At 34.9% G+C, this 131,187-nt stretch overlaps 2 protein-coding genes across 3 annotated transcripts; one reads left to right on the top strand and one right to left on the bottom strand.

Moving 5' to 3' along the window:
* The first annotated feature begins 10,230 nt into the window (after positions 1-10,230).
* Positions 10,231-19,117, top strand: hnrnpabb (heterogeneous nuclear ribonucleoprotein A/Bb). Its single transcript, XM_056446669.1, has 9 exons — positions 10,231-10,334; positions 10,760-10,915; positions 13,189-13,357; positions 16,372-16,530; positions 16,603-16,734; positions 17,440-17,536; positions 17,912-18,067; positions 18,155-18,241; positions 18,795-19,117. The coding sequence occupies exons 2-8, from the start codon at positions 10,779-10,781 to the stop codon at positions 18,226-18,228; spliced, it is 924 nt and encodes a 307-aa protein (XP_056302644.1). The 5' UTR covers positions 10,231-10,334; positions 10,760-10,778; the 3' UTR covers positions 18,229-18,241; positions 18,795-19,117.
* Positions 19,118-26,356: 7,239 nt separating this feature from the next.
* LOC130214391 (zinc finger and BTB domain-containing protein 7C) lies at positions 26,357-110,773 on the bottom strand. Of its 2 annotated transcripts, none has more exons than XM_056446057.1 (4): positions 110,642-110,773; positions 38,946-39,782; positions 35,183-35,654; positions 26,357-31,255 (listed from the first exon to the last, which is right to left on the bottom strand). In XM_056446057.1, the coding sequence occupies exons 2-4, from the start codon at positions 39,766-39,768 to the stop codon at positions 30,718-30,720; spliced, it is 1,833 nt and encodes a 610-aa protein (XP_056302032.1). In that variant the 5' UTR covers positions 39,769-39,782; positions 110,642-110,773; the 3' UTR covers positions 26,357-30,717. The 2 variants fall into 2 exon arrangements, with proteins under 2 accessions (XP_056302032.1, XP_056302031.1); XM_056446056.1 differs by lacking the exon at positions 110,642-110,773 and adding an exon at positions 72,339-73,023.
* Positions 110,774-131,187: the final 20,414 nt, after the last annotated feature.

Raw genomic sequence — 131,187 nt, 5'->3', positions numbered from 1 at the left:
TGTTCATGTTTACTGAATAATAATGTGCTCCTTTTTTTCCGGCTTCTCCTTTGTTTTTTTTCACACCTCACTCTCGCGTTTGTCAGTGTCTGACAGGATCGGGTTTCAAAAGCACGTCAATAATCAAGCGCAGGTTATTATCATCAGCTCAAGAAGTTTATTATTTCAGATACAGACGTGCGGTGAAGGAAGAAAGCGAAACCGCTCGCGCCTCAGACTGGCTCGTAAAAAAAACTACGCAGCAGAGGGTAAATCTGCTCTCCTCCACAGCTTTGTGGCTGTTTATCAAGACGACAAGGTTTGTTTGAGCCCAGGTCGACCATGGCTCGTTATTATATGTATACATAATTCCGCTGTAATCTCTCGGCTGTGTGTGTATTTTAAACATGGCGAGTTTTTTGTTTTCTTTCTGGCTTGTTGCGTAAGCGAATGACGCCTCTCTGTAAACCAATAGCGTTCAGCTGCGCATCTAGCTCTGCCTTTTGGTACCCTTTCTCGTGTTTGGTACCCTTTCGAAAGGGTGCCGAAAAAGTGGTACGGTACGGTTCGGTTCGGTACGCTTTTTGACAGTGGAAACGGCTATAAAAGCGTACCAAACCAACCGAACCGTACCGTACCACTCAGTGGAAACAGGCCCTAATTGTTTTGAAATATGTAGACCTATAGTTTCTAGTAATGTTATACTTTTTTATGTTTGTTGTTTTTTGTTCATTTGACAAATTTTTTCTATTATTTTTTTTCATTTATATTAATGTTTCTTTCATTTAAACTTGCAAAAATGATTTTCATGTGTGTATAGTTTTTATGTCTTTTACATTATTGTGTTTAAATATTTAATATGTTTATGTACATTTTTATGATTATTATTTTAATATGAAGACCTACGTTTTTTATTTAATTTAATTTTCAAAAAAAGTTTTGTTAATATGACAACTTTTTTATATTTTATTTAATTTCTATTTATGTTTTTTTTTTAATGTAGGCCTAACAAACATACTTTTTATATATGTCTGTATAGTTTTTATGCATTGTACATTTTTGCATGTTTAAATATTTATACATTAAATACATGTTTATGATGCATTTTTATGAAAATATGAGGAGTTTAGATGCAAAAACCTCTAAATGCCATCTGAAATATTCTTGTAAAATGAGCATTTTTATCAGGCTCCTGTGTGTATGTTCAGTACAATAAGAATACAATAAGAATAAGGCCTTTTCCTGGTGTTTAAAGTGAAATAACTCAACATAAACTAAGGAGGCTGAGAAAAATGTTGATTTTCGATGAAAATTTCAGACGGCCCTTGGAGGTTTTTTGCATCTGAGCTCTTCATACATAGCCCTTTTAATATATTTAGCTCTATTAATGTTTCTTTTTTTTTAAATAACATAAAATAACATAATTTATATATTTTTTTAATGTCTTGTACATTTTAGTATTTAATAAGTTCATACTTATATATAAGTTTTTATGATTACTGTTTATTAATATGTAGGCCCATTTTTTTTTATTAATCTTTATTTCATTTATTCATTTTCCTTCGGCTTCATCACTTATTTACCGGTCGCCACAGCACAATAAACCGCTAACAGCATATGTTTTACACAGCAGATGCCCTTCAAGATGCAACCCAGTACTGGAAAACACCCATACACACTCAATCTCACACACTACGGCCAGGTTAGTTCACCCAATTCACCTATAGCGCATGTTTTGCACTGTGGGTGAAACTGGAGTTCCCGGAAACCCACACCAACACAGGGAGAACATGCAAACTCCACACAGAAACGGCAACTGACCCAGCCGAGATTTGAACAAACAACCTTCTTGCTGTGAGGCCACAGTGCTATGAGCCACCATATTTATTTCATTTTTTACTTATTTTCCTCTTCATTTTAGAACCTTTTATTTCAGTTTTATTCATGTTTGATTTATTTAAAGTAACAAACATGCTTTTTTTGCATGTCAGTGTAGTTCTTATGACTTTTACATTTTAGTTTTAGATACTAAAGCTGCTCTTCAGTTACATAATTTAAAAAAAAATGATAGATGTCATAAGCTTTTTCCAAAACAAATAACTTTTACATTCACGTTTGCACTCAAGATCCTATAGTCAAAGAGCTTGAGGTAAAAGCCAGTCTTTTTTTTTCCCTGGGAATGAAAATAGAAATGCAGGAAAAGGAGGAGAGCCCGTCTCTGAGCAGAAACACACACACACACACACACGCACACGCACGCACACACACACACAGACACACAACGGCATAAAAGAGCTGTGGTTTCAGTCCATAGCCCCAAACTCTCGGTCAGAACCATAGACTGTAAAAAACGAACACAGATGTGCTGCAAACAGAAAAAGACAAAAGCGGCCCTCCAGAAACACCTATAATTATATTAGGGCTGACTGGATATAAAAAAGCACCACAAGGAGGGGCCTTCGGGTTTAGTCTAGTAAAATTAAGTCCTACAATTCTTTCTTGTGTTCATTTTGATGATGGCAACCTAACAAACTGTTTTAAAAAAGGTTTTGCTTTAAAAGTCCGTTACTTCAGAATAAACGACTCTTGTTTTGATATACAGCGACATTCCGACATTTTAGTTGCTGAAAGTTGTTTTGAGCGCCATCTTGTGGGATTTTAGGGTAAAGTATAGGTAGGATACATCATTTTTGTGACACTGTATTACAATAATTAATATTTTACAGTACTGTGACGGTTGGGTTTAGGGTTGTGGTAGGGGTAGACGTTAAAAAATACAATTTATTGGGTAATTTAATAAATAACATAAATAATACTCTGTACTGTTTTCATCTTAACGTGCTGTGAGGTTTGGGTTTGGGTAGGGGTAGATGTTAATTAAATACATTAATTTTCCTTCGGCCTAGTCTTTATTTCATGGTTGCCACAGCGGAATGAACCGCTACGATAAAATACAATTAATGTAAAATGTAATGATATAAAAATAATTCCTGTTGTCCCTACTGAAAAATCCAGCTTAAACCAGCCTAGGCTGGTTGGCTGGTTTTAGCTGGTTGACCAGCCTGGTTTTAGAGGGGTTTTGGCCATTTCCAGGCTGGTTTCTAGTCATTTCCAGCCTGGTCTTAGCTGGTCAGGCTGGAAAATGACCAGCTAAATCCAGCTAAAACCAGCTTGACCAGCCTGGTTTAAGCTGGACATAGCTGGTTTTGGCTGGTCAAGCTGGTTTTAGCTGGATTAGCTATGGTAATATAATAAATAAATTACTTTTGCTGCTTGTTCAAACGACCTTTTAATGAGCTGAACTAACACAATTCATAAAGGTCCCATGAAATAATAATAAAAAATAGATGTTAGTTTCAAGTCTGTTAGTTTTAAGGACATCTACTACACTCACCGGCCACTTTATTAGGTACACCTTACTAGTACCGTGTTGGACCCCCTTTTGCCTTCAGAACTGCCTTAATCCTTCGTGTCATAGATTCACCAAAGTACTGGCAATATTTCTCAGAGATTGTGCTCCATATTGACATGATAGCATCACGCAGTAACTGCAGATTTGTTGGCTGCACATCCATTATGCAAATCTCCTGTTCCACCACATCCCAAAGTTGCTCTATTAAATTGAGATCTGGTGACTGTGGAGGCCATTTGAGTACAGTGAACTCATTGTCATGTTCCAGAAACCAGTCTGAGATGATTCGCGCTTTATGACATGGTGCCTTATCCTGCCGGAAGTAGCCATCAGAAGATGGGCACGCTGTTTTACATGAGAAGAAGGTGGTGTACGGATGTAACTGCATGTGTTAAAGAAGATTTGCTGTCCTGATGTGGAAGTGCTTTTCATTAACTGTAAGCCATTTTACTCACTGCAGGAGTTTTCCTCGTTCATTCTCATCAGTGTTTACATTCCACCGCAAGCACACCTGAATCCTGCACTACAACTGCTGGCTGATCTGATCACAGAGACAGAACAACAACACACAGACTCGGTTTTTATCATTCTCTAACTTTAATCAGGCAAAACTCACACATGAGCTGCCTAAATTCAAACAGCACATTACATGCCCCACCAGAGGCAATAACATTTTGGACCATTGCTACACCACAGTAAAGGATGCATATCGCTCCGTCGCCAGAGCAGCTCTAGTACTCTCCGATCACTGCCTGGTTCATCTTATACCAACTTACAGGCAAAAACTTAAATCTACTAAGCCAGTATTAAGGACTGTTAGGAGATGAACCAACGACACAGAGCAGGTCTTACAAGCCTGTTTTGAATGCACTGACTGGGGTGTTTTTGAAGCTGCAACCACAGACCTGGACGAGCTCACAGAGACTGTAACATCATACATCAGTTTCTGTGAGGAGTTATGAATCCCTATCAGGACCTACTTATCATTTAACACTGATAAACCATGGTTCACACCAAAACTTAGTCTGCTTCATCAGGCCAAAGAGGATGCCTACAGGAGTGAGGACAAGATCAGGCCAGGAACACACTGACAAAGGAGATTGGTGTGGCTAAGAAGAGCTATGCCCAAAAGCTGCAAAACCAGTTTTCTGCCAACGACCCTGAATGAAAGATATCACCAACTATAAGACACCATCCCCCAGTATCGACAGCAATAAACATCTTGCAAACGAGCTGAATATATGTTCTACTGTGATTTGACACCTATGACCAGACACCTCACACACGCCCGGACCATCTCCCTACACAGCCATCAACACCACATCAACACAGCCCGGACCTTCTCCCTACACAGCCATCAACACCACATCAACACAGCCCGGACCATCTCCCTACACAGCCATCAACACCACATCAACACAGCCCAGACCTTCTCCCTACACAACCATCAACACAGCCCGGACCATCTCCCTACACAGCCATCAACACAGCCCAGACCATCTCCCTACACAGCCATCAATACCACATCAACACAGCCCGGACCATCTCCCTACACAGCCATCAACACAGCCCGGACCATCTCCCTGTACGGCCATCAATACCACATCAACACAGCACGGACCATCTCCCTACACAGCCATCAACACAGCCCGGACCATCTCCCTGTACGGCCATCAATACCACATCAACACAGCACGGACCATCTCCCTACACAGCCATCAACACAGCAGGGACCATCTCCCTACACAGCCATCAACACCATATCAACATAGCCCGGACTATCTCCCTACACAGCCATCAACACCTCCAGCCATCTTCCTCTCCCCCCCTGCACTTCAGATCAGTAAGGATGATGTGCGTCAGATCTTAAGTAAACAGAAGAGAAGGAAAGCACCAGGCCCAGATGGTGTCTCACCAGCCTGTCTGAGAACCTGCGCTGACCAGCTGGCTCCCATTTTCTCACATATCTTCAATAGATCACTGGAACAGCGCAAAGTTCCATCCTGCTTTAATTGCTCCACCATCATCCCAATCCCGAAGAAGCCAAAGATCACAGGACTCAATGACTACAGACCTGTGGCCTTAACATCTGTGGCCATGAAGTCATTTAAAAGACTGGTGCTAGCTTATCTAAAGGACATCACTGGACCCCTGCTGGACCCCCTGCAGTTCGCCTATAGAGCAAACCGATCTGTGGATGATGCAGTCAACATAGGACTGCACTATACCCTACAACATCTGGACAAACCAGGGAACTACGCAAGGATTCTGTTTGTGGACTTCAGTTCTGCCTTTAACACCATCGTTCCATCACTGCTCGAGAACAAACGGACCCAGCTCTCTGTTCCTAGCTCTGTCTGTCAGTGGATCACCAGCTTTCTGACAGATAGACAGCAGCCTAGTCAGAATGGGCAAAATCACATCCGACAGCCGCACCATCAGCACTGGTGCCCCCCAGGGATGTGTTCTTTCTCCACTGCTCTTCTCCCTGTACACCAACGACTGCACTGCAAAAGACCCCTCCATCAAACTCATTAAGACACTACTGTTATCGGCCTCATCTTGAACGGTGATGAGTCTGCATACAGACAAGAGGTGGAATGGCTGGGTTTATGGTGCAGATACAACAACCTGGAGCTGAACACGCTCAAGACGGTGGAGATGATAGTGGACTTTAGGAAAAAAAACCTGCACTCCCTCTGAGGCACCACCATCTCTCAGGATCTGAAGTGGGACACTCATATAGACTCTATTGTGAAGAAAGCCCTGCAGAGACTGTACTTCCTTCATCAGCTGAGGAAGTTCAACCTGCCACAGGAGCTGCTCGTAGAGTTCTACTCAGCTGTCGTCCAATCCATCCTCTGCACTTCAATCACCGTCTGGTTCAGCTCAGCTGCCAAAACCGACCTCCATAGACTACAGCGAATAGTCTGGACTGCTGAACGAATCACTGGCACTACCCTTCCTACACCTCAAGAACTGTACTCTTCCAGAGTGAGTAAAAGACCTCGCAAAATCTCTCTGGATGCCTCGCACCCAGCACACTACCAGTTCGAACTGTTACCGTCTGGTTGGCGCTACAGAGCACAAAAACAGCCAGACACAGGAAAAGTTTCTTTCATCAGGCCATCTACCTCATGAACAGTTAGTATTCAACCAGTACAATCTTCTATTGTCCAACTTTGGTGAGCCTGTGTGAATTGTAGCCTTAGTTTCCTGTTCTTGGCTGACAGGAGGGCCACCCGGTAGGGGTCTTCTGCTGCTGTAGCCCATCTGCCTCAAGGTTGGATGTATTGTGTGTTCAGAGATGCTCTTCTGCAGACCTCGGTTGTAACGTGAAAGGTATTTGAATTACTGTTGACTTTCTATCAGTCTGGCCATTCTCCTCTGACCACTGGCATCACTGGACCGCTCACTGGATATTTTCTCTTTTTTTAAACCATTCTCTGTAAACCCTAGAGATGGTTGTGCATGAAACCATCGTCTTGATCCTCTCCACCATGTCTATATGCCTAAATCCATTGAGTTTCTGCCATGTGATTGGCTGATTAGAAATTTGCGTTAACAAGCAGTTGGACAGGTGTACCTTATAAAGTGTCTGGTGAGTGTATATGTTGGTCCGTTTTAAAACAGTGACTAAATTCGCAGATATAAACCAAATATAAACGTGTAAAGTTTGCAGTTTGTCACTTCCGTCTAAATGGATTAAGGTTTTTTTTTTTTCAAATCACCTTATACTTCAGTTTTTCATCAAAGCTTGACCAATCAAATGCTCTCTACTACCTGGCATGCCCCGCCCCCTTCGTCTCATTTGCTTTTTGTTTGATGTGCTTGAGCTCAACCACTCTCACTGACAGAGCTATGATTAAAACAAATGCCATTGGCTACTTTTTAAAAAGGGGTGGGTCTACTCTACATCTCACCCTCTCTCCATTTTTCAGTTGAGATTACGTCAAACACTGAATAAAAATGTACGTTTCAAAGCACTTCACGAGACCTATAATTTTTTTAGGGCACATCTTAATTGTCTTATATTCAGTCCACTTAAAATTGTAAAAAATATTAAGTTAACTTAACCGAGTTGTGTTGGGACAACATGAGGGAATTGAGTGGAACCTGCAGCATTTTTTACAGTATAAAATGCTTTCACTGTAAAAATAAAATCTGGGTTCCACACAATCAATTTGTGTTGGGACAACATGAAGAAATTAAGTTATCAATTATCAGTTTTTACAAATGTAAGTGGATTGAACATAAAACAATTAAGTTGTCCTAAAAAGATTTGTATTGTTTCAGCTTATTTTACTTAAGTAGTTTGCAAACAAACAGCAAACATAAATGTTGAGTGCTCTATGAATTTTATTGTAATTATATTTATTTATAGATTTGTTTTTTTTACATTTTCATTATTGCAATAACAAAAACTATGACAATGTATATGAAACAGTAAATACAAATCATAAAAAGTAATACCCCCAAGTAAAACCATAAATAGTATCTAAAAAAATGTACAAACCATACAGTGGTTACTTTTTTACGATATGAGGGATTTGAGTCACATTTAAAATAATATTAAAATGTTAAAAAGAAGAGAAAACAATACAGAAAAAAACGGAAAGGGCTCATGAAAAAGAAATCTAAATAAATGCAGATGTTAAACAAATTTTATCCTGTCTTTCTTCTTTCTTGATTCATTGGCAGATCACAACCAACTTGTTAAGGTGCATATCGCCACCTACTGTACTGGGATGTGCAACTTCACGGGTTCAAGTACATTCAATTAAAAAAAAAAAACACACACAACATCATCTCATGCTTCAGTTCTGTATCTCTAAAATAGCCTTGCTAATTTCCCACATTTTTCCAACTGCCCCAATAATCCTTTCAAGCTCCATTCTTGTTCTAATTTATTAAGATTTTCCTTTTTATATTTCCGTTATGACTTTCCGTTTTATATTTATTACATTCATAGGGATGTACTCTACATTTTGTGTTATATTACACCCATCACGTTTATCTGATAAACTTTTCCCCATTAAAGCAAGGGTGGAATTTAAACCAGTATGTCCTAATCTTAGTCTAGTTGTTATCATTTCCCCTGTTCTGCATTTGCCTTTATAAATCTTAGTATTGATTGATTTTTGAATGTCATATAGATGTCTACCTTTGCTGTCTAAATCCCATTTTTCTGCCATGTTTCTTTCACTCTTTTTTAATTAATGATTTGGCTTCACCTCTTCCAAATGATATTCTCATTATTTCTTCATCCTTCAAGTTTAAGGCCTTTTTAGCAATTATATCTGCTTTTTTCATTTCCTTCAACTCCAGAGTGCGCTGGGACCCAACAAAATTGAACAATACTTCCATTTTTCTCTAAATTTCTCTAAATTTAACATTATACCGGATATGTATTGAACTAGGTCCTCTCGTTTTATTTGATTTCAGGCTATGAAGAGCTGCAGTCGAGTCTGTGCATATTATCACTCTTCTAGATCTTACTTCTTCTGCCCATTGTAACCCTAAAATTATAGCCACAACTTCAGTTGTGAATACCAAAAGTTTGTAATTTATTCTTTTACATACTGTTACATTAACCTCTGGCAAATTTTATCGTGTTGCAATTATGTAGTTTTTATGTATGAAATGTGGATGTTGTCTGATTGTTTCTGTCAGGCAAATTATTAGAATTTAACTGATTGTTCACATTTAAAGCCTTAATATTATTATTTCAAAGGCTCCAGGAGAGTCTATTTCATTTTCAGTATTGAGAAATATAGTTTATTTCACTTGGCAAAAAATTATGTGACATGTAACAAGCATGTATTTTGTTTAAAGTGTGTTTTTATATAATTAATATATGTTTTTTGGGGGAACCTTTTCCTTTTTCAGTTTTTTTACTTAAATAATAATAAATTTAAGTAAAAAATTACTTAAATATTAAAAAAGAATATAGAATAGTCAAAGCAACTAACTGTAAACGAAGATTATCCATACAAATTTGTCAAAGATATATTGGAAAATGCACGTGTGGTTTACAGCCAAGCCCAAAATTATTCACACCCCGGGTAAATTCTGACATAATTATTTGTTCAAATGTAAATAAAACTGACAAAAAGAGATTTACACAATATCTCTGGTAGCCTACATCGTCTTATCTTTTGGGAAAAGCCTGTGTCATTTCCCGTCCAAAAAAAAAAAAAAAAAAAAACACTCGCTGGTTCAATAATTTCAGTCAGATATTGCCAGTGATAAGGCACTTGACTGTATATATTTAAAAAAATGTATTGATATTATTATGGTGTACTGATGCTTGTATAACAGTTCAATGATGTCGAAAATCAATAATTATACAAAAAAACAAAAACAAAGCCTGTATGATAAATGACTTATTCAATCCGGTAGATAATGAAAACTCCGTAATATCAACGAACTATAATGTCACAGGCCTGAAAACGTAAGTCATGAAATAAAGAAATCTATTATTTATTGTTATGCGAGGCTAAAATACTCAAGACTGGTCTCTTTACGAGGGCAAGTGCTACTTCACCGACCGCTGAGGTAAATCATCTAAATTGATAACTAAAAACGCAGTACTACATATATTGTATTAGTGTTCCCGCTTATCCTCATTGTGTTTGATTGCACAACATATTTCTCGCCGCCGTGTGTTTTGTCCACGCGCTCGGGATTCGAGAACATCTCGTGCTCGACCGTTTGAACGCACAGGACTAAAGAACTGCGCAGGAGGAAACCAGAGAGGGGCGTTGCTTCTACCGCCTCCGACCAATCAAAGAGCGCCATAATCCCAGGTGACTCATACTCACCCAATCGCGGCTTGCTTTATTCCACTGAGCTCATCCGGTGCTATAAAAGTGGCCACGAGTCGGTACAGTAGACGAGAGTCCATCTTGGAAAGCGGCTTTTCAGCGCCAATATTTTTACAGTAAGCCGGTTAATTTGAATTTTTTCCGCGTGCTTTATCGTGTTGCGATATAATATGTGTAATTAAAACGCGTCTACGGCGGAGTGTTACGTGAAAAAGCTTGTTTAATATATTTGTGTTTCGTCTTTGCAAACAAATGTGGATTCGGTAGCCTAGCTAGGCTAGCTTTGCATGCTGCGTTAGCAACTAGCAATCGGCATGAATGAAGCTTGTTGTCAATAATATTGAAAACGCATGCCTTTTAAATGCGTCTCTAACCAACTTTTACTCTTAAGTTTGTTTTTCTGTTGTATTTGTCGAGCTGAGATTATTTTGAGCGTTTGCGTTGAGCTAACATCATAACCATGCTGCTTTTCTTTTATTCATCCCTTAGCGCGCGGTCTGTCTCAGTATAGTAACTTAACTTTGCATTTTATAATCTAAAGGCGATCCAAATCTACTAAAATGGCCGACGAGCAACAGTTCATGGAGACCTCCGAGAACGGGAATGAGGAGAACCTGAACAGAGGAGAGGCCGCGGGGGAGAACGGATCCGGCGAGGGTCTGCAGATCGACGCCAGCAAGTGCGAGGAAGATGCCGGGTGAGAAATCCGTGGTCTATGTGTTAGTTTAATAGCTATATCTTATGTTTTTAATCATATTTGTGGTCACCGTGTGTTTTTTTTTTTTTTGTAAATGGGACGGGAAGGGGTTCTGCTCTGTGCTCCTGTACGGTGGTCATTGTGCTTATTGTTGGCCGTGAGGCTGTTTGGGGCTTATTCACGATGGCGTGGGGTAGCAGATATTTTATTTGTCGATAAGCGCAGCGATTGAATAAGATATACTCTGGTAACCTCACTGTCTAAAGTGACTAATTTGGTTTAAACTCAATAATGAAAATTCAAGACTTCCATGTGGGGAAATGCATTAGCTTAATTGTGGACGTTTGCTGTTGCCGAGCAACAAGGCAGTAGTATGGTTTGCGTCAAGGCTGCCTCGTCCAATCAGGTTTTAAAATGGGTTTTGCAAAGTCGTAAGTGCAGAGCCACAAGGAAAGAAACATTTGCAATATAAAGGCTTTATGGCTCTGAACTTATGATCGTGCAATCATCGTTTTAAAACCTGATTTTTGGATCAGGGCTTGTAATGTTTTTGTATATGTTTTTATGTTTATACTTAATAAAAACTTAAGTATTCAATAGCTCAATGTACACTTGTGCAGAGCCATAGAGAGCTAAATGATTACAAAACAAAGGCTCTGCTTGAGTGTACAATACATCAACCTTTTTACAACTTTTTTTTTTATGTTTTTTATTATTGTTGAGTATTTGAACTGTATACTATAATTCCAAACCCACTTGCTACAATGAGAATTGCAAGACTCTTATTAGAAAACCATGTTTAATTCGTAGACAAAGGCATGTTATCTTCTGAAATGGTGGTTTGGTCGGTAAACTACATTACCCATGATTCTTCACAAATTCAAAAGTTGCTCCGCCCACTCATTAAGCCATGAAATGAGAAGCCCCTACTCTCCACTTATGGAACATGTATGCATGTTTTGCAGTCATGGCAAGCTGCATGCAATTGAATTAAAGTATAGATGAGTGGTGCTGATTTATATTTTGAACAGATAATTGTTAACTTAAAGTGTAGATATGCTTCTTTGCAAGAAAGCACTGCAAAATCTTCATAATAGTGAATTATATCCGATGTAATTTGTGCGCTCTACAATCCAATAAGTCATTTTAAAAAGTTTAGTGCAAGTTCTTTGTATTTAAACTGGTTTTAATTTGTGCAGAAAGCTGCATTACTGAAAGCAACCAATCAGAATTTGCGAAACTGAAAAGATGAAAAAAAAAAAAAATCTCGCTACACCAATTATACAATCATCATCATTATAACCTGATTTTGAATCAAGAATTGTAATGTTTATATACCCAACAACAACAAAACAAGTTTCATAAATGGGTCGGTGAAGAAACTCCACAGTGGGGACAAAGATAAAATTTGTAAGTTTGTATCTAAACTTTACACTTTGATTCTAAACCAACTAGCTACAATGAGAAATGCAACTCTTTTATGAGTAGCATAAACAATTAGACAAAAGCTTCTCAAATAGCACAAAACTACATTACCCATGATTCTTTGCATAAATTCACAAGTAGCTCCACCCACTCATAAAGCAATGAACGAGAGGTCCCTACACTGAACTCATGAAACGTGTATGCATGTTTTGCAGTAAAAATCGTTTTTTGGGTAGAAAACATTACCCATGATTCTTCACAAATTCAGGAGTAGCCCCGCCCACTCATGATGCAATGAATCAGAAGCCTCTACACTCAGAACTTATGAGACATGTGCATGTTTTGCAGTACATGGCAAACTAGATGGAATTAAAGTATAGATAAGTGGTGCAGGTTCAATTTTGAACAAAAGTTTATTGCTACTGTTCATAAAACTACATTACCCATGATGATGTACAGAGAAATCCAACTAATCTGAATTTGAGAAACGCAGTAAATGTCTCAAATGAACATCAGGCCTCCACACAAAGATACTGGTGTAAATGTTTTGCGTTACTAAGGGTTATGATTACACAATAATAAACTGAAGACTAATAGGTTGGTTTCTCATATCAATCTGAGTCTCTTTGTTCGTAAGTCGGCAGTAATTGTGAAACCATGCATTGTGGTTAATGGGAGTTGACTGCACTAAATGGTTTAAGTTTTATTCAATTTTTTCATTTTGGTATCGCAAGCTTTCAGCTGATGAAGCATGCATATTTTTACTTTTAGACTTGTTCTCTTTGATTAGTTGCTTTTGAGTTAATTTAGTTTGCTATTGAGATTTATAATCTTTTTCCACTGTGCAGTAAAATGTTTGTTGGAGGACTCAGCTGGGACACCAGTAAGAAAGACCTAAAGGACTACTTCTCGAAGTTTGGTGAGGTGATGGACTGTACCATCAAGATGGATTCAAACACCGGTCGGTCACGAGGGTTTGGCTTCATCTTGTTCAAAGAATCAGAAAGCGTGGACCGGGTATGAACACTTCTGCTTCTCACTCTGTTTATATTGACCTTATTTATGACACGCGATCGGGTTCAGTGTCTTCTGCCGTTTGTTATTCCTAGTCATTTCTCACATAGGTGACCGAATCAGAAGTTTGAAAACTAGCAAAAAGTGTGCAGTACTGCATTGAAGAATAATTGTAGATCTTTATAATTTACATTTTTCACTTGTGTTGAGAATTTATTTATTTTTTTCTATAAATTCAAATTAAATTTTCCACCTTGTTTTCCCAGTTTCATTAAGTTTACAATCTCCTTAAATGGGTTTTAGGTTTAAATCAATTTCAATATCAATTCTTAAATAGAAGCCCAATTTCTCTCTTTTGTATTTCATTTATCCCCCCTCAATTTATAAATAAAAATTACTTTATTAGGTTATGTTGTATTAGTTTAGTTCATGTAGTAGTTTCTGTCATTCATCTTTTAACACTGGGGTGCTCAAGCCTGTTCCTGTAGATCTACCTTCCTGCTAATTTCAGCTTCAACCCGGTCAAGCTAGATGCAACGATTATAGATTTTGGTTGTACGATTGTAGTCTGAGAAGCTGCCAAGTAACCAATTTTTACAGCACAAAATAATATTAAAAACAAACAATAGTTCACTTCTCGCGCTAAAGAGTTAAATATTTTACACTGTAAATGACAGAACAATGAATAAAAAAGAAAAATAGTATTTGTCTAATGCAGGGCTTGAAATGAACTTACTTGGTAGCACCGTTGCTCCCAACTTCAAATATTTTAGGTGCACCATAATTTTTGAAGCACCCACCAAAAATGAGTGAGCACCACTGCAAATTGTATATTAACATATTTATTGTATTTGAAAACTGCATCAATCAGGGGAAAAAAAACTAAATGCTGTTGTAACTTATTGATATTTGTACAATAATTGCAAAATTAATGTCTAAAATATTAATGATAAGTTGAAATCAAGTCAACTTTATAGTAATGAACTATGACCCGATTCTGCGGCAAGCAATCAGAATGAAGTCCACTGCTTGAGAGGAGTTCAGAGAACACAGGCCTGTAAACTTTGGTTCTGACCACTGTTGTTCCCAATGGTTTTGAGGTCACCGGATTTCCAATTATTTACAATGTTTTCTTGCAGGAACATGCATTGCATAAGTTACTGGTGAGTTGCTGATGTGCATTAAATGTTATATACAGTTTCTTTAAAAGCGGGAATCTCACGCGACAAAACCGGATTGCTGCTTCAGGATATTTCAGACACATTGGATAATTAAGTGGAGCAAAGCCACACCACCTGCAACTTGATCTTCCATTGTTAAAGAATTTTTAATAAGAAATGCACAACATTTTAATACTAGAGCATGTTTTATGCAGGAATGTAACTGATATGCTGCAACGGCCCCTTTAAATACGAGATCAATGTAGCGAATTTTGATGCTCTCCCTGCCGGAGCTAAAGGCAAACAGTGTTGTCACCAGGGCAGCCAGAGCGACCTTGGACGCTTTCGGTGTGAACTCGCAGTAAGCATGAATAACATTCATGCTGCTTTGAGTTATCTGCTATTAAAAAGTCCAACTGTTAAATTGACATCTATGGTTTGCATCAAACAAAAATAAAGCCTAGCAGTAAGAAATATATACATTTTGCACTATACACATCTCAATGTAATAACCAGAAAGAACGGACATAAGGAAGGAAAAGTCTGTTCTGCCACTATTTAAAGGTTTCGGTTTGTCACTTTAAATGCTCTGTCTTATGTGCTGAATTTCTTTTCTTTTTTTGTTTGTGGGGAAAAAAAAAGCAGGCGAGTCAGTCAACCCAATGAGTGGCACAGAGCAGCATTCTCTCTATGACCACCTGTGCAATACTGTTATTTGTCACGAGCCGAACTTTCGATTTAAACCTTGTAAAGACGAGCTTGTTTAGCAAAGATCTACACTGTTAGTTTTTACATTTAGCATCCATTTGCGCCGGATTCAGTGAATGAGATGTGGGTCATTAAACGGCCTATCCACTGCAAGTCTTTCAGCACTCTCCTAAAACACTGCATTGATCTCTGTTGGCGAATCCTATCATCACATGATCGCTCATGGCGCCAATATTTGTAACTTTTTTTTTTTTATTTTATTTATATATTTTTTTTAAATGAGGTTGCAAACCTGTATATTTTCATTGCTTCCTCAAACTTCAGCCATTTGCAGTTCCCCCAGTCACAAAAGCCCCCATCTTAACTAATGTGCCTGAAAAGTGAGTGCATGTGTGTCCCTCTATTGGAAATAATGAACTTGCACGAGCTTGCCTTGGTTAATAGCCTTAGTCATAGTTAATCCAATGTGTTTGTTATTAGTCTGTGTACAAACTAGCGCACAGCTGGCATAACTTGCAGAAACACTGTGTTGAAGCCTTTACGATTAACCGTGAGGAATTAAAGTGCGGTTAATAGTGAAACGGTTAATCGGTGCATCTCTAGATCAAACACACCTGAACTAATTAGGACAAGAACAGTACTTAATGATTACCGGCAGGTGTGTTTGATTAGAGTTGGAGCTGAAATCTGCAGGAAGGTAGATCTCCAGGAGACCGTTTCAACATTCACATTTATACTAGGGGGGGGGTGATGTTTTTTTTTTTTTTTTTTTTTTTTTTTTTTTTTTTTTTTTTTTTTTTTTAATGCTTATAAAAAAATAACTGTTTATCAGTCTTATTCAGCTAAAAAAAATCTCAAATAAAGGAATGTAATTCATATATTAGTAAAATATTTTGCATAAGTTTTTAGTTTTAAATATTAGAAAAATCTATCAATATTTGCTCTCTAGACAACTTTTCCCCTCATTCTTTTTTTTTTTTTTTTTTTTTTTTTTTCTTTTTTTTAAAATATAAATCTTGCGAGATCTTGTCACACCCCTAATTTATGCCTCTAATTATGTATTCATCCTCCCCTGTAAAAAAGCATGTTTCTGCATTGAAGAATAAGGCGAGTAATGTCAGATATTCATCTTTTGCTGTTGTGTCTCAGGTGCTGCAGCAGAAGGAACACAGGCTAGATGGCCGACAGATCGATCCTAAGAGAGCCATGGCCATAAAGAAAGAGCCTGTCAAGAAGATCTTTGTTGGTGGCCTTAACCCTGAAACCACAGAAGAGAAGATCCGTGAATACTTTGGGTCCTTCGGAGAGGTGTGTGTGTTGACCATTTGATTAATTTAAAAGCTGTCAATTAGATTTTAATGCAGAATCAATGCTTTTCAGATCGAAACTATTGAACTTCCAACGGATCCCAAGACCAGCAAACGGAGGGGGTTCGTTTTCATCACATTCAAGGAAGAGTTTGCGGTCAAGAAGATTCTGGAGAAGAAATACCATAATGTTTGTGGAAGCAAGGTATTTATTTCCCTTTTTAATATTTTTCTCAGTTAATATTTTACTCAAGTTGTGGAAAAAATTAAGGTTTCATGCAACCATACAGGAGGGAGATATCAACGCGACTGTTTCCAATGCTATTTTGAGCAAACATGTTCACCCATATTGAGAGCCAATATTTTATTTTACGGTTTCATCTCTAGTGGCATGTAAAGAGGATTTTAATTAAATAGTGCTGAACTTGATCTCTTCCTTCCCTTCAAAGAGGGGCCACCTTTATTTTAAGGGGTAGTAAACCCAAATTACAATTGTCCTTAACAGAAGAGCACAAATGTTCGAAAACATCAAGTGAAGTGAAAAATTTATTATGCAAGCACTAAAATGTGGATTGTTAAATAGGTTTTTAAATTTTTTTTTATATATATATATATAGTGGCAGTGAATAACAACATAGAATCCTGGTTTTTCTGCTTCAAGATTAATGATTGCCACTTTTGTTTAAACATGCCACTAGATGGTGGTGTTGGATTTTTATTTAATTATTATTATTATTATTATTATGATGAATTATTATTATTTTTTTTATAAAACCATCTATCTGCACCTGTAACCCTGAACTTATTTTAAATTAGTTTTATTTATTTTTTGCAAGTCAGTGGTCGCAGGTTCTTCAGTTATGCCTGATCCAAATTGGCTTGGGTTTTCATCTGTTTTGTCTGATTTCAGTGTGAGATCAAAATCGCTCAGCCAAAGGAGATCTACCAGCAGCAGCAGTTCGGGGCCCGTGGTGGAGGATTCGGGGGCCGTGGCAGGGGGCGTGGAGGTGAGACTTCTGTTTTTTTTTTTTTTTTTTTTTTTTTCTCCTCCTTTCTCTCACCTGCTACAGTGTCTACATATGATGCTCTTATAGGGGAGTTTGTCATCTCAAATCTAGTTTTAATACTGTTTAAACGAAGAGCTTCCAGTATACACAATTTTAAAAATTTATTATTTACACACAGACTTCATGTATACACTATTTACAAAACTTACAGTATATACACCAAGACTTCATATCGTATTGCTGATTATTTTATACACTTATACTTATTTTATTATTATCATTATTTATTTATTTTGCTTCCCCATTTTAAAAACGCAGCTAGAAAAGCTGCTGATCTCTCAAATTAAACAAACAATTGCTCATGTTTTCCCTCAGCTCCAGGCCAGAACTGGAACCAGGGCTATAACAACTACTGGAATCAGGGTTATGGTGGTCAGGGCTACGGATACGGTGGCCAGCAGGGCTATGGAGGATATGGCAACTATGATTATTCCTCTGGATACTATGGATATGGCAGTGGTTATGACTACAGTAAGTCAAACTTCAGAATGACTTATTGATTGTCTGGGGTGGTTTGTATTTTATTTAAATTGTGTATAAATATTTTTTTTTTCCCAGCTGACCAAGGAGCTGCAAGCTATGGAAAGACACCCAGACGTGGAGGCCACCAGAGTGGCTACAAGCCATACTGAACACACACAACAGGTACTGCTGCTTTTAATGTTATGCTTTTATTATGAGGAGCTTGGTGTGAAATGTTGACCATATATATATATATATATATATATATATATATATATATATATATATATATTTATTTATTTATTTATTTATATATTTTTTTTTATATAACCTAGATAGTATCTAATATATATCTCTACCTTTTTTTTGTTCATCTTTATTGTCATGGATTTTATGCTTTCAGTTTAATTGTGTTGGTTTATTTTTCATAATCTTGTAAATGCATAACTAATGAAATTATTACTTTTTGTATAGTCTTTAAATTGAATTGGGTTTATTACATATATTTTAATTATAAAATTCTAACTTCTATTAGCTTTTGAACTTATTGTTATTGTGCAGTTGTATTTTCCTCCTAGTTGTAATATCTAATGGTAGCTTTAAGATATAAATTAACACATAGCTTTTGTTTTCCACTTACAATTTTAATTTTTTGGTTTTTTAGTACAAGTCGCCTCTTAAAGTGTAGTTCTTGGGTTTCTATTATATACTGACTGAGCTTTTTGTTTCTTTCCAGAACTGAAGTATTCCCAAAAAGCAGAGTCTGACCACGACGCCGACAACCGTTCACACAAAAACACAGACTCTTTCCTTTAACTGGATGAGACATGACCCATTTGTACAGAACAGCTGAATAGGGGAAGCAGCGTCACACTTTTATTTTAATTTTATTTTCCTTTTGTCCACATTTCCAGTGATGGAAGTGTAATTTTTACTGTACTTTTTGGTACCTTTTTTGAATAATGTTATTGTATGGTTGTATTTTACATGTCTACTGGATTTGCCACATTGAGGTTCGGGAGCTGCCAGAGCTTTTGAAATAAAACGATTTTGAGTAAATTTTTCTCAATGTTTCCAGATGTTTACTATGCTTTTTCTGCTTCCTGTTGTTGCATAGCGTAGGAGAGTCTTTTAAATATCATCCAGTGAATGTCAGCGTTTTGGGTAATATCTAATAGTGACTGAAGTTTCCGCTCTTTTGTTGGCCTTTTTCATTTTAATCCTGTTTATTTTTTTTTTTTTTTCTTGCCTTCTTGGTTATGGCGCTTCAGTTTGTCAATTAGGATTTATTTGCTAGTGACCAGCTTTGTTGCTCATTGAAATTTCATTCCTATAGTGCTTTTTGGTAGAAAATAAATGATTTGTAAGTTTTTGGAAGTGTTCTTGTTTACTGGATAACATTAATGTTAATTTGTCATGGATAGCATGTAATGGTAACTTTTAAATTGTGAGACTTTTTTATTTTTTTTTAATGCAATCACATTTTAAAACCCAAACACCTGTTCACCTAATGAAAGCCATGGAAATTAGTTTGCATCTATCTACATTATTTTTAAAATTGGACTTGATGAAATTAGGTATATTCTGCTATTTAATTATGGTAGTACAGACTAGCTAAAGAAGTATCTACATTTTAATAAACACAACATATTAAGATGAAGATGGATCTGGTTCAGGTTGTAAACTGGTTTTTAAGCATTAAAGTGTAATGCGGCATTAAACGAGGACAGACTATAATCACTTGCTGAAATCATTCAGTATTAGAATAAATGTTTGACACCTTTTTATGGACCATTTAACAGTTAGTTTGGCTTTAAAATAGTTTATTGTCATTACCATTATTCAAACAACTTAAAATGCACATTCCTCATGTCATTTTATGCAAAATACATGGCAGTTTAATGCAAAACAGCAAATTACTTTGTTTTATTTGTTTTCTCAGCTATTGGAACTTTTAGTGGCCTATGGGCTGTGTAACGCCAATAATTGTACACTTATTTGTCATTAATTGATATTTTCTTTAAGGTTACTGGAGACGTAACATCCGTTTAGTATTTATTTAGTGCATATTAACGAACTTTTGTAAATATGATTTGAAGATAACAATATATCTCAAGACTCGTCTAAACGTATATAACCTGAAAACTTAAAGTGCACACTTGCAGTAGGCTACATGGAAAAACTATTTGGACAAAGTAGTTTTAACCTATTCATGTAGACTTGAAATTGCTCCAACAAAAAATAGCTTTTGATTGAACAACAAGCAGCAAAACCCGACAAAGCAACATAATTCAAGAATCTTCAATTTTATCTTCTACATAACACGAATCGTTTCAGCGATTTGGTTCGTTTGATTTATGACAAAGTTCACAGTCGTATTTAGGCAGTTTTATGTGTAGTTTATATTTTTGTGTATCTATACATGAGAATGTATATTTTCGGTTAAATAAATTGATTCTCCAACATTTTCTTTTGTTTGAACGACAAACCTCAAATCCTGAATAATTCAGTTCCATTTAACTTCACGGCTTGTTTCAGCGAATCGGTTCGTTTGAAACATGACTAAATAAACGTCACAGAAATATTCAGGGTAAGTTTTCTGTTATTTATTGATTTTTTTATGTGTGTGTGTGAATATATACATAAAAACCTATCTTTTTGGTTAAATCAAACCGCGTTTAACAGCATAGCCTACTCTGAAAAGTATAATCAACCGATATCAATCAGCTCTTCTGAATTGTTTGGAGAACCGATTCTATGTAATGATTCAATTTATGTGATTGGATTCACCTGAGTTGACGGAAAAGTGAACACGCGGTGAACGCGGTTAGATAGCAAAACAAAAAAACGTAAATATTAAGGAAATATAAATCGACTAGACGACGTTTGAATAAAACAATAAAGGCTACCATTAAGGATTCGATTAACTGTCACTGGATTGATTTAATATTGCAATTTAAGTTACCCGAGACAACCCGAACAAGGACGTTACTCAGGTAAGGTTTTATATGAGTGACTCGATAAATGTAATAACGTTAACATTTCAGTGATGTGTTTATATTTTTATACTCTCATGAAAAATGTGCGGAAAATCTATGCTTAAATTTAAAGAACTAAATCATTTTGTTATGTGTATTTTATGTTGTCGTCCTGAAGAGGTCGCTAGATAGCAATAAAAGAGGTGGAAACCGTTAATAAAATGGACGACCTTTGTATTTGAATGAACAAGTTTGATCTATAAAAGGTAAATGCAGCGCTCAGCATATATAAATACGCCCCATAGACATTTACATTAGATGTCGCCTACGCTAATGTTGTCTATTATATTAATGTTTGTGTATATATACAATGTTTAGCATAAATGAGTACACTCACAAATCTGTTATTTAAATTCATTTTTTAAATATGAAGCTATACAATATTATATTTGTGCATATACATTAGATTAGGCTGTACTGAAGCCAAGTCTGGAGCTAATCTAACAAATAACTTACGATACCAGTCCAAAAACTAGTACACCTAAAGTTATGTTATAGAAAAATATTAAATACAATTTTAAAAAAAGAGTAAATATAAAGAGAAGCAAAAAAATAAATAAAAAATTTGAAATATTCGAAATTTTGTAGGTTGTGATTTTATTTATTTATTTATTTGCAATATTTTGCTTGAATTTAATTGTATTTTCCATTTCTGAATGTGTTTGGTGACTAAAATATCATTTAAATAAATATATCTGTTTAATAAATCTGTTTTGTTTAAATGCACCAAAATATGTTACTATAATCACTGAGAAATGGATAAAAATATTCATTTTCAAAATGGGGTGTGCTCAATTATGCTGAGCATTGTAATAAGTAATTAGGACTGTACATTAGTTAAATTAGTAATTTTATAGTTACACGTATCTGGTTATTCTAATGTAAAATAATCAGAATATTTCATTTTAAGATTTAATTAAATAATGACATTTTTAATTTGCCCCAACAAGCAGTCGTTTTGAAAAATAAAAACCAGAGTTATTATTTGCATTTTTGTATATTGTTTGCCATGAAATGTTTTGTTATTTTTAATTTATTATATTTTTATTCATTTAGTGTTTAATAATTACAATTTATTTTATTTTACCAATAACATTTTACTATTTTATAAACATTTATATTTAAATTAAGACCTGAATGACCAGGACATGTGCAATTTCTCTCATTAAAACTGAGAAAATCACCTTGGTGCTCATAAACCTTAATTAATGTAGCTTAAAAATAGTTTAATTGTATTATCTGTATTTTAATTGTATTTAATTGTATTATTTAATTGTATTATCTTTCCATTTATGAATGTATATGGTGACCAAAATATCATTTAAATAAATATATCTGTTTAATAAATCTGTTTTGTTTAAGTGCACCAAAATACATTACTATAATCACTGAGAAATGGATAAAAATATTCATTTTCAAAATGGGGTGTGCTTAATTATGCTTAGCCTTGTATTGGGTAGTTAGGACAGTACATTAGTTAATTTGGTAATTTTATAGTTACACGTATCTGGTTAATCTAATGTAAAAATTATCATAATATTTCATTTTAAGATTTAATTAAATAATGACATTTTTAATTTGTCCCAACAAGCAGTCGTTTTGAAAAATAAAAACCAGAGTTATTAATTTACATTTTTGTATATTGTTAATTATTATATTTTTATTCATTTAATGTTTAATAATTACAATTTATTTTATTTTAACAATAAAATTGTATTATTTTATAAACATTTATATTTAAATTAAGACATGAATGACCAGGACATGTGCAATTTCTCTCATTAAAACTGAGAAAATCACTGAAACAACAATGAAATATGTATTTATATCATCTAATGCTAGCTATAATGTTAATAAATAGTTATTATTAGTTGATGGTTGACGTATTAACTAACAATAAGCCATATTTTTGCTACAGTATTTATTAATAATCATTGCTAACGTTACATGATATGAATACAACTGTATTATTCTAATGTAAAATAGGACAAAACAAGTGGTTTTAATCACTCAAGACTGTCAAATAATTAGCAATTTAAACATTGTTACTCAAACCACATACACACTGAAAATTATAATTATTTCTAATTGTTTTAATTCACTTTTGAATAAGGTTTTGCATCAGATGGTGCTTGAAAACTACAGTAAATGGGAGATTTCGGTAATTTCAGTCATTAAATTAAATAGTGAGAAATGAATGCTAATTGAGCTGTGGGAAATAACGTTAGTGGTCCTGCATTAAATGAGATTGTCCGGCATTGGTGTGTGTTTGGGAAACAAGCTCAGTTCGAGTGTGTGGGTTTCGATTACTCAGAGATGTTGTTTAATTGTGCCAGAAGAGCAATGTCTGTTGGATCCTCACGCCTCGTGTCATAGCAAACCACCACATGCTAGGAATTCAGAGTAATTTTAGTATGACGTGAGTTAGCCGTTAAAGATCTGCTCCGTCATTCAGAAAGTTGGATGTTTAGGAGGACAGACAAGTTTTACTGTGCATTTGACTGCAGTTAAAGGCCTTGCTAAATTACCGATGACTTGCAAAAACCTGGCCATTCGAAAAAGTACTGTAGTGATTTCTAGTATAATGTTTGGATTAGGGCTGCAACTAGCGATTATTTTAATAATCGATTAATCTGTTAATCATAGTTTCCACTACGCTCATTCTTCCATGGTGGGGCGCCACATCAAAATTCATCCTGCCACGGCTACATTACAGCTTCTCATTCAAAACATTCAGTCGTTTTTTTTAAATAGCGGGTTATAATCGCACCAAAACATATTAAAAGGTAAGTGAATTATAACAGCAAGAACTTTTCTGTAACAGTAGTAGTGCTGTGCGTTATTTGTTTAACCCTTTAAGGTGGCGTGCTGACTGACTGACTGACAGGTGCATGATGCAGGAGGCCAGCAAACCCAACATAGCTTTCAGTTATGATGAACACAGTTTCCATAATTATACTTTATAGATAAAGGTCTGTGGCTCTGCATACAATGATTTTATCTTGCTGGAGTTTATGGCCGTTTTCTTCAGGATGCATTAATGCCGCTCTGTAGGTCTATTGGAGACATTCATAAATATTTCCAACAAATCTAATAAATGTTGGAGACATACTCGTCACATAAATGCAGTTGAGCAGCGTTTATTTGAGAGCGCACAAGAAAATCTGCAGAAGAAGTTTTGTGCACGAACAGATGAAATCGACGCTCGAGCACAGAGATTGACATGCTCGTAATACATGAATGCAATCTCGGCTTGTAATGCTGCGCTCACGACATTTGTCAATGAAATAACGCCACAGGTAGTTGGTAGATCTGTGTTAAAGGCCCAACAGAGTCACAGCTGGAAAAAAAATCCTAGAGGAAACACTGGTTGATTATTTTTTCGATGAATCGGATAAGAAAGAAAAAAAGCATTCATTTCCAAACCTTTATTCAAAAACAGAACTAAAATCTTTAGAAAGTACACAAACATGTTGTGCTTAAACATCCCGAGCTGTTTTAATAATAATAATAATAAAAACTAACTTAGTAGTAATCAAGATACATACTTGACAGATGAAATAGCATAAGAAATGATGTCTTGTTTTCTGAAAAAAAAACGCCTCTGATTGTTTGCTTAAAACAAGCTAAATTATTTGCCAATGGGGTAAGAAAAATAATCTTAATGAGCTATAATCTCAAACAAATTTTAAGCATCTCTTCATTTTCTCATGCCATTTTTCTTGTTTGTTCTTGACTTAAGAGTTTTTAGATATTTGGACTGGAAACAAGATGAAATGAGTAAGTAAGAAAAGCTTTTTTTGCATTGCAGCTATACATCACAACAAATGGAAAAATGAATGATCCAAAAAGGGCAAGTGAATAAAAACGTGTCTTTAGTCTTGCATTGAAAACTGCACAGTAACCACTGCTGCTTAACTTCTGTTATTAACCCTTTCACTGATGAGTTTAAAAGATTCTATCTGGCCCCGGGAGGGGCCAATCACACCGATTGCGCTTTCATGTTCCAGAAACGCGAGGCGCACCTCACTGTCTTTTTTTGTAGACAAGAAAAAAAGGAGCACGGTGCGCTTTTTGTCCCTAGGCAATGACCTAATCAGCCACGTAGTGTGCGCGAGTGTTGCTGTTGATATTAATATAATTTTAAAATGTAATAATATTGTGATATTCAAGATTTGAGAGTCATACAGCACTGGATAACTGAAAACAGAAACCACAAGTTTCTCTTCCTTCTTCAAAAGTCTCCGTAGTCGTATTGACAACACAAACACTGCAGGCACCTCAACGGAAACTCAACGGAAACTCTGCTTTCATTTGATTGGTGAATGAACAATGTTTTTTTTTTTTTTACTGCGAGCGCACAACGGCAAATACGCCAGGGGCGCAGCAGGCAATTAAATGGAAGGCATGCAGGGCGCATAAGCAGCGCGCGAAATGCTCGCGGTCGTTAGTAAACCATTCTAAAAAGGCGCCTTTCAACGAAAAAAGTGCGTTTGGTGTGATCGGCCCCTTAGGCGGTCATTATTTTAAAATGTTTACCCTTAATGTTTCCGTGGTGATGCATCGTGTTTGTCACGTGACACACCGCAGCCTCAATAGCACTGTATGGCAGATGTATCCGAGCAATTCCATGCAAATGTCAACCTTGCCATGAAAAAAAATTAAGTTTTTACCAAAATATTGAGACTCTTTCTACGTTTTTTTTTTTAGGCTTGTATTTTACACTACTGTAAAAATACTCAAATGTCTCTGTCAATGTTTTCAAACAATTATATTTGATTTACCAAAATCACACAAGTGGCAATATCACATCCATAACAGAGAGATGTCACATCCATAACAAAGCTTTTTCCTCATAAATGCAAAAATGTCAAACAAAATAGTCAATCATGTTTGTTCCATAAAGAGCAACTTTTATTCTTTAGATTAGCATGGTTTCTTTTGGGTTGTGCAGTTTAATTCAGTGAATTTCTACACTTTTGCAACTGCAGCATGACTTTATATTCCATACTGGACATTATTTCTGTTCAGTGACAACACTTTTGTCTAAGCAATGTCAGACCTCACTGTCCTAATTAAATAATTAAAAATCAAGGCATGATCATATTAGATGCCTTTGCCTTTCATATAAGACGCCACTTATATCAAGTGATCAACTATATAAGTCAAGCTATTATTTGTTGTTCCTAAACCTTAAAATCTCTCTATCTCTATCTCCGATTTTTTTTTCCAAGAAAGAAAAGCAGTAAAAGACACAAAATGTTCTTGAAAAAAGCTTTTTTTATTGTATTCCAGTCCTTAAATTGATTCAGCTTACCAGGGATTATTCTAATATACAAATACCACACACATTTATAAAAATGACTTTCACTGAAATCGTTCTTGCGATAAAGAGCAGTAAAGTGCATATCTCAGACGTGTCCTGTGACTTGTTTTTTAAATTTTTATGTTTTTAAATCTTTAAGAAATAGCAATATATCGTAACCAATAATAAAACATCATCAAACAAATAGTGCAAGTTCCCACCAGCAGCCACAGAAGGGCTTCAAATAGATATACACACACGCATCTTTAAGCACCTTCATTGTACATGGCCATTGCATTTTGCACACCAAAATAAAAACATAAACGCATTGAACTGTTTTATTTCACTGTAAAGTTGCATTTCAGATCTCACCTGGGGTTCTTGTACAGTGGCTCTTGGTTTGTCAGACTGTATTTTCTGTTTGACGAGTCTTGAAGGGGGAAATATGTGAGATTTTATCTGCGCTATGCTTTCTCATTACAGTATTGTTTTGAATTGATGTCATGGGCACACATTTGCTTTGAGAAATCGGAACACAGATGTCTTAGTGTCTTTATAAAAGCATCTTAGTAAAATATAGCTGAGGCTCATTTAAAAATGCTTGAAAATATTTTGTTTTCTGCTAAAGGTTGTGGACCTCTCCCCCAGTTTTAGTTTCCTGTACATGATGCTTCATATATGAAAAGAATGCTTTGCAAAGAGATTAAAACATTTCAAGTTTGTTCTCAAACAACGTGTCTTTGGATGTTTTACAATGTTCAGTATAGAAATACTTGCATTACGATAATGAGCAGTTCCACCGGAGAAAGCCAGCTATACAAATTATTCATTTAAAAAGCATTTGATTGAATCAATTTCTTTTTGAGAAGCACAATATAAATCGCTTCAATCTCGAAAGTAATTATGAGAAAAAATTACTTGCATGATTTAGCTTTTGTTTAGTTGCATGACTGACTGTTGAATTGTATTATGTACATCGCTTGATTACTTTTTTTGGCTGTAAAAAAAGTTAGGTTTTTTGAAATCCTGAGAGTTTTTCTGATCGATTTGTTTGTCTTTGTGTTCCTGTGGTAATTCTAAGCATGTAACCACTCTTGTAAGTTTGCATAGTGGATGTACAGCGTAATTTAGCTTCACTGACAACTCTTTAATTATAAAACCTTAAATGCAAACATCAAAGCTTCTAGCTTATATCAGCAGGACGTGGTTTTTCTTTCTGCATACCTGATTGTCAGTTTTTATTTATTTATTTTTTGCATTCAGTTTTCACATACTCCACAGTCTATAAGCACATCATCCGTGTTAGCAAACGAAACATCAAAAAACAGCTTTAACATATGCACATCCAAGATATGAACAAATCATTTAAAAAGCATTTAAAATCCCTGTCGTTCCGTTCGGAAGCAGACTTAAGAAATAAATGAAGAAAATTCTTTTTTTTTTTTTCATGTTACAGAGTCTGAACCCGGTTCGTAAAGACTTGCGGTGTCCGAAGCGAGCAGCTGTTTCAGTCTGAGCTAATCAGAGCTCAGTTAGTTCAAAGAGAAATTAAAATTCTGTCATTATTACTCGTCCTCTTGTTGTTCCATACACATAACTTTTATTTATCCCCAGAATACACACACAAAATGTTTTCAAATTTAAATCTAAGCTTTCAGCTTCTACATTGAAAGCCTCCAGTGGTGAAAACCTATTAATGGGAAGTTGCTGAGACTTTTATTTCAGTATGTTGATGTACTTCCAATGGGGTGTATGCACACAGACTTTAATTTCAGCTAGCCAGCCTCAGTGCTTCCGGTGAACTGTCTTTCCATTATAAAATTGCCCAACCTGATCTCATGAGAAAATGTAAGTATTTTACGTTTTGTCAGTTTAGTGGCTAATTAATACGAGTTCAGTCGTACGAAATTGTACGATTTTAAAAAGGAGGCGTGGCACCTAACCCCACCCCTAAACCCAACTGTCATTGGGGGATGAGCAAATTGTACTAAATTGTACGAATTAGATCGTACGAATTCATACGAATTAGCCACTTAATCAAAAAGTTACGAATTGCCGTGAGATTGTGTTGAATTGCCAGGTCTGATTTCTTTAAAAATCAGTGATCTTCACTGCCTGATTCATATACAATATGAAGTGGGTCTCAGACCGGACAAGAAGCACTGCATTAAATTCCTTTTTGCCCCGCCATGTCTTTAGAATATGACAGTTTATTTTACTGCAGTATTTTCAGTGGAGTTTCTGCACTCGCCTGCTGATCCTGACTCCGCTAGTGCTTTCATCTCGTTTTACGTTTAAACAACTAAATGAATGCTTAAGTCTATTTAACTGAATGTATTTTAATTACATTACAACATCAATGCTATAAAAGGAACCCTATGAAATTGAAAATCATTGGTTGAAAAACACTCACTGTGCATATACCCCACTGAAACGGAAAATTAAGTAGGGGGTGGGGCTTTCTTTTTGCACATCATTCTCTCATAGATACTAATAGTAAGAGGGGTGTGGCTAAGAATATTGTGGCTGAAGTGTCAAACTGACATCAGATAAGAAGCCAATCAAAAGCAAATGCTCAGATTTAAATGTGCGCTTGTAATATAAACATTGTAAACTCCTGTTGTACGTTTCTTTTGGTTTGGACCAAGGTTACAAATGACACCTTTGTAGAATTTTCAGACATTTTGGTTACAATTCAGAACAGATAGACTGCTCTGAACGAATCCAGAAACAATCCAAAAAGTAGTCGCGTGACATTTACATCAGTGGTTGGCTAAACAAATTTCCTGATCTGCAATTAAAAATTAATGCATTGGATAAATAAGTAAACAAAGACCAGAGGAACTGTTGTTATCTAGACGAAATTCCTGAACTGCAATTTGATTGGTCAAAATTAATGCATGGGATAAGTAAACAAAGAGCTGATGAAAAGTCAGCAGGAGGCAGTATGGCCCTCTTCACTACTCCATCTTTGTCTGTAACCTGTTATAATTGCGGTAAGGTGTCAAAAAGTTCATGTCGCAGCTTACTACGGCAGTTGGTTTAGTCCAAAAAGGCAAAGTACTTTTTGCAATTGTGTCGGTTCACATTCTCACCCAAAACAAAAAGCTCAAGAGTTTGTTTGGAAAAGTACCAAGACCACTTCTTTGAGCAGATTTTCATTGGTCCGGTTTTAGTGCGCACTTGATTATGATTGGCACTTTAACACCTGCACAAATGAACCGCACCAAAAATGCCAACAAACTCTGGTACTAACTAAATGAGTCCAGTGTGAAAGCACTCTAAAGGAAGTTCAGTTCCAAAGCAGTGGACTAATCAGAATGACTCTGATGCGGGGCTAGGGTTGCAAGCTTCTGTTTATGGTAGCAAGTTGGCCAGCCTGATCTCACGAGAAAACGTAAGTATTTTACGTTTTGACAGTTTAGTGGCTAAATCATATGAGTTCGTAGGAGTTCAGTCGTACGAAATTGTACGATTTTAAAAAGGAGGCGTGGCACCTAACCCCACCCCTAAACCCCACCGTCATTGGAGGATGAGCAAATCGTACTATATTGTACGAATTAGATCGTACGAATTAGCCACTAAATCAAAAAGTTACGAATTGCCGTGAGATTGTGTTGAGTTGGCACACGGTAAAATAATTTTGTAGTTGAATCAAATTATCTAGTTATTTCAACTTGCATCAATCCAAATGACTAAAATATTAAGTTAAACGTTGTACAACAAAAAATAGTTGAAACCTGATTAACTTATAAAAATGAGTTAAAGCAACATACAAGTATTTGTTTTCTTGACTTTTTTTTTTCATTACATTTCTTACAGTGCATGACAACTGTTTTATTCTATGGCAACATTGGCAGAGAATGCTCTTTGATGAAGTGCCAATGAAATCAAAACTAACCATATTGATTTTGTTCGCACACATTGCCAGTTTTGTGGTGAGCAGTTCATCTGTGCATGTCATTAAGAACAAAAAAACAATGTTTGTTCTCAGTTAAACTCTCAGATTACTTCTGTCTGAGGTATTGGACAGAGGTAATATACTTAACCATGCCCCTCCAACTGTCAGTTTTGACAACAAACAAATGGTGAGGAGGAGGAGTCTGTTAGGTTGTAATAACTCCATCCAATCAGCTTGCAGTAGAAAAAAATCAAGCCACACCCGCTGTTTTCTCATTTAATATTCTGTTTGACTGGGAACTGTCACAATACGAAAATACAATAATATAAGGCCCTTTAGGTGTATGGAACATCAAGAGGGATTAATTAATGACAGAATATTAAATTTTTTTGGGTGAACTAACCACTTAACGAAGTCAGTTTGCAGCCTCAGGAATGGGCGGAGCTCGTTCCAGTCTCACAGCCCAGGGGTCAGAGGTTGGCGAATAAAAGGCCGCATGAGGCAGAACGTCCTCAGTGGCCACGAAAGCAAAAACGCCTCGTTTCCGGCTCGCGTCTTCTGACATGATCTTTCTGTCTTCGATATCGCCGTCCTCCATCGTCTTTGGCTGCTGTTTCTCCACCATCTGAGCGGCAGGGAAGCGCAGGGTACGGTCCGGCTGGAGAGCACTGGGATCAGGAGGGAACAGGAAGTTGGTGGAACGCCAGGCAGAGGGTTTTCGGCCTCGGCGCGGGCGCGAGACGCGGCAGCTCTGCCTCTTGATGTGCCGGTGCAGGTGGTCGGAGCGCGTGAAGCTCTTGTAGCAGTGCTCGCATTGGTACGGCCGTACGCCCGTGTGGATGCGCAGGTGGTTCTTCAGGTCATAGTTGTGAACGAATTTGGAGTTGCAGTGTAGGCAGATGTACGGCCGCTCACCTGTGTGCTTGCGCATATGGATCTTCAGCTTGTCTTGTCTGGAAAAGAGATTAAAAAAAAATTCATTAGTTAATATCCACACTCAAGAAACGATGTTTGTCAAAATGCCTTAGTTAAAATGAGCTGAAATAACACCATTCTTTACATTTTAACTTAATTGTTTTATGTTTAATCTTGTCTGGAAAAGACATTTTAAACATTCCAGTAGTTAAAATCTTCACTCAAAAAATGATGTTTATTAAAATGATGTATTTAAAATGAGTTGAAACAACACAATTCTTGAGTTTTTCTTTTTTTGGGAACTTAATACTTTTAAGTTCAGTCTGGCCTTGTCTAGAAAAGAAATGTAAAACAATCCAGTTGTAAAAATCCTTACGCAAAAGTTCAATCTTGTCTCATCAGGAAGAGAGTTTAAAAAAAATTCAATAGTTAAAATCTTCACTCAGAAATTAGGTTTGCTGTTTGTTCAAATGACTTCTTTAAAACGAGCTGGAATAACACAATTCTTGAGTTTTTTTTTTATTTGGGGGGGGACTTAATTGTTTTAAGTTCAAATTTGTCTTGTCTGGAAAAGAGATAAAAAAATGCAATAGTTAAAATCTTCACTCAAAAAATGATGTATTTAAAATGAGTTGAAACAACACAATTATTAAGTTTTTTTAGGGGGGGGGGGGGGGGGGGGCTTAATTGTTTTAAGTTTAATCTTGTCTGGAAAAGAGAGAATTTTTTTTCACCAAATTCAAAAATGATGTTTGCTGTTTGTTGTATTTAAAATGAGTTGAAACAACACAATTATAGAGTTTTTTAGGGGGGGGGGCAACTTCTTACAAAATATCTTCCTTGTGAAGAGGAACCATTACAATATATATGAGGGATAGTTCTTTCAAAAATTTTAATTTACTCACTTTTTTAACTCCCCTTGAAGTGGTTCTGTATAGAAAGTTATTTTGAAGAATTCTGGAAAGTGGTAACCATTGACTCGCATAGTAGGAAAAACTAATATCATGGAAGTCAGTGGTTACAGTTTTTCAGTTTTCTGTTTAACAGAAGAAAAATCTCATAAAGGTTTGAAAAACTCAAAGGGTGAGTAAACGAGGATAGAATTTTTAAAAATTGAATTATCACTTTTAAACACCCCAAAATACGAATTTGTTTTAAGAAATAATGTGTCAGAATTAAGTTCCTTTCCTTAAAACAAGCTAAATAATCTGCCAATGGGGTAAGCAAAATGATCTTATGTCAAAAATGAAAAACAAGTTTATTTTGCTTTCCCATTGGCAGATTATTTAGCTTGTTTTAAACTAAAACTCACTTAATTTATTTCTTAAAACACAACAATATTATTTGCTAGTCTAGAAAATGCTTTTGAGTTAAGAGTTTTTAGATGTTTGGACTAGAAACAAGACAAAAAATCTAAGGAAGGAAAGCATTTTTTGCAGTGCACACACACACACACACACACACACAGGTGTACGCCTTCATACTTGAAAAGCAGACAGCTGCAAGTTGCTCAACAGTAGCAGCGACACAAGAAAAGCCAGAAAAGGCGAAAAGCGAAACTCTCAGGATTTCATGCTCCTGTTATGTGGTATCCAGATGAGTTATCCAGCCTCCGTTTGATCTATTTCTCACTCTAGATCTCACTCATCGAAATTTCATTCCTCTACAGAGCGTTTGAGCCCAAAAGTGAAATGTAGGTCTTATAATAACATCACTCCGACTCCTTTGTGTGTTTTTATTACAGTGTGGAAACCTCATGCGACCACAGTGATGCATAAAGTGTTTCACAGCAGGTTCGTCCTTATGCTGCTGCTCTAGTTTTTACGTGCCACTTCATTGTTGTAATGCTGAAGCTCAGCAGTTCAAAGACGCTGTTTATTTCACAGACAGTCGCTGTAATTTGTTTGAGGGGGGAAAATTAAAAAAGGGCGCTGGGTTACATGACAGCAAGTTTGAATTATTTTCTGCTAAATCCGTCATTGTAAAACATTCTTTGCTTTATTCAATTTGTCTGCTCCTTTTTGATGTTTGTTCACTTTTAAGTGTGTTTCTCTTACACTCTGTTTGCTGAAATAATTGATGTCAAAAACGTCAAGTCCTGAAATGTTCACTCAAAAATGAACATAAGAAGTGATGTTGACTTTCATTGTATGGATGGAAAAATACTGAATTGATTGACAGACACCATGTTTTTATAATAACATGTATACACATGTCCACAGACCATATTTTAAAGGTTTAAAATGTTTTTAAAAGAGAGCATGCTTGTGATAAAGGAATAAAATCGCTATGTAATTCTTAACCGCTATAATCACCACGGCCACATGGTGTCAGTAAATGCGCATATGTGTGTGACTCATCATTTCAGAAAGGCTTGTATAAACTCCACCACAAATACATCACATAAACGTACACCGTATCTTAGACTGTACTTCAGCTTCATCAGAGTCTCTATCACTGACTGCTGTTTATCTGACGTAATGCATGATGAGATGCAGATACACCAGCCTGATCTCACAAGAAAACGTAAGTATTTTACGTTTTGTCAGTTTAGCGAGTTCAGTCGTACGAAATTGTATGATTTTTAAAAAGGAGGCGTGGCACTTAACCCCACCCCTAAACCCAACCGTCATTGGGGGATGAGCAAATCGTACTAAATTGTACGAATTAGATCGTACGAATTGGCCACTAAATCAAAAAGTTACGAATTGCCGTGAGATTGTGTTGGATACACACGTGGGAAAGGTGGGTGGAGAGAATCAGCTCATTTGCATTTAAAGCCACAGGCCACAAAAACAGCTTCAATATACTTAGACAGCAAAATCAGCAAATTCTGGGGGCTTTAATAAAAAATTCTGATGGGTATTTTGAGCTGAAATTTACACATGATACATACTGGAGATATTAAAAGTTGATCTTAGATCTTGTTAAAGTGGTAAAATAGGTGCCCTTTACGTCCCAAAATTATGTATTTTTTGTTTTTAAATACCAGTAATTCATAAATAATAAAACACATTTTTCATTGATAAATTAATTTGTTAATAATAATTGTAATAATTAGTGCATGGAAAAATACAAATAATTATGTAGAAGTTGACTTGAGAAGTATAACTTGTTTTCTTTATTGTACTCCATTTTACCAAGCTTTCAGTATTTCTCAGAGATGATGTTATTCTTGTTTTGAATCTGCCACTATGCTGACACACAGGCATTTGTAGCTCCGCCCTCTTTTGAAAAGAGCACAATCTCATTTGAATTTAAAGCGACAGTCACCAAAACGCCACAATTAGGATAAAGGCCTAAAAGGGTCAGTTTCAGAGAGTTTACAATATTATTTGTGCTGTATTTTGAGCTGAAACTTCACTACATACATCCTACACATCAGAGACTTATTTTACACCTTGTAAAAAGGGGCATAAAAGGTCCCCTTTAATACAGGGTGTCCTCGTGGTCTTAAAAAGTATTAAAAGTTGATAAATCAATGTAGAGAAATGGAAGTCCCTTAAAGTATTAAAAAGACTTAAATGCTATTTTGCAATGTATTAAATTTGATATCATTTTTGATTATGCAATGTATAATTGTATGCTCAATTTTGCCTGGATTAAATCTGTGGATATCAGGATGTAGTGTAGTTCATGAAATCAATAAAACCCTGCTGGATTTGACAGCATGCTGCTTTGTTTACTGCAGTAACCTAGTCAACACCTTTATTTCTGCAGTTCTATAGCCGTCAACCCGCTGAATTTATTATTATGTATATGAATTGTTTTATTTTTGGATTAATTTCTTACATTAATGTTTGGTAAATATATTGTAAGTGTTTCTGGTTAAAGTGGTAATAAGGTCCTAAAATGTATGGAAAGAGCCTTAAAGGTTTAAAAGGTATTGAATTTCTCTCTCTGATTCCTGTTTTCCCAGGATCGGTGGCTAAAGTGTGCATCAGTGTCATCTTAACTGGACTCACCTGGTGAATCGGACCTCGCAGATGGTGCACATGTAGGGCTTCTCTCCGGTGTGTGTTCGCATGTGTCGAGGCAGCTTTCCTGCTCCTTGAATCACCTTGTTGCAGATCGGACACTGCTGTGATGCCTTGGGCTTCATCTTCCTCTCCTCTTCCAGCTGCCAAGGAGGAAAAAGCGTCCCGAGATGCGACGCAGAAAGAAAGTTCAGGTAGGACCGCAGATCTGTTCCCTCTTTGATTGCACCAAGCGAGGGGTCGGCAGTCATTCCCAATCCAGGACTCATGAAGTCTTTGAGGAAGTCTCTGTGAAGGATAGGGTTCGTAGGTTCGTCTTTTAACTCCTCTTTAATGACTTCTTTTTTGACCGCAAGGTCTAAAGGGCCGTTTTCCAATGAAGCATTTGGGAATGGCCGTCGGGGCTCCAAAATCTGAGGGTAGCCTGGGAATTCTGCTGCCCACATTCGAGGGTAGAATCCTGGGAGTAGACATATGGCAATATTCAATAATACGATCTCACACTGTTATACAGTTTATATTATTGCATTTTATTTTTGCAGTAAGAGTGAAACCGTGCTGCCAGCAATTTACTGCAACTGCCTCTTCACACTAACTAACCTGTAAAATGTGTTTTACAGTAGCGGGGCACTACCGCAGTTTCATTTTACAGTATAATAGCCTTACTGCAACTTCTTTAAATGGTAAAATGCCATTTACCGCATTTTAATTTTACAGTATGACAAGTTTTACACTATTTTTACTGGAATTTATTTAGAGTACAAAACCTTTACTTTGAAATTGATTAAATTCAATAGTAAATACTCAAACCAGTGACTATATCATGTACAACAGTAGTCTTACTATTCATTGTTATTATATCCATTTTAAATGCCTTACAAAAGTAATTTTCATTCATCAATCTATTTTAAATACATTTTGTGATGCAAGATGTTAATTAATAATTTTTTCGTCAACTGTTTTATTTTTGTCTTCAACTACAGTAGCGGTACTTGACTACATTGATTACAATAGAATACAGCAAATTCCTAATATGCAGTAAATTACTGTAAAACGTTCTAAAGTTACCCACAATGCAGTGCATATTACAAAAGTGAACTGTATGTCTTATTTCACTGGGCGTTTTTTTTTGCAGTAAATAACTGTAAAATTAGGGCAAAGTCTAATGGTGCACTTTACAATAAGGTTTTATTAGTTATTGTATTTACTAACATGAACTAATTATGAACAACACTTGTACCTGCATTTAATAATCATAGTTCAACATTTACTAACGATCAATAACATATACACATGCTTGCTAATGCATCGAGAGTTAACAATCTAACAACGAACAAATGTACTTTCATTAACTAATGCTGACTAACATGAATAAATACTGTAATGTATTGTTCAGTGTTTTTGTTGTTAGCAAATGCATTAAGTAACATTTAACTAGGGCTGCACGGTGGCGCAGTGGGTAGAACAGTCGCTGGTTCGAGCCTCAGCTGGGTCAGTTGGCGTTTCTGTGTAGAGTTTGCTGAAGTTGCAGTTTATAGTTGGAGAAAACATGAAATTTGTAGACTCACTGCTTGGCCTGTCACAATATTCAATATATTGACATATCGCACAACATATGGACATGAACTCAATCATTTTTGGTGCTGCAATATATATATATATCGCCCATACATCATAACCAATTCTAGCAACACTTTAGCTGATTGTGCAACATCTCTATCTCTATTGGAGGTGTCAGTGTGGTTAAAAACACTGTATAATTTACTATAAATTACTATAGTATATTTTCATTCAGGTGCTTGACAACTGAAAATAGATCTGGCAGCAGATATCACAGCCTCTGTTACTTTCTACCCTGCACTTTTTGTGTTAACATTTATTATTGTTTATTTAGGATATGCGTTTTCACATTCTGATTAGAAAGCCTGATTATTAAATTGTTCAAATGACTATAGTTAAATGAAATTTTTAAGAATAAAATAAGATGTGTTGTTTGAAAGAGTGTACTTGCATTGTGATGATATTATATTGACATTCTGGCATTATAGAATGGCGTAAAATGGTCTTAAATTGACAATATCGTTTATCGCAATATATTTTGGTGCAATATATTATACAACAAAAAATAGATATCGGAACAGGCCTACTCGCTGCAGAGTTTAACTTTAGAGTGAACGTTTACCATTTGCATGTTTTTAATGCAAAGGTTATAAAATTAAAATAAAGATTTATTTTATTGAATAGTTTTTACAATGAAAACTATACAGTGTTATATTCAATATCTGTTCTTGAATACTGTTGGACTCCATAACCATAAAACACCATATTTCACTTTTAAAAATTATTTGCTCTACTGTATTTACCTATGCTTTTTAATTGTTTATGTTATACATTGTTTACAATCACAATAATCCCATGGCTATTCAAGCTATCTGCTAAAATGCTATTCATATGTTGCAATATAGGGCAGCATGGTGGCGCAGTGGGTAGCAGAATCGCCTCACAGCAAGAAGGTTGCTGCTTCGAGCCCCGGTTGGGTCAGTTGGCATTTGTGTGTGAAGTTTGCATGTTCTCTCCGTGTTTGCGTGGGTTTCCTCCGGGTGCTCCGGTTTCCCCCACAAGTCCAAAAACATGTGGGGTGAATTGGGTAAGCTAAAATTGTTCGTAGTGTATGTGTGTATGGATGTTTCCCAGTGATAAGTTGCAGCCGGAAGGGCATCCGCAATTTTTATTTAACAGAAAAACGATTTTCTAAACATAATAGTTTTAATAACTCATTTCTAATAACTGATTTCTTATATCTTTGCCATTATGACAGTACAGAACATTTGACTAGATATTGTTCAAAATACCAGTATTCCGCTTAAAGTGACATTTAAAGGCTTAACTGGGTTAATTAGGTTAAAGTTAGGGTAATTAGCCCAGTGGTTCCCAAAGTGGGGGTCACGGGACAATGACGGGGACGTTTGGTGATTTCCAAAAGTCAAATGAATTTTATTAAACCTTTACAATTGCCATATTTATCCATAAGCCACAGAAGATAAAAATAGTAGTTAATAGTTGCATAAAAAAGCAAAAACATGCTAAATAAAATGCCATCACCTTTATGGCAATCAAATGCGTTAAAAATAAATACAGGCCGTGACTGAACATTTGAGGATGATCTCTGAGTGGCATTCTCCAAAATCAAACCAAGAATAGACTTGTGCTCAAAACATTGTGCCCACCAGTCTCATTAGGTGAAGTTAATATTAAATTAAACTAATTAATGAATCACTATAAAATATGGTTGTTAGACTGTTGCACCTTTTTGTGTTGTCAAAATGCTCGTTTTTATGTAGGCCTATTGTTGTGTGTGCATGTACATTTTATAACCACTTCAGAGGAATGTGGGGGTCACGAGTCTCTGGCATTGTTATTTTGGGGGTCGCGTACTGAAAAGTTTGGGAACCCCTGAATTAGGCAAGTCATTGTATAACAGTGGTTTGTTCTGTAGACGATCGAACAAAATGCTTAAGGCTAATAATGTTGACCTAAAATATTAATTAAAAATTAAAAATTACTTCTAGCAAAAACAAAACAAATAAGACTTTCTCCAGAAGAACAATCTTATAGGAAATACAGTGAAAAATTCCTGAATCTGTAAAGCATAATTTGGGAAATATATTGAAAATACAATTCACAGTAGGGCGAAAAATTCTGACTTCAACTCTTTTGCAATATCATTTTTCTAATACTATTATAAGCCTACCTGGGAGAAGAGGTGAGAATCCTGCACCTCTTTCCAGGCCGGGAACTTTCGGGTACAGCCCTTCTTGAAGTAAAGACTCAATGGAGAAGTCCTTCAGCGCTCTGCCTTCCAAACCCTCAGGTCCTCTAGGTTTGTCAGCTTGCTGGGCTTCTGGAGTGCCCACTTGGGATCTTTGGGATTCATCTTGACCTTTTTGGGAGCTGCAAGACGGACTCTCCGCTTCCCTCACCTCCCAAACTTTTCCCTCTTGAATTTCCGCCCCCTCTCCTTGCGCGGACTTCTCGCTGTTATTGTCCTCAAACTCTCCATCTTTCGAGTCGACCTCCTCCTCCATTTCTTCCTCTTCTTCTTCATCTTCATCGTCCTCATCATCTCCCTCAAATTCCTCTCCCTCCACATGCCCTCCTCCTTCTCCGCCTCCACCCGTGTCCATGATTTCCAGACATACGTTTATAATGCAGGGGATTTCCAGGAGTCTGGCTGCACTCAGGATCTCCTTGACGTTGGATGCCGTCACTGTTAGCGTTGACGTGTAGGCGAACTCTAATATGGCCGTCAGGGATTCTGGCGCTACGAAATCCAGCTCGTAGATGGCATGTGGGTTGGCGTCCTGGCTGGAGCCGGTGGCCACTGTGAACAGTTTTTTAAAGTACTGGCTGCAAGCAGCGAGGACAGAGCGATGGGTGCGGTACTCTTGATCTCGGACGACTAAAATGACGTCGCATAGCAGGCCGTCCCGCCGCTGCTCATTCAGACTGCATAGGACGTCATTACTGTGGTTCGGGAAGGGGATTCCAATCAAGTCCTCATCTGTGTGTGCCATCCTCTTGCAGGAATCTGTGCACAGGTAAAAAGAAATAAAATTTGTATTAGATAGATAGATAGATAGATAGATAGATAGATAGATAGATAGATAGATAGATAGATAGATAGATAGATAGATAGATAGATAGATAGATAGATAGATAGATAGATAGATAGAGTGGCTTCACAACAACTCTGTGGATGTCCTTGGGTGGCCCAGCCAGAGCCCAGGCCTAAATCCTATTGAACATCTCTAGAGAGATCTGAAAATGGCTGTACAACGTCGCTTTCCATCCAACCTGATAGAGCTTGAGAGGTACTGCAAAGAGGAATGGGCAAAAATTCCCAAAGACAGGTGTGCCAAGCTTGTGGCAGCATATTCAGAAAGACTTGAGGCTGTAATCGCTGCCAAATGTGCTTCAACAAAGTATTGAGCAAAGGCTGTGAATACTTAAAAATATTCTAATAAATTTGCAACAATTTCAAAACATTCTTTATTCACATTGTCATTATAGGGGATTGTGTGTAGAATGTTGAGGAAATAAATGAATTTTAATCCATTTTGGAACAAGGCTGCAACAAAAAATGTGGAAAAAGTGAAGCAATATCCATACTTTCTGGATGCATAGTAAGCATTTGCTTTTGTGTTTGGATTGGCTACTTCTCTGATGTCAGTTTGACTGCTTCAGCCACAACATTGTTAAATATGCCTCGCCTACTGTTGGTTTGTTACAAGTGAATGATACGCAAAAAGAAAGCCCTGCCCCCTACTCAATATTGAGTTTTAGTTGGAAGTACATCAACACACTGAAATAAAAGTTTAAGCAAATTCCGGTTTACACAGACTTATAAGACCTTGATTTGTTTAATGGGGTTAGAACTAAACTCCACAGGACTCTATTTACACACTATTGCTCTAGATCAGGGTTGCCCAGTCTGTTTCTGGATATCTACCTTCCTGCAGAGTTCAGCTGCAACCTTGATCATACGCACCGGTCTTTAATTACCAAGGGCTCTTTCAGATCATACTTGGTTAGTTTAGTTGTTTTTGATCAGGGTTAGAGCTGATCTCTGCAGGAAGGTGCATCTCAAGGGCACCCCTCATCTAGATTCAAATTCATATTTGATTTGTCACATGCAGAGTCATACACAGGATGATATGCAGTGAAATGCTCACACAACCACTTGTGACCTTGAAATGGTAACAACAATAGCAAAATAAAATATCATTAATAACAATAGAGTAATAGAAGTTATGCAATAGAAAATAAAAGCAAATATAAAATGTATAAAGACTTTCGATGTAGAAAAAAAAGTACAAAGTATAAAAATATATAAAAGAGTTATCTGTACAACCAAAAACATGGAAGTGTTTCGATCAAAGTGCCTGGTGCAGAAGATCATATAGGAGGATCAGATGCCTGTTGCTAAAAAGTCTAAAAAGCACTACCAACTGTCAAAGTCACCTTGCAGCCCAATACTGGATACTCACTGAAGCTAAGCAGGGCTGAGCCTGGTCAGTGCCTGGATGGTAGACCACATGGGAAAACTAGGCTGCTGTTGGAAGCGGTGTTAGTTAGGTCTGTGTGGGTCCTAATGCCCCAGTATAGTGACAGGAACTCCTATACTGTCAGTGAGTGCCGTCTTTCGGACAAGACATTAAATAATACGTAAAGAAACCCCATTGTCTTGGCCAAACTCCCACCGTTGGCCCATACCCATCATGGTGACTGTAAAACACTTTGGGTGTATTGCACAATGAATGCGCTTTATAAATGCACATTACATTAAAAAATTAAGTTAAATTGAACTTTTATTTTGTTATGTTTAATGAAATCAATTAAAAAAATATAGTAATATAATAATAATAAACAATTACTTTAAACAACAAAAGGAACAAGCATGTAAATGTATATTTCTAAAATATTTGTTTTGGTGTACTCCTACAACCAATACATACAAATGGTGCTCATGCAACCAAGATTCCCATTTCATTCATGTTTTAATTATATGTAATTTCAGATTTTGACACCCAAAACCCTCAATTTTTAGTATATCGGGTCTGAAAGGAATAGGCACAGAGCAAAAAACTAAATGAATGCTTCTAAAAACTATATATATATATATATATATATATATATATATATATATATATATATATATATATATATATATATTTCTTTCCTGTTAATGCTATATTTTGGTAGTTGATTATACTTATATTGGAATATATGTTATCATTATTATTACTTTTTTTTTTTTTTATGTATCACCAAATCCTTAATTAACATATAGGCTAGTTGACAGTGATATTTGAGCTAAATATATATATATTTTTAAGTATTTTGCAATTGTGTGTGCTTGCACTTTGTGGTTTAAGAGGATGTCTCACATAATCAGATAATTTATTAGCTCCAATAGAGCGTGCAAGGAGCAAATCTTTGTTTCTGGGTCTGTCAGATTGCAATCTCTAAGAAACTCCACTGACTTCTGCTTTTTGCACCATTTATTGATGACAGTGGCCATTTTGTTGTGAAAGATAACAAATTAAATCTGATCTTCTGCATTGTGAGAAAAGCTGACACTTATCTTTGACATGTTCGGAAAGAAAAGAAGACAGCACAGGAAGGCAAAAGGGGTCAGGCTCTAGTTTCTGCTTTCCACGGGAAAAAAGTGTCAGGGCAAGAGACAACGTAACCCACCGCCCCCAGTTTAACCCTCATTGCTCTCAGGACTGATGCTGGTGCTGTTTAATCGCAATTGCTTTTAATAATTAAATGGCTTGAAATTTAGTTTCGTTTAGAAATAGTTTTTTTTTTCAATTTAGCACAGTTCACTAAAGACTTTGAAAGTTGTATTTTTTTCATACATATTACTTTGTAACCCTCATTAAGTTGTACATTTACTAAAAGAGCAAAAATGACATTGGAATAGCTTGTTGCCTTTATTCAATTTTTACATTTAATAAACAGGGAAACACTAGTTTAGCTAGACAAAGCATAATTTATAAGCACTCTTATGAAGTGCACCACAAATTTCATCCAAAAATAATATAGACTATATGAAAATCTGTATTTTTCAGACATAATACTTTGTAATCTTTGTTAAGTTGTACATTTTAATAAAAGAGTAAGATGACAGTTTCTGTTTGAATTTAAATTCAAATTTGTAGTTAGCTTTGAAAGTATTTTTGGCAGTTGAGATTCAAAAAGCAAAAAGGCGGGAAAAAAGAACCTATAACTCTGACACTAAGAACCATTCAGAATAAACATGCGTTTTTTTCTCCTATTCTTTATAATACCTTGTTGCCTTTATTCGTATTTGTACATTTTATAAACAGGGAAACACTAATTTAGCCAGACAAAGCCTAATTTATAAGCACTGTTCTGAAGTGCGCCACAAATTTCATCAACATTTAATAAAAGAGTGAAATGACAGTTACAATTTGAATTTGAATTCAAATTTGGAGTTACCTTTTAAAAAGGCTATTTGGCAGTTGAGATAACAAGGTGGGAAAAAAAAGAACCTTTATCTCTAACACTAAGAACCATTTCAGAATAAACGTTATGCTTTTTTTCTCCTATTCCTTATAAGTATCTTGTTGCCTTTATTCGATTTTTATATTTAATAAGAAGTAAAGCACAAACTTAGCCAGACAAAGCCTAATTTATAAGCACTCTTCTGAAATGCGCCACAAATTTCATCTAAAAATAATATAGACCATGAAAAGCTGTATTTTTCAGACATAATACTTTAAACCTTTGATAAATTGTACATTTAATAAAAGAGTAAAATGACAGGTACTGTTTGAATTAAATTCAAATTTGTAGTTTGCTTTTACAGAAATTTTGGCAGTTGATATTTAAAAAACAAAAAGACGGGAAAAAAACTTAACTCGGACCATTCGGAACCATTTCAGAATAAACATGCTTTACCCCCATCATATTCTTTATAAAACCTTGTTGCCTTTATTAGATTTTTGTGTTTATAAAACAGAAAAAAAAAACACTAATTTAGCCCAACAAAGCCTAATTTATAAGCACTCTTCTGAAGTGCACTGCAAATCTAGTCCAAAAATAATGTAGATTTTGAAAAGCTAAATTTTTCAGATATAACACATTTGTAACCTTTATTACATTTTATTAAATTTGATTTGGAATTTGTGAATAGTTGAGCTTTGAAAGAAAGTTTGGCAAGACAAAAAGGTGGGAAAAAAGAATCCTTAATTCTGAAAGAAAGTTTGGCACTTAAGATTTAAAAAAACAGAAAGGCGGTAAAATAGAAAACTATAAAAATAAAAAAAACTTTTAACTCTAACATTAAGACCATTTGAGAATAAATATAATGCTTTTTACTCCCATTTCTATCTAGTCTTATAATTCTTTGATGGCTCTATTAAATTTTTACATTTAATAAAACAGGAAAACACTTATCCGACAAAGCCTAATTTATATGCACTTTTCTGAAGTGCACCACAAATCTTGTCCAAAAATAAAGACTTTGAAAGGCTGCATCTTTTTAGACAATACATTTGTAACCTTTATTACATTTAATAAAAAAGGAAAAAGAATGTTAAATTTAAATTAAAGTACGTGGATAGTTGAGCTTTGAAAGGAAGTTTGGCAGTTGAGATTTAAAAGTTTAAAACATGGGGAAAAAGAATCTTAACTCTGAAAGGAAGTTTGAAAGTTGAGATCTAAGAAACAGGTGGGAGAAAAGAATCTTTAACTCTAACACTAAGAACATTTCTGAATAAATATTATGCTTTTTACTCTTATTTCTATAGTCTTAAAATAATTTTGATGGCTTAATTAGATTTTTACATTAAATAAAATAGGAAATATTTTTTTTAACCCTAACCAACCCTGATTTAAAATTAAGTGCTCTTAAAAAGTGCACCACGAATCTTGTCTAAAAATAATAAAGACTTTTGAAAAGCTGTGTTTTTCCAGACATAATACATTGTAACCTTTATTAGGTTTCATATTTCATATAAGGAGGAAAAAATGTTTAATTTTAAATTTGTAGTTTGAAAGTTGAGATGTAAAAGGAAGTTTTGCTGTTGAGATTTAAATACCAAAAAGGTGGGGGAAAAATATTTTACTCTAACACCAAGAACATTTCTAAATAAAATTTACACCCATTTCTATCTAGTCTTATAATAACTTTGATAGTTGAGCTTTGAAAGGAACTTTGGCAGTTGAGATTTAAAAAAACAAAAAAGGCGGGAAAAAAAATCTTAACTCTGAAAGAAAGTTTGGCAGTTGAGATAAAAAAAAAAAAATAACAAAAAGGCGGGAAAATAGAACAATTAACTCGAACACTAAGAACATTTCTAAATAAATTTTAGTCCTAATTCTATGTAGACTTATAATAACTTTGGCTTAACACAAATTTTACATTTAATAAAATAGGATAAAAAAAACAAACGTAGCCTAACAAACCCTAATTTAGAAGCGCTCCTCTAAAGTGCGCCACTAATCTTGTCCAAAAATAATAAAGCCAATTGAAAAGCTGTGTTTTTCGGACAGCAGCTCTTCGGATGGTCTTAAACTACAGGCCTACATGAATGGAGCCTGAATTGTACCTGCGGATTCCCTGAAATGTTTACAGTGACTTTTTAAGAGGCATTTTGGCAGCATTGTCCTTCATTCATGGCTATGAATAGAGTTTAATCTCAGTGTGTCTCGTCCCCGTGGTCACTGGAGGCATGTGGATGGATGCTTTCATACGTCCCGCCACCGCCGAAGCTGTTGACTGGCGTTCAGTAGGCCAAAAAAATCTTCTGCGCCAAAGTAAATGAGCTTTAAACGTCAACATGTCTTCTTTTTTTTCTTGTACATTGTCTGTCTTCATTCTCTATAGCTTAGCACTTACTAATCAACATTTTAATGTCTTTTCTGTTGTTGCTAAGAGACAGTTACTATAATTACCTTTTGAACATATAGTCCAATAACCAGCAACATATCTTTTAAATGAAGAATTGAGTGTTTCAAACAATATGACCCTGCAGGTAAATACACATTTATAAATATAGAATCAAGAGAGTGCATTGGATCTGTAAATGCAAACATATATGATTGGGGTTGAATTATGCCACAGAAATAATGCCCAGGTTTGCTTAGTTTTTTTCTTTTCTGATTCTTAAGAACATCTTTGAACATTTTGAGTTTATATATAACTCAAACTCTTCAAACTGTTTTATTGAAACACATTCTTAAGAAATCTGAATTGTCTTTGTTTGCTTTTGGAGAATCTGTGCAGAATCTTAATAGCATGAACAAAATATTTACTTTGACTTGTTGATTTTATTATGATTTGACATTGGAAAATATGGAGGGGAAATTAGTAGAAAAATTATGATTAGAAGATTTTAAAAAGGGATGAAAAAAAGAACATATTTTTTACTACTCCATCTTATAATACATTGTACTCCAAATTGAATAAAATAGGGATTTTTTTTTTTTGTTGAAACCTGTTACATTCACCGGCCGCTTTATTAGGTACACCTGTCCAACTGCTTGTAAAAGCAAATTTCTAATCAGCCAATCACATGGCAGCAACTCAATGCATTTAGGCATGTAGACATGGCCAAGACGATCTGCTGCAGTTCAAACCGAGCATCAGAATATGGAAGAAAGATGATTTAAGTGACTTTGAACGTGGCATGGTTGTTGGTGCCAGACGGGCTGGTCTGAGTATTTCAGAAGCTGCTGATCTACTGGGATTTTCACCCACAACCATCTCTAGGGTTTACAGAAAATGGTCAGAAAAAGAGAAATATCCAGTGAGTGGCAATTTTGTTGGCGAAAATGCCTTTGTTGATGTCAGAGGTCAGAGGAGAATGGCCAGACTAGTTCCAGCTGATAGAAAGGCAACAGTAACTCAAATAACCACTCATTACAACCGAGGTCTGCAGAAGAGCATCTCACAACTCACAGCATGTCGAACCTTGAAGCGGATGGGCTACAGCTGCAGAAGACAATGTACCCATCTTCTGATAGGTACTTCCAGCAGGACAAGGCACCATGTCATAAAGCGTGAATCATCTCAGACTGGTTTCTTGAACATGACAATGAGTTCACTGTACTCAAATGGCCTCCACAGTCACCAGATTTCAATCCAATAAAGCAGCTTTGGGAGGTGGTGGAACGTGAGATTGGCATCATGGATGTGCAGCCGACAAATCTGTAGCAACTGCGTGATGCTATCATGTCAATATGGAGCAAAATCTCTAATGAATATTTCAGCACCTTATTGAATCTATGCCACGAAGGATTAAGGCTGTTCTGAAGGCAAAACGGGGTGCAACTCGGTAAAAGTAAGGTGTACCTAATAAAGTGGCCGGTGAGTATATATTTAAATTCAAATTTGTAGTTTAAAAGTTGACCTTTTTAAGGGCTCTTTGACAGTTGAGATTTAAAAAACAAAAAGGCGGGAAACACGAATAACCATTTCGGAAATAACATTAGGCTCTCTACTCCCCTATCTACCTAGTCTTATAATATGTTGTTACCTTTACTAGATTTTTACATTTTAATAAAATAAGAAGAATAAAAAGCTTTCTTGTAGTTTTGTTTAGTTGAACGGCTGACCTTTGAATGAAACATTGGCAGTTGTATAATAAAAAATCTAACAGTCTGTCTTTACATATGAAACGATGCAGCGTCATGATAAAATAAATAACTTTTTCCATGTTAAAATGAGTTTGTCCTAACCATTCATGATGACGATGCAGAACGTTTCTATTTTAGAAACCGTTTCTATTTCTGCAACATCGCAGCAAAAAACAGCATTAACTATTATGACAACGATCACTTCAGGTGCTGATTTTGTGCTTCGTTGAATGATAAAAGTGCTAATGACAACGTGAACACCATTTTACATACCATATAGATCACTCATGTGCTTTTAATAAAGTTAAAGAGGTTTAATATTTATTAATTAGATCACAAACCTGTCCATTTCATTGAGAGTGTGGTGTATATTCTGAACGGCTGCTATTAAATCTTTATGTAATGTCAAGTCTGGTGCGAACAGACAAATTTCCTGTCGCTTAAGTCTTGTTGTTAGGACATGGTGTAAGGTGCCTTACTTTTAAAATGGTTCCTCATGATGATACAATTAGCTTAAAGAATTGTTAACTCTAACACTAAGAACCATTTCAGAATAAATACTATAATTTTAACCCTTTTTCTATCTAGTCTTTTAATATTTTAATGGCCCCATTAGATTTTTGCATTTAATAAAACAGGAAAACATTAATTTAGCCCAACACAGCCTAATTTATAAGTGCTCTTCTGAAGTGCACTGCAAGTCTAAAAATGATAAAGACTTTGAATAGCTAGTTTGAAAATACTTCTTCAGGATGATAAAGATCTGAATAGAATTGTAAATAACACTTAAAATTCAGTCTTTTATTATAATTTTGTCAGATGGCGAACAGAGAAAGACATATAGGAAGAAGGAAGAATGAGATCTCTTCCTGTCCCCTGATGTCCCTTACAGGTCGGGTAAAACTTACAAAAAAAAAAAAAAGGCCTGCCCCACCCTGGAAAATCCAGCCAAGATAAATAGGCGTTTGGAGCTAAAAACAACAGTAGGGAGGGAAAGAAAAAAGCAGCGAGGTCTCCCACCCACCCTGGAAGCACATGCATTTCTCGTCTAGGCTTTTCTCAGTCCGGCCCTCCACACCTCCTCACTCACGCCCTTAATTATAGTGTGTGCGTTTGAGGGCCGACACACACGCGCAACACTGACTATAACTGCTGCAGATCTTCACTGTTTACTCCCTACGTCTGACATACACTCCTCAGTTTGAATTAAAAACAACCTAAAATAAAAATGCAATCAAACTTCGTGATCAACGTGTAGAATAAAATGTGAATTTTGTGAAGTAGAAAAACGTAAAATATTTTCATGTGAAGTGCATACACTGATGGTTTTAATTTTATTTATAAAATGGCGTATCGTATTACTTAAATAGAAATAATATAATAAATATGATAATTTAGAACAACTTAAATTGCAAGTAAGCATCACAAACAAAGAATCCGCAGGATACATGTTGAATTAAATGTGAATTTTGCGAAGTAGAAAAACTGAAGGTTTATAAATGCATATTCTGATATAGTCTATTTTATTTAGTTTTTAGTCTTTAAATTTTGTTTTTTTTACAGTAGAGATGGCTATTTCTTTGGATTTTTTTCCTGGGGCATTATATTACTTAAATTTTTACATTTATTATGTTGTTTCTAATTAAGTAAACACATATTTATGTATTTTTAATTGTGAGTAAAATAAAGAAAAATGAAGCACATTTGCACGGTTGTTAAATTAGTAGTAAAAATATCCATAAATTAGCCGTTTTCTGTTTTTTTGTGAGTCATATTATTATTTTTTTGATTTATTTATGCTTTTGAATTGCATTATGGGACCCTAATCTTTCCTCCAACAAAAAAAATGGCAAGTTAACTTCACAAAATTCACATTTATTTCAACACGTAACTTGCTGATTCTTTATTAGTGAAGTAGAAAAACTGAAAGTATTATTTTATGAATCCTAAATGTCTTGATTTGATTGATTTTCGAGTCTTTACATTTATTTTTTACAGTTGAGATGGGTATATTTTAGGACTAATTCTTGACGTATGATATTACTTAAATAAAAGTAACATAATATAATAATTTGAGAACAACTTAAACAAAACATCAAGTAAGCTTCACGAACAAAGAATCAGCAAGTTACTTGTTGAATTAAATGGGAATTTTGCTAAATAGGAAAACAAAAAATATTATTTTTTGTGAAATGGATATTCTAAAAGTCTTTATTTATTTATTTTTTTAGCCTTTAAATGGATTTTTTACAGTAGAGATGGCTATATTTTAGTACTATTTCTTCACATATAATATAACTTAAATAGAAATAACATAGTGAATATGAGAATTTAAGAACAACTTGAACAAAATGCCAAGTAAACTTCATAATCAAAGAATCAGCAAGACACGTGTTAAAACAAATGGTATTTATGTGAAGTAGAAAAACTGAAAGTATTTTGTTTGTGAATGCATTCTTTGATAGTCTTTGATTTATTTTATAGTCTTTAAATAAAATGTTTACAGTAGAGTTGGCTATATTTTAGTATTTTTTTTGGCATATGATATTACTTAAATATAAATAAGATTGTAAAATGATCATTTAAGAACAACCAAAAAAATAGCATTTTAAAGCTTCATGGAGAAAGAATCAGCAGGATAAGTGTTGAAATAAATGTAAATTTTGCCAAGTAGTATTTTTTGTGAAAGGCATACTCTTGATAGTTTTTATTTGATGGATTTTAGAGTCTTAAATTTTTTTTTTTTTTACAGTAGAAATGACTATCTTAGGATTTTTCCTGTCATATGATACTACTTAAATAGAAATAACAAAATGAATATGACAATTTAAGAACAACTTAAACTTCATGAATAAATCACCAAATTATGTGTTGAATTAAACGTGAATTTTGTGAAGTAGAAAAACTGCAAGTATTATTTTTTGTGAAATGCATACTCTAGCCTTTATCGTCTTTGAATGAATATTTTACAGTAGAGATGGCTATATTTTTTGCCATATGATACAGTATAACTTAAAAAGAATTAACATAATGAATATGATCATTTAAGAACAACTTAGTTCACGAACCAAGTTACATGTTGAATTAAATGTGAATTTTGTGAAGTAGAAAAACTGAAAGTATTTTTTTGTGAAATGCATACTCTGATAGTCCTTATTTGACTGATTTTACTGTCTTTACATTTACTTTTTACAGTAGAGATGGCTATATTTTAGGATTTTTTTTCTTGACGTATGATATTACTTAAATATGACATAATGAATATGATAATTTAAGAACAACCTAAAGTTCACAAACATAGAATCAGCAAGATACGTGTTGAAATAAGAATTTTGTGAAGTATAGGAAAACTGAAAGTATTTTTTTTTTGTGAAATGCACACTCTGATAGTCTTTATTTGAGTGATTTTAGAGTCTTTACATTAAGCGTTTATACTAAAGATGTATTTTTTTTTTTTTAGGATTATTTCTTGGTGTATGACAATTGTGAATAAAACAAAGATAACTGGATCATATTTGCATGTTTATTGAATTAATTGTAAACCTTAAAATCAATTACAAAGAATTAACAAGTAACATTGAGTTAAATGTTTTTTTTTTCTCTTATAACTACAAATTGCTAAATAAAAAGTTGTACAACAGTTTTTTTTAAACAGTAAAAAAAATTATGAAAATTATATTAAAGAAAATGAAAATGTTTATTAATTGCAATTCTAAAAATCTGTAAAATATCTGTAAAAACCTGTAAAAATATACCTCAACTAAGACAAAATAAATTTGTTTACTAAAATACTTGTTATCATGCTATATTATATACTATATACCAACATAAAATGTGTTTTTTTTTCTTTCAACAGGTTATATATAAAACTAATATAATAGATTAACCATGTATCATAAATCTACTAGTATAAGATTAATAAACCTTATTAGATTAGAACAAATAATATATTTTTTTTTGCATCGACAACTTCCTTAAATCAAAATAAATCTCATGCACTGAAAAAAACAAACAAAAATCGATTTTATTGGATTTATTTATAGTACTTTGTTTAAATTTAGCCTATATAAATTGTGTGCAACAAACAAATTAATTTGAACATTACTAAATTTGATTTGTTTGTTTAAATTCTGCCCAAATAAGTTGTTTTTCAAGCACTTACCTTTAGTAAAAAGATACTAAATCCAATTAATGTTTTTTGTGCACTGAAAAAAGTGTTGCATGCAAAACTGTTGCAAACAATTTATTTGTGTTGAATTTAAACAAACAAATTAAAATGACCAATGTTCACTTAATTTGTTTGTTTAAATTCAACACAAATAAATTGTTTACAACCACTTAACGTAATAAAATTGAGTAAATTCAAGGAATCATCTTTGAATCATTTTTTTCAGTGTGTGTATAATTGTACTAAACAAATATTTATAAATCTCCTTTAAAACCTTTTTATTCTTCATTTGATGTCATTTTTCTTTTCTTTCATCTTTTCTATAATTCTATAATACTGACCATAGACCTCAATCAAACTGCCACATTTGAATGTTTCATATTTAGTCTGTGAAGCCGTTGTCCGTGTTGTTCCCAGCGTGTAAGTGAGAAGTGACCCACAGACACAGATGCTATCAGAAATCCTGTCTGAAGTGTTGATTTGACGCAGCTAGTAAAGATTAATATCACATCTCACTTTGTCCACCTCTAGACACCGCATCCATATCTGCCCTTTCTGAGTGTGTGTGTGTGTGCGCGCGAAAAGATTCGATAATCAGTTGGAGTAGAGTTATCCTACAGACGTGTTGCAGGTTTGCTTTTTGTGGTTTGCTTGTTGTTCATAATGATAAGGAAAGAAGACGTCATTTTCCACTAAGTAGTATTTATTCATAATGTTCACACAGACTACTCGTTACTGTTTCGGGAAACGTCATTTGTTTGCTTGTTTATGAGATTATGATCAAATATGTTATTATCCTGTATTAACTTTTTGTTTTAAGTCCTTTAACTGCCATTGTAAGTGCCTGGTTGATCTTTTGTCCATGGGTTATCATTAAAATAAAAAGTAGCTCAAAATTAGTGGTGTCAGGAGCACAATTTAACCAAACAAAATGCTCTAAATAGTCTTTAAAGAAGGGTGACATGGTGGCTCAGTGGTTAGCATTGTCACCTCACAGCAAGAAGGTTGCTGGTTTGAGTCCTGGCTGAGTCTGTTGGCATTTCTGTGTTGAGTTTGCATGTTCTCCCCATGTTGGCGTGGGTTTCCTCCGGGTGCTCCGGTTTCCCCCACAGTCCAAACACATGCGCTATAGGGGAATTACAGAAATTAAATTGCCTGTAGTGTAAAGCAGGTCGCACACCAGAAGCGCTGTTCGGCAGCGTGCCACGTAGCGCCACGCAACACCATACATTTCAGAATTCTAAACATAGGTTTTTATCAGGACACACACACCGGCGCCGCAGGATACTGTTCATTTTTCTGCCACACCACAGAGCGTCATCTGAATAGTTTCTTTTAAAATAGCATGCGAATGTGCGCGTCTGGTGTGTGATACTTTCAACTGTCATGTGCGTGCCGTGTCGCTGCGCTGAGTGGCGCATCCGGTGTGTGACGGCCTTATAAGTGTGTGTGAATGTGAGAGTTTATTGATGTTTCCCAGTACTGGGTTGCAGTTTGAAGGGCATCCGCTGCTTTAAAAAAACGTATGCTGGAATAGCTGTTCATTCCGCTGTTGCGACCTATGAAATAGAGACTAAGCCGAAGGAAACCGTTCTAAAAGGGTTCTAAGTCTTTTATAATGGTGGCCATTAAATGAGTCCAGGGGGGAGGGAGATGCGCCTTCAATATGATATATTAGATGTTGTGGGGTAATATTTTATACATGGAACTTCGCCTGTGTTACGGCACCTTGCTGCAATTTTAGTTTCCCTAAACGGGATAATAAAGTTGAGTCTGAGTCTGAAAACATTATATGGGTCAAAGATAAGACGTCCTATATTTTGGTCTCACAATGAATTTACTAAAGTGATTTATATACACACATGTGCAGTATAGTGTATGTATAGTTACACTTATGTAAATAAAACACACACACAATGTATGTTTATAAATACATAAACATACAAATATACATATATACACACACACACGCACACACATACAAACAAACAAACACACACACACACACATATATATATATATATATATTTATATATATATATATATATTTATATATATATATATATATATATATATATATATATATATATATATATATATATATATATATATATATACATACATACATACATACATACATACATACATACATACATACATACATACATACACACACACACACACACACACACACACACACACACACACACACACACACACACACACACACACACATACATACATACATACATACATACATACACACACACACACACACACACACACACACACATACACACACATCACACACACACACACACACACACACACACACACACACGTATATATAACACATGCGTATATACACACATCCATTAAACTTATGTATACATACATACACATACATGCATAGAAATATCAATATCTAGTCAAATATTATTTACTGTCATCATGACAAAGATAAAATAAATCAGTTATTAGAGATGAGTTATTAAAACGATTATGATTAGAATTGTGTTGAGAAAATCTGCTCTCCGTTAAACAGAAATTTGGGAAAAAAACTAATAGGGCGGCTAATAATTCAGGAGAGCTAATAATTCTGACTTCAACTGTGCATATATATAGTAAATATATCATTCAACTTTAACTAATGAAAACATATAGCAAAGTGTGACCAAATAGTTTTCAGTTGCTTATTTTTAGGCTAAATCATGCCATATCGAGTGTTCTGTTTAACGTTAAAGGCAGTTCAGAAATGAATCTTCAGGATGTATTATACTATGTTAGTCTACAGTTTGTGGAAAGAGCTGAAGAAAATACCCTCACACAGTGTCTGCTCTTTAGCCCAAAAAAAGCCACGCGTTCCTTTTTTGCACAGAAAGACATTCTGTTTGTTTCCTGCAGCTCTATTTAAAAGAAAAAAGTTTGCTAGATGTTCTGCTTTGATATTGCATTATTGTCAGCAGAAATGAACATGTAAGATGGACGTCACAAGATCGCTCCACTTTTTTATTTTTCACGGATCACCTCTGACGTTTTTTCGCGATATGAAAGCGGTATTAAAAAAAGCTTCTTTATAAAAAGTGGATGCATGCAGTGTGATCAATCAAAACATTGCTTTCAAATTATTTATCGCACTATTTATCACACAAGGCATAGATCACCAAATTAAATTGAACTTTTACTTGCACTTTTTTTCTTCAGACAGACATTAAAGAAGATATTTTTAGTGGTTCTTGGTGATTCATAAAATGCAAAAGAAACAAACATATAAATGCAAAACAACACTTATTAATACATGTAGCTCCTAACAATACAATGAAAAGATCAGTCACTAGAAATTGAACGTTAAAGTCATCATGGTTTACTCAACAGGTTTACTCACTTTTTTTAAAAGTAAAGTCAACGAATCACTTTTAAAGCAACAGGTTTACTCACTGTTTTTAAAAGTAAAGTCAACGAATCACTTTTAAAGCAACAGGTTTACTCACTGTTTTTTAAAGTAAAGTTAACTAACCTCTTTTAAAGCAACAGGTTTACTCACTGTTTTTTAAAGTAAAGTTAACTAATCACTTTTAAAGCAGCAGGTTTATTCACTGTTTTTTAAAGTAAAGTTAACTAATCACTTTTAAAGCAACAGGTTTACTCACTGTTTTTTAAAGTAAAGTTAACTAATCACTTTTAAAGCAACAGGTTTACTCACTGTTTTTTAAAGTAAAGTTAACTAATCACTTTTAAAGCAGCAGGTTTATTCACTGTTTTTTAAAGTAAAGTTAACTAATCACTTTTAAAGCAGCAGGTTTACTCACTGTTTTTTAAAGTAAAGTTAACTAATCACTTTTAAAGCAGCAGGTTTATTCACTGTTTAAAGTAAAGTAACTAATCACTTTTAAAGCAACAGGTTTACTCACTGTTTTTTTAAAGTAAAGTAACTAATCACTTTTAAAGCAACAGGTTTACTCACTGTTTTTTAAAGTAAAGTTAACTAATCACTTTTAAAGCAGCAGGTTTATTCACTGTTTTTAAAGTAAAGTTAACTAATCACTTTTAAAGCAGCAGGTTTATTCACTGTTTTTTAAAGCAAGTTAACTAATCACTTTTAAAGCAGCAGGTTTACTCACTGTTTTTTAAGTAAAGTAACTAATCACTTTTAAAGCAACAGGTTTACTACTGTTTTTTAAGCAAAGTTAACTAATCACTTTAAAGCAAGCAGGTTTATTCACTGTTTTTTAAAGTAAAGTAACTAATCCTTTTAAAGCAGCAGGTTATATTCACTGTTTTTTAAAAGTAAAGGTTAACTAATCGCTTTAAAGCAGCAGGTTTATTCACTTTTAAAAGTAAAGTAACATCGCTTTTAAAGCAGCAGGTTACTCACTTTTTAAAAAGTAAAGTCAACTAATCGCTTTTAAAGCAACAGGTTTACTCACTTTTTAAAAAGTAAAGTCAACTAATCGCTTTTAAAGCAACAGATTTACTCCTTTCTAAAAGTAAAGTCAACTAATCGCTTTTAAAGCAACAGGTTTACTCACTGTTTTTAAAAGTAAAGTCAACGAATCACTTTTAAAGCAACAGGTTTACTCACTGTTTTTTAAAGTAAAGTTAACTAATCACTTTTAAAGCAGCAGGTTTATTCACTGTTTTTTAAAGTAAAGTTAACTAATCACTTTTAAAGCAACAGGTTTACTCACTGTTTTTTAAAGTAAAGTTAACTAATCACTTTTAAAGCAACAGGTTTACTCACTGTTTTTTAAAGTAAAGTTAACTAATCACTTTTAAAGCAACAGGTTTATTCACTGTTTTTTAAAGTAAAGTTAACTAATCACTTTTAAAGCAGCAGGTTTATTCACTGTTTTTTAAAGTAAAGTTAACTAATCACTTTTAAAGCAGCAGGTTTATTCACTGTTTTTTAAAGCAAAGTTAACTAATCGCTTTTAAAGCAGCAGGTTTATTCACTTTTTAAAAAGTAAAGTCAACTAATCGCTTTTAAAGCAGCAGGTTTATTCACTTTTTAAAAAGTAAAGTCAACTAATCGCTTTTAAAGCAGCAGGTTTACTCACTTTTTAAAAAGTAAAGTCAACTAATCGCTTTTAAAGCAACAGGTTTACTCACTTTTTAAAAAGTAAAGTCAACTAATCGCTTTTAAAGCAACAGGTTTACTCACTTTTTAAAAAGTAAAGTTAACTAATCGCTTTTAAAGCAACAGATTTACTCCTTTCTAAAAGTAAAGTCAACTAATCACTTTTAAAGCAACAGGTTTACTCACTTTTTAAAAAGTAAAGTCAACTTATCACTTTAAAAGCAACAGGTTTATTCACTGTTTTTTAAAGTAAAGTTAACTAATCACTTTAAAGCAACAGTTTACTCACTTTTCTTTAAGTAAAGTCAACTAATCGCTTTAAAAAGCAACAGGTTTACTCCACTTTTCTTTAAAGTAAAGTCAACTAATCGCTTTAAAAAGCAACAGGTTTACTCACTTTTCTTTAAAGTAAAGTAACTAATCACTAAAAGCAACAGGTTTACTCACTTTTTAAAAAGTAAAGTAACTAATCGGTTTTTAAAGCAACAGGTTTACTCACTTTTTTAAAGTACAGTCAGCTAATCACTTTACTTTAAAAACCAATCGGTTTAGTCACTTTAAAAAAAAAAAAAAAGTGAACTAATCCCTAAAAAACCAACTGGTTTACTCACTTTTTAAAATTAAAGTCAAATAATTACTTTAAAAAGCAAACAGTGTACTCACTTTTTTAAAAGCGATTAGTTGACTTTAAAAAAAGTGAGTAAATCGGTTGGTTTTCAAGGGATTAGTTCACTTTACTTAAAAAAAAAAGTGAATAAACTGGTTGGTTTTTAAGTAAAGTGAACTAATCCCTTAAAAACCAACTGGTTTACTCACTTTTTTTAAAGTCAACTAATCGCTTTTAAAAAGCAACCAGTGTACTCACTTTTTAAAAGTAATAATTACTTTTAAAAAGTAAGTAAACTGGTTGGTTTTAAAGCAATTAGTTGACTTTAAAAAAGTGAGTAAATCGGTTGGTTTTTAAAAGTTCACTAATTACTTTAAAAGTAATGCGTTTACTTGCCTTTTTAAAGTAAAGTCAAATAATCGCTTTAAAAGCAACAGGTTTACACACTTTTTTTAAAGTGAAGTCAACTAGTCATTTTTAAACTAACAAGTTTACTATTGTTATTATTTATTTTTTTTTTTTGTAAAATCAACTAATCGCCTAAAGTGAACAAACCTGCTCCTTTTAAAGTCAACTGATTGTTTTTTATAGCACGGGAGCTGTGGTTATTCATTTCGTTTTACCTGTATGTGTTTTACTTGACTTTATATGAGGACATTATTTGAATCACTAAACAAAGGGTTTCAGCTAAAATGTAAAAGAAAATGTATCAGTAAAAATGTTACTGCAGTCTTGTACAACATGTATTAATGATAGTTCAACATTTACTAGTGCACTGTGACTTAATATGAGCTAAAAAGGAAGAACTTTTATTTTTATTAACGTTCGCAATGATGAATACTTTAATAAGTGTTTTGTTCATTGTTTGTTCATGTTAGCAACTAATACATTAATAAGTGTTACCTTATTTCCATTTGACTAAATCAGTTTCAATATTTTATGTGAAACTTCCTGAATTTGAGCAGTTTTTCCTGCTGTGTCAAATGCTCATTTTAAACTCACTGTACAGAAATGAAAGCATGCATTGTAATTCCAGTTGAATCGACAATAACCTCATTTGCAGATATTTTCCTATTTTTCTCTTTGAACGTTTTAGCATTACCAGTTCTGAGATCGACATCAATCGCAGCGTGTCATATCACAAAACATAAATGACACTGTAAGTAAAAACCCAAACTACCCCCTCAACTCTTTGTTCTTTCAAAATAACACACGTGTAATGCTTTGATCATTGTTTAACTGGGACAAGGATGTTTCAACAAATAATTGTTCATTTTGCTTAACAATTAATTGAGTGATTTATCAATTTCGTAAAATTTGTATTCTTTTTCAAGTATTTCCCAAATTTTGTTTAACAGAGAAGGAAATTTTCACAGTATTTCCTGTAATATTTTTTCTTCTGAAGAAAGTTTAATTTCTTTTAGTTCAGCTGGAATAAAAGCAGTTTTAATATTTTTTTAATTATAATTTTTTTAAGGTCAGTATTAGGGATGTTCCGATCAGGTTTTTTTGTCCTCGAGTCCAAATCGGAGTCATTTTTTTTAGTATCTACTGATACCAAAACCCGATCCAATACTTCTATAATACATAAAAAAAAAAGAATAAAGAATTTTTTTTTTTAATTCACCTTATTTTAACATTCAACAACTCTGTTAAAAACAGAGCACTTCTGTGAGGTAGCTTGAACAATCAAGTAATAAATAACATTGATTCTTCACTTTTGGGCTTTTTTGAACTCGGTAGACCGCGAGAACACACAACGGGTGAAATAAAATGAGATGCTTTGTTCTTCCTGATGGTTGCATAACGTTAACGCATTTTTAACGGAAAATTATTTAAACATTACAGCATTCATACAGCAATTTATTGTTGTCCCGCTTTTCAATATTTATAATATGCACAAAAGCCTCACAAATATACATTGCACAATACAAATAACACAGATTTTAAAATAAATTTCAGCAAATAAACACCCTTAATGTGTTTATGCCTTTATCAAGATTTTCATTGTGAATGTTTACTTTTTACATCTCATTTAGGGAAACTCCTAAGATAAATAAGTGATACAGTTGAAGTCAGAATTATTAGCCCCTCTTTGGATTTTATTCTTTTTTAAATATTTCCCAAATGATGTTTAACAGAGCAAGGAAATTTTCACAGTATGTCTGATAATATTTTTTCTGCTGGAGAAAGTCTTATTTGTTTTATTTCGGCTAGAATAAAAGCACTTTTTAATGTTTTAAAAACCTTTTTAAGGACAATATTATTAGCTCCTTTAAGCTATATTTATTTTTCGATAGTCTACATAACAAACCATTGTTATACAATAACTTGCCTAATTCCCCTAACCTGCCTAGTTAACCTAATTAACCTAGTGAAGCCTTTAAATGTCACTTTAAGCTGTATAGAAGTGTCTTGAAAAATATCTAGTCAAATATTATTTACTGTCATCATGGCAAAGATTTAAAAAATAATAATTCTGACTTCAACTGTATATCTGAACCTTAATATTAAACAGGTATAAAGTTTTGCGCTCAAGTCTGCATCGACACCTATCAAGAACACATCCGGGAACCTTCACGCGTCCTCTGTTCTTGCGGTCTTGAGTTTTGGAACTGAACTTTGGCAGCTGATGATGACGTTACACGAGAACACGAGGACACAAGATCGCTGAATAAAGCATATTGAGAAACAGCCATACTTGCGATTTCCGCTTCAAGCTGCTTCCACGTTCTGCTTTGCCAGCATTTAACCAATAGCATCAATGCAACAAAGTGATGTCATGCTGCATACGTTGCTGTTTTTGTGTAAAGTTACGAAAGAGGTCCAACTCTGTGCCATCACAGAACTATAGATTTGTTAAAAAAATAACAACAATACTGTATATTCAAGTCGGGAGGTAACGTTCGGGTCCATTCGAGTCTGAAACCGTGTGATTTATGATCATGTGATTGGATCTGGACATCCCTTGTCAGTATTATAAGCCTCCTTATGAAGTTTTTTTTTTTTTTTTCAGTTGTTTATAGAACAGACCCCTTTATTCAATAACATAACTAATAATCTAACTGTAAAAATATCGCTAAATTAGCAGTTTCAGTATTTTGTGATTGTTTTTATTTCTCTTTATTTATTTATATTTCTTTTTTTAAATTTCTTTTTGCTTTTGAATTGCATTATGGGACCTTAATCTTTCTTTCAACAACTTTTAACCTTAAAAGTTGGAAAAAGGGTGACACAGTGGCTCAGTTGTAAGCACTGTTGCCTCACAGCAAAAAGGTCGCTGGTTCAAGTCCCAACTGGATCAGTTGGCATTTCTGTGTGGAGTTTGCATGTTCTGGGTTTCCTCCGGGTGCTCTGGTTTCCCCCACAGTCCAAACTCATGCGCTATAGGGGAATTGAATAAACTAAATTGGCCTAAGTGTATGATGTGTGTGATTGTGTATGGGTGTTTCCCAGTACTGGGTTGCGGCTGGAAGGGCATCCGCTGGGTAAAACATATGCTGGAATAGTCTCTAATTTATCAGATTTATCATTTATCAACTAAGCCGAGAGAAAATGAATGAATGAAAGTTGGAAAAAGTGACATTTTTAATAGTTTTAAGCAGGGGGGCCAAAACTTTTTCTTACGAAGGGCCAAAAACTAAACTTGATTAAGAGCCATGGGTCGAAGGTAAATATATCAAATTGTATTACAAAGTTTCCATGAATAATTTCCTTGTTTATGTAAAAATAAAGGGAAAACATTACTTTAATTGTATTACCTGATGCATTATATTTTTAACATTTCATAATGAAAATATTATAATAAGATTTTTAACATAAGAATTCCATTTGTAACACTATGGAGTTTAATGTTGAACATGCTAGTCAAGCTGCACCTGCCTTTACCTTGGTTTGCTTACTGAGGTCTTCTGAATTGTGCTCTGAAATCTGCTGAACATTTAATTGAAATATTAAATTCGTTTTCTTTTTTGTAGCTTAAAATAAAACTAACAAATTAAAGGATTACGTTAAATTAGAAATGACAATGTGTATTAAAAGCATTAACGCCAACCCTACCCAAAATCTTCCCTCTCTTCTCAGATGGGATGGCAGGCCAAATCAATGGTTACAATGGGCCAACTTTGGCCCGCATGCCCTAGTTTCGGCATCTCTGGTTTAAAGTGATATATTGTCTGAGTTGGTGTTGTATATTACGCTACAAAAATCCTGTAATAAACTGCCATTATATTTTCTGTTATTTATTTCTATATATTATTTCTTGTACATTATAAACTACTAAAATGTCACTAAAAGTCTCCTTGTTAAACTGTAGAGTTGAATTATCAACATTAAATTTGACAGAGCAAAAATCAAGATCGCATAATGCAATTCACAACCATAAACAAACACTTGTGAATCACAGAATATGGAAAATGTTAATTAACAGATGTTGTACAGTGTAGTTAAATCTTTAAATTGCACTTTAAGCTGAATATCTGAGTAATAAAAGATTATACACTGTCAAAATGGCAAAGACAAAACAAATGAGTAATTAGAAATGAGTTATTACAACTGTTATGTTTAGAAATGTGGAAAATAATTGAAAAGAATTAAAATGTCACAGGAGTGCTAATCATTTTGACTGTAATCGTATATTTTTTTGACACCTTTTCTGACTTTGTGATGCAAAGATGACCAACTCTTGATAAGGCGAAGTTACAGCATCTGCTCGGGAAAGTTAAAACAGTGTAGATTTGTGCTCAGTATTTCATCATGGGCTCTTCAGGGAGGCAGGGCTGGAGCGTGTCACGCGGCTCAGATTTACTGCTGGTAAATTGGCTAAATCCAGCCGTGGGTTCGGCGGGTCCTGAGGGACATCATTTAGGGGCCTCACCTGCAGGGGCACCTGTAGGTTTGAGTCTATTAGTGCTTCGCTGAGACTCACGGCCCTGTTTACAGACAGGTCTGTGAGCTCTGGCGACGGCCAATCACAGGCTGCCGATTCGAATATGGCATATGGTGATGGGGCTCATTTACATATTAGTCACTGCAAACCGTTTAATGATGATTTAATTGCTGTGGACTTCAGTTTTAGAAGTTTTCAGGGTATGTAGGAGGATTTTGACCGTACAGTTACACTTCTGGTGTTTCATTTAACTTGAACGGTTACATTAAGTTTAGTTCCTTTTTGTTAAATCTCTTAAAAACACACACATGATAGATATTGTTTAAAGAAAACATATATTGTGCAATTTGTAAAAGTTAGTAATGTTGCTGAACAGATATATTGTTAAACAAAATAAAAATAGTTATGATGAAATTGCTACTTATGATTATTCATTCATTTTCTTTTCGGCTTAGTCCCTTTATTAATCTGGGATCGCCACAGCGGAATGAACCGCTAACTTATCCAGCGTATGTTTTACGTAGCGGATGCCCTTCCAGCCGCAACCCATCTCCAGGAAACATCCATACACACTCACACACACTTACTACGGACAATTTAGCCTTCCCAATTCACCTGTACCACATGTCTTTGGACTGGGGGAAACCGGAGGAAACCCAGGGATAGCAGGGAGAAGATGCAAACTCCACACATAAACGCCAACTGACCCAGCCGAGGCTCAAACCAGCAACCTTCTTGGCTGTGAGGCAACAGCACTACCTACTGCGCCACTGCGTTGCCCTTACTTATTTATTATTATTATTATTATTATTATTATTATTATTATTATTATTATTATTATTATTATTATTATTATTATTCTGTTGTATGATGCTACTTTATTTAGTGTATATACAATTGAGAGCAATTATATTTTACTTTTTTTTTTTTTTTTGTGTAGCAGCATAACTAAAACAATATTTCATCTTGAAAGGGGATACATTTTTCACTGCCTGTAATTTCACTTTTTTATACAATATAGAAAGTAACAAAAGACTCAAAAAAAAAACAAACAAAATAAATAATAACAATAACGATAAAATAATAATGTAAACAGTATTAATAAAGTTTACGCAATTCTGGGAGGGTCAAATACACACCTAATAGTCAAACATTTATGCATTAAATAATATGAAGAGGAGAATGAGAGAAAGCTTATTGGTTATTAAATTAGAAAATGCATACCCTCATATATATATATATATATTATATAATATATATATATATATATATATATATATATATATATATATATATATATATATATATATATATATATATATATATATATATATATATATATATATAACCCCTCCTGTGCAATTTTTTTATAAAATTTTTTTTTTATTTCTCAAGTGATATTTAACAGATTAAGGAAATTTGTCACAGTATTTCCTATAATTTTTTTTTCTTCTAGGGAAATTTGTTTTATTTCGGCTAAAATAAGAGCAGTTTAAAAAAAAAAAAAAAAACATTTTAAGGTCAATATTATTAGCCCCCTAAAGCAAAATTTGTTTTGGATTGTCAACCGAACAAACCACTGTTATACAATGACTTGCCTAATTACCCTAACTTTAACCTAATTAACAGTTAAGCCTTTAAATGTCACTTTAAGCTGAATACTAGTATCGTGAATAATATCTAGTCAAGTATCACCTGTAGGTTTGAGTCTAGTAGTGCTTCGCTGAGACTCACTGCCCTGTTTACAGACAGGTCTGCCTCCGTCTGTGAGCTCCGGCGACGGCCAACCACAGTCTGCAGATTCTGGGCTCATTTACATATTACACACTGCAAACCGTTTAATGGTGGTTTGGCTGCTGTGGACTTGATTTTCGGTTTCACTTTTAGAAATTGTCAAGGTATGTAGGAGGATTTTTGACCATACATTTGGATCATCTAGTGTTTCATTTAGCTAGAAATACAGCTATAAAGGTTGCAGTAAGTTTATGAGGGTTTTGGACCCTACATTTAGAGCTTCTGGTGTTTCATTTAGCTATGCAGGTTGCATTAAATTTTTTCCTTTTTGTTACATCACATAAAGATGGACAGTATATATCATGCTGCTATATGATTTGTGATGAATGCATCTTCACGTACTCATCAATGTACTTTGTACAAAATGGTCGGTTGGTTTTCCCAGCGCCAAAGGAGAAAATGCATATGCTTCTATTCACCACTAGGGCATTATTGGGGAAATTGCCTGCTTATATTTGTAACTATTCATTTATTCATTTTCTTTTTGGCTTAGTCCCTTTATTAATCAGGGGTCGCCACAGCGGAATGAACCGCCAACTTATCCAGCATATGTTTTACACAGCGGATGCCCTTCCAGCTGCAACCCATCACTGGGAAACTATATTTGTAACCTGTCATCATATTATACTTGTAGTTATAGTACACAAAATTCTTATAAATTACATTTAACTCTTACTAGAGTATTTCCTAGAGTTTTCCTCCTTTGGACCTTTGTTATGTAACGAAATGCAGAGTGTTATCATGTTAGAAACAATTCCATCTCTAAATATTATTAAAATCATTTGATGCTTACCTGGAAGAATCATGTGAAAGTTTTGTGTACATTTTAATAAGAGATATTTTGTGTGTCTAATTTTGAATGTGAAACTTTTTGTGCTGCCATTTTGGCCAGGACCCCCTGGTAGAAGAGATGCATATTAGCAATTTTATGCAAATGTCAACTTTGCCACGAAAAAAAAAAAAACGTTTTCATCAGAATAGCAAAACCCTTTCTGTGTTTTTTTGTAGGCCTATATTGTACAGTAGTGTAAACATGCTCAAAAAGGTTTCTATCAGTGTTTTCAAACTAGTATATTTGATTCACCAAAGTGCCGATTTCACATCTGTCACATCCATAAAGAAGAGATGTCACATCCGTAAGCCTTTCCCTCATAAATGCAAAATAATAGCAATCATTTTTGTTCTATTGACCTTATTCTTCAATGCAGAAGTGCGCTCGTTTTTGCGATTGTTTTAAAACTTCTGATTCAGTTGCCTATGGGAGAAATCACTAGTAATAATAAACATCAGAAAGCGGTCAAACCACCTACTCTACAAATAAGTGTTTGGATGACTAGACCGACGAAGTATAATAAGATAATATGAAAATATCAGTTTGCAACACCAAGCAGCCAAACGAGCTGTTTTTAATGTCTAAAAATTAATGGAAGTGAATGAGACCGGAAGTCTCAAGCCAAAGAGATTCAAATGGCTGCTCATCCGCGGATAATAAGCTGAATAGAGAGCAACTCTTATCCTTTTGATTAGTAGTGTTTCTTTTGGGTTGTGCAGTTAAAGTTGGTGAATTTCTACAAAGCATGTTGTAAACTGTAAACTCACAGACTTTTTTGGTCACATGATGCATAACACGTTTATTTTCCTTATTTAAAATATAAAAGATGTTTACAGACTGATATTTGTCTGATCCCATAATTTTGTGGTTTGTAGTTTTGGAAAATTTAAGCAGATGTCTGTAAGACACCTGGACTTGCTCATATCTCAATGGGAAATTCCTGGTAAAATAAAGGACAAATAAAAAAAAAAATAAATAAACGTGTTTTTATTTTAAGTTAGTAATATAATCAAAATGTTGTTGAACAAATAGTTCAATAGAAATAGAAAATAAAAATAGAGATATAATAAAATTATTATAAAGTTACATACTATTATATTGTATGATGCTACTTTTTTATTGTATATGCTGTATGTTTAATAGTTGAGTCCTGTGCTATATTTATTTATTTTTTTTATATTTCTCATGTGATATCTAATGGATAAGGAATTTTTCACAGTATTTCCTGTAATATTTTTTCTTCTGAAGAAAGTCTTTGTTTTATGTCAGCTAGAATAAAAACAGTTTTAATTTTTTAAACCAATTTAAGGTCAATATTATTAGCCCCCTTAAGCAATATTACTTTATGATTGTTGGGGTTGTTTATCAGAATCTAATCAGACTGATTGATAAATGACCTGCTTTTAATAATGACAGCAGCGTTAAATCACAACCTGACATTTCTGATGCGATCTGGGCCACTTTGTGTGGAGACAAACAAATCTGATACGGACCTGATTTTTGCAGTGTGTCGTCGAGTTGGATTTTTAAAAAACTTCCAACCAAAAAGTGATCCAACTTTATTTTTGACTTTTGGATAAATTGTTCACATAGTGCAATACCTTCAATTTTATTTAAGTGTGTGCGTGTGTGTAAATATGCATATATATTATTAAGAGACCACTTAAAATAAACTCTTCAGAAGTTAAAACATTGGTATTGTTGTCTAAAAATGAATGTAAACGTCAACACAAAACTATAAATTTAAAAACCAGAGGAACTGAGAATTGTTTTGGATTGTCTACAGAACAAACCATCGTTAAATAATGACTTGCATAATTACCCTAACTTTAACCTAAGTTAAGTTTTAAATGTCACTTTAAGCTGAACACAAGTATCTTGAAGAATATCTAGTCAAGTATTATGTGCTGTCATCATGGCATGTCATCATACATATATATCATAGTTTCCGCTACATTCATTCTTCCATGGTGGGGCGCCACACCAAAATTCATCCCACCACAGCTACATTACAGCTTCACAATCAAGACATTTAGTCGTTGTTTTTTATTTTTAAATAGCGGGTTATAATTGCACCAAAATGTATGAAAAGGTGAGTGAATTATAACAGCGCAAACCTTTCTGTAATCATTGTAGTGCTGTGCGTTATATGTTTAACCCTTTAAGGTGACGTGCTGACTGACTGACTGACTGACTGACAGGTGCGTGATGCTTAGGCTAGCAAACATGACGTAGCTTTCAGTTAAGATAAACAGTTTCCATAGTTATACTTTATAGATAAAGGTCTGTGGTTCTGCATACAATGATTTTATCTTGCTGGAGTTTATGGCTGTGTATGTCACTTAACTTTAGGACACATTAATGCTGCTCTGTAGGTCTATTGGAGACATTCATAAATATTCCTAGCAATTCTAATAAATGTTGGAGACATACTCATCACATAAATGCTCTTAATCACACTTCAGTAGAGTTTATTTCAGAGCGCACAAGAAGATCTGCACTTGAGCAGCGTATATTTGAGGGCACGCAAGAAGTTTTGTGCATGAACAGAGAAAATCAGCGAACAAGATTCACATGCTCCTACATAAAAGTGATCGTGACATGTAATACTGCGCTCATGACATTTGTCATTGAAAGAGCACCTCAGGTAGTTGGTAGATCTGTGTAAAAGGCCTGCCGCCACAGCTGGAAATAATCCTAAAGGAAACACTGTATTTATTTACAGTTGAAGTCAGAATTATTAGCCCCCCTGTTTATTTTTTTTTCCCAATTTTTGTTTAGCAGAAAGCAGATTTTTTTTTCAACACATTTCTAATTATAGTAGTTTTAATAACTCATTTCTAATAACTTCTTTTATCTTTGCCATGATGACAGTAAATAATATTAGACTAGATATTCTTCAAGACACTTCTATACAGCTTAAAGTGACATTTAAAGGCTTAACTAGGTTAATTAGGTTAACTAGGCAGGTTAGGCTAATTAGGCAAGTTATTGTATAACAATGTTTTTTTTCTGTAGACCAGGGGTTTACAAACTGTGGGGTGCGCCCCACCTGGGGGGCGCCAGCACCTATGAAGGGGGGCGTGAGACATTGAGGTGTGCACTCGAGTAAATTATAATGATGATTTTTATGCGTTCACTAGAGTACTACACCTGTAGAGTTTATGCATTCGAGTAAAACATATACAAATAAAATGGAAGCGGGTGCTTTTTTAAATGAATGACTGTGTATGAAAGTCAAACCGGTGAGCCATCTGAAAAACAAGTGCCATTCTGAATCAATCAGCAGGATGCCCATGGATCTAACTTTGAAGACACTACTGACTACGCTTACATGGACATCAGTAATGTAGTTATGTGCCTTAATAGACAATAATATAATAAAGGTGTTTATATGAAGTGCTTTCATGTTAGAGACTCCTGTAATTTTGGGTGACTTTAACTGCAGTTCGGCAGTTTCACTGTCACACATGAAACATTTCATTCATTGCCCCCGTGATAAACTGGGGTATTAGATGCAAATAAGGAGTAAGGACTGGTGAAGTGTTATGGAATTAAATCACGCCGAATGGAAAGGAAAAAACTTTCGCATTTTGTGATGTGTGTGTGTGTGTGTGTGTGTGTGTGTGTGTGTGTGTGTGTGTCTGCGGTCCTTTACTGACAGCTGTGTGTGTGGATCTTGTCAGAAAATATGGCGAAAAGTCCTACATGACGGTAATAGTTTGATTGCGGTGTTTACTCAATAATGCACTAATTATCTGCATACTCCACATCTTAATTCCATTCCTGTTTAGTTCAGTTATGACTTTAGTCAGATTAAGGCAATCAAAAATCTCTGTTTACATGGTGACTCTTAATTAAAGTATTGTCCTAATTGTATTAAAATCGTATTCAAGTATTGGTGTCCTTGTAAACGTACTCAATGTTCGACTCAACCACACCGTCAGGGCTCTGCGAATTTGGCTTTGCAAAGCAGCATTTTCTGTATGTACGTACATCAAAAGCAAGTGTGCTCACGCTTATGTGGAAGATGATTTACGGTTAATCGTGTCTGCTTTTATTCCTGCTGAAATAAAACAAATAAGACTTTCTCCAGAAGAAACAATATCATCAATCATACTGTGAAAATGTCCTTGCTCTGTTAAACATCATTTGGGAAATATTTAAAATAGGAAAAAAATTCAGGGGGGCTAATAATTCGAACTTCAACTCTATATATATATATATATATATATATATATATATATATATATATATATATATATATATACACAATATTTGACAACAAAGAAACTATTTTGTCTAATAAAATATTATTGCATATATAATGTAAAAATTGAATGCATGTGCGACGTGTGTAGTCCTAAATTGCTCCTGTCCCAACTTATTTTATTAAATGTGTTGCAAGAACTAAAATTAGAATATGTGTTTATTCAGAAATAAAAGTAATGAGGAGCACATTAAATAATGTTTTATGTATCGTCTGCAATGAAACACAAGTCAAAGTACATTTAGAAATCACTTCTTTCTATTTTTATTTGCATTTCCCATATACTGTCCCAACTTTTTCTGATTTGGGGTTGTATATTCAATCCTATTTCTATATGACATGTATTTAAATGATGTCCACGTTAGCTGTCAGTCTCTCTAATACAAGCTGTGGAGCGACCACAGACAGAAAGCCGGACCGTGCCGCACAAAGTTAAAGAAAACATAATAAAGTGTGGTGTGTTTGGCCGTCTGCGCGCCTCTGGAGTTCATTTACACTCCAGCTGTAAATCTGAGCCAAATGTTTGAGCTGCTTCTGAGCCGCCGACTGATTGAGATCAGAACACCCTCACACACTCGTAAGTGACTCTTACGAGACGCGTGATTACACACAGCCATTGTGTAATGTCTGCTGTTTGGTAAATACGTGAAGCAAGACGCTACACACACCTGCATCACACACTTCACCTGCTGCAAAAACAGTCATTTACACTGCTTTAATCTGCCTTCAGCCCTTTACACACACACACACACACACTTAAAAATAGATACGCACACACACAAACATGCAAACACACATACACATAGATTCACTCACACACATTCAGACACACACACTCATAGATTGATATGCACACACATGTAGACACACACATTCACATGCATGCACACATGTAAACAGACACACACACATTCAGACACACACACACACATGGATAGATATGCAGATACACACACATATATGCAAACACAGACACACACATAGATACATACACACAACACATACACAGACATAAACAGACAAACGCAGACACACACACACTCATAGATAGATTTGCACACACATGTAGACACACAGATACACACACATGCAAATGCACAGACGCAAATAGATATGCGCGCACACACAAACACGCAAACACAGACTCACACAGATACGCACACACACACACACACACACACACACACACACACACACACGCAAACACAGACATACACATAGATACTCACACAACCATGCAACACAGAAACATACACAGTTATGCACGCGCACACAAACGCACATGCAGACACACACTCATAGATAGATGTGCGCACACACACGTAGACACAGATACACAGACAGAATTAGATGTGCACACACACGCAAACACATAGATATGCACACACACATACGCATATATACACACAGTTACACGCAAACACATAGATATGCACACACACATACGCATATATACACACAGTTACACGCAAACACATAGATATGCACACACATATACGCATATATACACACACAGTTACACACACACACAGATACACATACGCACACGTAAACACACAGATATGTGCGCACACACACATACGCATATATACACACAGTTACACACACACACTGATACACATACACGCATGAAAAAACACAGACGCACTGGTAGATATGCGTACACACACAGTTGCAAACACAAACATGCAACTACGCAGACATACAGTACACATATAAATACACACATGCAACACGGATACATACATACACGTATAGATGCACAAACACATGCAACACAGATACACACAAAGTTATGCATGCACATACAGATAAACACACATGGAAACACAGTCACACACATGGTTAAACACACACATGGATACAGACACTCTCTCTCTCTCTCTCTCTCTCTCTCTCTCTCTCTCTCTCTCTCTTAACGTCTTCATGACACCCCTTTACAATATAAACTTCATCTAATGTCTGTCTAAACTTCAGGCGTGCTTCTGACAATTATTAGTAGTTGTTTGTTATTTCCATTTAACGTCAGACTTCATTCACATCACAGTTCTAATCAGACTGATTGATAAATGACCTGCTTTTAATAAACAGCAGCGCTAAATCACAGCCTGACGTTTCTGGTCTGATCTGGGCCACTTTGTGCGGAAACAAATCTGATACGGATCTGATTCTTTGCAGTGTGACGTCGAGTTGGATTTTTAAAAAACTTCCAAAATTTAATCCAACTTTATCTTTGACTTTTGGATAAATTGTTCATAACATGCACTGCTTTAAGTCTCATTTAAGTGTGTGTGCGTCTCTGTGTGTGTAAATATGCATATATATTATCAGTTTCGTTAGTTGTATTAGGTATGTGTTTGTAGTTGTGTAAAATGTTAATATTTGTTTATCCAACAAAGATCTATGGAGATTTCTTCCAATTTTCAAATACAAATATTGTAATTTAAGGCATTAAAATGACAATAACTCTGAATAAAATTTTTTTTCATTTACTATTAAAGAAAATCAGGGTTATTTGATCAATTATTGATTTTTTTTTAACTCTTCAGAAGTTAAAACATTGGTATTGTTGTCTTAAATGAATGTAAACGTTAACACATAACTATAAATTTAAAATTCAGAGAAATGCAGAACTGTCAAGTGGTCCCGTAATTATTTTGATGTAGTTTTATTTATATAAACTGATTTACGTTAGATTTATATCATACAATATGCATTTAACTGTAATACGGTTATTCCTAGATTGCGCTATATAAGAAACATGCCAAAAGTATACATTGTTTTACATTTATTATACATTTCAAAAAAATATTCAGTGTAAAATATATTAGATTTAATTTAAAATATTAAATATCCTATCAATTATTTCTATACCATCTATAATAACACACTCTAAAGTAAACTTTATATTAAATGCAATAATTAACACAACATTTGTAGCGCAATATTTGTAATGATATAATTAAATATAGACGTTATGCTGAAATCCACAGTATGCATGTGTGCGCGTTTCAAAAGTCCAAAAGCGATCTGTGCGCTTATTCTCACATTACAAACACCTTCTGTACATCAAGTGACAAACTAAACACCATCGCTTATTTTAGTCACCTATTTTACCTTCACACTCACTCCAGAGTCAGCTGGAATTGTCAGTTTGCTGTGTCATTACTACTTGTTTGCATTTGGCGCACAGTTTACAGCCATTAAGAACTCCATACACTCATTTTCTGGAGACGACACATAAAGAACAGCGAGAAATGACACGAGTCACCGCTAAAATGCTGCCCATAGACGCTCACCAACAAACAAATAAACACAAACTCGGAAACACACTCACCCGTGCTGATCCTCAGGTGTGTGTTCATGCGCGCGCGTATGTGTGTGTGTGTTTTATTCCAGGACTGAGTGAAGTCTCAGATCTGAATCCTGACGTCTGTCCATCCCGTCTGCCTCTCCATTCACAAAACACACAGACGCGCATGCAGCGGACAGCCCAAAACAGCAGCGCACGCGGACACACACACACTCAGAGAGGGGTTTGTGTGGACGCTGACAGGAAAAAAGGAGGAGAGAGAGACTGAGAGAGAGAGAGAGAGAGAGACTGAGAATAAGAAAGGGAGAGAGAGAGATACTGCGAAGAAGAGCGAGAGACACTGACAACAAGAAAGAGAGAGCGAGAGATACTGAGGGGGAGAATGAGAGAGAGAGATAGACACACAGAAAGAAAAGAATTGAGGGGGGTGGCGATAGATACTTTGAGAGAGAGACTGAGAATGATAGTGAAACACTGAGAATGAGAGAGTGATACATTGAAATAGGAAAGTGAGACACTGAAAATAAAAGAGTAAGTCACCTAAAATAAGTGAACGAGACGCTGAACATAAAAAAGGCACACAGAATGAGAGAGTGAGACGCTGAAATCAAGTGAGACACAGAAAAAGAAAGAGTGAGACACTGAGAATGAGAAAGTGACACTGAAAACAAGAGTGAGACACTGAACATGAGAAAGTGAGACACTGAAAATGAGAGTGAGACACTAAGAATGAAAAAGAGTGAGACTGAAAATGAGAGTGAGACACTAAAAATGAAAAAGAGTGAGACTGAAAATGAGATAGCGAGAATGAGAGAGTGAGACACTGAGAATAAGAGTGAGTCGCTGAAAATGAGACTGAGACACTGAACACTGAGAATGAGTAAGAGTAAGACACTGAAAACGAGAGTAAGACAAAAAAAAGAGTGAGACACTGAATACGCGGAGTGACACTGAAAATGAGAGAGTGAAATGAGAAAGAGTGAGACACTCAATGAGAGCATGAGACGAGACAGAATGAACACTGAATACTGAGAAGGAGTAAGAGTGAGACACTGAAAATGAGAGTGAGACTGAAAATGAGAGAGTGAGACACAAAATGAGAAAGAGTGAGACACTCAATGAGAGCATGAGACGAGACAGAATGAACACTGAATACTGAGGAGTAAGAGTGAGACACTGAAAATGAGAGTGAGACTAAAAATGAGAGAGTGAGACACAAAATGAGAGAGTGAGACAAGAAAGCGTGAGACACTGATGATGAGAGATTGAGACACTAAATGAGGAAGAGTGAGACAAGAAAGAGTGAGACAATAATAATAAGAGAGTGAGACACAGAAGATGAGAGTGAGACTAGAAAGAGTGAGAGACTAAATGAGGAAGAGTGAGACAAGAAAGAGTGAGACACTGAGAATGAAAGGGTGAGACTGTAAATGAGAGAGTGAGACACTGAAGTAGAGAGTGAGACAAGAAAGGGTGAGACACTAAATGAGAGTGAGACACTGAAGTAGAGAGTGAGACTAGAAAGAGTGAGACGAGAAAGAGTGAGACACATAATGAGAAAGGGTGAGACACTGTAAATAATAGAGTGAGATGCTAAATGAGAGAGTGAGACGAAGAAGAGTGAGACTCTGAGAATGAGAGAGTGAGACCCTGTAAATGAGGAAGAGTGAGACACTAAATGAGAGAGTGAGACACTGTAAATGAAAGGGTGAGAAATTGTAAATGAGGAAGAGTGAGACAAGAAAGAGTGAGACACTGAGAATGAGAAAGGGTGAGACTGTAAATGAGGAAGAGTGAGACGAGAGAGTGAGACACTGAGAATGAGAAAGGGTGAGACTGTAAATGAGGGAGAGAGACAAGAAAGAGTGAGACGCTAAATGAGAGAGTGAGATGCTAGATGAGAGAGTGAGACACTGTAAATGAAAGGGTGAGACACTGTAAATGAGGAAGAGTGAGACAAGAAGGAGTGAGACACTGAGAATGAGAAAGGGTGAGACAAATTGAAATGAGAGAGTGAGACACTGGAGAGTGAGACGAGAGAGTGAGAATGAGAAAGAGTGAGACACTGTAAATGAAGAAGAGACAAGAAAGAGTGAGACACTGAGAATGAGAGGGTGAGACACTGTAAATGAGACAGTGAGATGCTAAATGAGAGAGTGAGACACTGGAGAGTGAGACGAGAGGGTGAGAATGAGAAAGGGTGAGACAATGTAAATGAGAGAGTGAGACACTGGAGAGTGAGACGAGAGAGTGAGAATGAGAAAGAGTGAGACACTGTAAATGAAGAAGAGACAAGAAAGAGTGAGACACTGAGAATGAGAGGGTGAGACAATGTAAATGAAATTGAGATGCTAAATGAGAACGAGTGAGACACTGAGAATTACAAAGGGTGAGACACTAAATGAGTGAGACACTGAAGATGAGAGAGTGAGACGAGGAGTGAGAGACCGTAAATGAGAGAGTGAGACACTGAATATGAGGAAGAGTGAGACAAGAAAGAGTGAGACACTAAGAATGAAAAAGAGTGAGGCACCTAAAATGAGAGAGTGAGACACCGGAAGATTGAGACACTGAAAATGATAGAATGAGACGCCTAAAATGAGAAAGAGTGAGACACTGAAAGTTAGAGAGTGAGACACTGATGAGAGTAAGACACTGAGAACGAGAGGGTGAGACTCTGAAAATGACAGAGTGAGAGAGAAATTGAATGAAAGACACTGTGTCTTTCAGTCTCTCTCTCTCTTTCATTCTCAGAGAATGAGAGAGTGAGAGCTACAGACCCAGAGAATGTAAGAGAGAGAGAGAGAGAGAGACTAAGAATGACTAAGAGAGAGATTGAGAGAGACTGAAAGAATGATAGAGCGAGAGAGGAGGTGGATCTAGTGGATGGCTGTAGTTTTTATAGCTGGGTGGGAAGCTCAGGATAATAATACCCATCCTCCTCCACAACACAGTTTAAGCTCAGTATGTAATAAAGCCCATGCTGCACAAACCCTCTGATTTGGGGTCAGACGAAATGAATTTTTAGTTTTATTCGTGAAGGATTTGCAACGCAGACTCGGGCACAAATGAAGGACGAGAGAGAGAGAGAGAGAGAGAGAGAAAAGTATGAGTTGTGTTTATGGGTGAAGGTGCATGACCTGCAGTTCAGGAAAACACTGACTGATTATACTGATGCGACAAATCACTACACACTGGAAACACACTGAAACAGCAGTCAATAATTCAGGTTTGATGCAAAGGCAAACTTACTGGTAATTCTTTTACCAAATACTGATTATACGTGGAGTGGCATGATAGCTCAGTGGTTAGCACTGTTGCTTCACAGCAAGGTCGCTGGTTCGAGTCCCGACTGGATCAGTTGGCATTTCTGTGTGGAGTTTGCATGTTCTCCCTGTGTTGGCGTGGGTTTCCTCTGGGTGCTCCGGTTTCACCCCAGTCCAAACACATACGCTATAGGGGAATTGAAAAAAACTGTAGTGGGCTGTAGTGTATCAATGTGTGTGTGAATGAGTGTGTATGGATGTTTCCCAGTACTGGGTTGCAGCTGGAAAGGTTCATTCCACTGTGGCGACCTCTGAAATAGAGACTAAGCTGATGGAAATTGAATGAATTATTTTATGTGATTTTTATTTTGTATTTATTTTTTTTTTTTTTTATCTAATTTTTGTTGTCGGTGCTTTTAATTCAGCTGGTGTAGTCTAGTACATTTTAAACAATTTAAAATGTATATATTTTTAATTATAAATGTATAATATTATTTTACAAAAGCTTTATAAAGTCTTTAAATTAAAAAAGTATCTTTATAAAAGTGATTAATAATAAATAATATAATGAATAAACATAAATTAAATAAAATAACAATAATTAAATTGATTATTGATTTAATTATAAATTTATAAAATCATAATTCATAAATTTATAGAAACATACTTTTAATAAAATTGCATTAAAATAGGTTTTTATTGAAAATGATTAAATATAAATTAAATTGTATACTAAAATTAATTTAATTGCAAATTCATAAAATTATAATTCATAAGTTTTAAAAACAAACACTTTAAGAATTACTTTCAAATGTATTTTTGTTGAGTGATTAAATGAAATATAAATTAAATTATATATTAAAATTATTAATTAAATTATTGCAGTGGTTCCTAAACTTGTTTTCATCAAATACCACCTCAGAAAAGAATTGTCTCTCGAAGTACCACCATAATGAGCAGTATTGAAAAACAGTAGCATAGTAAGTCCAGTAAAGCAGCTACAGCTCAAAATTGTTAATTTCAAAGTTCAAAAATGTTAATGGCAGGTTACTGTTCCTAAAAAGTAAAAAGAAAAGTGCTGTACTTAAATGTAAATTACCATATGTATTACCATATAGTAGCCAATTCATGGAAATGTTGCCTGGACCTCATAAATATAGGCTATATGTCATATATTGAATATTATTATATGTCATATTCATATAATCATAAATCATTTTTGATACATTTTGAAACATATGTAGCATGTACATATGACATCTTTGATTCCTCTGCGTCCCACTAGAAGGAAGCCCGCAGACAACTAGTTTAAGAACCACACTGAAAAAAATTATTCAAAGATGATTCCTTGGATTTACTAACATTTTTAGGTTAAGGGGTTGTAAACTATTTATTTGGATTAAATTTAAACAAACAAAGTAAGTTGAACATTATTAAAATTAATTTGTTTGTTTAAATTCAACTCAAATAAATTGTTTGCAACAGTTTTGCAGACATCATTTTTTTAGTGCACTGGATTATTGATTTAATTATAAATGTAAATTATTGTTTATAAGTTTATGAAAACATGGACTTTTTGAAAATTACATTAAAAATGTCTTTTTATTGAAAGTGAATAAAGTAAATCTAAAGTAATTTCTATACAGTGGTCCCTTATTTATCGCAGGAGTTACGTTCTAAAAATAGCCCGCAATAGGTAAAATTCACAAAGTAGTCCGCTTTATTTTTCACAATTATTATTATTATAGATGTTTTAAGGCTGTAAAACCCTTCACTACACTATTTTCTCAGATAGGCATTAACATTTTCACACTTTTCTCTCTTGTTTAAACACTCGCGTAACTTCTACCTTCCTTTAGCACTTTTTATAAATGTTTTTTAGGGATTTTTCACCTTTAATGTGATCAGACAGTGAAGGACAGACAGGAAATCATTGAGAGGGGAAGGATCGGCATAGGACGTCAAGCCGGGAATCGAACTCGGGTCGCTGTGAGCACCTTGGTGCTATACGTCGGCGCACTTGACCACTAGACTATTGGCGCTGACACAGAAGTCCAACTTTTGTGATTGGTTAGCTTCTTCCTCTGCCTTTGCAGAACATTTCGTTGACATTATGGGGTTTGTTGGGGAGAAAACTTTTAAACATACCGTACAACTCTTCAGAGTCACACTGCTAGAGATCAAAGACTTATGTCAATTTGGCAAGCTGAACGCATTCTGTACTGTACAGGAGACACGGCATGGAGGAGATTGATTGACAGTAGTCTACAGCCAATCAGGATGCAGAACACAATGCGCTGTAAAATAAAAGCATGTCAAATTGCATTAAAGCATCAGTGAAACTGCGAGACCGCGAAAGGTGAAGCGCGTTATAGCGAGGGACCACTGGATTGAAATTGTCATTTATAATTGATTCATTTATGAATGTGTAAAATTAGTTTGAGAGGTTTTAAAAATGGATCTTTATTGAATGTAATTAATACACATATACAGATGAAGTCAGAATTATTAGCCCCCCTTTGAAATTTAGTTTCTTTTTTTAATATTTCCCAAATGATGTTTAACAGAGCAAGGAAATTTTCACAGTATGTCTGATAATATTTTTTCTTCTGGAGAAAGTCTTATTTGTTTTTATTTTGGCTAGAATAAAAGCAGATTTTATTATTTTAAAAACCATTTTAAGGTCAATATTATTAGCTCCCTTAAGCTATATTTTTTTTCGATAGTCTACAGAACAAACCATCGTTATACAATAACTTGCCTAATTACCCTAACCTGCCTAGTTACCCTAATTATCCTAGTTAAGCCTTTAAATGCCACTTTAAGCTGTATAGAAGTGTCTTGAAAAATATCTAGTCAAATATTATTTACTGTCATCATGACAAAGATAAAAGAAATCAGTTATTAGAGATGAGTTATTAAAACTTTTATGTTTAGAAATGTGTTGAAAAAATCTCTCGATTAAACTGAAATTGGGAAAAAAATAAACTGGGCTAATAATTCAGGAGGGCTAATAATTCTGACATCAACTATATACATTTATATAATATGCAAAAGCTGTAACGTAATACTAAAATCGTAACACTAAAATCTATATTTCTGTCATTTAATTTAGAAAAAAAATCTATAATAATAATAATAATAATAATAATAATTAGTTTTTTTCACAATGTTAGCATAACGTAAGACAAAATTATATGGCGATTATTGATACGTTTTGTTTGGTTTTCAAATAACCCTCATTTACATTTTTTGTTTAATACAATATAATGACCTTAATATTTTCCTTACAAGGTTTTGTTTCTACATAAATGCTCTATTTAATATTCCTTTCAATTGTTTGCAAATAAGTAAATCAATAAAAAGTTCATTCATTCTCCTCGGCTCAGTCTCTTTATTAATCAGGGGTCGCCACAGCGGAATGAATCGCCAACTTATCCATCATATATTTTACACAGTGGATGCCCTTCCAGCTGCAACCCAGTACTGGGAAATACCCATACACTTTTACATTCACACTCATACACTATGGCCAATTTAGTTTATTCAATTCCCCTATAGCGCATGTGTTTGGACTGTGGGGGAAACTGGAGCACCCGGAGGAAACCCACAACAACATGAGAAGAACATGCAAACTCCACACAGAAATTCCAACTGACCTAGCCGGGACTCCAACCAGCGACCTTCTTGCTGATGGGCGAGAAGATTTAACATGAAACAATTAAGTTGTCTCGAAAACAAGTCAAGAGTTGTGTTGATTCAACTCATTTCAACCATAATTTTTTGAGTGCACTTGCTAATGTTTTGCACGTTAGTCAGTTTAATTAAACGAGCTGTTATTTAATGGCAGAATTGAGACGTTATGTGACTTTCTAGTTAATTATAAGTTGGTTGTTTTTCGCGTGTGGTTTGACTCACATTTCTGCGTCTTCCTCAACAGACTGAAACCCAAACCTGCTCAGTTATTTAACCTGTAAACCTATACTCACTGCTGACTGACTGACAGTGAGTGTATTTAGTTAACCACAACGCTCACACACACACACACACACACACACATCCAACTAAGAGAATTACTAAAAGACAAACACTACAAAGCGGTCAGCTTTTAAAATACAAATTAAAATGACAATGGACTGAAAATATGAAGGAACAAAATAAATGTGTAAAATTTGAGTTGTGTTAATGTAGTAATTTAGATTTGTTTTTAATTATTATATACATTTATTTATTTTAATGGTATATTTCAATGTATTTCATGGAAAATAATGTGTCTATATATAAAATTGGAATTGTGGTATTGTATTCATTTAGATATGTTTTTAATTATTATATATTGCTTAGATATATTTAATGGTATATTTTTTACATATTTAATAAAAAGTGATAAATATTGATAAATATAAAAGTGATATTTTAATTGTGTTATGTATTAATTTAGATATGTTTTAGGAGATTATATATATATATATTATTTTTATTATTATTATTATTTTTTTTTATTTAATGGTATATTTCAACATGTTTAACAAAGTGATACATCTGTATATTTCAACATATTTAATAAAAAGTGATGAATCTGTATATGATATTTTAATTGTGTTATGTATTAATTTAGATATGTTTTAGGAGATTTTATATATATATATATATATATTATTTATTGGTATATTTCAACATATTTAACAAAGTGATACATCTGTATATCTGTATATAACATTTTAATTTATTAATTTAGATACGTTAAATTTTTTAATGATATATTTCAACATATTTAACAAAAACATTAAATATGTATATAATTTTTGTTGTGTTATTTTATTAGTTTAGATATGTTTTAAAATGGTCTATATTTTTTAGATATATTTTAATAGCATCTTTGAACATATTTAATGAAAAGAGATATATCTGTATATAAAATTTTAATTGCATTAATTTATCAATTTAGATATTTGTAATTTTTTTTATTTGTTTTAACTGTATATTTTAAGGCATTTAAAAAAATTATATATTAATAACAAATGAAATACAACAAGGTGTTTTTGGTTTTGCTTAAAATGAAATGTATTAAAATTTAACTATGTTTAAAATTATATCATAGAATTTAAACAAATCTGTATGTGTAAATGTATTAATTTAAATATGATTTATTAATTGTTTAGATTTGTTTTAATGGTATATTTTAAGGTATTTAATAAAAAATAATATTAATAATAAATGAAATACAACAAAGTGCTTTTGTTTTTTTATTTTACAAAGATATAATCCTATTTCAAAAAATGTGTCCATAAAATTATAATTGTGTAACTGTTTTAATTTTACATGTAATTTAATGGTAGTATATGGCAACATATTTAACAAAAATAATATATTATTTAAAAAATAAGACAAACCCAAAACTAATTATAATAAATTGAAATTCAAAATAGGTGGCGCAGTGGCTCAGTGGTTAGCACTGTCGCCTCACAGCAAGAAGGTCACTGGTTCGAGGCCCGGCTGGTTCAGTTGCCATTTCTGTGTGGAGTTTTCATGTTCTCCTCGTGTTGGCACGGGTTTCCTCCCGGTGCTCCGGTTTCCCCCACAGTCCAAACACTGTGTGTGTGTGTGTGTGTGTGTGATTGGGTGTTTCACAGTGATGGATTGCAGCTGAAATGAAATCCACTGCGTAAAACATAGAAATAAATTAAAGAAATATCTCTTTAACTTTAAAGAGCATTTAAAGCTCTCTGATTTGCCACTTTAAATCAAGTCAGCATGAGTTTAATTGGATTCTGACAATTTAATATGTTTGATCATAGTTAATGTTAATGTTTGATTATTGTAGTTAATGTTTCAAATAAGTTTTTTTTATTTTATTAAATTTTTATGTATTTTAATTGATTAATAAATTTTTTTTTGTTAATTAGTTTTTTTTGTGTTCTACAAATTCTTTAACCTATTAATACATATTAATAAAACATTTTTTTTTTTACAAATTGAGTCCTTTTTATCATTGTTTTATTAAAAATCTCTTTTAATCTCTTTATCATTAAAGTCCATTTAAAATGTCATTTGTATTCTGATATTTCAATATTTTAGTAACAAACTTTCAAATAAGTTTTTCCGGTTAAATTAAATTCTAACATTCAACTGCAAATATTGTCTGCATTTCTGTGAACAAGACAGAAAAAACACTGTAATAATAATAATAATAATAATAATAATAATAATAATAATAATAATTCACAAATAAAGTTTTGTGTGTGTGTGTTTGTGTCTGAGTAAAAAAAGAGAAAACATGAGTGTTTCCCCATCAAACTTATTGTTTCCACAGCAATAAAACGGTGTGCGTGCGCACACGTGTGTGTGTGTGTGTGTGTGTGTGTGTGTGTGTGTGTGTGTGTTTTGGCACAGTGTCATTAGTCTTTAAATCATGACTTGACGCTTTAACACGGACAGGATTTCCTAAATGACATCAAGAATCCACCTAGTTATGTAATTTATGACAGAGACTCATCATGAAAGCCACTGAGGGATTCTGGGACTTTTTTTGTGATTGTGTGCAAATGTAGATAAAGATGTGAAGTGACTTTTGGAGATGTGTGTGTGTGTGTGTGTGTGTGTGTGTGTGTGTGTGTGTGTGTGTGTGTGTGTGTGTGTGTGTGTGTGTGTGTGTGTGTGTGTGTGTGTGTTTGGCTTTATACGTGCAGCATTATTTGTGGCTTTTCTGAGTTGTTGTCATAGAAACCTCAGGTGATTCTGCACTTTCCTGCATGAGACTGTGGTTTAACCCAGACTCAAACTCTAAAAAATAAAAATGTTAATAAAGATAAAATAAAAATATAAAATAAAATAAAAACTGTAAGAAAATAAAATAATAACTTAAAATAAAATTAAAATTAAATTAAATAAAAACTTAAAATAAAATAAAAACTTAAAAAAGAAAATGAATGAATGAAAAAATACAAATTAAAAAATAAAATAAAATAAAAACTTGAATAAAATAAAACAAAATAATAACTTAAACAAAATAAAATAAAATTTAAATAAAAATAAAATAAATTCTTAAAATAAAATAAAACTTATTTTAAATAAAAATAAAATAAAAACTAAAATAAAATAAAAACAAATAAAATAAAATACAAATTTAAATAAAATAAAAACTTAACATAAAAAATTTAATAAAAATTAAATAAAAGCTTAAATAAAATAAAAACTTAAAATCAAATACTAATTTAAATAAAAATTAAATGAAAACTTAAAATAAAATAAAATAAAAACTTAAATAAATAAAAAATTTTAAAAAATTCAAATATAAATAAAAATAAAAACTTAAAATAAAATAAAAATTGAAATAAAAATAATATAAAAACTTAAAATAAAAATCTAAATAAAATAAAAAAAAACTTAAAATAAAAACTTAAATAAAATAAAATAAAAACTTAAATAAAATAAAATAAAAACTTAAATAAAATAAAATAAAAACTTAAATAAAATAAAATAAAAACTTAAATAAAATAAAATAAAAATTTAAATAAAATAAAATAAAAACTTAAATAAAATAAAATAAAAATTTAAATAAAAATAAAATAAAAACTTAAACTAAAAGCTTCAAATAAAACTTTTAATAAAAAATAAAACTAAAACTTAAAAAAAATAAAATACAAATTTAAAAAAAAATGAAATAAAAACTTAAATAAAATAAGATAAAAACTTAAATGCATAGCAACACCCTGGCAACCAAAACCAATCACTGAAAACTGTGCCGCCCATTTTTTTAAAAGTGCTGTTACTTTACTGAATAATCAACTAGCAACTAAATTAAACATCATAACAGCAGTGTAGCAACACCCTGGCAACCAAAGCCAAGCACTGAAAAGGGTGCTGCACACTTTATATTTTTATTTATTTATTTATTTTGCTTAAAGCATTATAAAATTTAAACTTTGATCTAAAGCAAATACACTTATTAAAATCAGACAGAAACAGAAAAGTAAAAGTCAGACGAAAGAAACTCGAAAAGATATGAAACAAGTGGAAGATGATCACAAAACAATCTTGGGTGAACCACTCCTTTAACAAGCTTAACAAATCTCTATTCAAAGCCTAATCAATTATTTATACAATTATTGATAGAAATTAATTCACCAGTTTTACTTCAGTAACCTGACTGTGGTGCTCAGTTCCATCAGTTGTTGTGTGTGTGTGCGTGTGATCGACTGTGTTACGTAAACTCCTCAGTTTTACATTCTCTGTGTTTTCCAAGGCTTCAGATTAGCCATTCGGGACGCTGTGCACAGATGTATGCTGGGAGTGGGGGATCTGGCGCTCCAGGGTGTGGGCTTGTGGGAAAAAATTTGTCATCTCTGCCCACTTACAGACAAACCCACCAACTAGGGTGGGAAACATTTGTCCAAGGACACACACACACACACACACACACACACACACACACACACACACACACACACACACACACACACACACACACACATATAGAGCCCAAAATATGCACCAAGGTCATCAGCAGAGCCCTCCACACACCAGCTTCTGTTTTTACTGGAAGTGTTGTGTCTTTTGCTCGGTTTCATCTGCGTTATCTGGTATCTTCTGCACAGACACACACACACACATATTAGAGGCGCAGTGAGTGGATTTTGGAAATGTGTGAAGTTTCTTCCAATGAAACAGGAGGCATGACTCTCAAATGAATGATTTACAGAAGTCAGAATTATTAACTCTCCTGTATATTTTCCCCAAATTTCTGTTCAGTGGAGAGAAGTTATTTTCAACACATTTCTAAACATAATAGTTTCAATAACTCCTCTCTAATAACTGATTTACTTTATCTTTGACATGATGACAGTAAATAATATTAGACTAGATATTCTTCAAGATACTAGTATTCAGCTTAAAGTGACATTTAAAGGCTTAACTAGGTTAATTAGGGTAATTAGGCAAGTTATTGCATGCGGTGGTGTTTTCTGTAGACAATCCAAAAGAAATATTGCTTAAGGGGGCTAATAATATTGACCTTAAAATTAAAACTGCTTTTATTCTAGCCAAAATAAATAAGACTTTCTCCAGAAGAATAAATATTATAGGAAATACTGTGAAAATTTCCTTGCTGTGTTAAACATCATTTGGGAAATATTTGAGAAAGAAAACAAAAATCACAGGCGGGCGAATAACTTTGCATTGTAGGAAAATTAAACACACAGTTCAATGCAAAATAAACACTTGACCATGCAAAAATGAAATTAAACAATAATTAAATCCGACGACATTTTAAGTTCTGCAATCAAAACTAATAAACTACTAAAACTAATAAACCACAAAACAAAAACCAGACCCCTAATATTAACCACTTTGAAAGAGGGGGTCATTCATAAACAAATAAAACAAATACATAAACGTAAATAAATAAAAAACAAAACATTCAAAACAAATGATTAAAATGCTCTGCATGTATTGTTCACATAATGTCCGTCAATCATGAGAAATGAACCTAGCTGTTATTCGTCATCTGCTTGCATGCACTCGAGGATATAGAAAGTTTGGAGCTACCTACTGTTCTCTTGTGGCTCTTTTCCACTGAGTGGAATGGTATGGTACAGTTCGGTACACTTATATAGCCATTTCCACTGTCAAAGGGTACCAAAAAGCAAACCGTACTGTACCACTTTTTGGGTACCCTTTCGAAAGGATACCTAGCACAACAAAAGGCGGAGCAAGACGTGCAGCTGAACTCTGTTTATAGAGATATGTCACTAACTCATGCACAAATATGGTGCTGTAAGAAGGTCTCTGACTCGAGTCTTGCCTGGGCCAGTTGGCATTTCTGTGTTGAGTTTGCATGCTCTCCTCGTGCTGGCATGGGTTTCCTCCAGGTGCGCCGGTTTCCCCCACAGTCCAAACACATGCGCTATAGGTGAACTGAATAAACTAAATTGGCCATAGTGTATGAGTGTGTGTGTGAGAATGTGAGAGTGTATGGGTGTTTCCCAGTACTGGGTTTCAGCTGGAAGGGCATCCACTGTGTAAAACATATGCTAGAATAGTTGGTGGTTCATTCCACTGTGGCGACCCCTTATAAATATAGGGACTGAAAGAAAATGAATGAATGAATGTTCTTATATTACTAGAAAAATGCCTCATCCTAACTATAGTTTTATTGTCAAATAATAGTTTGCGCACATTATTAAAAGCATTATAGATTATGAATCATGAATATCAATTACACCCATTCTTTAATTACTTCTTTAATTGACAGGGGTCATTGGTTATGCTTGCATCTCTTCCAATGCATTAAGGTGTTCTAATATCTGTCCTCATGTTTTATCATTCATTCATTTTCCTACGGCGTAGTCCCTTTATCAGGGATCGCCACAGTGGAATGAATCACCAACTATTCCAGCATATGTTTTACACAGTGGATGCCCTTCCAGCTGCAACCCAGTTCTGGGAAACACCCATACACACACTCATACACTACAGTCAATTAGATTTATTCAATTCACCCATAGCGCATGTGTTTGGACTGTGGGGGAAACCAGCGACCTTCTTTGAGGTGACCGTGCTAACCACTGTGTCGCCCCCATGTTTTTATCTAATATCTAAAATGTATCATTATTATTATTATTATTAATATTATTATTATTATAATTGTTGTTGTTATTATTAATTATTATTATTATTATTATTATTATTATTGTTATTATTATCATTAATTATTATTATTATTATTATTATTATTATCATTAATTATTATTATTATTATTATTATTATTATTATTATTATTAATAATAATAATAATAATAATAATAATAATAATAATTATTATTATTATTATTGATAATATTACTAATTAATAACAACAACAACAATAATAATACTAATAATAATAAATAATTAATAACAATAATATTATTAATAATAATAATAATAATAATAATAATAATAATTAATAATATAATAATAATAATAATTAATAATAACAACAATAATAATAATAATAAATAATTAATAACAATAATAATAATAATAATAATAATAACAATAATAATAATAATAATTAATAATAATAATAATAATAATAATAATAATAATAATAATAATAATAATAATAATAATAATTAATAATTATACTAATAATAATAATAATAATAATAATAATAATAATAATAATTATTATTATTATTATTATTATTATTATTATTAATTTATCACTATCTCAGCTTCTCCAAAGCAAGCATGTTTACGAGATCTCCACCCCACATCTTCATTTTTAACTTAGTTCAATCACATCACACAAAATATAAATAGGACATGCTTCAGATTTCAGTTCAGCTTTCCTGTGCATTCAATGCGTGTGTGTTTCATTAGTTCATGCATTGCTTGGCAACTGAACCTGAAGCGTTGCTATGAAATGTTTTAAAATCAGAATCAATTAACATTCCTCAATTATTCTCATTGGTATGCATTCTGAAAGTCAGTATTTAAAGGGAAAAACGTGAATATTAGCATCGCGACATGTTTAACCACGCTCAAACTGACCGCTGTGTCCTCTAATATGTCATTAATCAGCCTAATCATGCATGTAAATGTGTTTGCACGTGTGTGTGAGACAGATGGAGTGTGTGAGGGTGTGTGTTTTTGTGTTTTTTGAGATGCTCCTTCTGAGAGGACATTTTTGTGGAGGATTGTGAGGGGGAGGCTGGCCTGTGTGTGCGTGCGTGTGTGTGTGTGTGTGTGTGTGTGTGTGTGTGAGTGATTATGACTAGCCCCTGTCTGCCCTCAGGCCCTCTGGCTCTACCTAATTAAAACCAACCAGGCTGCAGGGCACAGGAGACAGATGTCTGTCAAAGCGCGCGCACACACACACACACGCTCACACACACACGAGATGCAAGCTTTCATAGTGATCAGTCACACACTGTATGTGCATATGTCGCTTCATGCAAAAAATGCAAGTGCATATCACACATGCTCACACACACATGCGTACTGACAAACACACACATACACACACTTTCTCTCTCGCTCTCTCTCGCTCACACACACAGAGAGTTCATAGAAATCTATATTGAAAATGGCAGTGGATGTTTAGCAGGCTGTCTGGCTCATACAGCCATGTTAAATTTAGATGGACCTAAAAAAACCCCTGAAATGTACGTGATTTTGGAGCAGACTTGGGGGAAAAGTTAAAATATAAAATATTTAAATGTTTTCTTGTGAAGCGTCTTGGATTGGCAATAAATAGGAGCAAACAGAGTGTTCAGATTTAGAAATAGCAGTTGATTTATTAATTGACTTCCCACTGATGTGTTACAAAATATTATTATTAAATGTCAATTAAAATGTCTATTTATTTGTTATAAATGTATATGTAGTGGGGGGGAAATATTCAGCAAGAACCAGATTTTGGTAAAAACCCAAACAATACAAATATAAATATAAAACTAAACAAAAAAATCTGATAAATGCTTTGGTACTGCAACTTAAAGACGTCTCTCATGTGGAGAATGAAGTCCCATGCGTTGCTCAGGTGAGAGTTTCTCACAGACTTCAACAGAGTGTCAAAATCTTGATGGTTCTGTGAGTCTCGTCTATCAAATCTGAGCTTTAATTTGTATTCTCAATTGGATTGGGGTCAGGTGATTGGCTGGGCCATTCTACAGCCTGATTTTTTTTTTTTTCCTCTGAAAGCATTTGAGAGACTCCTTGGCTGTGTTTTGGATCATTGTCCTGCTGAAATGTCCACCCTGGTTTCATCTTCATCCTCCTGCTAATGTAGATGTTGGACTGAAGCAGCTGATATTCATTTACACTGAGAAAGGGCAGAGGGTTGCTAAAGAACTACTGAGAGACACCAGCTGCCAAACTACACCTCCCTGTCTTCATGTGTTCTATACTTTCTCACTGCGTCAGTTCGTTTTATTACACATAACTTCATTTGTAAACTAATTAGATTAGTTTTCTTTGCATATATAGATTTCTTTGGTTGTTAGCAACATCTGGTGAAATTAAGTCAACAGCACCTTTAGAAATATGTTTTCTTAGAAAAATAGGGATCATTTATTTATTATTTATTAATTATTATCTATAATTATTTATCAAATAATAGTAGTATTAATAATAATAATAATAATAATAATAATAATAATAATAATAATAATAATAATAATAATAATAACAATAATAATAATGATAATAATAATTACTATTATTATTCATTTGTTCATTCATTTTCTTTTTGGCTTAATCAGGGTTCGCCACAGCGGAATGAACTGCCAACTTATCCAGCATATGTTTTACACAGCGGATACCCTTCCAGCTGCAACCCATCACTGGGAAACACCCATACACTCTTACATCCACAGATATACACTACGGACAATTGAGTTCATTAATTTCCCTTATAGTCCATGTGTTTGGACTGTGGGGGAAACTGGAGCACCTGGAAGAAACCCACACAAATACGGGAGAACATGCAAACTCCACACAGAAATGCCAACTGACCCAGCTGGGACTCGAACCAGCGACCTTCTTGCCACCGTGGCGCCTATTATTATTATTATTATTATTATTATTATTATTATTATTATATCTATAATTAAATGACTGGTACTAATAGGCCCAAAATGTGTCAAGAAAATATCCCCCACACCATTACACCACCAGCCTGAACCGCTGATACAAAGCAGGATGGATCCATGCTTTCATGTTGTTGATGCCAAATTGTGAGCCGACCATCCGAATGTGGCAGCAGAAATGGAGACTCATCAGACCAGGCAACGTTTCTCCAATCTTCTATTGTCCAGTTTTGGTGAGCCTGTGTGAATTGTAGCCTCAGTTTCCTGTTCTTAGCTGACAGGAGTGGCACCCGGTGTGGTCTTCTGCTGCTGTAGCCCATCTGCCTCAAGGTTGGACGTGTTGTGTGTTCAGAGATGCTCTTCTGCAGACCTCGGTTGTAACGAGTGCTTATTTGAGTTACTGTTGCCTTTCTATCAGCTGGAACCAGTCTGGCCATTCTCCTCTGACCTCTGGCATCAACAAGGCATTTGCGCCCACAGAACTGCCGCTCACTGGATATTTCCTCTTTTAAAGACCATTCTCTGTAAACCCTAGAGATGGTTGTGCGTGAAAATCCCAGTAGATCAGCAGTTTCTGAAATACTCAGAGCAGCCCGTCAACCAACAACCATGCCACATTCAAAGTCACTTAAATCCCCTTTCTTCTCCATTCTGATGCTCAGTTTGAACTGCTGCAGATCGTCTTGACCATGTCTACATGCCTAAATGCGTTGAATTGCTACCATGTGATTGGCTGATTAGACATGTCCAATAACTTGGACAGGTGTACCTAATAAAGTGGCCGGTAAGTGTATATGTTTGTGTGTGTGTGTTATGCATATGTGTGTTTGTGTACATGTCCAGCTCTCTTTGTTCAGTTTGGTTGGAGTTATTGATCATCAGATTGAGGGCCAGACATGTAAAGTGAGCAGATTCTGGCCCCTCCACACCTTCTGGCAGCTCTTTAAAGGCCCGCTGGAGGGCTCAGATTTGGGTTTAGTGTCAAAGTCATAATCAGATTAAGGTTAAGTTTTGGTTTATGGTGAGACACTCTGTAGTGATGGTCAAGGTTATGGATAAGGGGCTAAAGATTACAGAGTACACTTTAGATTACACTATCGTCACTAAACCAGCCGTGCAGATTGGTGTGTGTGCGTGTGTGTGTGTGTGTGTGTGTGTGTGTGTGTGTGTGTGTGTGTGGGGTTGGGTGGGTGGATCAATGTGTCCTTATTTTAAACAGAGTGAGTGAGTGAGTGAATGATGGCCCACACACTCATTTCTCTGGCTCTGTCTCTCCCCTCCTCTGTGCCTCTCTTCTGTTCTCAGAGCAGTGGGTGGACCCACTTTCAAAACCCAAACCTTACAGCAGCATTACAAAACGACCCGCTTTCCCTCTCAGTGTGTGTGTGTGTGTGTGTGTGTGTGTGAGAGTGACAAGATCAGTTTCTAAACTTGTGTTGTGACGTCCCCCTAAATGCTTTGTGTGTGTGTGATCAGTCCCTAAACTTGTGTTGTGGTGTTGCTCTGAATACTGTGTTTGTGTGTGTGTGTGTGTGTGTGTGTGTGTGTGTGTGTGTGTGTGTGTCTGTCTCTGTGTTTGTGTGTGTGAGTGAGTGTGGCAGTGATCAGTCCCTAAACTTGTGTTGTAGTGTCACCCTGAATACGGTGTGTGTGTGTGTGTGTGTGTGTGTGTGTGTGTTTGACAGAGAGTATGTATGTTTGTGAATGTATGAGTGTGTGTGTGTGTGTGTGTGTGTGTGTGTGTGTGTGTGTGTGTGTGTGTGTGTGTGAAAGAGTGTTTGCGTTGTGTGTGTGTGTGTGTGTGTGTTTGTATGAATGAGAGAAGTTGTGTGAGCGCGTGTGTGTGAAAAAGTAGTGTGTGTATGTGAAAGTGCTTGCGTGCATGTGTGTGCACATCAGCGGTGTGATTCTCTGAGCTGCCGATTTTCTCACACAGGAAACACCTACAGGAGTTTAGACATTCCCCGATCAGCTGCTCTCACTTTTCAAAAAGACCAGAGGAAAACACAAAACACACACACACACACACACACACACACACACACACACACACACACACACACACACACACACACACAAAAACAGCTAAAATAAAATAAAGTGCATGACAGAAAAACAGCTCAGTAAACAGTTTAGTTTTGTCTTGAAACAGATCATGTAGTTAAGTATTGTTTAGCGAAATAGTAAACACATTTTTGAATAAATCTGTATTGTAGTCGTAATATAGTAATATATTGTGCAGTGTTTCCTCTAGGATTGTTTCCAGCTGTGGCGGCAGACTCTGTTGGGCCTTTAACACAGATCTACCAACTACCTGTGGCGTTATTTCATTGACGAATGTCGTGAGTGCAGTATTACAAGCCTAGATCGCATTCATGTAATACGAGCATGTCAATCTCTGTGCTTGAGCGCCGATTTCCTCTGTAACTTCTTGCGTGCCCTCAAATATATGCTGCTCAAGTGCAGATCTTCTTGCGCGCCCTCAAATTAACGCTACTGAAGTGCGATTCAGTGCATTTGTGTGACGAGTCTCCAACATTTATTAGATTTGCTAGGAATATTTATGAATGTCTCCAATAGACCTACAGAGTGGTATTAATGTGTCCTGAAGAAAACGGCCATAAACTCCAGCAAGATAAAGTCATTGTACGCAGAGCCACAGACCTTTATCTATAAAGTATAATTATGGAAACTGTTCATCTTAACTGAAAGCTATGTTGGGTTGGCTGGCCTCCTGCATCACGCACCTGTCAGTCAGTACGTCACCTTAAAGGGTTAAACAAATAACACACAGCACTACTACAATTACAGAAAGGTTTATACTGTTATAATTCACATACCTTTTAATATGTTTTGGTGCGATTATAACCCGCTATTAAAAAACAGGACTGAATGTTTTGAATGAGAAGCTGTAATGTAGCCGTGGCAGGATGAATTTTGGTGTGGCGCCCCACCACAGGGTAAAGTCTAGATCGGATATGCGATATGCACATTAATATAGCAGCATTTTTTTATGACACTGTATAACAATAATTAATATTTTTGCAGTACTGTGACGGTTGGGTTTAGGGTTGAGGTGGGAGTAGCTGTTAAAAAATATATATTTTTTGTGTAATTTAATAGGTAACATAAATAATACTCTGTACAACTACTGTTTTTCCGTTACTGTGACGGTTGAGTTTAGGGTTGGGGTGGGGTAGATGTTAATAAAATACAATAAATAGAAAATGTAATAAATAATAGACATAATTCTCATTAACTTCCGGCCGCAAATGTGCCTGATCTAGCAACAACCGCACTGCTCCTCGCCACTTATCGCCATCGGCTCTCATTGAAAATTAATTATTTCCGGCTACTTTTTGACGCTCTTTTTGACGCTCTTTTAGTACTGCTAAAGATTACCTTTTAGTATATAAAGTACAAAATTAGGAAAATAGAGCACTTTAATTACATTATCTAAGTACACATTAACACACTTATTATTTAAATGAAATGTTTATTTTAGTGCACTTTCTTCACCTGAGCAGTCAAGCTTGGTTATAGTGCATTTGGCAGGAGTGTAGCAGACATTTTAAAAGTGAGGGGGTGGGCAGCTGTATGGGATCATACGTTCATATAATTATTAATCACCTGTTTCTAAATGGTCTGTCTCTAAAATGCTTATTTATTTTATTTTATTTATTTATTTATGTTTTTTTTTAACCATTTTTATGATTTGTTTTTATTTCTCTTATTCTTGTTTCTTTTATTCCTGTTTATGTAAAGCACTTTGAATTGCCACTGTGTATGAAATGTGCTATATAAATAAACTTGCCTTGCCTTGCCTAAAAGTGAGGGGGACGTAACCCCCCCCCCCCCTCGTCCCCCCGGTTGCTACACCCCTGCCATTTGGTAATATAGTCTAACAAAATGGGGTTATAGCATAGTTAGTTATTAATTAGTAGATATAGTATAACTGAATAGTCTTGATTAATGTTATATTAAAAGTAGCTATTGTGATAAACTAGATAGTAATGATATTGAAATGTAGTTATAGTCATTGATTTATCATAGTTGAGGATAGAACAGATTACTATAATAATCAGCTTTCATTTTAATAAAGGATAGTTATAAAAAGTTCCAGTGATTAAAAGAGTAACGTGAAGTTGTATTGTTGTGAAGTGTAGTTGTACAGTAGAGCGGCTGTATAATGAGCTGTACAGTAATGCCATTGTTTAAGAACAGAACGTTTTTCTCCTTTCTGAGCACTTTGACCCAAATGTGTGGTTAATTTCCTGTTTTGCGATGAGTGATTAGTCATGTGACCATGTGATGTGTAGGAGCATCTCAAGGCGAGCACTTGTTGAAGGCTTACTGCGATATCATTCAATCCCAGCAATCGCAGAGTTTATAAATAGAGGCTCGCCGTGCGTGACCATAGTGATGGATTTCAGAACACACACCACCACATTACGTGCTTAATACCTATAACTTCTGAACACATACACACTTGATACCTACTGATACTCAAATTAGCTATAACATCAGGCAATTGGATATGAGTCTAGAATTGAGTGTACATTTTGTGTCTCTGAGGTGTTAAACATTTGTATTATTATTTTTTAACAATCTTAAGTTATCTCCATCTCTAAAAATATTGGTTGTATGTGTATTTAGGGAGATTTTGTCTTGAAAATCCACCTCTTGAATAATACATTCAGCTTAAACTATCATGTAATAATTTAATCTGAATTAAAATACTTTAATAAGTAAACACAGAAATGAGATGTTAATTATACGTTTCAATTGTGTGAAACATCTATTTTCTGTATTATCTGTAATTTATGTTATACAAAATAAATACATTTTAAGTCTGTCTCTAAGTTGTGGTCAACTCTGTTACATCGGTTATTAAAAAGTCAGAACAATCTGAAAAGCACTGATAGATAAACCAGAGTGATGTCACTTTCTTACACTTTCAATTTGTACAAAATGTTTAGAAAAATACTTGCTAAATTATTTGTCAACTCTGTTGCTGTGAAATTTCAATGAGTTTCTGATTATAAGACATGCCATATGGTGTCTGGTTTGAGGTTAGCATCTTGAGCTAAAGCAGAAGAAGTTGGAAAATGTCAATTCCGTTATCAACAACTTGTTATCATCAACTCTGTTACTGTCAACTCTGTTACTGTCTACTCTGTTATTGTCAACTCTGTTACTGTCAACTCTGTTACTGTCAACTCTGTTACTGTCAACTCTGTTACTGTCAACTCTGTTACTGTCAACTCTGTTACCGTCAACACTGTTACTGTCAACTCTTTTATCGTCAACTCTGTTTTCATCAACTTTCTGTTGTCTTCAACTCCGTCATCGTCAACTCTGTAATCATCAACTCTATTATTGTCAACTCTATTATCGTCATCACTGTTATTGTCAACTATTATTGTCAACTTTATCAACTCTTTTATTGTCAAACCTCTGTTACTGTCAACTCTGTTACTGTCAACTCTATTATTGTCAACTTTTTCCATCAACTCTGTTTCTGTCAACTCTATTAGTCAACTCTATTATCGTCAACTCTATCATCAACTTTCTGTTATCTTCAACTCCGTCATCGTCAACTCTGTAATCATCAACTCTACTATCATCAGCTGTTATGGTCAACGCTGTTACTGTCAACTCTGTTATCATCATCTTTTTATTATCGTCAACTCTGTCATCATCAACTCTATTATCGTCAACTCTATTATCGTCATCACTGTTACTGTCAACTATTATTATCAACTTTATCAACTCTTTTATTGTCAAATCTCTGTTACTGTCAACTCTGTTACTGTCAACTCTATTATTGTCAACTTTTTTCCATCAGTTTTGTTTCTGTCAACTCTGTTACTGTCAACTCTATGATCGTCAACTCTGTTATCAACTTTCTGTTATCTTCAGCTCTGTTTTCGTCAACTCCATTATCATCAACTCTGTTACTGTCAACTCTATTATCGTTAACTCTATTATCATCAATTTTTTGTTATCTTCAACTCTGTTATCATCAACTCTATTATCGTCATCACTGTTGCTGTCAACTATTATTGTCAACTTTATCAACTCTAACAGAGATTTGACTATAACACTGTCAACTGTTACTGCCAGCTCTATTATTGTCAACTTTTTCATCAACTGTTACTGTCAACTCTATTACCATCAACTCTGTTACTGTCAACTCTATTACCATCAACTTTCTGTTATCTTCAGCTCTGTTATCGTCAACTCTATTATCGTCATCACTGTTGCTGTCAACTATTATTGTCAACTTTATCAACTCTGTTATAGTCAAATCTTTGTTACTGTCAACTGTTACTGTCAACTTTTTCATCAACTGTTACTGTCAACTCTATTACCATCAACTCTGTTATCATCAACTTTCTGTTATCTTCAGCTCTGTTATCTTCAACTCTTATCGTCATCGCTGTTACTGTCAACTATTATTGTCAATTTTATCAACTCTATTATTGTCAAATCTCTGTTATCATCAACTCTGTTTCTATCAATTCTATTTTCATCAACTCTGTTACTGTCAACTCTATTATTCGTCAACTCTGTTAACAGCAACTTTGTTATCTTCAACTCTGTTATTGTCAGCTCTGCCATTGTCATCACTGTTGCTGTCAACTCTGTTATGGTCAAATCTCTGTTACAGTCAACTCTATTACTGCCAGCTCTATTATTGTCAACTTTATCAACTCTGTTATTGTCAAATCTCTGTTATCGTCAACTCTGTTATTGTCAAATCTCTGTTATCGTCAACTCTGTTACTGTCAACTCTGTTACTGTCAACTCTATTACCGTCTACTCTGTTACTATCAACTTTATTTTTGTCTACTCTGTTAGTAAACTCTGTTATCGTCTGCTCTATTACTGTCTATACTGTTACTGTCAACTCTATTATCATCTATTCTGTTCCTGTCAACTGTAACAGTAGACGATAATACTGTCAACTGTTAACGTCAGCTCTCGTAACCTCAACTTTATCATCAACTCTTTTAACGTCAACTTTGTTATCTTCAACTCTATTATTGTCAAGTATGTTATTGTCAATTCTGTTATCAAATCTTTGTTATTGTCAAATCTCTGTTAACGTCAACTCTGTTATAGTCAGCTCTCTGCTATCATGCTATCATCAACTCCGTTATCACCAACCCTGTTAATGCCAACTCTTAACATCAACTCTGTTATCGTCAAATCAGTTACCGTCAACTCTGTTACTCTCAGCTCTATTATCATCTACTCAATTCCTGTCAACTCTATTATTGTCTACTGTTACTGTCAACTGTGTTAACGTCAACTTTCTGTTAAAGTCAGCCTTCTGTTTATCTTAAACTCTGTTACCGTCAACTCTGTTAAAGTCAGCTCTCTGCTATCATGCTATCATCAACTCTGTTATCCTCAACTCTGTTATCGTCAAATCTCTGTTATCGTTTCTGTTACTGTCAATCCTGTTATCATCAAATCTCTATTATCGTCAAATCTCTGTTATTGACAAATCTTTATCGTCAACTCTGTTATCGTCAAATCTCTGTTATCGTTTCTGTTACTGTCAACTCTCTTATTGTGATCTCAGTTATTGGCAAATCTGTTATGGTTTAAAAAGTTTAACAAGTTAAACAACCATTAGTAACAGAATCAAATGCTCCCTCTCACATTTAAGCCATTTGCACAGTTTAACACCAATAACTATTTCAGTTTACTGTAAACTTTACATTTGCTGTATGTCATTCCAATTCAAGGAAAATGGAAATGGCTTCAAATGTACCCACAGTTCTGAACTGAGTCAAATATCCACCATTCAACTAAACGTAAAAGACTCTATCGTGACTTCTGAAACCAACGCCAGCTTTAGACTTTCTCTAAGGTAAAATCAGGACGCAACGGTTTGTACCCAATTCACCACACATGCCTTTTGAAGATGAAGAGAGAGGAAAGAAAATGACATCCAAAAGGGCTTGATTTTAACTCTCTGTTTGAGTGTGTTTTTCGGGGCGGCTGCGTCATCAGAAACAGAAGTGTTGTTGTTGTGTGTGCGTGCGGATGTGAATCCCCTAACTTTCTCTTCCGCTCATGAACTGGACAAACTCACTTTATTAAGGTAGAAACACAAACACTAACACACATTTATAGGATAATCCTTTTATTTATTTAGTTATATTTGTCAATCGACTGTTAAATGAAATTAAATCTAAAGTAATAAGCGATAAGCTGGCCATCATCAGAAATAAACCCTGATGTTGAGGGGGAGTATTGTGTGATAATGAAACTTGAGAGATGGATCAACTGCTGCTTTATGATCTGACTTGAGTATGCTTTTGCTATAATGAAACTAATAGCATATATTTGGATCTTCGATTGCCCGAAACAATGATAAATAATACTGTCAAAAATCAAGCATTTTAGATGACTGTGTAATAAAAAATATATGTCTTATGTATGAAACATATTCATGAAGTTTTTTAGGCCTTTTATTCATTGATGGAAATAGCTTTAAAACTTGGCAAATCATGTCATCAGTTATCACTTATTTATTCCTTCTTATTTATTACACCAAATAACATATACAGCTTTGGAAAAATTAAGAAAGCACTTGAAAAATCTAAATTTCTCTACATTTATGATTATAGTTATGCTTTTGTTTTATTGTGTACTTAGATTTAAGAGGAATTTTTTTTATGCATAAAAAAGCTTTATGTTTATTTTTAGACAATGCAATGCAAATGTTTAAACTTCGGGAAGTGTTGAGATCATTATTTGGAAAACCCCCCATTTTTAGTCGCTGCAAATGGAAACATATTTGTTTTAGAAATGTTTTTTTTTTCTGAAAAAACAAAGCACAAAGGATTTTTATTAGAAATTTGGAGTTAAAGTTATCAGACCTTCATAGTATAAAGCAAATACTAACATTATTCAAATCCATACATCATGATTACAATAGGTCTAAAAAAAAACAAATATTTAATTTAATTTCTTCAGGTCAGAATAATTTTATGGTATTTGTAAAAGAAGTGTATTCTCCTCATCAAGGCTGTATTTATTTAATCAAAATACACTAAAACAGTAACATTTTTATGCATTTCAGATATTTATATATATGTTTTTCTAAACTTTTGTACAATTTAATATTTTTTTTTCAAATTGAATTTAATCCTACAAATAAATGCTGAATTATATGATAATAAATGAATTTACTCAAGTTTTCCACATCACATGATTCTTCAGAAATCATTCTTATCTGAGCTAATTTGATGATTAAGACACTTTTTATGATTATTATCAGTCTGCTTTACACAATCTAAAACAAAACTGCTGGGTTGTTCTAACATAACACTGGGTCAAATATGGACAAACCCACCATTTGGGTTAAGTGTTAAATTTAAATGTATTTTTTGGTGTCTGTTGTTTAATACATTTTATTTTTTAAGCTTTCTTTATCAAAAGAAAAGCATTTATTTGAAGCGCAATATGTTTTGTTACATTTATAAATGTTTTTACAGTCACATCTGATCAATATGTGATGTTGATCAATGTTCAATAAAAGAATAAAGAGTAGTGCATTTTGGCACTTTTCATACCTTTTAACTCTTACACTGTTATGTGTAGCTAAGTTCATATTCACTGAATCATTTTGAATTGTATGTGTGTGTACCTTGTATTCATTTTGGTGTCACCAAATGTCCCCACAAGTATAGCAATACCAGTAATTTTTTTCTTTTTCGGGTCTCCATGTGGAAAATGCCTCTTAAATCACACAGAATTGAGTATTTTGAAAATATGCAGATATAATGCATGTTGTTTACAGTGAGAGGATAGAATAAATATCATATACAGCTATGGAACAAAAAAATTGAGACCCCTTGAATATTATCAATTTCTCTAGATTTTTTTGATTCATAATTGTTTGTTTGTGCGAGGTATACTTGTTGTTTTATTCTGTGAACTACATATTTAAAAGAAAGGTTGTTCTTTTAGTGCATTATTTTGCATTAATCATGTTTATTTTTATCTTTTTTTTTTTTTTTACTTCAGAAGAGATCAGTGTTTGGAATTTTCAATCACAACAAATGCTAATCTGACTAAATAAATAAAAAATCACAAATGTTCAATCAGATCTTTCTAGTATAACCCAAGTACTAGCATTTTACTCCGACTCATCATACCTAAAAAATCCAGTACATCTAAAAAATATAGATTATCTGTACAGTATAAAGATCATTATGTCTAAGGAAAGTCCCCATTAAGATAGCTGTACAAGTGCGTGTGTGTAGCGGGAATGTCCTTCTCATTCTGTGTGTGTGTGTGTGTGTGTGCACTAGTTTCAGGTGGTTTACAAGGACAGAAATTTGTAAAATGGCCTCGGTTTTACCATAGTATTACATCATTGAGGTGTTTATAAGAACAATGCTTATTTTCTCATAATTCAAAATGCTTAAAAATCACACTTAATGGTGTATTTTGACATTCAAAATGTGCCACAGCTGTCCTATGAGGGTTGAGTTTAGGGGTAAGGCCGTATAATAAGCAGTATTTACTCTGTAAGACACATTACAGCTATAAAGAGATCTCATAAACCATTAATACCAATTGAAATCAGAATTATTAGCCCTATTGAATTATTAGCCCCCCTGTATATTTTTCCCCAATTTGTGTTTAATGTAAAGAATGTAAAGATTTTTTTTATATACACACTTATAAACACAATAGTTTTAATAACTCCTTTCTAATAACTGATTTCTTTTATGTTTGACATGATGACATTAAATAATATTTGACTAGATATTTTTCAAGATACTAGTATTCAGCTTAAAGTGACATTTTAAAGGGCACCTATGATGAAAATCATCTTTTGGGAGCCGTTTGGACAGAACTGTGTGTAACAGTGTGTCCACAGTCATATTGGAGTCATATAACACAATAAGTATCTTTTTTTTTTTTTTTTTTTTTTTTAAATTTCTTTATTTCCTCATGTTAAAATAGGATCCAAATCCCTCCTATTTTGAGGCCCACCGCAATATGACGTAGGAGTGCAGTTTTCTTGTCCACCCAAATAATTGACAGCCCCGTATTAACATGTCTCCATTGTAACTCGTATAATCATATCAACAAGACAGGACGTGCGCAAAGCAACCGGGATTAAAAGATCTGTTGAGCTCTCTGTGATCATCAATCATCATCAAATGTGATCGAGAATAAGTTTTACAGGTTTAAAACATGTTTAAAACAGTGCATGTTAATGAATTACAGCGATTTCACCATTTTCATCAGCACAGCCGCATGTCAGTTCAATTATAAAAGAAGACGCTTCAATCCCAGATTGTGGACGTTAAATCAGGTTTATTTTGTACGTTAACATAACAGATATCCATACAACAGTGTAGATTAACCTGTATCCTGTCACATTTGCCGTACAAAAACAGTGCAAAGTTAAATGTGCATTCTGTGTGTGTGCATCTGTGTGTGTGTGCATGAACTTTGTAATGACATTGTGTGGGACTCATCGTTGCAGAAAGGCTTGAATTAACTCAACAACAGATACATCAGATAATCATTGGGAAAGTTTTTACTGTAGTATTTCTCACAAACGTTACATGAGATCTGCTATCTTCACGTCTGTCACTGTGCTGTTTATCTGACGCAGCCAAAGATTGAGGCACACTCTGACAGGCACGTGGGAACAGTGGGCGGGGAGAACCAGCCTTAAAGGCACAGGCAACAAAAACAGCAACAAAGATGCTCAGCTGAAAATTACAAACTTCTAAAAGCTATAATAAATAATCAGATGGGTTTTTTTGAGCTAAAACTATACAGACACGTTCTGGAGACACAAAAGACTCCTCTTAAATCTTAAAAAGGAGTAAAATGGGTGCTCTTTAACAAGTTAAACTCTGCGGACGTCATCGACTTTCGCTTTAAGATTTAAAAAGCTAGCATTGCACCAGACCCCCTTAAGGGGTTTTGTTTGAAAGTGTAGAATCTATATGCTATAATATATATTTTATTCTACTGTACAAAAGTTATTTACACTTAAATACACAGTATTTTGGATACCTGAGCTGGGTATTGAACATTGGTTCATTTTCCTATTTGTCATATGGTTCATATGTGACACATGTACAAGTTATAGCTGAAATGAAAGCTCTTGCCGGTGCTCATACGGTTCTAGCATTCTTTTTACTGAATTATATTCTCATATCAAACAGTTGTCGAATGAATCGCGGTGTTTCCATGGCGCAGAAGTGAAAACAATACATTTATGATCAATAAGCAGCCACAGATAGCACAGACAGCTGTCATCTCTTACCTTATGCTGTGCACTTCAGGGCCATTTCTGCTCTGTTTTTGGGGTGATGAGCATAAGTAATCCTTTTATATGTCTGACGTGGTCCAAACACAGTGAATTATGTTTGATCAAACAAAAGAATAGTGAAATATGAAAACAATAACCGATCCCTGACCTCTCATCAGGTGGAATACAATAACTTTTGCGTAGATTATGGTAGAGAAATTTTAAATTTTTCCTATGAGTACAGACATGTGCAGGAACCACCAAAATTATTTACAGCAAGCTCGACCACACAGAACCTAAAAGGTACACTTTCAAATTTGAGTTTGTAAAAAAAATACAGAAAAAGCCTCTTTTTTTCCGTATTTATTATAACACAGACAACATATACAGCTATTTTAAACACTTTCAATAGTGTTTAAATTCAAAGGGTTTTTTTTTAAAATGATACCAAATGTTTGCATTTACACCTTGCATGTGGATTTGGGAAGCTTTAAAATTTGGGTAGGCAAAATCCAGGCGGAAATCCCAAAATAGCACTAGAGTTTAACTGGTTAAAGGCTTAACTAGGTTAATTAGGTTAACTAGGCAAGTCATTGTATGACAATGGTTTGTTCTGTAGACAAAAGAAAAAAATATTGCTTAAGGGGAGTAATAATATTGACCCGAAAATGTTTCTTAAAAATTAAAAACTGCTTTTATTTTAGCTGAAATAAAACAAATAAGACTTTCTCCAGAAGAAAAAATATTATAGGAAATACTGTGAAAAAATTCCTTGCTCTGTTAAACATCATTTGCGAAATATTTAAAAACTGGAGGGATAATAATTCTGACTTCAAATATATGTGTGTGTTTTAATAAGGACATACACAGTATGGTACCCAGAACTGTCTGAGATCTGGATCATTGTTCTGGTTCTCTGGTTCCCACACCCTCCCGCAGAGATCTGGATGCTGTTTGAGAACGCGCTGCTGTAAACAGATCCGCGTGTAACAAAAGACTGCTCGGGATCAGGTTCAACTTTGATAAACCTTGTCCTAGTGACTCCACAGACAAAGGTGTGGTGCGTATCCCAGCATAACCCCATCCCCGTCAGTGTGTGTGTGTGTGTGTGTGTGCAGGAATCACAGTCAGGTTTAATCAGTGCTGCTCCAACATGCCGCGATGATCCGAAAGCAAATCTGGTGGCCGTCACACTCACAATCAAAACGCTTGAATAATTGAGGCTGACGGTCATCCCATTCACCTGATATACGACGTGGCTAACAAAGCTTCTTTTCACGAGGAGCGTATACTGTATTCACACGCTGAATGTACACGCTTGAATATTTCAGCGTTTAAGACGACAGATTGCTCATCCTGAGATCAGATGAAGCGCTCGTGTTCACACAGATTAATGAATGAGGCTTCCCGCATTCAGTCTCTCTCTCTCTGTGTACAGTGCTCAGCGTAAATGAGTACACCCGATATTTATATCTGTGAATATAGCTAATGTATATTGCTAGGAAACACTTGAAGGTACATTGTGATGTTTAATTGTTCCCTTTTTTTTTGAGCAGTTTATTTTGGTGCATTTGAACAAAACAGAATTATTAAACAGATATATTTATTAAAATAATATGTTAGTCACCGAACATCTATAGAAATAGAAAGATTATACATTTAAATTCATGTGAAATATTTGTGAAAAATAATACAAACTACAAAATTTCAACAAAATTTGATCCAGTTTTGCTCTTTTTAAAAATATATATTTAATATTTTTCCCTTGCATATACATTTTGGAGCATTATCACAAGTTATGTTGTTTAGATTAGCTCCAGATTTGGCTTCAGTACTGACTAATTTAATATATATGCGCATATATAATGTTGTTAAGCATCCTATTGAAAGTATTAATTTAAATGAGGGATTCGTGAGGGGTGTTTAATAAAGTCTAGATAGGATACAGCTGTGGATACGCACATCAATACAGCATCATTATTTTATGACACTGTATAATAATAATTATTATTTTTACAGTACTGTGATGGTTGGGTCTATAGGATTAGACGTTAAAAAATACAATTTATTGGGTAATATAATAAATAACATAAACAATACTCGATACAACTGCTGGTTTTATGTTACTGTGACCATTGGGGTTAGGGTTGGGGTGGGGGTAGACATTAATAAAATACAATTAATGGGAAATTTAATAAATAATATAAATAATTCTCGTTAACTCGCAACCGAATCTGATCTAGCAACAACTGGGGTGTACTCCTGTATGCTGAGCACTGGATGTTTCTGGAATATGAAAGTTGCAGCTTGATGATGACCATAGATGTATACATTAGATATCACATACGGACCCTGAGCATGCGTCAATAGCGCCACTACATTTGTACAGTGCTCCCAGGGCAAATGTCATTCAACCGCACTAGTCAAGACCAAAGCCAACATGAAGATGCTGGACTTTGAGCAAACAAATAAAAACGGCATAAAGGCAGAACATTTCATAGATAAGATTTAGTTTTTTACGTTTTTGTATGTCATGAACTTCTGTGCTCAACAATTAACGTTATTGATGATAATAGTCACTCACTTACCATGAGGCAAAGTAGCACCAACTCGCACTAAATACTCAGCTTATGCTAGTTATGTTGAATAAAATAAGCAAACAAAGTCAATAAAATATGACAACAAGATGCTGCAGTGCCAGAAACTTGTGTTATTGTCAGCTAAGTGAACGAGTCGTTCATAACGGAGATTCATTAAAGAATCGCTCCCTCTGTTAGAATGAGAAGTGAAAGCAGGAGAGAGGCTGTGTTTTAGGACACGGGTTAAACCAAATTTAGCAGGGAGGGAGGATAATACATTTCCATGCACACAAACACAAGCTCTTTGTCGGCAATGCCCATGTGGAATTTAGTACGATTTGCTCATCCCCCAATGACGGTTGGATTTAGGGGTGGGGTTAGGTGCCACGCCTCCTTTTTAAAATCGTACAATTTCGTACGAATTAGCCAATAAACTGACAAAACGTAAAATACTTATGTTTTCTCGTGAGATCAGGCTGGTATATCTCTGGCTCTGGAAGGCCACAGTCCTCCACTGCACTGGTACCGCATTAATTTCAAAGGAGCTCTACCCTTTACTAAAATGGGGGCTCTGTTGATGCATCCCTTCCAATAGACAACAACAGGGTAGGCGACATCTAATGTAAATATATGGATGATGACAGTTGATTTTTTTCAAATTTGAATTTTTGGAATTTCTTTAATTCTATGAAATGGAACGGATGTTCTAAATAATCTTTTGGTTTTTGGAACGGGCATTCTAGACTCTGGCGTGTCAAGCTGAATTGTTACATTGGTAATTTGATGTCTGAAATTTGAGTTCTGAAATTGGCTGTAAGTATTAATATTAATTACCTTTTTTAAAAAAAAAATTATGAATTTTTTTTTTTTTCTATTAATTTCACAATTAATTGCGATTAAAAATTTGTATTTACATAATATATACATGTATGCTGTCCTGGTCCTCCAGGTTTTTGGGTTGAGCGTTGACCTAACGACCCACCTTGTAAAAATGAGATGTCATGAAACACCAACATGGTGCGGCTATAAACGGCCTTGGAAGTAAGTATACATGTATACTGTGTATAAATAAACACGCATACTGTATATCAAATACACAAAAGAAATATATGTACATGTTTATATTATAGCCTAAAATTATATATGTATATGTATGTATGTATGTATGTATATATAAATAAAAAAACAAACATTTTATACAATACAGTCATATTTATATACACAAAACTATACACATTACGCACAGATATAATTGTAAATACAAACTTTTATTTTGGATACGATTTATAACAATTAATCATTTGACAGCACTGTTTACTCGACCTGTACTGTGGCTGACCAAGTTTTTTGTACTTGTCTATTTTTCCTTAAAGGGATAGTTCACACTGAAAATGCTGTCATCATTTACCCATTTTTCACCAAACCTCTGAGTTTCTTTCATCTTTTTTATTTTATTTCAACATTCTTCAAAGTATCTTCTTTTGTGTTCAACAGAATAAAGAAACTTGTAAAGGTTTGGTTCCACTTGATGGCAAGTAAATCATGAGTACTTTTCATTCTTGAGTGAACTATCCCTTTAAGCACATTTTTACTCAAATCTTGAAACATAATCGTTAAGACAACAATATTAAATAGTTCTCAATATTACACAATAGTTCTCACCAGTAAAATAATGAATGATTCTGTTTGTAAATGTAATAATTTTTTGTATTTATAATGCACATATTAACTCAAAATTTTGCATTTTTAAAATATTAACATTATGGCATTCAGCTGACACACAATAAGTGATTCCAAGCCTAAAATAGATCCATTTTAAAATGTAGCATTCATTTTTCATAACAGCTGTTATAACTTGAATATTCAGAAGCTTATATTTTTAGTGGAACAATATTATTCTAATAAAGTGAGTTTTAATAAATGTATTAACTGTGATCTCTTGCATTTCATTTGTGTTAATGCACTTATTAACCTATATAAAAATCATATATTTATAACATATAAAAATATAAAATATATAAAAATATTCCTGTCAGAATTAATATGTTATATTTTTTTCATTTGAAGTGATGTTTGATAAATACTACATTTAGAAATTTCAACACAATCTCACGGCAATTCGTAACTTTTTTTTAGTGGCTAATTCGTACGAATTCGTACGATCTAATTCGTACAATTTAGTACGATTTGCTCATCCTCCAATGACGGTTGGGTTTAGGGGCGGGGTTAGGTGCCACGCCTCCTTTTTAAAATCGTACCATTTCGTACGACTGAACTCGTACGAATTAGCCACTAAACTGTCAAAACGTAAAATACTTACGTTTTCTCGTGAGATCAGGCTGGAAATTTAGATATGTTTGCATTTTAATAAATGATTACAAGTGAGCTGGGGTTTACCGACACATAATGAATGAATCCAAGAATAAAAAAACACTCATTTTAAAAAATATATGTTTTTAATGCTGTTCAGTTGACTTGACTAATCCTAAGCATAAATAGATGAATTAAATTGACGTTTAACTAAAAAAAACATACTCTAAAAATACTAGTAAGAGAAAAAGTATTTTAAAAAATGATGACAAAAGTGCGACATTATGCTCTTCATGTGACCTATAATGAATGAATGAATGAATCAAAGTTTCAAATTGACTAATTTTGAAAGTCGTTTAGTTTTGATCACCGTGGATCAGTCCCACAAACACACTCAAGCTTTTACAACAGCAACATTTTACATAATTCAAGTGATATTTTACCAATGAGTGCATTATAATCTTATTACAATAAAAATAAATCAATTATGCACAAATAAGACAATGTTGTGCTTTTCAGGTGACGCACAATACACGATCAAAGCCTAAAATATCTGAATAATTAAATAAAGTGTTTTTTTTTCTTTCAGAATGAGCCTCAAAGTGAAGTTAAAATACTGGAACAATACTCAAAGCCTAAAATAGTTGGATATTTCAATCGAATGTATTTTAAGTTTTAATGAAAGCAATATTATTCTTTTCAGGTGATGCACAATACTCAAACAAAGCCTGAAATAGCAGGATATTTCAATCAAATGTATTTCTCTTTAAAATGAGCATCAGAGTAAAGTAAAAGACTGTGACCACACTGAATCAAAATTAAATGTATTTTAAGTTTTTCAAAAGCAATATTGTGCTTTTCAACAACATTTTATAATTCTAGTGAGATATAACAAATGATTGCATTATAATCTTATAATATATATATATATAAAAAAAAAACTTCTGCACCTTTCAGCCACAAAAATCAGTCTCTAAGTTTTAATGAAAGCACTATTATGTTTTTCAGGTGACTCACTATACTTGATTAAAGCCTAAAATGGCAAAATATTTCAATATAATGTATTTATCTTTCAGAATGAGCATCAGAGGGAAGTAAATAAACTGTGATAATACTCAGTCAAAGCTTAAAATAGCTGCATATTTTAATCAAATGTATTGCAAGTTTTTATGAACTTAATGAAAGCAACATGCTGCTTTTTAGCTGACACAACACTTGATTAAAGCCTAAAATAGCTGAATATTAAAATCGAATTTATTTACCTTTCAAAATGAGCATCAGAGTGAAGTAAATAAACTGTGATAATACTCAATCAAAGCCTAAAATACAGGAATATTTCAATCAAATGTATTTTAAGTTTTTACAAACTTAATGAAAGCAATATTGTGCTTTTCAGGTGATGCACAATACTTGATTAAAGCCAAAAATAGCAGATTAATAAAAATAAAATGCATTTCTTTTTCAAAATGAGCATCAGAATGAAGTAAAAATACTGTGACAATACCTGATCAAAGCCTGAAATAGCTGATTATTTCAATAAAATGTATTTATCTTTCAAAATGAGCCTCAGAGTGAATTAAATAAACCTGTGACAATACTCAGTCTAAAATAATAGCATTTTTATATTGGATGTATTAAGTTTTTACAAAAGCAATATTGTGCTTGTTTCAGGTGATGCACAATATTAAAGCCTAAAATAGCAGAATATTTCAATCAAATGTATTTTAAGTTTTTACGTACTTAATAAAAGCAACATGCTGCTTTTCAGCTGACACAACACTCAAAGCCTAAAATAGCTGAATATTACAATTCAAATGTATTTACCTTTCAAAATGAGCATCAGAGTGAAGAAAATAAACTGTAATAACACTTAATTAAAGCCTAAAATACAGGAATATTTCAATCAAATGTATTTTAAGTTTTTACAGCCTTAATGAAAGCAATATATTGTGCTTTTCAGCGGACACAACACTCGATTGAAGCCTAAAATAGCTGAATATGAAAATTCAAATGTATTTACCTTTCAAAATGAGCATCAGAGTGAAGAAAATAAACTGTAATAACACTCAATTAAAGCCTAAAATACAGGAATATTTCAATCAAATGTATTTTAAGTTTTTACGACAGCAATATTGTGCTTGTTTCAGGTGATGCACAATATTCAATTAAAGCCTAAAATAGCAGAATATTTCAATTCAATGTATTTTAAGTTTTAACGAACTTAATGAAAGCAACATGCTGCTGTTTTAGGTAACATAACACTCGATTAAAGCCTAAAATAGCTCAATATTTCAATCAAATGTATTTATCTTTTAAATGAGCATCAGAGTGAAGTAAAAATACTGTGACAATACTCGATCAAAGCCTAAAATACAGGAATTTTTATTTAAAGGTATTTTATGTTTTTACAAACTTAATAAAAGCAATGTTGAGCTTTTCAGATGACACACAACACTCAATCAAAGCCTAAAATAGCAGAATCTTTCAATCAAATGTATTTATCTTTCAAAATGAGCATCAGAGTGAAGTAAATAAACTGATTATACTCAATCAAAGCCTAAAATACAGGAATATTTCAATCAAATGTATTTATCTTTCAGAATGAGCATCGTAGTGAAGTCAAATACTGTGACAATACTCGATTAAAGCCTAAATAGCTGAATATTTCAATCAAATGGTTTTTTTTAAGTTTTTACCTTTTACTGAAAGCAATATTGTGCTTTTTAGGAGATGCAAAATATTCAATTAAAGCCTAAAATAGCAAAATATTTCAATATAATGTATTTCTCTTTCAGAATGAGCATCAGAGTGAAGTAAAAATACTGTAACAATACTCGATCAAAGCCTAAAATAGCACAATACTTCAATATAATGTATTTTAAGTTTTTACAGCCTTAATGAAAGCAATATATTGTGCTTCTCAGTGGACACAACACTCAATTAAAGCCTAAAATAGCTGAATATGAAAATTCAAATGTATTTACCTTTAAAATGAGCAACAGAGTGAAGTAAATAAACTGTGATAACACTCAATTAAAGCCTAAAATACAGGAATTTTTCAATCAAATGTATTTTTATTAATAAAAGTTTTAATAAAAGTAATATTACGCTTTTCAGGTGACCAACAGTGGTCAATCAAAGCCTACAATAGCTGAATATTTCAATCGAATGTATTTATCTTTCAGAATGAGCATCACAGTGAAGTAAAAATACTGTAACAACACTCGATTAAAGCCTAAAATACAGGAATATTTCAATCAAATGTATTTATCTTTCAGAATAAGCATCAGAGTGAAGTCAAATACTGTGACAATACTCGATTAAAGCCTAAAATAACAGAATATTTCAATCAAATGTATTTATCTTTCAGAATAAGCATCAGAGTGAAGTCAAATACTCGATTAAAGCCTGAAATAGCTGAATATTTCAATCAAAAGTTTTTACCTTTTAATGAAAGCAATATTGTGCTTTTTAGGAGATGCACAATACTCGATCAAAGCCTAAAATAGCAGAATATTTCAACTGTATGTATTTTAAGTTTTTACAAACTTAATGAAAGCAACATGCTGCTTTTCAGCTGACACAACACTCGATTAAAGCCTAAAATAGCAGAATATTTCAATCAAATGTATTTACCTTTCAAAATGAGCACCAGAGTGAAGTAAAAATACTGTAACAATACTCAATCAAAGCCTAAAATACAGGAATTTTTTAATCAGATGTATTTTAAATTTTTACGAACTTAATGAAAGCAACATGCTGCTTTTCAGGTGACACAACACTCAATAAAGCCTAAAATAGCTGAATATTAAAATTCAAATGTATTTACCTTTCAAAATGAGCACCAGAGTGAAGTAAATAAACTGTAATAACACTCAATTAAAGCCTAAAATACAGGAATTTTTTAATCAAATGTATTTTAAGTTGTAATGAAAGCAATATCGTGCTTTTCAGGTGATGCACAATACTCGATTAAAGCCTGAAATAGCAGAATATTTCAATCAAATGTATTTCAGAATGAGCATCAGAGAAGCAACAGTAAAGTGAACTTCCCCCATATGTAAAGTCGAGTTCCTCTGATAATGAGTGATGCTGCGATATCATCAGACCCCCGTCCCGACCTGTCAGCTCATTTTACTGTATTAGACTTTCTAATGGCACAGAAGGAGGAGGTGGGGGAACAAATGCCATCACACGCACACACTCACACACACACACACACACACTGAAACAGAGAGTGATGGAGCAGCTCATGGATACAGAAACAGAGAGACAGAGAGCGGTTCTGACCTTTAGCTGTAGCTGCTGCTGGAGCGGAGAGAAGAGTCTGCGAGTCAGGAAACACACACACACACTGCTATCCTCCAACTCTAACATGTGAAAGTGAACGCAGACGGCAGAGAGAGAGAGACACACACACTGATAAGGAGAGGAGTTGTGTTTCGCACTGAAGGTGTGTCTGAGAGAGAGAGAGAGAGAGAGAGAGAGAGAGACTAAACAAAAGTTCACACCCACCCAACCCTCCCTCCAAACCTAAAGTATGCTGGCAGCCGGCCGCACGTGTCCACCTGACACACACACACACACACACACACACACATACACACACACACACAAATATATTTATACACACAAGCACACACCTGACACACACATAAACATGCCTGGTACACACACACACACACACACATCCATACTCCTGACACACACACCTGACACACTCACACACATAAACATACCTGGTACACACACACACATCCATACACCGGACACACTAACACTCATAAACATACTTAGCACATGCACGCACAACCATACACATACACACACCCATACACCTGACACACACACCTGACCCACTCACACACATAAGCATACCTAGTACACACACACACACCTGACACACTCACCTGACACACTCACACTCATAAACATACTTAGAACACGCACGCACAACCATACACATACACACACATCCATACACCTGACACACACACCTGACACACTCGCACACATGAACATACCTGGTACACACACACACACACACGCACGCATACACCTGACACTCTCACACACATAAACATACCTGGTACACACACACACAAACACACACACCTGACACGCTCACACACATAAGCATACCTTGTACACACACACACACACACACATGCACACACACACACACACACGCACACACGCACACACGCACACACATCCATACACCTGACACACACACCTGACACACTCGCACACATAAACATACCTGGTACACACACACACACACACACACACACACACACACATATCCATACACCTGACACTCTCACACACACATAAACATACCTGGTACACACACACACACAAACACACACACCTGACACGCTCACACACATAAGCATACCTGGTACACACACACATCCATACTCCTGACACTCTCACACACATAAACATACCTGGTAAACACACACACACACAATAAACATACTTAGCACATGCACACACAACCATACTCACGCACACACAAAATCATACACCTGACACAGACACACAATCACACACTTGACAAACACATTTACACAGACGGAAATATACACACAGTGGAATGAACTGCCAACTTAGCATATGTTTTACACAGCGGATGCCCTTTCAGCTGCAACCCAGTACTGGGAAACACCCACACACTCACACTCATAGCGCATGTGTTTGGACTGTGGGGGAAACCGGAGCACTCGGAGGAAACCCACACCAACACTGGGAGAACATGCAAACTCCACACAGAAATGCCAACTGACCCAGCCGAGGGTCGAACCAGCAACCTTCTTGCTGTGAGGCGACAGTGCTAACCACTGAGCCACCTCAGTGAACCACTATTACGATATTGAATATGCGTGGTTTGACAAACAGCAGTACATACACATGTGATTTAGCTGGTGAGTTACCTGAGCACATATTACACTGTGAATAAATGCAGAAAACACACACTGTATCTGTATGTTAATGATGGTGCAGATGAATTATACATGTTTTATATGTCCTGAAGTCAGAGAACTGATGTGGGGGAGTTTTATATCATACAGTCCATCAGATGTTGTGAGGTTTATATTATGTTGTGTGAGGAGGAGAGTTTATTATATGTTGACTGAAATACACTGTAGTTATAGACTTAAATACACTGTAAATATAATTCTGTCCATGAACATACTAGTCATGTTTATTTGTTTATACTTTTTGTATACATGTCGATCACAATTATATATTTAATTTTATAATTTATATATACATATAAACTAACCGGGCGGTTCATTCCGCTGTGGCAATCCCGGATTAATAAAGGGACTAAGCCGAAAAAAAAAAGAATTAATATAAACTAACCGGCCACTTTATTAGGTACAGCTGTCCAACTGCTCGTTAACACACATTTCTAATCAGGCTATCACATGGCAGCAACTCAACGCATTTAGGCATGTAGATGGTCAAGACGATCTGCTGCAGTTCAAATCGAGCATCAGAATGGAGAAGAAAGATGATTTAAGTGACTTTAAACGTGGCATGGTTGTTGGTGTTAGACCATCTCTAGGGTTTACAGAGAATGGTCTGAAAAAGAGAAAATATCCAGTGAGCGACAGTTCTGTGGGCGCAAATGTCTTGCTGATGCCAGAGATCAGAGGAGAATGGCCAGACTGGTTCCAGCTGATAGAAAGGGAACAGCAACTCAAATAAGCACTCGTTACAACCGAGGTCTTCAGAAGAGCATCTCTGAACACACAACACGTCTTGAGGCGGATGGGCTACAGCAGCAGAAGACCACACCGGGTGGCCCTCCTGTCAGCTAAGAACAGGAAACTGAAGCTACAATTCACACAGGCTCACCAAAACTGGACAATAGAAGATTGGAGAAACGCCTGGTCTGATGAGTCTCCATTTCTGCTGCCACATTCGGATGATCAGGTCAGAATTTGGTGTCAACAACATGAAAGCATGGATCCATCCTGCCTTGTATCAGCGGTTCAGGCTGGTGGTGGTGGTGTAATGGTGTGGGGGATATTTTATTGGCACACTTTGGGCTCATTAGTATCAATTGAGCATCGTGTCAACACCACAGCCTACCTGAGTATTGTTGCTGAGCATTTCCATCCCTTTATGACCACAGTGTACTCATCTTCTGATGGCTACTTCCAGCAGGATAACGCACCATGTCATAAAGCGTGAATCATCTCAGACTGGTTTCTTGAACATGACAATGAGTTCACTGTACTCAAATGGCCTCCACAGTCAGCAGATCTCAATCCAATAGAGCACCTTTGGGATGTGGTGGAAAGTGAGATTGGCATCATGGATGTGCAGCCGACAAATCTGCAACAGTTGTGTGATGCTATCATGTCAATATAGAGCAAAATCTCTGAGGAATATTTCCAGTATTCAATTCAATTCAATTGAATTCAGCTTTATTTGTATAGCGCTTATACAATGTAGATTGTGTCAAAGCAGCTTCACATAAAAGGTCACAGTAAATAGGAACAGTGTAGTTAAGTTTGTAGTGTTTAAGTTCAGTTCAGTTGAGCTCAGTTCAGTGTGGTTTAATAATCACTACTGAGAGTCCAAATATTGAAGAGCAAATCCAACGATGCGCAGTACCTTGTTGAGTCTATGCCATGAAGGATTAAAGCAGTTCTGAAGGCAAAGGGGGTCCAACCTGAATGTATATATTTTTTTAAATATTAATTTATTAGTAATAAATTGCAAATACAGTTTTATTAATATACATCCGTACTGTGAGAATTGTAATGATGCTTCCAGTAATACCCCAGTGCTTGTTATGAAGGTTTCTAACAGCACAGTGTTTGTTTGGTTAGTAAGTGAATCGTCACATAGCTCAGTGTGTAGGCTGAATGTTTATTGTCTATACTGATGACGCTGTGTATGGGTGTGATGTGGTGTAAATATGTGTTGGTTTGGTGGTCGTGGGCCTGTTTCTGAATGCAGGTGTGCTGAATTACATGAGCTCATAAACACATTACTGAGCTCCTGACGCTGCAGACGGCTTGATTAGAGATGATGTTTACCTGCAGATCAGATATTCCTGCAGGAGGAGGAGGATCTCAATCCATTAATCAAGTCAAGACACGAACGCATGAGTCTGTGGGAGATCAGAAACACACACTCGCAGAATAAAACAATGCATTTATTCCGCTCTTTTATAATTTTTTTTAGGCTATTTTAACCCAATGCTAGGCTATTTTAACCCAATGTTGGGTTAATTTTGGACAAAATCTGCCACTGGGCTATTTTTTTAAGTTAAATTGAAATTTATTAAACTTGTACAGTCAAATCGAATCCAACTGAATATTGATAATGTTATGATGGCTGTTTTAACGTTGAGATAAGATTGAATTTCCTCTTGTTACAGTTATTAAAATAGTTTGACAACAAGCAGGAAATGTTCACGGGCCAATGACATCACCACATTGAAATGGTCTTTGGGATTTTTTATTTAACCCAATCCAACAATTTAATAAAAAATACAAAAAAGTCTTAAACTTGGTGACAAATTTAATAATAGTAAAAAAAAAAAACTAAAAATCGTTGAAATAGTTTTTAGTGTAGTTTTATGTTGATCAATACTACTATTGATAATATTAATCGAATAATAGATTAATCATACATTGTAAAAAAAGGTTGTTGTAACCAAATGTTGGGTCAAATATGGACAAAACTATTGCTAAATTTCAACCAACTCAAAAATGTAATAAAAAAAACAAAAATTTTGTTTTAAATTTGGTAATAAAATGTTATAATAATAATAATAGAAAATAACCCATTCAGTGGTTTTGTTCATATTTTAGGCAGAATTGTGTCGAAATGACCCAGCACATTTTCTCAGTGTAGTTTTATTTGCATGCTGATAAATGCTACAGTTAATAGTAAAATTAAATAATCATACAATATAAAAAAATTCTGGGTTGTAGTTTTCCAATATGGAGTCAGTTATTGACAAAATCAACTGTTGGTTAATTTTTTCAATTAAAATGAAATCGCATTTTTCACCCAGTTATTGGTTTTGACCTTTTTTGACCCAACAATGGCTGACAACCAAGTGTCAACCTCCTGCTCTCCCTCGTGAAGCAAATACGGAAATAACTGAATCTGCAGTTCATCGAAATTCTGCTAGTCCTGGCTCCATATAGAGTAGATTTCTTTTGAGCCCACTGTTAAAATGGCCGACTTTATAGCAGAAAAAAAGGTGTTTACAGCCTGGTACGAAGAACGATTTTGGTTCATATAGCTAATATTACCCTTTATGACAACTGTGAGGGGGGTGAATTTTTTTATAACTCATCCATTTCCTTTATATTAGGTTATATTAAGTCTGCATAATTAAGGGCGTGGCCACTTGAGTGACAGCTAGGTCTCGCTGGTTGCCGTCACTTCACCTCAGTTGATTCCGGCTGATTAGCCACTGGTCTCGGCTTATTCATCGTATTTTTGTGTTGTTTTATGTGGCTTTACACAGTCAGCTGCCTTTTGGATTTGATTCCTACAATTATCAGATGATATGGCATGCTGTGTGCACTTAATTGTGCTCACAAACCATCCAATGGCATTTCTCATGTGAGTGAAATTATATACCATCTCTATAAATGTATTTGTTTTATTTAAGATCATTTATAATGTTCTTCAGACCTGTAAAGCACTCCAGAATGTGACAGATTGATTAGCTGTAGGCTCTAGAACTCTGAAGCGTTGTCATACAGTGTTATGCCTGAATTTTCTAAATAGCCTTGCATTTACTAACACAGACTATATCTGAAGTATTTGGATTTAATTCGTATTTTCCTCTTGTAGTAAAACGTCATAAGAGCAATGTTTAGCGGCTCACTGTATTACAACAGTGATTTTAAAAGTCTAAACACCTTATTGATATAGTGTACAATTAAGCAGTTCTACCAAAAAAAAGCCTGTCTAAGCAAAATGCTAGCAGGCATCTCTAGCTCCGCTCATGCTCCGCCTCTTTGCCCTTATTTGGTACCCCCCGGTCGGTGCGATGACGCACGAACAAAATGGCCATGGTTGACCATGCCTACTGGTAGCTTCTATTGGGTTCTTCAGAAACCTATGGGTGACGTCACGGATACTACATGCATATTTTTTACAGTCTATGGTTACAACAACAGAGCATTTTTTGTGCATTTATAGTCATACAATAATTAATGTACTTTTAAAATGATTTACATTTAACGAATAAAGAAATAACATGCATACAAAGTTTAATGACGATTTGTTATATTATTATATTACACTGATAGACCAGGCATTCATTCATTCATTTTCCCTTGGCTTAGTCCCTTTATTCATCAGGGGTCGCCACAGCAGAATGAACCGCCAACTTATTCAGCATATGTTTTACACAGTGGATGCCCTCCCAGCTGCAACCCATCACTGGGAAACACCCATACACACTCATTCACACTTACACACTACAGCTAATTTAGCCTATTTAGTTCCCCTACAGTGCATGTGTTTGGACTGTGGAGGAAACCCACTCCAACACATGGAGAACAGGCAAATTCCACACAGAAATGCCAACTGACTGGAACTCAAGCCAGTTACCTTCTTGCTCTGAGGCAATGGTGCTAACCACTGAGCCACCATGTCGCCCTCTTATTAGCCCATTGAACTTATATTATGTTAAAGTAACTTAAAACAGTTTGCGTAACTTAGAAAATTAAATTAGAACATGATTAACTTGATCATATAATTTTTAACGTGTAATTCTTAGTTGAGTTTATCTGGTAAATATAGAAAATGTACAGATTAAGAAAAAAATATACTGTTGAGGTCAGAATTATTAGCCCCCCTGAATTATTAGCCCCCCTGTTTATTTTTTCCCTAATTTCTGTTTAACGGAGAGAAGATTTCTTCAGCACATTTCTAAACATAATAGTTTTAATAACTCCTCTCTAATAACTGATTTATTTTATCTTTGCCATGATGACAGTAAATAATATTTGACTAGATATTTTTCAAGACACTTCTATACAGCTTAAAGTGACATTTAAAGGCTTAACTAGGTTAATTAGGTTAACTAGGCAGGTTAGGGTAATTAGGCAAGTTATTGTATAACGATGGTTTGTTCTGTAGACAGTCGAAAAATAAATATAGCTTAAAGGAGCTAATAATTTTGACCTTAAAATGTTTTTAAAAAATTAAAAACTGCTTTTATTCTAGCCGAAATAAAACAAATAAGACTTTCTCCAGAAGAAAAAATATTATCAGACATACTGTGAAAATTTCCTTGCTCTGTTAAACATCATTTGGCAAAAATTCAAAAAAGGATTAAAAAAAATTAAAGGGGGGGCTAATAATTCTGACTTCAACTATATAAATATTTATATTTCAATTTAGCTCCAATTGTTTCCTCAGGATATATCTTTTGACATAATCTTGACTCTTGACTAAAAACATACTGTAATTTTCAGAACTCAAACAGGGCTACAAAAAGATAACTGAAGCTTTGCTAAAATACCCTAAAATGAGTCATTTTGAACTTCCGCAACTCTTTTAATGCTTGCCTGCCTACGCTCGCATATCAGCAACACCCATTGGCTGACCAGAAACTGATAGCAGTTGTGGAATTTACATAAAGATTCACTCAGAAACATGAAACCCCTTTAGAAAGGCTCATTTCATGCAGCCGTCAGCTTTCTATGGCTCTCTTGATGTCAGCAGGTGTGAAGATGCTGTCGGTTAGATGTGTGTTTTGCATCTTTTAAATCTCTTTCATTGTTTTTGTGAGTCAGAAATATGAATGACATGTCTTGGGTTTTTTTCTGTTCGGTGATCATTGATTGCTTGATGTGAGACAGACGTATAAATGAGGACTAACTCTTTCAGCTGAACGTGCAAAAAAAAAAATCAACCACTTCCTTTCCTCCGTGTGTGTGTTTCCCTTTGCAGTAGAGGGGTAGTAAACATCGTCTCGCTCCCAGTGGCTCAACTTTAGGCACTTTTGACCTGATGCACTTGTTTTAGACTCAATTTTAGGGAAAAAATCATCTTAATTCCAGCATATCCTATATGATGCACATTTTGTGGCGCATGTATATTAACATACACCTGTTATACTTTGGTTTACATCCATTATAAGTCACTAAAACACTCATTTTCTCATACATGCCCATTCGCCTACTGGTTTACATCCTGAAAGTAGCTATGTACTTTTTTTTGTCAAGAAAAACAACATGTAATGAGTGTGTAATGAAATAGTATTCACGATTTGAGCCACACTACTTATTAATGGACTGTTCTGTTGCTTAGTTATGTGCCGTGTCAATCATCTTGTAACTATGTGTGCAATTCTTTCATGGTTAATTTCCTACCATATTGAAGAATCAGCAGCCTGTTTATCTGTCATTCATGAGTCTATAATGCAGGGAAATCTTCTCAGGTGTTTACATACCCACGCATTCAGACGTTAATGACCAAACAGGTCTTTGTAAAGTTCACATTGTTGTTGCAGATGAAATAAAAGCAGAAAACGTCAAATATTTTCCATCAGGTAATCCCAAAAGTGTTCAGTTGGGTTGAGGTCAGGACTATGTGCAGGCCAGTCAGTTTCCTCCACACCAAGCTCCTCGTCCATGTCTTTATGGACCATGCTTCATACAGTACACATCTGTACAGTCATGTTGAACCATCCCTACACTGTTTTCATACAATTGGGAGCATGGAATTGTCCAAAATATTTTAGTATGCTGAAGCATTAAGAGTTACTTCCACCTGAAGTAACGGGTTGACCGCAACCCCTGAAAAACAAGCCTACATCAAAATCCCTCCTCCATCAAACTATACACTTGGTACAATGCAGTCAGTCAAGGATCAAACCTTAGACATCCCAATCATAATCTTTTGGTTTTAATATGGAGTTTGGCAACCCATTACAGTTATAACAGCCTCAAGACTTTCCGACAGTTTTAGGGGTGTTTTTATGGGAACTTTTGACCATTCTCCTAAAGCACATTTGGGAAGTCAGGCAATGGTGTAAGACCAGAAGGCCCTGGCTCACAGTCTCTAATTCATCCCAAAGGTGTTCAGTCAGGTTAAAGTCAGGACTATGTGCAGGCCAGTCAGTTTCCTCCACACCAAGCTCCTCGTCCATGTCTTTATGGACCATGTTTTATACAGTACACATCTGTACAGTCATGTTGAACCATCCCTACACTGTTTTCATACAATTGGGAGCATGGAATTGTCCAAAATGTCTTAGTATGCTGAAGCATTAAGAGTTACTTCCACCTGAAGTAACGGGTCGATCGCAACCCCTGGAAAACAAGTCTACATCAAAATCCATCCTCCACCAAGCTGTACACTTGGCACAATGCAGTCAGTCAAGTACTAAACCTTAATGACATCTCAAACATAATCTGTTGGTTTTAATATGAAGTTGGCCAGCCTATTACAACTATAACAGCTTCAATTATTTCCGGAAGGCTTTGCTAAGAGTTTGTTTATGGGATTTTATTGGGACCATTATTCTTGAAGCACATTTGTGAGGTCAAGCACTGATTTTGGACCATAAGCCCTGGCTCACAGCCTCTAATTCATCAGTTCAGTTGAGTTGAGTTCAGGACTCTGTGCGGGCCAGTCAATTTCTTCCACACCAAGCTCTTCATCCATGTCTTCATGGAACATGGTTACTACACCTCTGTGCAGTCCTGTTGGAACATCTCTACACTGTTTTCATACACTTGGGAGCATGAATTGTCCAATATGTCTTAGTATGCTGAAGCATTAAGAGTTACTTCCACCTGAACTAAGGGGTGGATTGCAACCCCTGAAAAAAGCCTATATAATAATCTTTCCTCCACCAAACTGGCACAATGCTGTCAGACAAGTACCTAACCTTAATGACATCCCAATAATAATCTGTTGGGCTTAAAATGGAGTTGGCCAATATATTGCCAATATATTCAACTCTGGGAAGGCTTTCCAATAGGTTTAAGAGTTTGTTTATGGGAATTTTTGACCATTTTCCTAGAAGCACATATGTGAGGTGCTGGTGTTGGACCTAAAGGCCTGGCTCACAGTATCTAATTCATCCCAAAGGTGTTCAGTCAGGTTGAGGTCAGGACTATGTGCAGGCCAGTCAGTTTCCTCCATACCTAGCTCCTTATCCATGTCTTTGTGGACCATGCTTTCTACACAGTCATTTTGGAACATCTCTACACATTTTTCATACACTTGGGAGCATAAAATTGTCCAGTGTGTCTTAGTACGCCGAAGCATTAAGAGTTACTTCCTGAACTAAGGGGTTAACCGCAACCCCTGAAAAATAAGCCTACATCATATTTGGTACTCCACCCAGTTGCCACAAGTACCAATCTTTAATGACATCCCAATCATAATCCGTTGGGTTTAATATGGAGTTGGCCGACCAATTTCAGCTATAACAGCTTCAACTCTTCTCAGAAGGATTTCCAACTAAAGAGTTTGTTTATGGGATTTTTGACCATTCTTCATTGAAGCACATTTGTGAGGTCAAGCACTGATTTTGGACCAGAAGTCCTGGCTCACAATCTCTATTTCATTTCAAAGGTGTTCATTCAGGTTGAGGTCAGGAACATGTGCAGGCCAGTCAATATCCTCCACACCAAGCTCCTCATCCATGTCTGATGGACCATGCTTTATACACTTACGTACAGTCATGTTGGAACATCCCAACACCGTTTCCATACTCTTGGAAGTATGAAATTGTCCAAAATGTTTTCGTATACTGAAGCATTAAGAGTTACTTCCTGAACTAAGGGGTCAACCGTAACCCCTGAAAAACAAGCCTACATCATAATCCCTCCTCCATCAAACTGAACATTTGGCACAATGAAATCAGTCAAGTACCAAACCGTAATGTCATTCCAATCATAATCCATTGGGTTTAATATGCAGTTGGCCAACCTGTTACAGTTAAAACAGCTTCAGCTCTTCTGGAAAGGTTTCGAACAGGTTTAAGAGTGTATTTTGGCCATTCTCCTAGAAGCACATTTGTGAGGCCAGGCACTGATTTTGGACCAGAAGGCCTGGTTCACAGTGTCTAATTCATCCCAAAGGTGTTCAATCGGGTTGAGATCAGGACTCAAGTTCCTCCATATCAAACTTGCTCATTCAAGCTTCATGGACCTTGTTTTGTGCACTGGTACACAGTCTAGGGTTGTCAAAGGTTTTTGACATTTGTACCAAATCTGGCCACCGCCAAACCAAATGATCATTGTCAACCTATCACAATACCACGCTTGATTTCACTGAGCTCCTAAAAATTCTCTCACAAATATTTGTAGAAGCAGCCACATGATTGGTGCTTGATTTTGCACCTGTGCCAATGGAAATTATTAGACCACTTTCAGTTGAGTGGTTTGGAAAGGTAGGTGTCGCAAAACTTTTGGCAATAAAGTGTATATATATACCCACATATTTACACTATGCACATAGTTTAACAATAGTGGTAGTGATTCAGAGAAAATGTGTGGGAAATTACAAGAATATAGTGTACAGTTAGTGGTTGTCAGTGCCGACTACACCCCTAGAGTGGTCCGACTGGTTCACAGCAGACATCCCTCTGTTTCTTCTTCTCTCTTTCTCTCTCTCTCTCTCTCTCTGGTCCCACAACCCACTGCATGAGAGGACAAGGCTAGGAATGTAATCCAACCACACACTCATAGATTACCTCACCCTCCTCCAGTCCTCTATCCCTCTCTTTCTCTCTCTTTCCCGTGATTTCTCTGCCAGGTCGGAATGTTTTTCTTAGCCTCTCCTACACACTTTCACACACACAGCCCTCTCCTCTCCATTCTGCCCCGATCCCATCACATCTCCCTCCCTCTCTCTCTCTCTGTATCTCTGCACGGAGTTAAAGCCCTCACTGTGATCTCACTCTCTCTCTCTCTCTCTCATGTCTAAACCTGCCTGCTCTAGTTCTCACTCGTGTGTTTGGGTTTGTCTCTCACAACAAGCTACAAAAATGGCCTTTTTTGCCACACCTGTCTATGGTGGGTGAGACTTAAAGTAATTTTGCAGGCCCCAAAAATGGATATTTAACAAAATTAGAAAATAAAATATTATTAAAGCCCTTACTTCCACGAGATCTGGTGTCTATGGAGCATGATTATTTTAGTAAACTGAAACTAAGACTAAAACTTTTGGTCAAAAACATTATCGTTAACTGAAATAAAATAGGCGACACGGTGGCAACACGTTGTCGCCGCATTGTAAGAAGGTCGCCGGTTCAAGCCTCGGGTGGGTCAGTTGGCATTTCTGTGTTGAGTTTGCATGTTCTCCCCGTGTTGGCGTGGGTTTCGTCCAGGTGCTCCGGTTTGCCCCACAGTCCAAACACATGCGCCATATGTGAATTGAATAAGCTCAACTGGCCGTAGTGTATGAGTGTGTGTGTATGGGTGTTTCTCAGTACTGGGTTGCAGCTGGAAGGGCATCCGCTGTGTAAAACATATGCTGGATAAGTTGGTGGGCATTCCGCTGTGACGACCTCTGATGAATAACAGGACTAGGCTGAAGGAAAATAATTGAAATAATGAATAAACGAAATAAAATGTATTGTGAATAAAATATTTACAATAACTGAAAAACTAATTGAAGTAAAATTATCATCTTTAAATATAATTATTAGGTCACTCTTTATTTTGTTGGTCCTTTTGATGAATTTAAGTTAAATTGCATCTACATGCCAACTAATTCAGATTATAAGTAGACTGTTAGGTTGGGGTTAGGTGTTTTATAATGAAAATTATCCACGTTTCACCCAGTGTTTCTGAACAACTCTCCGTCTACACTACACCATTGAACACGCACATCACGTGACCACACACACACACACACTCTGGCATGCACTGCAGTGATGAGAGCTGTGCACGTCGGACGGTTCATCAAGGATCTACCGCTGGATCTAATCTCACTATATTTGTTAAACGTGATATTTAAACTATCCTGTTGTCTATATCTAACGACATATTCCCTGACTTTGGTCTTTTAAATTAATTGCTTGTCCTCAGGTAACGTGTTTTGGCTGAGTTAATATAAGTTAATAAATAGTTAATATATTAGTTTATATAACCACGTACAGTGATTCTGCACATTTGACTGATTGCTTGCCTTTATTTCCTATAATCCATAAACTTATTGTACGTTATACTTTTATAATGGCCATTATCGATTATTAAAACTGACATTCAGCAAAAGACGCTATGTTTCGTATTTTCAATGAAAATCAAAGGAAGGCAGGTATGTTTTAGGCTCCATTTTGTTATAGATGTGCATACAGTGAAGATGACGCTCATATAAATATTGAGCAACACGACACCTTGACATTTTTTGTGTCTGTAAGTTAAGTTTTTACATGTTGAATGACTTGGTTTGCACTGAGTTGATGTTCAAATCGCATGTTTGCTAGTTATTTGGTTTTCTAGATCTGAGGTAAACTATCTACTGGCTCTTTTAGTATGCGCTGTAAGAATAAAACTATCTTTTTTACACTAGTTTTTTTAAGAAATTGTCTTTTATTCAACTGAAGAAAAAAATTACAAAACTATTTAGGTGCTTTTTTTAAAATCAGTTTGTAATGAATGTTATTTTTCTTCTATTTTAATTAATTTATTGGAGAAAAGGGCATGCAAACACTGCTAAATATTTTGCTAATAGCCGATGTGAATGGAAAATATATATACAGCTGAAGTCAGAATTATTAGCCCCCCTGTTTATTTTTTCCCCCAATTTCTATTTGATGGAGAGCAGATTTCTTCAGCACATTTCTAATCATAATAGTTTTAATAACTCATCTCTAATAACTGATTTATTTAATCTTTGTCTTGATGACAGTAAATAATATTTGACTAGATATTCTTCAAGACACTTCTATACAGCTTAAAGTGACATTTAAAGACTTATCTAGGTTAATTAGGTTAACTAGGCAGGTTAGGGTAATTAGGCAAGTTATTGTATAATGATGGTGTGTTCTGTAAACAGTCAGAAAAAAATTGCTTAAAGGGGCTAATAATATTGACCTTAAAACTGCTTTTATTCTAGCCAAAATAAAACAAATAAGACTTTTCCAGATGAAAAAATATAATCAGACATACTGTGGAAATTTCCTTACTCTGTTAAACATCATTTGGGAAATATTTAAAAAAAGAGAAAAGAATTCAAAGGGGGGCGAATAATTCTGACTTCAACTATATATTTTTTCATTTTAAATATTAGCTAAATATTTGCTAATACATGAATGGCAAAGAGATTTTTATTCAACTGAGAAAAAAATCACAAACTGCAAAACAATTTAGGTGCTTTTTTTACTTTACTTTTTTTGCTGTAGCCTACCCGCCTCAAGGTTGGACATGTTGTGTGTTCATAGATGCTCTTCTGCAGAACTCAGCTGTAGCGAGTGCTTATTTGAGTTACTGTTGCCTTTCTATCAGCTGGAACCAGTCTGGCCATTCTCCTCTGACCTCTGGCATCAACAAGGCATTTGCGCCCACAGAATTGCCGCTCACTGGATATTTCCTCTTTTTCGGACCATTCTCTGTAAACCCTAGAGATGGTTGTGCGTGAAAATCCCAGTAGATCTGCAGTTTCTGAAATACTCAGAGCAGCCCGTCTGGCACCAACAAACATGTCACATTCAAAGTCACTTAAATCCCCTTTCTTCCCCATTCTGATGCTCAGTTTGAACTGCAGCAAATCGTCTTGACCATGTCTACATGCCTAAATGCATTGAGTTGCTGCCATGTGATTGGCTGATTAGAAATTTGCATTAATGTACAGTTTAACAGATCTACCTAACAGAGGTACCTAATAAAGTGGCCGGTGAGTGTATATCAAAATTAGATGTAACATAAAATTCTAATTTACATAACTCATGAGAAAAAAAAATACTAAAAATAGCAGTGTATTGTCAACAAAGAACGCATAAAAAGTGAAGCGTCGTGCAAAGTTAATTTAGTTATTCACCATAAAGTTGAAGTCAGAATTTTTTGCCCCCCTTTGATTTATTTTTTTATTTTTTAAATATTTCCCAAATGATGTTTAACAGAGCAAGGAAATTTTCACAGTATGTCTGATAATAATTTTTCTTCTGGAGAAAGTTTTATTTGTTTTAATTCGGTTAAAATAAAAGCAGTTTTTAATTTTTAAAATCCAATTTAAGTTAAAAATTATTAGCTCCTTTAAGCTATTTTTTGTCGACTGTCCACAGAAGAAACCATCATTATACAATAACTTGCCTAATTGCCCTAACCTGCCTAGTTACCCTAATTAACCTAGTTGAGCCTTTAAATGTCACTTTAAGCTGTACAGAAGTGTCTTGAAAAATATCTAGTACAATATTAATTACTGTCATCATGACAAAGATAAAAGAAATCAGTTATTAGAGATGAGTTATTAAAACTATTATGTTTAGAAATGTGTTGAAGAAATCTGCTCTCCGTTAAACAGAAATTGGGGAAAAAATAAACAGGGGGGCTAATAATTCTGACTTCAACTGTATATTAAAATTATCTGTTATTTTTACTGTAGCGTGATTACAGTTTTTACTGTTTAGCTCATGGAGGTTTTTACAGAGTTGCTAGCCATTTAACATGCTATTCAAACTCGCATTGATAGCATATAACACTGAATTAAAAACACACACTGAGGTGTTCGTTGTCATTATAGTTTATGCTACTCCTCAACCGTGATTTCGCAGAAACAGAAACTATTTCTAAAATAGAAACTTTACATGTCAGCATCGTGAGTGGTTAAGTTGCAATGTAGTGTTGCCATTTGTTAGGATGTGGTGTAAGTGTGCTGACTGGGGTCTCACTGGTGTGCTTTTCAACTTCTTTTGCTGCTGTAGGTCATCTGCTTCAAGGTTGATTGTGTTGTGTGTGCAAAGATTCTCTTTTGCAGACCTCAGTTGGTTTTGTTTAGATTTTTTTCCACTCACTGGCTTTTCTGAAATACTGAATCAGCCCATCTGGCACAAACAACCATGACACAAATCAACTTTATGCCACCATTCTGATGCTCTGCATTAAGTCGCTGTAATTTGATTCACTTATTATATATTTGTTTTAATGGGAGTTGAACAGATCAATTCAAAGCGTTTACAATTTTACCATGTTTCAGTGATTGGTGAAACTTCTTTTTTAATGTATGATTGTTTATTCTGCTTTTATGGCAGCAGGCAAGAACGAAATGATAAAATAACAGAACAAATAATAATAATAATAAATAACAGCACAAAATCTTAATTCAGAAACTTAAATTTAATTGATTTATTTATCGTTTGTTTTTCAGTCATAAACAGCTAGTTACTTTTTGTATCATTTGAAGCACCATACACTCACTTTATTAGGTACACCTTACTAGTACCTGGTTGGACCTTCGTGGCTTAGATCCTTCATGGCATAGATTCAACAAGGTGCTGGAAATATTCCTCAGAGATTTTGCTCCATATTGACATGATAGCATCACACAGTTGCTGCAGATTTGTCGGCTGCACATCCATGATGCCAATCTCCCTTCCCACCACATCCCAGGTGCTCTATTGGATTGAGTTCTGGTGACTGTGGAGGCCATTTGAGTAACGTGAACTCATTGTCATGTTCAAGAAACCAGTCTTTATGATATGGTGCGTTATCCTGCTGGAAGTAGCCATCAGAAAATCCAAGGTTGGACATGTTGTGTGTTCAGAGATGCTCTTCTGCAGACCTCGGTTGTAACGAGTGGTAATTTGAGTTACTGTTGCCTTTCTATCAGCTGGAACCAGTCTGGCCATTCTCCTCTGACCTCTGGCATCAACAAGGCATTTGCCCCCACAGAACTGTCGCTTACTGGATATTTCCTCTTTTTCAGACCATTCTCTGTAAACCCTAGAGATGGTTGTGTGTGAAAATCCCAGTAGATAAGCAGTTTCTGAAATACTCAGACCAGCCCGTCTGGCACCAACAACCATGCCACATTCAAAGTCACTTAAATCCCCTTTCTTCCCCATTCTGATGCTCGATTTGAACTGCAGCAGATCGTCTTGATCATGTCTACATGTCTAAATGCATTGAGTGATTGACTGATGAGAAATTTGTGTTAATGAGCAGTTGGACAGGTGTACCTAATAAAGTGGCCGGTGAGTGTATACTGTAAAAGAAACTGGCAACATGAAAAAATTCTATAGACATTTATATGACTACAGTCATTTTAAAACATTATAGATATTTATAGTAAATACTATTGGGTTTTGGAACCATACTATACTAAAGTACTTTAATGAATATGTTGTAGTAATTCTATAGTTACTGTGGTAATGCAACAACTATAGTAATATATATAAAAATTACCCAATACTCTACTGTTTTCAGCTATAGACTATAGAGTATATTATACGACACCACATTTCACTATAGTAAAACTAAAGTGTAGTTCATTTTATTATAGTTATATTAATTTGCAGTAGTTAATACTCACAATCACCTCACTGCAAGAAGGTTGCTGGGTCGAGCCCCGGCTGGGTCAGTTGGCATTTCTGTGTGGAGTTTGCATGTTCTCCCCATGTTAGCGTGGGTTTCCTCCGTGTGCTCTGGTTTCCCCCACAGTCCAAATACATGTGGTATAGCTGAATTGAATAAGCTATAGTAAATTGTCCTTAGTGTCTGTGTGTGAGTGAGCGTGTATGGATGTTTTCATGCTGATGGTTGCAGCTGGAAGGGCATCCGCTGCGTAAAACATATTCTGGATAAGTTGGGGATTCATTCTTCTGTGGCAACATTAGATTAATAAAGGGACAAAGTGAAAGAAAAATGAATGAATGAATAGTTTGTACTTTTTACTTAATAATATAATAAAGGATTGGCCAGCCCAGTCACCAGAGATGAACATTATTGAGATGGAGGAGGCATTGAAGATGAACCCAAAGAATCTTGATGAACTCTGGGAGTCCTGCAAGAAGGCTTTCTTTGTCATTCCAGATGACTTTATTAATCAGTGATTTGAGTCATTGCAGAGATGTATGGATGCAGTCCTCCAAGCTCATGATGGAGTCAGACACAATATTCATTCTGTTTCCACTGCAGCATGAGCACATATTCTATACTGGACATTATTGAAGGTTCAGTGACGAGACTTTTGTCTGAGCAAAGTCAGACCTTACTGTCCTAATGAAATCATTCAAAATCAAGGCATGATCATATTTTATTGTGGTCAAATAAGCGTAATCTAGAGGCCTTCGCCTTTCATATAAGCCACTTCTGATACCAAATGATCAACTAAAAGTCAAGTTCTTATCTGTTGTTCCTAAAACTTAGATAATTAATTGATTGATTCACCACTTGACAAGTTTAATTCTCTTTTAAATGTTTTCTACATGTATTTGGTGTCCGGTGAGTGTTTATTTTTGGATCTGCTGGACTCAAATCATCAAGAGTTTCATTCCTACATTGAGCTTGAAATATTTCTTCCTGTCATTTCAAGAAGCGACTTTAAGTTCCGTTATTTATGAGACAGGAAGTGCGATGTAGATTTAAAAGGTTACCGACTTCTTTTAACTCTTTTTCTATTGATGTGGTTTGAACAACTCAAGTTTCGACCGTTGGTGAGGGAGTTCATCCACAACGTCACCATTTTCTTGACACCTATAAGATTTCAAACAGAGAAGTCAATAAGATACTTTACAATATCAACTCCTCCTTTTAAGACAAGAGACTGCACTGTAAACATGTCTGTAAATTTGCTGTTTTCGCCATGTTTTTGAATTGTATTTTGATCGTTTCTCCAACTTTTCATGTTGAAAAGTTTGACAAAGGGATTTGTATTGGCGTTTTTAATATTGTTATGTGTAATGGTGGTATAAGTTATGGTACAAAAACCTGGTAATAAACTGCCAGTACTCTTTCTGTTATTTTATGGATGTATTCCTGTATATACACAGTTAAAAGTCAAAGTTATTCACTCTCCTGTGAATTTTTTTTTTCTCAAGTGACATTTAATGGAGAAAGGAAATTTTCACAGTATGTCTGATAATATTGTTTCTTCTGGAGAAAGTCTTGGTGGTTTTATTTCTGATAGAATAAAAGCGGCTTTAAATTTTGTTTTTAAATCCATTTTAAGGTCAAAATTATTAGCCCTCTTAAGCAATATTTGTATTTGATTGTTCACAGAACAAACCATCGTTATACAATAACTTGACTAATTACGCTAGCTTTTCCCTAATTAACCTAGTTAAGCCTTTAAATGTCACTTTAAGCTGTATAGAAGTGTCTTGAAGAATATCTAGTCAAATATTATTTACTGTCATCATGACAAAGATAAAATAAATCAGTTATTAGAGATGAGTTATTAAAACTATTATGTTTAGAAATTAGCTTAAAAAATCTCTCAGTTAAACAGAAATTGGGGGGAAAATATATACAGGGGGGCTAATAATTCTGACTTAAACAGTATATTTTAGTTCTTATTCAATATGTTATTTCAAGCTCTGAATTTCCACCAACTAAAGTCGACATAGCAGAGATGAAGATCCCATAATGCAGTTCATAACCGTAAATAAACAGAAAACATCTGTGAATCACAAAATATGGAAACTGGTAATTAACAAATATTTTAAGGCAATATACTTCATGTACACTCACTGTCCACTTTATTAGGTACACCTGTCCAACTCCTCATTACTGCACATTTCTAATCCGCCAATCACATGGTAGCAACTCAATGCATTTAGGCATGTAGACATGATCAAGACGATCTGCTGCAGTTCAAACCAAGCATCAGAATGGGGAAGAAAGGGGATTTAAGTGAATTTAAATGTGGCATAGTATCAGACGGGCTGGTCTGAGTATTTCAGAAACTGCTGATCTACTGGGATTTTCACGCACAACCATCTCTAGGGTTTACAGAGAATGGTCTGAAAAAGTGGAAATATCCAGTGAGCGGCAGTTCTGTGTGAGCAAATGCCTTGTTGATGCCAGAGTTCAGAGGAGAATGGCCAGACTGGTTCCAGCTGATAGAAAGGCAACAGTAACTCAAATAAGCACTCGTTACAACCGAGGTCTGCAGAAGAGCATCTCTGAACACACAACACGTCCAACCTTGAGGCGGATGGGCTACAGCAGCAGAAGACCACACCGGGTGCCACTCCTGTCAGCTAAGAACAGGAAACTGAGGCTACAATTCACACAGGCTCACCAAAGATATTTTATTGGCACACTTTGGGCTCATTAGTACCAATTGAGCATCGTGTCAACACCACAGCCTACCTGAGTATTGTTGCTGACCACGTCCATCCCTTTATGACCACAGTGTACCCATCTTCTGATGGCTACTTCCAGCTGGATAATGCGCCATGTCATAAAGCGTGAATCATCTCAGACTGGTTTCTTGAACATTACAATGAGTTCACTGTAGTCAAATGGCCTCCACAGTCACCAGATTTGCATCATTGATGTGCATTTGATAAATCTGCCGCAACTGCATGATGCTATCATGTCAATATGGAGCAAAACATCAGAGGAATATTTCCAGTACCTTGTTGAATCTATGCCACAAAGGATAACAGCAGTTCTGAAGGTAAAAGGGGGTCCAACCCAGTACTAGTAAGGTGTACCTAATAAAGTGGCCGGTGAGTGTATTTCGTATCAATATTTTATTTTACTTCATCACTGCCACTTTTCAATGAGCTTCTATTAGTTACTGTAAACAGTCTGCAAAAAACGCATGCTGAAAAAAAAATAAAAAAAAAAATCAACTCGACTCTGAATCACCTGAACAAATCTTTTTCTTTTCGATTCTTTTGCCTGCTACTGATCCATATCAGC

Source organism: Danio aesculapii, chromosome 21 (genome assembly GCF_903798145.1).
Source record: "Danio aesculapii chromosome 21, fDanAes4.1, whole genome shotgun sequence".
Classification (NCBI taxonomy): Eukaryota; Metazoa; Chordata; class Actinopteri; order Cypriniformes; family Danionidae; genus Danio; species Danio aesculapii.
Note: the sequence above shows the minus strand (reverse complement) of the source record. Positions and strands in the feature narration are given on the sequence as shown.

Bases quoted from the DNA above. Each gene is read 5' to 3' on its own strand.
- hnrnpabb (XM_056446669.1), top strand. From the start codon at position 10,779: ATGGCCGACGAGCAACAGTTCATGGAGACCTCCGAGAACGGGAATGAG. The intron at 10,916-13,188 runs GTGAGAAATCCG...TCCACTGTGCAG, and splicing joins AAGTGCGAGGAAGATGCCGG to TAAAATGTTTGTTGGAGGAC. The intron at 16,735-17,439 runs GTATTTATTTCC...GTCTGATTTCAG, and splicing joins ATAATGTTTGTGGAAGCAAG to TGTGAGATCAAAATCGCTCA.
- LOC130214391 (XM_056446056.1), bottom strand. From the start codon at position 72,366: ATGAACACACACCTGAGGATCAGCACGG. The intron at 35,655-38,945 runs GTAGGCTTATAA...GTCTACTCCCAG, and splicing joins ATTCTCACCTCTTCTCCCAG to GATTCTACCCTCGAATGTGG. The intron at 31,256-35,182 runs GTGAGTCCAGTT...TCTCTTTTCCAG, and splicing joins TGCGAGGTCCGATTCACCAG to ACAAGACAAGCTGAAGATCC.